The 144,179-nt window shown below is 40.5% G+C and overlaps 1 protein-coding gene across 2 annotated transcripts; it reads left to right on the forward strand.

The window, feature by feature from the left end:
* The first annotated feature begins 13,274 nt into the window (after positions 1 to 13,274).
* On the forward strand, positions 13,275 to 87,318 carry PLOD2 (procollagen-lysine,2-oxoglutarate 5-dioxygenase 2). Of its 2 annotated transcripts, XM_084638701.1 has the most exons (20): positions 13,275 to 13,614; positions 32,832 to 32,923; positions 35,135 to 35,271; positions 42,058 to 42,221; positions 46,328 to 46,440; positions 48,923 to 48,986; positions 49,779 to 49,876; positions 52,085 to 52,186; positions 57,476 to 57,601; positions 59,493 to 59,614; positions 71,210 to 71,314; positions 73,372 to 73,497; positions 74,750 to 74,891; positions 76,105 to 76,167; positions 78,127 to 78,240; positions 78,660 to 78,725; positions 84,381 to 84,485; positions 84,740 to 84,886; positions 85,265 to 85,390; positions 86,078 to 87,318. In XM_084638701.1, the coding sequence occupies exons 1-20, from the start codon at positions 13,500 to 13,502 to the stop codon at positions 86,231 to 86,233; spliced, it is 2,283 nt and encodes a 760-aa protein (XP_084494827.1). In that variant the 5' UTR covers positions 13,275 to 13,499; the 3' UTR covers positions 86,234 to 87,318. The 2 variants fall into 2 exon arrangements, with proteins under 2 accessions (XP_084494827.1, XP_084494828.1); XM_084638702.1 differs by lacking the exon at positions 76,105 to 76,167.
* The last annotated feature ends 56,861 nt before the right edge of the window (positions 87,319 to 144,179 follow it).

Raw genomic sequence — 144,179 nt, forward strand, 5'->3', positions numbered from 1 at the left:
AAAGTATTTAAGTGATTAACTGCTTTGCAGGATTGGGACCCTATTCTAGTGGTTCATGAAATAACAAGCTTTCAAAATTATCTTAAAACTGAAGGGAGAATCGGGGAAAATATCAAGAGTATAATTCAAGACTTAGCTGATTTTTGTCTTTCGTTTTTAAGGTTGGCTGTCCCATGACCTATCAGGGCTAGAAATACTTCAGAGGAAATCTTTTAAGGACTAAGAAACCTTTCTAAGCACTAGTAGAGGACCAATATACAACATACATATTTATCCTTGCTCTAGTCTCAGGGAACTTTTTTTTCCCCTTAAACTGGGATATGTAACTTTGGGAGCCAAAATTATAGCAAAAAAATACATTTCCTTCTAAATGGAGAAAAATTACAGAACCACCATATTGGTCGCTACCATGAATACACAATGGAATACAGCAAGAGAATTCTGATTTCAGGGATATTGTCCTTTAAAAGTAGGATATAACTACTTACTGTGAACCAATGTAATAAACAGACTTTCCCATAATTGAGGGATTTACAGAAGTGATGATGTACTAAGCCACTGTATGCCAGAGTCAGATAAAAGCAAAAGAATTTTCCCCCTAATTTATTTCCATGTATATTGGAGAACTGCATTAAAATGTAACACTACACCAGCATTACCCCTTTTTGACCAAAACAGGTGGCCAGAATTAGGTGTCTAGAACAGAGGTGGGAAAACTACAGCCCGCAGGCCACATCTGGCCCTTGAGCTCCCAGCTGGGGAGGCTAGCTCCCAGCCCCTCCCCTGCTGTACCCCCACCCCTGCAGCCTCAGCTTGCCGTACCACCAGCGCTCTGGGCAGTGTGGCTGCAAGAGCTGCCTGCTTGCCCCGATGCTCTAGACTGTGCAATGGCGTGGCTGGCTTTGGCTGGGCAGCATGGCTGCCAGTCCTGGCACTCTGAGCGGCATGGTAAGGGGGTGGGGAGCGGGGGGGTTAGATAAGGGGCAGGGCATTCCAGGGGGCAGTCAGGGGACAGGGAGTGGTTGTATCGGGTGTGGGTTCTGGAGGGCCTGTCAGGGGGCGGGTGTATGGATAGGGGGCAGGACAGTCAGGGAGCAGGAGGGATTGGAGAGAGGGTGGGGTCCCAGGGCAGTGGTTAGGGGTGGGGAGCCCCAGGAGGGGGGCGGTCAGGGGACAAGGAGCAATGGAGGTTGGATGCGTCGGTGGTTCTGAGGGGGGCAGTCAGGGGGCGGGAAGTGGGAGAGGGCAGATGAGGGTGGGAGTCAGGCTGTTTGGGGAGGCACAGCCTTCCCTACCCGGCCCTCTATACAGTTTTGGAACCCTGATTTGGCCCTCAGGTCAAAAAGTTTGCCCACCCCTGGTCTGGAAGGTTGTTTTGGTTAGGAGGAGAAACTGATATTGCAGTCAGGTATTTCTTTGACACAGTGCAGTTTATTTACAAAGAATGTACAAAGTTCTTTCCCTGAACACTGCAGAAGTCAAACAGAAGAAGACAATTTCTTTGCTCAGAGTTCCAACTTCCAAGCCCCTTTCCAGCCAGTACTTAGCCTAAAAGCTCCCTCTGTAGGCTTTTACCTAAGGGCCATGTTCCTTGTGCTTGTTCTGGTTATGTTCTTGGCTTTCTGCCATTTCTCTCTCAGTCCTTCTGTGGTGTTTCTGCTGCTTCTGACACCCAACAGACACACAGCTCCATCAATCTGCAGGCAGAGGGTTTTCACTAGCCGATAAGTTCAGATTCCTGAGCAGCCTCTCATGTGCTTTTTTTGGACCATAACATGTACCTGTGTTTTGGGTGAAGCTACTACTAGCTACCTGGTTCCATAAAGGAACTTAAATGTAAATAACAATTATCTTGTGTGAAGGGCAGCTGTTATACCCACCATCTTTAATGAGGTTTAACCAAGTCATAACACTGTTCAGGGCAAGATTAATCCTTATGTTGCCTCAGGTACTGAGGCATGTGGATTGTGTCTTTATTCCTTGGCTACAGGGAACAGTTATGCACAGGAAAGCGGGCTACCTTAATTTGCCTGCTACTGAGGCACAAAATTGCCCAGTAATGCCTTCTCCTGCCCCTAACAAATTTTTCCTCTGCTTCAATTGGCCAATAGTAGAGACCTTTACTCTAGGGTTATTCTCCAGGGATATTTATGTGAGGATCCTTTTGTGCCAGCCTAGTTGGCATAAAGTGGTCACTAGGCATACTTTTTTCTTCTGAGAAACAAAATGTAAATGACTTTGAGTATCCCCATCCTGAGTATATCCTCTTGACCACATAAGAAACTGAGAATCAGGGGAACAGGAGAAATACCCTGCAACTTCCACCCTGTGACCCAAGTTTACCAACACTGGAGTACCATGAATGCCATAATTTTGGCCATGTACTTCAGTCTGCTTTTGATCTCACAAGTACTTGCTTGTGGCTTGGGAATTCTGGATGGGTTGGCTGCAATTCCACTATGGTCTGCTATTCTCTCTACTGGAACTGATTGCTGCCCTGCAGTTCCTGTGTGTCACCAGTAATTGCAGCTTGGGAGAGTCTTGGAAAAAGCACCATGAAGGGAGAATGCCAAGGATGGCAACAATGGGTTCAATTCCCCTGAAAGGAGGAGAGTGTGAGAAGAGAGGCTATCCAAGTAGGACCTTAGGAAATAAGGGAGCAAGGGAAAGATATACCTCCTCCCCCATCCAGCTACAGAAGATTGCTTGGTGGGAGGACAAGGGGAAAGGAATGTGACTTAAGAGCTAACACCAGTCTGAATGTGGGTGAAAGCATAAGGGCTTCTTGTTTGTAAAATCCTCTATTTTCTGTGCTAGGGAAAAGGGAGCATGAGACTGCTGGAGAAGATGAGGAAAGGCTATCACAAACAGGGTTAGAGACAGACAGCTATTTCCATCTCCTGTCTTGTTTCAGGATGAATTTTCAACCTGAAATGCTCACATATGCAAATGGGAGTCAGCAAACACTTCTGCTCAGAGGTCTAAAATCAAAAGTTTGGGATCAATACATATTTTTAAATCTCATGTTGATTTTAAAATCCTAATAGATTCATTGAAACAATCTCATGAGACTGGCAATACTCATGATGACTTATCCCACTGAATGAGGCTTAGGGCTGAAATTTGCCATGACAGGTGACAGAAACCAGCCCTTTCTCCCACCCCTTTATTTAATCTTCTAATTTATTTAATAAGAAACCCAAGGAAATTGCATATCTGTATTTGATGGGTTCTGAATGTGAGCACAAAGCTTTCTGCGAAGAGAATGGAAGAGAGCTTCTAAAATTACACAGTCTTCTTGATCACAGATCTATATTGGCTATGAGCCAATATAATATAATGGGAAGGCTGCTAGCTCCGTCTTAAACTCCAGTTTCCTATGCTTCATAATCTTAAAATAGAGCATCATGAGAGAGATCTCAGAGGGGTAGTGAGGATCCCTGACTACATACCTCCAGTCCAGAAGATATTTTTGTTGAATTTGGTATACGTAGAAATCTAAAGGAAAGGATTCACTTCAAGCCTGGACGATGTGACAGAATTCTGGTGTCTGACAACTTTGGCTTACTTTTCTCCGTGTTGGGCTGTCTGGGATAGCACCAAGCAATTATTGTTTGGCACTCTCCCTCTGATATCTAGACAAAAGGGCTTTGGAATGTGAGCTGAAAGGTCACCAGTAATGGGCATGCTGCTAAACTGGCCTAGGCACTTCAGTTGGCAGAACTGGAAAAGCCCATCCGAGTTATCTACCCTGGAGACCTCCCCTTCCTGAAAAGGTGAAGTGAAAGAGGGAGCAGATTACTGAAGTCTGTGGCTGAGAACTTCAATTTCAAGCTGAAAAGCAGATTCCTACTCTCTGCGTAGTTATTGCTCTCTCATCTCACCTACTTCCCTGCTTTGGTGTCCTGGCAAAGGTAAAGCACACTTTGATGCTGGGTGACTTTAAAAAAACAAAACAAAACAAAAAAACCCTACAACTGTTCCAACCCTCTGAAAGCAGCCACTTTGCAGACATTTGTGGCACCTTAGAGACTAACCAATTTATTTGAGCATAAGCTTTCGTGAGCTACAGCTCACTTCATTGGATGCATACTGTGGAAAGTGTAGAAGATCTTTTTATACACACAAAGCATGAAAAAATACCTCCCCCCCACCCCACTCTCCTGCTGGTAATAGCTTATCTAAAGTGATCACACTCCTTACAATATGTATGATAATCAAGTTGGGCCATATCCAGCACAAATCCAGGTCCCGTCCCACCCCTCCCCCCTCCCCACACACACATAAACCCAAGCTGTTGGTAATAGCTTATCTAAAGTGATAGCTTTACCAACAGGAGAGTGGGTTTATGGGTGGGGGGGGGGAAGGAGAGAGAACCTGGATTTGTGCTGGAAATGGCCCAACTTGATTATCATACATATTGTAAGGAGAGTGATCACTTTAGATAAGCTATTACCAGCAGGAGAGTGGGGTGGGGGGAGGTATTTTTTCATGCTTTGTGTGTACAAAAAGATCTTCTACACTTTCCACAGTATGCATCCGAAAAGATGAGCTGTAGCTCACGAAAGCTTATGCTCAAATAAATTGGTTAGTCTCTAAGGTGCCACAAGTACTCCTTTCCTTTTTGCGAATACAGACTAACACGGTTGTTACTCTGAAACCTTTGCAGGCATTTGTTGCAGTTCTCAGTCTTCCCCCTCATGTACTGCAGCAGCTGGCAGGCTCAGTTACTGTCTGGGAAGCACTAAAATGCTCCCTTCCTGTTCTGACTTAGGTGGGCATCAGCATGATTGGAACTAGTGTTCTGTTCAAACCATGCACCATCTGTACCCCCTCCCAAATAAGCAGAGTTCAAGCTACCTACCTGGTCCTGAAGGAGGAAATATTTTTCATATTTTTTTTTATTCACCAGCTTTAGAAGTGGGACTGAAAAGAAACATTCAGGATATCTGAACAAACTCCACATGTACAGTCTCCAGATGTGCTGAGGCTACTGCCCTATCTGAAATCTAAGACCATTACAATGGTTTAGAACTCCCTGTCCAGGCCATATCACATGGTTGGTATCAAAGATGTAAAAGTTATGAGGCTTGATTCTGCTCTCATCCCACTCCTACACTGAAGTTTCTCCACTGTAGTTTCTCCTGTACTATTGATTTACATGATCTAAGAGGGCTGGTTTGCAAAGGAGACTTCCTACCTAAAATGGATCTGAGTATAGTTCTGAGCATTCACATATGCCCAAGTGAAAAATAATACCTTTTTTTAAAGTTCTCTCCCCATGATGGTAACCTAGTGGTGGTTGCTTCATGTATGTTTTTTACCATGGCAACAAAAGGAGCAGTTCAACTCCTAAAGTCCCTAAGGGTAAAAAATGTTCTCTGACTGATTCAGTCATAAAAACCACTGACTGAGTCTCAGTCATGGTCCCCTTTACTAAGATTCATATTGCCTTGAGCAAACATAATTAAAAATCTATTTTAACTCCATTTCCCTCCCTAGTTTAGACTCCCTGTGATTGGCTTTGCATGCCAAATCCCACACTGTAAACACTTCCTTGTGGAAAAACAGGCTGGTCAGGATGTAATATTGGCCCACGGGTCAGAGGCTGTGACAGAGTGCTGAGCAACAGTAGTTGATCCAGCACTCTTGTCACTGCAACTTTAATTAGAGTAGACGTGGTTCAGAAGAGCTGTGCCTACCTGATAGCCCTCCTCAGCCCATCCCCACTTAAGGGGCTAATTAGACCATCAGGCAGAAGGTAGGAAAGAAATGTAAAAGTTCAGAGTCCGAGCCTAGCCTTACAGAGATCTCCCAGGGGAAAGCTCCCTTCCCTTTCCCTCATTGGCTAAGGATTGGGTCCTAGTGTAAATAAGGAGTTGCACAAGTCTGTAAAGGTGTGTGGGGAAGGACAATGTGAAATAAACCACATGAGGTGCTTACCAGAAAATAGCCTCTGAGCTGTTTGTAACTTGAAAAGACAAGAGCAGGACTCTGCCCTGTCACACAGGCATCAAACTAGACTACTAGTGGCTCTTGTCGTTCTTCCTCACCTTTCCCGTGGTCATCTTCAGTTACAGAGATCCAAAATGCTTGCTGGAGGCCTGGAGAAAAGTTTATTCAAATTGCCTTGCTGGACTTCGTGTGATAGAGAAGAAACCTTCTTGCAATGTCTCACTTTTGTCTAGGTTTACTTGCTCTATTAATGCTGGAAACAGATGGTTCAAAGGCAAACTGGGATGCCTCTTTAGGTAACAGGGTAAATAGGCAGTGGGACCGGTGTGAGCTCCCCCTCACTGTGAACAAGTTAGAGCTTCTCATGCTCTAGCAAGAACCAGCTAGCACATTCCCTAATTGTCAGACAGCAGCCCAGATGTGTTTTGTCTAAATAAGCTGGAGGGAATGAGGTCATCATGGATGAGCAATCTGGCTATAAAAATTTTAGAGCTGGGGCAGGGAAAGAAATTTAGTCTGGGAGCGACATTCCACGGCTAGAGAATGTGAAAGAGGATGCCTTGTCCTGGGGCAAGGCCTGTAGGAGGAAGGTTCCCTATTCTCAGTGGTTTTCCTCCAACTCTGCCAGCTTTCTGGGATGACTAAGAAGTAGGCATTATCTCTTGCTTGAGCTTGAACAGCTGTAAAATCACATTTACCCAGTGTTGCCCAGAGGATTCAGGGGGACTGGGGCAAAGCAGTTTCGGAGGCCCCTTCCATTTAAAAAAAGTGCAATACTACAGTATTCTGTGGGGCCCGGGGGCATGGGACAAATTGCCCCACTTGCCCCACCCCCAGATGGCCCTGCATTTACCCACTCCTCTCCATTGGTTAAATATATGTGACATCTCTGTCTGCTTAGTAACATGCATTTATGTCAGAGGAACATTTTTTGTTAGGATGGTTTATTGACAGACGTACAAAACCAAACAGACTCCTAGTTTCAGACTTCTAGGTAAACAGCTTTGCCCACGAGCTCCTATTAATTCCCCAGTAAGAGTCCAGGAAACCTGGGCTTTTAATCCACTTCTCTGAATCTGCTCATTTTCCACTATACTCCTTTCTGCCATCCCTAAACTATGCAGAGGAAAAGCTTTGAATTAATAATAATCTGCTTTAACACCTTGTATTTGAGGATCTCAAAACCTCTTACAGCACAGTGGAGTTGAAAGTATTCAGCACTTTCCAGGAGCAGGACCCCACAGTTCAATTATCAGTTGTCTACACCTATGTAAATCCCAATAGCATGAATGTTTCTTATGGGCACAAAACAAGGTGCTCAGGCTTTTGTGTTGAACAGATGCAGGTAAGGAAGGTTATTTGGATCTGGATTTAGCTTAGGAAAGAGGTAAGGGGTTCTGACTTCAGGCCAAAACAGCACTGTGGGCATTAGAATTTGTCCTTTTCAGGCTTGATCCTTCACTCTTTGACGTTACTGGCAAACCTTTCCTATGACTTCAGTGTTGCAGGTCTGGGGCTATAGATGAGACATCATGTGTTTCATACCCAGGGGAGGACCATCAAGGAAAACCTAACATTACGCTTACAGCCACCAACATCTTACTCCATTCTGGAGCCTGTGGAGTAAGGGAAAATCTCTCTCCTTGTAATTTTGGAAGCCATTCTTTTGAGTAATTATGGGTAATATAGCTGATTATACCCTGGTACTGCTTGCCAACACCATCAATCTTTTGTTCCTAAAGACTGGATGTTATAACTATGATTACAGATAATAATGAGAAACAAAGTAAATACTTATAAGGAGGTTTGCAGAGAAGCTATAAACGTAGTCCAAGAAGTACACTAAGATTCAGATCCTGTGAGTTCCCACAGACCTCCACCTTCAATGAGACTTGACTTCAGTAGCGGGTGAGGATGCTCAGCACCTCTTGGGAGATGCTCAGCACCTGGCAGGATCATATCTGGCAACAATTAGGAGAAATTCTGATTGAGGTTAAAGATAAAATTGAAGGGAGGTAACCAAAGAAATTATATTCAGAAACCAGAGTACAATTATGGCAGTGGTTAAAGTGACTCCTTTAAAATGAGATGTTTAGCACATAATTTACTGTTAGGACTGAAATATCAAATACTTATTTGATATGTACCATTGAGCCTCTAATTCTCGGTTACTGAGGCATGCAAATATACTGTGTCTTCTAATGCTGTGTTCTGTTTGCTGTGCCTTTGAAATCATATTGGCACTATTTTTAGTGTGGTTTTTTTTTCCAAATAAATGCTTTCCGTTTCTTTAATACAGGCCATAATGTGTTTCGCAGGCTTATGGAGAAATTGGCTAAAAATGTCAGCACCTGAATGAAATATTTTTTTGAAAAACATGTATTTTTCCTTTTGGACTGAAGAAGGATTTTTTAAACTTTCCATTATATACGACCATTACTCTTTATTTGCTTTGTTAAAAAAAAAAACATACTTGGTAGTTTCAGCTCTTACTGCACTTCTTCTGGCCCATCTAAGTCTTAAGATGCACCAATTAATATATAATTTAAAACAAGCTTGTCTTATTTTCAGGTATTACACAGGGAAAGCGATTTGTAAACTGGGAGAACAGACATGACTAACTCCAAGTAGCATTACTAATAAAATATCCAAAAATAAACGTATACTAAGTTGTAACACTTCTGTAATAAACTAGATCAAGTACGTAACTGGCTGTGGACAAAATTCAGCCATAATTCTAGACTTTCAGTGACTTGGAGCCAACCAGTGATTTCATAGGACCATAATATTAATAACATTCAAAATGTTTTTCTCTCATGGGGAGAAGAAACTGAAGGGGTGTGGAAGAGGAGAAGAATGATTGGTCATCTATAAAGCCACTATGATTGCTGCTGAAGGTGCATGAGGAATGATTCACGCACCCGCAGACAAAACAGACCTATTGCCTTCTGCCAAACATGACAAATTTGTCATCTGCTAGAAGAATCTTCCTAGCACTTGGGTGATGTGTAGGTTTTAAAGTAGCTTGTCATCATGAGATGTTTTCTGTTCTTTCGACAATGCTGTTGGTGAACTGATGACGACACTTTATAACTCTGTTTTCCACAGGCTTATTATTTCCCCCTTCTCCTGTGCTTTATTACTGTGTAATGGGGTGCATCAGTCCTTCACGGCTAGTGAGGGAAGCTTCTGGGACCAGCACTATCCCATTTCAGGGGTTTCTGGAAAAGATGCATCTGTGGGACATGGGCTTCGTTAGTACAAGAGGTTTTTGAAGTGGTAATTGAAGATTTGCAGGAGACATGCAGACTGACGGTTAGGGCCCTGTAGACTTCAATCACAATGTAAGATGAGCTGTAACTCTCCTCCACTTCCTTCAGTGTGATGGAGTTTCTGGTAACAGTAGTGCTCTGGCAGCCACGTGCAGTCCCAAGGTAGGCAAGGCATTCTGGCAGAAGGGACTGTATAAATTCTGTCACCCCTCCCAAAGAGGTAGGGGGAAGCTGCAGGAACTGAGAAGCCTCTCCTGCAAAAAAGGAGCAACCAGCCCCCACACACTGTTGTCTAGTTCCTTTCCCTGTAGGAAAGGACTGAGATGGACCTCTGAGTGAGTATGAGTGGGAGAACCATACTAACTACAGAGCATACATTGAAAAGAGAGGCTTTGCATCAGCTCTCTCTGGGGAGGGGCTGTGCTAATATCAGAAACACCAAGGAAAGTCTTTGATGGGGATTTGTAAAAAAAAAACAAAAAAACACTTCTTGTGTATGGCTCTCTAGTTTAGCCTGCAACATATCCTTTGGCTTTTTTTTTATAAAAGGGGAAAAAGTGGGTAAAGGATCAGTAACTCACTTTATATACCTCTGTAAGCAGAGTCCCAGGGGAACCACACTGAGGCTACTAAATTAGAGCAAACTGCAAAGAATGGGGCACACAATCCCCAAAGCTGGTGGATATTCCAATAGGATATTCCAATTTACCAAGCCAGCACAAAACAGCTTCTATAATACCTTCCTGGTTACCCAAAAGTCAAGAACGCAGTTCCCTTAGAGCAGTGGTTCCCAAACTAGAGGCACTGCTTGTTCAGGGAAAGCCCCTGGCAGGCCGGGCTAGTTTGTTTACCTGCCACGTCTGCAGGTTTGGCCGATCACAGCTCCCACTGGCTGCCGTTTGCCGCTCTAGGCCAATGGAGGCTGCGGGAAGGGCAGGAGGATCCTGTTATGGTCCTGCAGGAGAGGGAAAGGAACAGAGCTTGGCCTGAATGTTTGACATTTGAGTTCTAAATATCACTAGTGACGTTTGTGCAAAACACTTAAAAAAAAAAAAGTCTTACACCTGCAATCCTGGGAACTGGCACTCTGGTTGAGTGGAAGGCTTTGAACCGCTAAGAGAAATTCTTTCACCCAACTGCACAGTTACTGTTACAACAGTTGCAAAGACCCCCCCTCTTGCTGCCTTTGCCCCACATATCCCTGGAGGACAATTTCTGGAGGATCCTCATAATGACTGGTTCTCACATTGCATCCTCTCTTTTGCTATGGTCCTAAACCCTCTCGTGTGTGGCTGCTTGTGGCATCCTATAGAACAAGGCTTGATGTGATAAGGTAGTCTGCATCCCTGCATTGCCCCTCTCCAGTCTGATGCCTTTGCACAGCAGAACTGCATTGGTTCTGATGTATGAACAACTCTCCACAGTGCAGAGGAAGGGGAGGAATTTCCCTCCAAAAGGAAGAGGGGAAAGGGAATGTTTTAAGTATAAAAGCGTCTTTAAGGGTCAATAAAATGTCAAGGGAGCGGGTACCATGTAATTTTATACTAAAATTGTGTAGTCTAGAAAAAACAAGAAATGATCATTGGCAGGGCCAAATCTCAACAACGGTCTCTGTTAATGCCAATTCAGGGACATGGCTCCCATTATTTTTGTCTTTTGGGGTTCTTTGCCATGCCTTAAGGGACACCACAACTAAAAATAAGCAAAATAATCACAATTAACTTTCTTTTTTTATTAAGTAAAATAAAACATTAAACAGAACACAAGCAAACAATAGGGACTTCAGTTACAATCTTTGAGAGCTTTTAATAGAGGCTATTCTCCCATTGCTGTAGTAAATCTACCTCCCCGAGATGTGGTACCTAGGTCTGACCTAATGTTTAATTACATTCAAAAATTCATATGCTTGTTTTGTTAATATGTTTGCTGTTGAAGAAAAAAATCCAGAATACATAGCATTGTTTTATTTAACTAAAAAAAGAATTTAAATGTCTGTCTGATGACGTTCTCTTCCTAGTACAGCATGGCAAGAAAATCCTCCAAATATTGATTAACCTGTTGAATTGGAGATAGTTCACTACCCAATGACTTCATAAATATCTGCTTCAATTGAAATAACAAAACAATCATTCATTTTCTGATACAGCTGTAAGACTAATCTGAAAAGTTTTCAAAATAAATCACTTTAAAAATGTATAGTGTATACCTTCCAAAAATGAAACCCACATCTATCTCTGCATTGTGAAAAATATGTATTAAGGTTATAGCAACCAACAAGAATTCACTTTTATGTAGAAATCCATGATTAAATTGAGTCTTCCTGACTAGTGATTTAAATCAAATCCACCCTGGCTCAAAAAGAAAAAATGAGTCTTAAGTCCCTTTGTAAATCCCACCCTTAAGTGCTGCAATGCTCAGCATCGCAGCACCTAACTTTTAGGTCCTTTACTGCCTAGCTGCATTCACACCCCTCAGTGATGTGTCAGCCCTCTCCCCCCCATACAATGCAGGGGAAGAGTTAGGTGTGTAAGAATGGAATTCATAAAAGGCAGCACACTGAGTTGAGAGCCACCCAAATTAGATAGTACGAAAGGGTGTGCCATATCTGCTCTCTAGTTTTACCACCACCATGAACCTTCTGGCCGCAGGCACCTAAACCAATTCAGTCCTTGTTAACGAAGGGTGGAGGAGGAAGTGGTGCACCATTCTCTCTCTTTTAGCCCAGCAGTTAGGGCACTCACCCAGGATGTGGGAAACCTGTGATCAATTTCCCCCAAATGATGTGGAGAAGGGATTTGTAGGGTCTCCCAGGAGGGCCCTAGCTCTGGGATATTCTGGGGCAGGTCTCTCCTGTTCCACTGTGTATAAACAGTTAAATATTCAGGGGGCCAGAGCAAGTGAAGATGAGGCTACAGCTCAAGGAGTAGGGCACTTTGCTGGGAGACCCACATTCCATTTCCTCTGCTCCGAGAAGTGGCAGTTAGGTGCCTAAAATCCCCTGGTGACCCCTGTGCTATCAGTACACCAGAGGGCAATGAAAGCAAGAGGATGATTCTACTCCGGCTTTACTACCAAATATCAGTCCATCAATGCATGTTCGTTCCGTCAGAAAAGATGGACAATGTCGATTATTCTAAATAGCAGCTATAAAATGATGCTTGTCAGATAACAACCCTTTGTGATTATGGCACTGCTTTTCACTTTTATATATGATCTATCTGTATCAGGAAAAAAATTCCTAGAGGGATGATTGCATCAGCATTGTCTTCTTCAAAGAAATATACAATAAAAGGGAGTTGAAGACAGTGTATATCTCACTGCCTATCCCCTAGATGGACAGCAATGCTTTGCAGAAACAAGATAAAACCCAAAGCTGCAAGCCATTAATTAAATATAATATTGGCATCCTACAGGCACCTACTCCGAAGCACACACTGTTCAGCTGGATGATAAGACAACACATTATTAGATACACGACTTCTTCACATGACACTTAAGAGGCCTCTGAAATAGCGCAGATCAGTGCCTCTGGCAGAGTGCTAGGCACAGCAACTTGCACTCCCGGCAGCCACAGCTAGGACACTAGACTTAGCAGCAGGCAACGTAGCAGGATAATTACCCCCTCCCCCTCCGACCCAGACCCACGGTGCTAGGCTCCCTTGCACCCGTGTAGGTTTTGGCCTAGTGTCTCCCCTTCCCCATGATCGCCCTGCTCAGCTCCTGGGCTCCGCCTGGCCCCGCGGGGCACTGCAGGGGCAGCGGCCTCGCTTTGCGAACGGGCACGTGCGGAGGCTTCCCACCCGCTGGCTGGAGGCCGGGCCGCTTCTGCTGTCCCGCAGGCTCCGGAGCCGGCTCTGCCGCGGCCCGATCCCCGCGCACGGGCCGGCCCGAGCCGCAGCCGCCTCCAGCCCCCGAGCCAGCGCCGCTCCCGCAGCCAATAGCGGGGATGCTGCAGGAGGAGCAGCCGCGGCTCCCATCTCCGCCCCGGGGGTCTGCCGGCGGCCCGGATCCTCCCACTGCCGCTAAGCTCATAAAGCCCCCGCCCGCCCTGGGGCGGCCCTTTGCCTATTGCCCTGAGCGGAGGAGGAGACGGGCGGCCCACTGCTGCAGCGGCTGGAGGCGGAGAGCTCGCGAGGGGGGCTTCGGTGCCCCCTCCCCGGCAGCGCCCCCTTCTCCGCGGCGCCCGGCGCCTCCCGTGGCGCGGGGGGGCGTGACCGGCTGCGGCGGGGCAAACGGGAGCTGCTGGCGGCGCGTCCCACTGGAGGGGCGAAGATGGCGCAGAACGGCAGCAGGCAGCCCCCCAGCCTCCTCTTCCTGCTGGCTCTGGTTCTCCCGCTAGCGCCGCCAAGCCGGGCAGCGGACACAGCGCTGCCCCCCATCCCCGCAGGTGAGTGAGGGGGGCGGGAGGCCGCTCCAGCCCCTCTTCGTGCGCTCCGGGAGGGCTCAGGGCTCATTCATTCATGACCGGCCCCGCTGCAAGAGACACGGGGAAATTGCCCGCCCGGCTGGGCTGCCGCAGGCTCGCCAGGTCCCTTCCGACTCGCGGTGAATTCTCGGCGCTTGGGGGTGTTGCAGCGAGAGGCGAACTGGAAGTTGGAAAGTTAGTTGCCCCTCCCCCGGTGGTGGCTGGATGACGATGATTTATAGGTAGCTGTGGTTTGGTGAGACGTTGAAAACTCTCCGATGGTTCTCTCAGCTTGGCGCTGCTCAGCCCCGTTGTTGAAATGCTCTCCAAGAGCATCGCCAGCTCTGGCTTTGGGCTTGTGCGTTTCAGCGGAATTGGTTGCTCGTGTGTTCTGCTTACTCCCCAGTGCAAGATCCGTCTGAAAGATCAACCTCCTCCAGGCTGGTTGGGTGACTTGCCCTAGGTGACCGCTTTATGCTGAAACAGGGAACTTTTTTAAAAAAAAAAAAATGGAAATGTTTTTAGACCTCCGAAACAGTTTTATTTGGAGGAGGGAGTAGCTCTTTCTTCATGGTGCATGAATATCTACTGATCATGAAAATCCTGCTGGGGAGGAACTATTCAAAGATCTCCCAGTTTTTGAATAGCAAGTGGATAAATAGAGGGTCATAATGTATTTAGCAAACAGTAAGGCAAACCACACAAATATAGACATACACTGGCTGAAAAGCTAATGTCCAAAGCCAGGATCTTCCCCCATGGGGGAAGAGATTTGCCCCTGTCTTCCCCTTTCCCTGTTAAGTAATCAGTCATAGAATCATAGAATATCAGAGTTGGAAGAGACCTCAGGAGGTCATCTAGTCCAACCCTCTGCTCAAAGCAGGACCAATCCCCAATTTTTGCCCCAGATCCCTAAATGGCCCCCTCAGGGATTGAACTCAGAACCCTGGGTTTAGCAGGCCAGTGCTCAAACCACCAGTTCTCCTTCCTCTCCCCCATGAATAGCCTGAGATTCCTGACAAGGTGTTGATGGGCCACATACTTCTTAGCTCCTGGAAGAGCAGATGGTGCCACTCACTGATGACCCAACTTAGTAACTTACATCCAGTGAAGCTACACTACTTTGTTTCTTCATAAGAGTTTTCTCCTAGCGGAACACATTGGAAGGCTGAGCTCCCTCCCTTTCGCTCCAAAGCTTGTTCACGTTCTGCCGCTTGAATCTTGTAATGTTCCAAGAAGCTAGACGGCAGCAAGAAATTCAATCCTTAGTGTTTCAGAGTAGCAGCCATGTTAGTCTGTATCCGCCAAAAGAAAAGGAGTTAGTCTCCAAGGCACCACAAGTACTCCTTTTCTTTTTGCGAATCCTTTGTGAGTAAAACAATAGCAAAAAGAATTTATGCCCAAAACCGGTTGAAAAAGGGGTTGGAAGCGTCTGTCAAAATACTGCCTGTGCTTCCAGGGAGTCACTTGTTACAGGTTTGCTGTAATTTTGAACCTCTCACTGGATTCTTGCATGGGAAAGGTATCCTATCCTGCTAGATGGATTTCACATGGTGATAAAAATAGGTAGAGTCTTGACAAGTTCAAAGCGATAATAAGGTTATTTTAGTGCCTGGTTTAATTCTCTCAGTATGCAGAAGAAAAGTTTTTAGGGAGTGAGTCTTGTAAATCTCACCCCGTTTGATGAGACTGTATCGGGTAAGGTTGTTGGGAGCTTGAGTAATAACTAATGTAACAAAATCTTGTGTTGACCTATACCAGACTGTAGACCTGTGAACCTGCTCATCTGTAGCTTCCTTATATGGACAGTGCTGGCCTTGTTAGCTTGCGATTCTGGCTTTAGTCCTGTTAGTGATTTCCTACAAAGCTGCTCTGTGCACAGTTTATTGCAGTCTGTCAGAGGCTCTGTGTGTGTGTGTGTGTGTGTGCGCACACGCACTGACACTGCTGTTTTTATATTAGTCAGCAGTGTGTGTCAATTTACAGCAAACTGCTTGCATTTCATTCCATTCCAAGTAGACTTCCTATAAAAGCACCTTTTCAAACTGTAATATGTGTCTATTTTATTAACCGAGATAAATAAGTGTTTCAGGGTGGGTGTTAGAGGTAGGATCTCAAGATTTAACGGATAGTTAGTGTTGTACTATGATCTAACAGGTTTCAGAGTAGCAGCCGTGTTAGTCTGTATTTGCAAAAAGAAAAGGAGGACTTGTGGCACCTTAGAGACTAACCAATTTATTTGAGCATAAGCTTTCGTGAGCTACAGCTCACTTCATCGGATGCATTCAGTGGAAAATACAGGGATGAGATTTATATACACACAGAACATGAAAAAATGGGTGTTGTCATACACACTGTAAGGAGAGTGATCACTTAAGATGAGCTATTACCAGCAGGAGAGCGGGGCAAGGGGAGAAAACCCTTTGTAGTGATCATCAAGGTGGGTCATTCCATCAGTTAACAGGAACGTCTGAGGAACGGGGGGTGGGGGGGAATAAATATGGGGAAATAGTTTTACTTTGTGTAATGACCCATCCACTCCCAGTCTCTATTCAAGCCTAAGTTAATTGTATCCAGTTTGCAAGTTAATTCCAATTCAACAGTCTCTCGTTGGAGTCTGTTTTTGAAGTCTTTTTGTTGTAATATTGCGACTTTTAGGTCTGTAAGCGAGTGACCAGAGATATTGAAGTGTTCTCCGACTGGTTTATGAATGTTATAATTCTTGACATCTGATTTGTGTCTGTTTATTCTTTTACGTAGACACTGTCCAGTTTGACCAATGTACATGGCAGAGGGGCATTGCTGGCACATGATGGCATATATCACATTGGTAGATGTGCAGGTGAACGAGCCTCTGATAGTGTGGCTGATGTGATTAGGCCCTATGATGGTGTCCCCTGAATAGATATGTGGACAAAATTGGCAACGGGCTTTGTTGCAAGGATAGGTTCCTGGGTTAGTGGTTGTGTTGTGTGGTGTGTAGTTGCTGGTGAGTATTTGCTTCAGGTTGGGGGGCTGTCTGTAGGCAAGGACTGGCCTGTCTCCCAAGATTTGTGAGAGTGATGGGTCGTCCTTCAGGATAGGTTGTAGATCCCTGATGATGCAATCCACTGAATGCATCCGATGAAGTGAGCTGTAGCTAACGAAAGCTTTTGCTCAAATAAATTGGTTAGTCTCTAAGGTGCCACAAGTACTCCTTATGATCTAACAGAATACTTAACTAATTTGGTAGGGGCGTTACATTAACTAATCCTGGTGATAGCTCTGTGAAGTAGGATTGAACTATTAATTTTGAACAATACTAATAGAAAACAGTTATTTGTATTATGGAGGCTGCCACTTTTTTTAAAGTGGATTCTGGCTAACATGAAGATTAAGAAAATCTGTACTGAAGTATAACAGACTGCTGACTTGGAAGCTGCTCCTTGAGTTTCTTGATCCCAGACATATAGCAAGTTTGTTTGTTAGCTGCAGACTCCAGTTCTAACCGGCAGTGATTTTCCTGAGTTATTCAGTGCACATTTTATTGCCTTCTATTAAGTATGTTTTGCTGCTCAGTGAGAAATAGAACTTGACACGTCTCACTTTTATATCACTGTTATATCAGTCTTGAGCTCAATTTCTAGGCTGCTGGTATTTTGTGGAACAGTATGTAATTTTCAGTGTGTAACACACAATTTTTAAAACATCAATATTACTTACATTGGAAATCATTTGTAACAGGAGTGAGGAAAAGTGGCTGCCAGATGCTATCTTCCTCTATTATTTTCAAACATCGTCTTGATCAAAAAGTCCAATGTCTCATTAATACAGAATTACAAATGTTCATGAAGAGTGAAAAAAAAAAAGAAGATAGTTAACAGACCAGAATTGTGCAGTTTATTGCAGCTAAAGTTACAAGAACTACACTGGGGGGTCAAATCTAGTTAAAACAAAAACTCTTCTCCCTCCATCTCCTCCCCTCTTCCCCCCCCCCCCCGAAAACTCAGCTATTTTTTTCAGCCATAAAAAAAAAAGTGCATAAGGACCATTATTGTCCCAATTGGGTACATAATACTGAGCGAAGTTGAAATCAGTATCTAACTCAGTCCACTCTGTGCATGATGAAGCCACAGTTTGATGTCAAGACATTTCTTGTTGTGTCAAACTTAGTAAATATCTACATCTTGTCATCTAATGTAACCCACCCAAGTGAGTTAGGACACCTGTAGGCTTCAGCAGGAATTTTATGGATTGCAGTGGAGTCTAAAACAGATTTAAGTTGCTAAATCTGGTGTTTAGGCACCTAGGTACCTCGTAGTCTTTTGGATCCTGATCCACAGTTGACTTGCCCAAGATCACACTGGAAATCTGGCAGAGCAGGGAATTGTATTTGGGTCTCCTGAGTGTCAGGCTGCTGCCCTAAACCACTGGATTGCCCAGCAAAAATTACTTATGTGAAAAATCCCTATTTCTGTGAGTAAAGCCACTGAAGTCAGTGTGGGCTGCTCCCATGTGAAATGATTATTTGCGGATGTGTTGGCAAGATCTGGCCCTGAATTAGATTAAAACATGCAGAATGATAACTGACTACTGTGGGTGTGCAGCAGGGAAGTGTGTGTGTGTCTGAAGATAACCGTAAATAAATAAATATGGTTGCTCTTGGAGTGCTGCTCAGAAAAGTTGCTTTTGTGTCACATTTCTAGTTACGTTTTAACTTTAAATATTGTTGGATTAACTTTGAAAGGCTTCCCTGGCAAAATAATTTTGACACATTTTGCAAGCCTTTTATAGCATTCAGGATACGTGACATAATGAGGGTGGAGTGTGTTAACGTGCGTAGTAAGTGCTTTGATGTATGCTAGTTAGTGCTGGAAATTTCAAATCATCTTAGATTTATAGACTAAGACAAGATTTTGCCACCCTTCTTCACGTTGAGAAACAACTTAGTGTGCAACTAGTTCCATTGATTTCATTGTGCAACTTGCAAGTGTGGCGAAAATCTGACCCAAACACACTAATACCAAAGCAGACTTCAGTGGAACTACTCACTGAGCAAGTTTCTACTCCATGTGAGTAAAGGTGGCAGAATCGGCCTGTTTATCACTGAGGCCATGATCCTGCAAGCTGCAATGCACAGGTACCTTGGCCGGCTTGCTACTCATTTTAAGTCAATGGGGCTCTGTGCAAGTAGCTTGCAGGATTAGGGTCTAAATTGGCTGCATGTGTCTCATATGAAGTATTTATTTGCACTAATTAAAATATTTGGAAATATCATGACTAGATCATGTCTTAAGTGTTTTGATTTCTTCTCTGCCAATTTAATTACTCATTTAAAAACAAAAAAAAAATTACTGGACTGTTGGCATTGAGGGACCATTCAATTTATGCAGTGAATTGTGCTATTAAAATATGTTAATCAATATAAATATCCTCTAGTTCTTATGGAACTGTTACTGTTTTAAAGTTTACTTTGCCCAGTGCTTGAATTGGTTACTTTGCATGAAGAATAGGTATGGGCATTGTAAGGGCATCTGTAGGTTTTTTTTTAAAATATTTGATTTTAAAATGCAAAAATAAAGTGCTCCTCAGAATTATGTTTGAGAGGGTCATAGACTGAATGATGAGAGAGGAATAATTCCCTTTTCACTTTAAACAGTGACTTTACTTTTCTGCAGCATAAAAATACCTTGTTTGGTGACATTTCTCTAATGGGAGTGTATTGTAACTGTGTAGGAAATATTTAGATAATAGTTAGATTATGGTTTCATTGGAGGGGGTATATTTAATCATTAAAGAACAGATTTTGATAGCCTTGCTCACATTCAGGAGCACCCTATTCAATGAGTAGATGAGTAGTCTGACTATTCATGGAATAAGATACTACTCAAGGTGAGTATGGGTATCATAATCTGGCCCATATTGATCGGACAGAAGTGAAGCATCTAAAAAGCATAATTCCAAAATAGGTCACTTTCCACCAATAAATAACTACACCCACAATTTTCAGTAGTTACTTGACAATACACTGTTTCAGACACACAACAATATCTTGCATTTGGCTCTTCTCAAAACATCCTGACTTCTTTACACTTCAATATCGTTGTTATAATGTGTATATACATTCCTTTATATTGTTTTGTTGGTTTTAATTCAATATTGTGGCTGTAGAACGTCTTACATGCTGACAAATGTTCAAAAACCTTATACGGAAAATATTTGGCCATTTCATCCTTTTCTATGGAAACCAAAATGAAAGGTGCACAATGTATTGCTGTATAATTTTATTGTAAATTATGATAATTTTTGTGATGAAGCACAGAGTAATTTAAGGCTGATTTCCGAAATAGTTTAAAGCAACAAAATACAACTCTGGTTTGATTAGGAACCTTAAACTGGAATTTTATATGGGAACTATGAACAAAATCAATGTATTTCTTTTTTGATCCACTAGCATATCTTTAACACAACTTGATTTTTTTTTTGCTGTAGAAGCAACTTGGAGGACTTAGTGTGGATTTTTCTCGCAAGTGTGACATGGGGTTTGAAAGATCATGATTTAATGACCTGAAGGATCTTATTGGGAGATGAGAGTTAAAGAATGTAAAGTGTAATATTTTTGTTTGATAGCCGTGCTAATTTCATTCTTTTGACATCACTGTTGTATTTAAAATCTGGCATGAGTTCCTATATTTGTAATTAATGTGAGGATTAAAGCAGAAAAAGTACCATTAGCCTTAAAATCTGAGATGTAAGATTGAACAAGAGAAAAGTGCTAGACAAACTTAGTTTTTCATTATGGGCTAAGTTCAGCATTGAAGTCAATAGGAATGTTTCTATTGACTTCCAGATGGTATAGGATCAGATTCCGTAGGCCTGTCCTGCTTCCATGGAGTTCAGTGGAAGCCAACTTGTGCTCACGAGTAGGAAAAATCAAATTCCACTAATGAAAGCAGTTCCAGCAGGGCCATTCCATGAAATGCAAAAACTAACAAGTCTTTGTTCCATAGTGTGTGTTTAATTTAGAACTCTTCTTATTATAACAAGGTGTTATTTAGTTACTGATCTGGATTCTGACCTTACACCTGTTTTACATCAGCGAACAGTAACTTTAATAGAGTTAATCCTCATTTATAATAGTGTAAGTGAGATCAGAATCAGGCACATGGACTTACTAAAGAATCTCAGTCACTAGCGTAAGGGTGGGTAAGATACAAAGTCTTAGAGGTGGGCTAGATATCCTGCTTTTCTGTGCTGACTTCCATTACAAGAGTCCTGGAGCAAACACTTGCCAGGAGTAGAATGGGAGCAGTTTCTCAATGATGCTATATAAGGACTTGAAACACCATTTGCCCCCCTGGCAAGTAATGTTAGATTTCCCTGGCAAGTTGGGGTTGAGAGCCATCCATTTGTGTAGAATAAAGGAGCTCTTCAGAAAGAAACACTTCTGTCCTGTATGGTTGTGAAGATGAACTTCTTGCAGCCTGTGTAACTGTGTAAATAGTTAAAGCCAGACTTTCTAAAGACCTCAGGGCCAGAATTTCAGGTGCTTAGCACCTACAATTGGGGCCAGATGTTTAAAACTGTTAACAGCCTAGCCGCTCCCAGTGTGAAACTTCTGGCCAGATTTTTCAAAAGAGCTCAGAATTTTACCATTCATTTGGTGCTTAATTGGGAGTGGAACAATTCCGAAAATCTGGCCTATATTGTGGGCGCTGAGCTTTTTTGAAAATGGGAACTGTAATGACTGTAGGGAGGCAGCTTTGTGTGTCCTCAGCTCTGCTAAAGCTCCAGTTCCTCTTTTCTCAAGTAAATACCGACCTCAGGATGGGTCATTAATGCAAATCTCAGTCTGTGACTTCATTGATAAATTAGCTGTAGGGAATTGGAAGAAGGTCTTTGGTAAGATTCTCACTGTTCTGTTTGACCTTGTTTGAACAGGTGGCCTCATAAAGAAATCGCCTAAGGACAAGAAATTTGTTACTGATATTGTAAACAGTCAAAATGGCAGGAGCTGAATAAACTTGCTCACTTGTGCCGCTTATGTCAATTTCAGACTATCCACTGAAAAGCTGTTCTGTTGACAATTTACAAGAATTTCCTCACAGTTGTTTAAGGAGCAGCTGGTTCATGCATTATAATGACATAACATACCAAATAAACTGTTTGTTTTGTTTGTTAGTTTGGTAATTGAGACCTGTCCTATGCTTGCTTGAAACAAACACTTCATTGAGTAGATAGGGTCTGATCCAAAGACCAATTAAGTCAATGGAAAGAATTTCATCCTCTAACACTAGTAGTTGGTTTTCAATAAAAATCAAAGTGGTGAAAATCTTGTGTGAGAGTGGAAGCCAGCCCTGACACGGAGCCAACATTCTGTCTGTGACATCCATTTCATCCATTTAATGACACTAGATTAATTAGTGAACATGCAATTCTTTAATAGGGCTTTGTTGAGTGTACACTCAATGCTACTGGAAAACCACTGTATATGGTTTTTAGAAGATGGGCAGCATCAACTTGAAAATCTAAAATTATTTCTGGAAAACATTTACTACTATTGCAAGTAGAGAAATTTGGCACTCTGGGTACAATTAGTTTCTTTTTTCCTTTTGTTTAGTCAGTCAGCTTTTTTCAGTTGTTTGAAGAAACAGGGAAAAGGAAAGGAACCTAAACTCTTAAACCATAAAAACTGGCAGGGATATTCAGGGGTGGATGTAATACCCAACAGTCCTTTTATTCTGTGTTCGCACTTGCCTAGTTCCGTGGAGCACTACTCTTTCTTTTTTTTTTTTTTTTTTGGGGGGCGGGCGGGGGGGAAATGCCTACACTCCAATAGGTTTCAGAGTAACAGCCGTGTTAGTCTGTATTCGCAAAAAGAAAAGGAGTACTTGTGGCACCTTAGAGACTAACCAATTTATTAGAGCATAAGCTTTCGTGAGCTACAGCTCACTTCATCTGAGGAAGTGAGCTGTAGCTCACGAAAGCTTATGCTCTAATAAATTGGTTAGTCTCTAAGGTGCCACACGTACTCCTTTTCTGTTTACACTCCAATAGTGATTCTTGTGTAGACATACTCAGATTAGCTTTATCTAGCTATCTTGAGGTACTGGAGCAGTGAAGCTGTGGCAGCATGGGCTAGTGAACTGAGTAATTACCCGGAGTTCTGGATGGGTTTGTACAGCCTGCATTGAAGTCTATACGACTGCAGCTTCACTGCTTTGTAGAGAGACTAGACAGCAAGTGTGAAAAATTGGGACGGGGGTGGGGGGTAATAGGCACCTATATAAGATAAAGTTCCAAATACTGTGACTGTCCCTATACAGTCGGGACATCTGGTCACCCTGCTGCTATCCAATATTTTTAAATCAGCCCTATGCTAGCAGCTTATTTTCTGTATAAGTCAAGGTAATTGTTGTAGATTTCCTTACATTTTCCAGGATATGCTCCAGAAAAAAATACTTGATTTGTAACACCGATTACAAAATGTAACTCTCAAATACACAGATTGTATCACAAAGAAGCTATTAAGAGTTTTCCTTATCAATCTTTACTAGTCTCATCATAAAGTTCTGGGTTATTTTGAGTTTTGAATTCTATTCAGTAGTTTCAAAACCCAAGAATCACTTCTTTGTGCCACGTTGGTTTGGATTTAATAGTACATTCAGTGGTTGCCATTACCCTTTATATTTACTGTTGTGTTTGCGAGACAGAACATTTATGAGAGCAACAAAAATAAAACTGTCTAATGTGTCATGCTTGAAGGAATCTATCAGGAGAAGGTGCTGGCTGTGCAGATATCTTGGTTATAAGCACAGTTATGGACTTACGAACCAATTATCCATTCCAAACTTTTAAAAAAAATACCTCTGTTCAAGGCCCAGCAGAGGGGGGAGGTAGGGAAAGTTCACCAGCAGCTTTTTCTAAATAAAAGTACTAAAAATTCTGGGAGTGCAGGTATCTGAATTCTGAAAACAATTTTTATTTATTTATTTTACTTTTAGACTGCCGCTTGATGTAGATGACCAGGTGGAGTTCCTTTTTTTTTTTACAGGTTATTAGCTGCCTTTCTGTTCCAACTCCTGTGGATGCAAAAGTACAATAACAAAATAACAAAAGTAGAATAACAGAGTCAGGACTCTTAATAATTTCAGCTGTTTCCTGCTTCCATATCCATGGAAATGAGCATCCAACTGGGGAGCGAACAAGGGTTTAGAGAAACTTTTTTTTTTTCCCTCTGTTTTCATTTTCTATGGAAATTGGATCAGAAAGGCAGCTGTAGGAATTCTTAGCCACTTTAAGCTATTGGTTGTGACCTTAGAGTACTCGGTACCAGGTTTCAGAACAGTAATTTAGAATATTTAAATGAAGGGGAGGGGAACCTATTAATTTGTCTGATCTTCCAGTGAGGGAGAGGATGAGCTAGCAACTGCAGTAGAACCTCAGAGTTATGAACACTTTGGGAATGGAGGTTGTTCATAATTCTGAAATGTTTGTAACTCTGAAAAAATGTTATGGTGGTTGTTTCAAAAGTTTACAGCTTAACATTGATTTAATACAGCTTTGAAACTTTACTATGCAGAAGAAAAATGCTGCTTTTAACCATCTTAATTTAAATGAAACAAGCACCGAAAGTTTCCTTACCTTGTCAAATCCTGTTTTAAACTTTCCCTTTATTTTTTTAGTAGTTTACATTTAATACAGTACTGTACTGTATTTGCTCCTCCCCTCCCCGTCTCTGCTGCTGCCTGATTCCATATTTCTGGTTCCAAATGAAGTGCGTGGTTGACTGGTCAGGTTGTCACACTGGTGTTCATAACTCTGAGGTTCTACTGGAATACTTTATATGCAGGACTAGCTAAATCTTTTTCCCATTTCAGGGATCTGAATCTTCACTTACATCCTCTTTGACGCATCCTACAGTCTGGAGAGTGACGTATGCCCTATTACTCAGGGAACACTATAGTGAGTAAGGGCATCTATATGGATGGCTGGTCCCTCTGTCCAACTTGCATGGTTTCCATCTTCTGTTTGGTGCCATGCAGTCAAGCCCACCTGCCCCGGCTTCAGCCTGTCTCCTCTGACACACTTGAATAAGTCCAGCTGGAGGTGCACCAGGGCTAAGGCAGGCTTCCTGCCTGCCCTGGCTCCACATGGCTCCCAGAAGCGGCTGGCATGTGTGGCTCCTAGGCTCAGGGTGGCCACGGGGGCTCCGCTTGCTGCCCGAGTGCCGGCTCCGCCGCTCCCATGGGCCGGGAACGGTGGCCAGTGGGAGCTGCGAGGATGGCGCCTGCAGGCGTGGGCAGTGAGCAGAGCTCCCCGGCCCCTTTGTTTAAGAGACGGACGTGCCATCCGCTTCTGGGAGCTGACTAAGGTAAGCACCGCTTGATTGGAGTCCGCACCCCAAACCTCCCACACACACCTTAATTTCCTCCTAGACCTTGCACCCCTTTCCCCACGCCAACCCTGAGCCCTCTCCCATGCACCAAAACCCTTGGCCCTGCCCCAGAGCCACACCCCAAGCTGGAATCCTCAGGTCCTCCTGCACCCCAACCCCCTGCCCTAGCCCGGAGTCCCCTTCTGCACCTTGAACCCCTCATTTCTGGCCCACCCCAGAGCCCTCACCCCCTCCTGCACTGCTGCCCCAGCCCGGTGAAAGTGAGTGAAGGTGGGGGAGAGTGAATGATGGAGGGAGGAGGGATGATGTAATCTGGGGGTGGGGCCTCAGAAGGGGTGGGGCTTCTGGGCAGGGCAAGGGTGTTTGGTTTTGTGCAATTAGAAATTTGGCAACCCTAGCCCAAGCTCCAGGACCCTCCCACTTTGCAATTAAATAACCTGTTAACTTGAGCCCTGCAAACCCAAGTTAGCTGTCCTGGGCCAGCTGTGGGTATCTAATTGCAGTGTAGACATCAGCCTGTGTTTGTCTCCATGGCTGTGCCTTCTCTCCCTGGAGTCTTAGGCACTCTTCTTCCCCCATTCCCTGTCTCTTGCCTTCTAGCCACTTTTGGCAGGTATTTGTGCCTCTTTGATTTACTCTGCACCCAAAAACAGAGGAATATAGATCTAAAGAAGTTGCCAGTTACACAGCTGTAATTCTGTTTTGGGTTTACATAGTCTCTAGAACCCTAGGGGTGGAACTATATTTCTGTAATTGTAAATCTTTAAAACTCTATGCAGTATGTGGCTCAGAGAGCCATTATCCCTTTTGTACTTGGGGAGAGTACAAGCATGTCTGTGTCAATAGGTCTACAAGATTTGGATCTAAGAATTAAACCTCAGTCATCATATGGTAGCGAACGGTATTCCAGGTCTTGGCTGCTCCTAAAACAATTCTGAAAGTGTCCACAAGCACTGGTGCAAATCTGTGTCTCTTCATTCAATAAAAATAAAAACCATGTGGGTCAAAGACTGGCAAAAGTCTAGCTAGTCACACATTGTTTGGCAGGGGGCTTGGGCGGAGGACATTGTTACTTAAACTTGGCAGAACGGTTCCTGCTTTAGACCTTGTTGGCTAACCTTCAGCCCAAAGCAAACATTCTGAATTATAGTTCTGACTTCTGAAAACAAAAATTTATGATGGGAATGTTGTCAGATCCTTGATTTATGGCAGCCCAAAAGTCAGTTATGTAAGGGAAATTAGATGATGATGTAAAATGTTCATTAGGAATCCTAATAAGTTACAAAGACCTTTGTATGCAACCTTGGCTTTGTCGACATGACTAGCAAAGTGTTTCCTTATTGGTAAAGTTATAATTTGCATTTAAAAATGAGCACATTTGCCTCTGGAGATACTGTGTCAGCTAAATGCTGAGTGTCTCTCAGTGGTTGTCTCTGGAAAGCAGGTCTGTTTTATTAATGTAATTGTCAGACTGCCCTCTATAGTAACACTCTGCTAAGTTTAGCACACTCAGCTGGATTGAAGTTCCGGTCTGCATACATCCTTTTATACTTTGGTATTGCGTTGGGCTATAGGATCACATGCTTCCTGTTTACATGCTGCTTAAGTCTGCTGTATAACAAAACACTGGGCCTGATACTCCCCTCTGGTGACAGACAGGGTGCAAGTGACAGCTTGTATGTCAATGGAGGCATACTGCCAAAGAGTAGGTTTCAGAGTAACAGCCGTGTTAGTCTATATTCGCAAAAAGAAAAGGAGTACTTGTGGCACCTTAGAGACTAACCAATTTATTTGAGCATGAGCTTTCGTGAGCTACAGCTCACTTCATCGGATGCATACCATGGAAACTGCAGCAGACTTTATATACACACAGAGATCATGAAACAATACCTCCTCTCACCCCACTGTCCTGCTGGTAATAGCTTATCTAAAGTGATCATCAAGTTGGGCCATTTCCAGCACAAATCCAGGTTTTCTCACCCTCCACCCCCCTGCACACAAACTCACTATCCTGCTGGTAATAGCTCATCCAAAGTGACCACTCTCCCTACAATGTGCATGATAATCAAGGTGGGCCATTTCCAGCACAAATCCAGGCTTTCTCACCCCCCCCTTTTTTTTTCCGGGGACACACAAACACACACACACACAGAGGAAATGGCCCAACTTGATTATCATACACATTGTGAAGAGAGTGGTCACTTTGGATGGTCTATTCCCAGCAGGAGAGTGAGTTTGTGTGTGGGAGGGTGGAGGGTGAGAACCTGGATTTGTGCTGGAAATGGCCCAACTTGATGATCACTTTAGATAAGCTATTACCAGCAGGACAGTGGGGTGGGAGGAGGTATTGTTTCATGATCTCTGTGTGTATATAAAGTCTGCTGCAGTTTCCATGGTATGCATCCGATGAAGTGAGCTGTAGCTCACGAAAGCTCATGCTCAAATAAATTGGTTAGTCTCTAAGGTGCCACAAGTACTCCTTTTCTCTTTGCCAAAGAGTAGGTGGATGAGCAATGCTCATGGAGAGTCCCTTTGCCCCCTGCATGGATATCACTGGTCTCCTGCAGTTGCTTTGATTCCCTACATGTATAGATCTGGGTGGGGGGCACGGTCATGTTTGTTGTCCGAAATATTATTGTGCATGTAAATTGCATGTGGTATTGGAAGTTTCCAGAAACTAGATAGGATCCATTTTAATTTCAGCAGTTTGTAACGCTATGCCATGGGTGTCCTGTCAGTAGCAATGTTCAAACCCAGGCCCTCTAGATCTAAAAACATAAGTCTCTACTGCTAAGCTAAAAGACCCCGCTCTGTTAGCACAAAGGCTGTATGAATTCTAGCGATCCAGCTATTAGAGTAGGATAGAGCCACGCTGGGTGATCCTGAATTACAAGCACATTATTATGTAGTCTCATGGAGATGAAATGCTAAGTTTTAACATGAGGATTTTTTAGCTGTTTCTTCTTTTTCCCTTCCCCCTCCTGCTTTTTAAATGAAATGATAGTTTGTTAAAGGTACTGAACTCACAGACTTTAATATAATAAGTCCTGCTTTTATCCACAGGGCCAAGTCCTTCTTGGTGTCAGTGAGTAGCCCTGTTGGAGTAAAGGAGACGACTCACGTGAGTAAGGAGGCTAGGTATAGGCCCAGGAAAATTGATATCAAGTACAGTGACAGAGGAATCTTCCCAACATTGCTTCATCAATGCATCCTAACCGTTATTTAGAGGGATCACCTTCGGGAGCCAGATGCTAAGTGTAGCATTCAATCCTTGATCTATGGCTTAGTCTTCCATCAGGGCATGAGACATGATGATTGTTGTGATGTGTGGAAATCTGCTAGAAACATACTGAGGCCATTGCATTATGTGGTCTTTTATTTGTTAATTTGAGGTTTCAGAGGCATCACATCTTGGAATCAAAAGACACCTTGATTAAACTTACCTGTCCTGATTCTGTTTGTCACATACACTAGTTTTATGACTTCAACATGACTAGTTTTATGACTTCAACAGTAGAGTTACCTCAGGTTTATTCCAGTATAAGATTAGAATATGGCCCATTGACTTTAAGGACTTGCTGCATCTGAATGACTAAATTAGTGAATTCAGGTCCCTTTTAAGTAAGACTCATTTTACCTCTTACATTTTCATAGCAGATTTCAAGAAATTTTTAATTGGAATTGACATTAGAAGGTAGCTGTTTTGCAGGACTAATGTGTTAAAGCCATCAGGCTCTTTTTCTTTTTAAAATTGCTCACAAATAGAACTAATGAGAAGTAGAATTGTCGAAGGAATTGACATTAATGTGATGTGTGAATGTAATTTTTTTTAGGTCTTTTTCTTCTTTTACGGAGGGACCTGATTCTTCTCTCAGGGCAAGTCTACACTACAGAGTTACATCAGTGCAGCTGCAACAGGTCTGGTGATGCCGTCATGCCGATGGGAGAGCGCTCGCCCATTGGCATAATGACACTATCTTGGCGAGAAGTAGAAACTATGTTGATGGGAGAGTGTCTCGTGCCGACATTGTGCTGGTGTGGACAGCCCGAAACTTGCATTGCTCAGGAGGGGTGGGGCTTTTTCACACTCCTGAGCGAAGTAAGGTATATTGATTTAGGCTGTAGTTTAGACCTGCCCTCACTTATATAGGAATAAGTGAGCAGCAGCTCCAACGACATCAGCTATGCCAGTTCATGAGATCAGAATAAGGCCTATGAAGTTATATGAATTACACAAGTATTTTTTAGTAACTTATTGGGGGTTTGAAAGAAAAGGGAGCTGCTTTTTCAGCTGTGTGCCCATATAACTGTAATCTGATAAATTTTTGCAGTGCCTCTCCAGACACAATAGACAGGATGACAGCGCATTCTGTCTGCTTTCTTCAGACAGGTCCCAATTCAAAAAACAAAACAAAACCCTTCAAAGGATAACTATTGCATAAACAGAGTACAACTCAAAGCACAGTAGCTGCAGTTGCTACTGTGTTTGTAAAAGAACTCTTTAAGGATCACATACACCTAACAACTTGTACCCTCGTATGATCAATGGATTAGAGATGCTGAATGAGAGTATGCAACAACTCATTAGCTGTAATATAAAAAATGCGTGTTCAAACCAGGACAAATATACCAAAAGACAAAATATTCTTATTGCAGATATTACCTATAGCCTCATTTTGATATGACACAGTTTGAGACACTAAATAATGTAATCAGTTTGTGGTTTCAATTACTACGAACCATCTTGTAGGTCCTCTTGAAAATCAGTGTCAACTGTTCCTCAATTTGGCTGCCTACATTGCCCCATTTTATACAGTCACAGATTGTGATTATTTACATGCCAGCATGCTTGCTCATTTCCCCCATCTTGAATGAGTCTAGTAAAATGTACTGGACCATTACTGTGCTGTATAATGAATGTTGGGCTAAATGAACACAGTGCATATTGGACTGCGTGCCCCAAATGTCTTCGCACAAAGTGCTGATGGCTTTATACGAACTTTCATTGTACCAAAAACCAAACAAACAACCCTCCCTCCCCCAATTATCTATGCTAGATAACTTGTGCTTATCAGAACATGTTGGTTTGAATTTTTTTCTGAGTCATTAAGTTGAATTGCATATTTAAAAAAAATCTAATCTAGCCCAGGCTTGGCACTTACATCATCGTGTCTAGTACAGATGTTGAAATCCTTGATGTTAACATTCTGCCGGAAAGGGTAGATGTAAAATATGTCTGCCCCAAATGAAATTCTGCCAAGTCTTGTAAGTCTGTAGCTAATTCTTTAGAGGTCATGTAGGATTAACTTGGCTTTGTAATGGTCTAGTATGATCACATTTTCCAGTGCATTCTATTTCTTTTAAGTGCTGAATTTTTAAATTAATATATAATTTACTCTCGTTCCACAGGGAAAAAACCCAGCCCTTTTCTCTTCAGTTTTGTTTTAGTCGTGGTCCAGGATTTACTTTTATTCATTCTATATTGACTCCCTTATAACCACTTTAGATTGGCTGTCCTTTTAAACAAACAGTTTTTTAGTCATATAGAAGTACTATTTCACATTTTGTGTGTAGTTGTAGGTCAGTACCTCCATGGACACTTTGCATTGAAGTCCTATTGTGAGAATAACCCATACATTTTAAAACATGGGGACTGTATTTTTACAAAAGGCTGCTGAAATATTTTTAAGTTGCCAAGCTTGAGAAATTTAAAAATATTTGGTTAAGCACCCTAAAGCTTGGATGTTTCTCTAAACCTGTCTAGTATACAAACTTGGGCTGTAAATCTCAAATTGATTTTTTTTCTTGTCACACTTGAAGAATTTTCAGTTTCCACTTTGGCTGGGGATATTAGAGCCACCTCTCCTGCATGATTTTGGTACTTTTGATCCAGGAAATGAAGATGTTCAAGGACCAGAGGAGTGGGAAATAATTCTTTTTTTTTAACCTCCAGAAGTTTTTGTCCACTCAGTTCTTAGTTTATCTGTACTACTTCACTGATCTCTATTAAATGCTACTCTTTACTTAAAATATCATTTACATTTCTGTTGGCTCTTTGATCCAAAATAATTTCCAAATACTTTAATTTAAAACTTTTGACACCACTCCATCACTGAAATAAAGCCACGCAAGGGAGGGAGGGCAGTAGCTAGGCAGACAACCAGGGCAAGGCACTGCACAATGGGAGTCAGAGCTGTAATTTTGATTTCCTATTTATATGGATCTTGAGGCCAATTTCTGTAGTCTAGTGGGGTTGAATTAAAAGGAAACACTTTCCTTCATGAACACTCTAGGTTAAAACTCCACTTCTCCTTCCATGTGGTTAGTGAATCATGTTATTTTCTTGGGCCCTGTTGTTCTGTTCCTAGTTCTCCTTTTGCTATTTTGTTAGCCCTCACCCAGTAATCAAAGGAGTAGATGAAGAAGCAATGAAATAGTGATAGCTCAATTGGTTTGCTGAAGCGCGCTGATTCCAGGGAACAGTAACTAGTGATATGCATCCCTTCTACAAGGCAAGTGACAGAAACGGATAAGCAGTATATTTACTACATCATGGTTTGTTAATTTGATTGTTGCCAAGCCAAACAAAATGCCAACTGGAAGGTGACCAATAAAATACACAGATGTTGAAGACCTGTGTGTTTAGGGGATGATCAGTCTGTCCTGGAGTGAGCTGCAATCATAGTAGGGATGTTGTCACAGCTTCTGCCTAGAACAGATGTTGCAACACCGCTGAAGATAAGACTAGGGGATTTTTGGGGAAGTGAAGCAACGTGAACTCCATCTGGAGGAGATCATTTTGAATTTCTGGATCGGTTGATCTCACAAGCTCTGTTTAGAAAACAGCTGTGGCTTGAAACAAACTAGAGAACTGAAATACTCACTGGCGAACCGACCAGTCTGACTAGAAAGTTAAAGTTGGATAGGGTTCCTGCATGATTAGGTACCCATAACTGAGTGTGGACCTTTATTGCATAGCCATGGTATTGAGGCCATGGTACAGAGCAGTGCTCAACAGTTGGGTCAGAGCAATGCCAAGCTCTTTCGGAGCTTCACAGTTTCATCTGAACTGTTCAAGATACAGACTTCTCAGTCAAAAGCAAAGGCGATGACAAGAAAGTTTGTTGTACTGTCATTTGCTGGCATGCCACTGAAAGTACAGAGTAGTCAACAAGGTATCATACAAACCTCAGACTTGGAATAAGAATGAACAGTTTTTCTCTTTGACAACATGTTTTAAAGGCAAAAAAATTTAATCAGTCACAGGAGTGCAGGCTTCCAGGGGACTCTACTCTCAGCAGTGTATTTCTAGAACTGTAAACATGTTAACCTATAAACAGAGTCTCCAAGCCCCTGTGCCTGCCAACTGCATTTAAAGGATTTGTTAAGCTGGGATCTGGTACAAAAGTCTGTACTGCATTGCTGCCGTGTGGTGATCAGACAAAGGATTAGTTCAAATTCAGACTAGAAATGTATTGCATCCTTTTTCTTTAGCTTGTTTTTCGTTTATATTCCATTTGTTTGTGTCTTAGATATATTCTGCTTTTTTCATTGGGGCATATGGAAGAACACAGGGTTTTTGTTCATCTGAAGTCATTGGTTCCTCATCTGAAGTTGTAATCCTGTAATGTGACATCCTCCCCTTTTTTTTTTTCTAAATCAGACGCACAAAGGGGCACAAGTACTTTAGTAACACCACCATGTTGCTCAGTGTGGACTATGAAAGCTAATATGCATTAAAATCTGATAGTCAGCCTCTTTGTCATAAACTGTGGCTTTATGATATAAAGTTGTTGATCTTATCTCTCTTTGCCCTCACCAGATAAACTATTAGTTCTAACTGTTGCAACTAAAGAAACAGATGGCTTTCACCGCTTCATGCAAACTGCAAAGCACTTCAACTATACAGTGAAGGTACTGTATGCTGTCACTCATGCTGAATATTGGACATAGTTTTATAGCCTTAACTCAGAAATGAAATAGTCTTAACACAGAAACAATGTGTCATGATTATGCTGCAGTCAGGTAAAACAGTTATGGAACCTAGCAATGGAGACAACCCATTAGGTCATCTGTTCCGTATCCTTGCAGGATATGTTTCCCATTAGACATTTGCTAGTGTTTTGTCTAGTCTGTTTCTAAATGTGCCAGGGAATGGGGTTTCTTCCACGGACCTTGAAAAATTATTCCACAGATTCATAGATTTCACTGTTAGAATGACATTTCTGAAAGCGTGTTTTCTTTCTTAATTTCATTCCATTACTATCACATTTGTTATTACTCTTAGCTATTTTGCTGTTACACGTTTTCATTCTAAGCATGCCACCCTTCCCTCAGTATTCGCACCCTTCAAGTGTTTGTAGATTATCATGTCACACCTTAGTTTTTGCTTAGCAAAGCTATATTTATTTGACTACCTCATCATCCCTCCTGCAGCAAAACCCATAGGAGCTGTGCTGACAGAGCTCATGAAGCTGAAGATGCCTTCAGGGCCCCATACCTCTTAAATGGGTCCTACTATTGGGGAAGTGGGGTGCATAGAAACCTAATAAATCCCTTAGCTGTGTTATATTTCCCAGGGAATCTCTGCAGAGCTGGTGAGAGGACAATACAAATCTTCCCACTCCTCCCTTATCACTCTTTCACCACTTTTGATCACCCAATCCTCTTGGTGGCCTACTCTGGACTACTATTTCCAATGCAGAATGAAGGCATCTGTATCCTGAAGCTGCCTCCTGCATGCAAATCTCACAGGAGCATGATCAGCGCCCCCCCCATTTTTTAAACTTTTCTCCATAAATCAGTCCCTCAAGATAAAACCAAGGGATTGAAATGTATCTTTGATAAAACATTATCAATGCTTATCACATCCGATGAAGTGAGCTGTAGCTCACGAAAGCTTATGCTCAAATAAATTTGTTAGTCTGTAAGGTGCCACAAGTACTCCTTTTCTTATCACACTATTGAAACTATAAATCAAAAGAGACCAATTCATGGCAGTTGGCCCATTGATTTCTCTTTTAGAAATAAGTTGAAATGCTGTAGTCTGTTTACTTCAACCATCAAGTCCTGAAAAAGTACAGGAGGAAAAATCATCTTTCCTAACTGAACAATAATATATTAAAAATCCTAGGAAACTGACCTTTGGAGAGTGCCATTTGCTTGTAATTTTGCTGATTGTTATATAGCAACTATATTGCTGTAATCCCTCTGACAGTTAGTAGTTCAAGAAAAATATAATAATCTAGTGTTTAAACTTTCAAGGATTACAAAAGATTTAGGTGAAAAAAGAAAAGGAGTACTTGTGGCACCTTGGAGACTAACCAATTTATTTGAGCATGAGCTTTCGTGAGCTACAGCTCACTTCATCGGATTCATTGTAAAATGCAGTGAGCCAGCATTTCAGGCATTGTAAGTAACACGGCTGTTACTCTGAAAAGATTTAGGTGGTTATTGTTGATATGATTCCCTACAATACTTGGTAAGGATGGAATTCTGTTGATTTAATTGCCTATCATACATTGAGGAATCCATCCTAAACCTGTAGTGTGAGAAAGTGGCCTGAGGCATTAAAAACAACTAAATGTTTATAGTATCAGAGGGGTTGCCATGTTAGTCTGCATCTGAAAAAGCGGCAAAGAGTCCTGTGGCACCTTATAGACTAACAAGTGTATTGGAGCATATGCCACTTAAATGTTTATAGTTTCCATTGTCATGTCCCTTCTATGCTCTTACCCCTCTTTACCTCCAAATACTGTAGCAATGTTTAAAGGTCATATAGTGAGTGAATGTTTTAATATACAATTTAGAGGAATATTACCATCAACATATCTTCTCTTCCTAAGTGAGAGAGATATGAGATGTAGTGGAAAGTAATCTTTGGGTTCTTATTTGGTTTGGAATTGTCTCTGTTTCTGAAATGATGTCATTGTGCTCAGTTCTACTTGAGGCATGGAAAACTTACAATGCTTGAAATGCTGGCTCACTGCATTTTACAATGCTAGAACATCCACTAGTTGGCGTTTGCTTACTTGCCTCTGCTTTGACATCCATTTTTTAACAAGGTTATATTAAAAATTACCCTCTGGGTACAAGTGAAAAAATACAATTTCTCCCTGTTCCCAGGTTCTTGGTAAAGGTGAAGAGTGGAAAGGTGGGAAGTTAATTAACTCTATTGGAGGAGGACAGAAAGTGCGATTGCTGAAAGAAGGAATAGACAGCTATGCTGATCAAGAGGACTTGATTGTAATGTTTATTGAATGGTAAGCAAATTCTGCTTGTTGCTTTCATGCTCTATTCTGTATAGGATGCTAATAAAAGCTCTTGTGGCATGCTGATATTTTCTCCTCTTTTAGTTTTTATTGGAGAAAGTTAGCTTCTAGTTTTCCATTCATAAAAATATTATGCAATTGGAGCAGATGTTGGTTTTTGTCAGATTTACAGATGTAAAAATTGTCTCAGGGCCATGGCTCTGCTGTACTATGAACAATGTTATTGCATGACCAAGCTGTGAAACCCATTGACTGACTAAACATTTGGTTATTAGTTTACCTTTTCCCATGAAAAAGCAACTGTCTTGTTGCTGTTCTAACAGAAGGTGATTGTGAGATGGAAATGGTGTGTGAGGAAGTGGTAAAAGCAGCTTCAAACTGAAGTGGTGGCCAGTAGACCGCTGGGGCATAATTCTCAAAAACACAAAAGCCCCTTTATGTTGGTCTGGCAGTTTAAAGGGGTCTTAAATAGGCTGGAAATGCTCCCTGGAAATATCTCCTGTGTGAGGGGTCTCCCCAACTGCTGTAGAGCTTCAGTAAGGGCCCCCTCACCAGCCATGATTTTACTGCCTATGGGGAGAGGACAGCCCCACAGCAGGGATGTAACATGCTGCAGCACATTGAACTACCATGATTTTCTGCTTCCCAGGTCCCATAGCAAAGTATAAGTTAGAGCAACTTCCCTGGGGGCCAGGTAGGTCCCTCAGACCAGAATACAAGGAGCACACAAAGGTGACCTGAAGCTATCTTTCCCTCCCCACCTGCCAAATCCCTCCTGTTCCTTCCCTAAGGACAGGATTGGTGTAACTGAGAATCTGGTCCATGGAATTCTACAGAAGCTTCCCTGTCAACTTCTATCAGAGCCAGGTCAAACCTTTAAAGCAGTTGCCTTGGTGGATGCAAGGAGAGTGAATCACAAAGTAGGGAATTGCAGAAATGCTTCAGTTTGTGCACCCTGAGAAGTTTTGTGTGAGCTGAGTAACATCTGCTGCTTTTATTATTGACAGTGATGTCCTATCTGATGCAGACTTCTGTCAGTTTGGAATAAAATTTTTGGCAGACATACTACAATTCTTTTTTTTTTTCCTTTTCTTTCTTTTCATCTTTAAAACCACTCAGTCTGTCATTTACACACACACTCATTCTAAACAAGACCACAATGCAATGGCCTCTTGGACTTACATCAGGTTAATTTCTCTTTTGATTTAGTATAACTTCTGTGCAATTTTGGATTTCCTTTAAAGTTTGAGTGTTTTTGCAAGTTAAACAGATATGGAGGGGTAGGTTAGCAAAGTTCATATGTGAGAGAGTGATCTCCCTGCATCATCTTATTTATTCAAAAGTTCTCATGCTTTTCTGATTACATTATGAGTTAGGGCAGCTGTTCGACTGGATTTTCAACCTTACAGTCATGTTTTATGACTTGACTTAAATTCTCTCATTTTTTTCTCTTTGTGATATGCAAAAAGTAGTTAGAAATGGAAAGCAGAAATCAGTTTACCTGCTTTATGAACAACATTTGTAATAGAACTGACAGGGGACTAAATATTTTCACTCTCTTACATTTAATTTGCATTTAGAGTGATGTACGATTGGTAGGATAAGCTACCCATTCAGATATGAAATTGCTACTTGCAGACACTTTCTTTCATATTTAACCTTATTACCAATTTACTGTATTTTGATAAATGGAATGCATCTTGAGAGCAATTGTTTTTCATTCTTTAAAAGGAGTTAACCTTATTTGGGTTTGATAAAATGAGTAATTTAGTCTGCCCTATTGGGCAAGTACTAATGAAACTTATTTTAAAATTTAATTTTGAAGATATCTTTACTTAAGATGTGTGTGTAATCTCAGATTTTTATACTGATTGTAGAGGGATTTCTTCCCCCCACCCTCCATTTTATATTTCTTGAGTTAAAGTCTGTCCTTTTTGCTTTTGCCCTCTCCCTAAGTGGGTATAAAAGTCACGAGGTCTTACTCCGATAGTCTGAGTATTAAAGTCTCATACTGCTAATTCTCAGAGTTCCAGGTTCAAATCCCACTGTTGCTCATGCAAGGTCAGTTAGATACACTGAATTACTGGTGCAGTCTCATAATTTCATGTAGGAACAAGTTCAGTTTTCTAGCTAGAAATGGGCTGTGGTATTAATCTAAGCTATGGCTGAACACCTGTGTAGAATTGGGAAGGAATTTTTCCCATGCTGCAAGATGCTTTTTCTTTTTTTGCTTTCCTTGAAGTAACAGGCAGGCATGGCATGTAATGAATGATACAGTCAATGACAAGATTTAGTTACATAAAAGTAACTAAATGTTGCAGGAAAGTAGGGTAGTTTTTGCAAGGGCCTTTGCTTACTTCAACCGTGAGCAATGGGCCAGGAGCCAATGAGGACTCAGACAGGAGTATTGGGCATCTAAATTGTGCACATGTTCACTCATCCATGATCAGTATTTTTAGCACTTCTCTTCATGAAAGAGGAGCATTAGAAGGATGGTTAATCCCTAACGCTGGCATTTGTTTGGATCAGAAGTGAAGCTGCCTTGTATGATAAGAGAGCCCTCTCAGTTAGTGGAAATGGGAGCTCCACAATGGATTGGTGTTGCTGAGTAACAGTTGTGGTGGTGGTGGTGTTTAAATTAAAGCTCACTATTAATAAAGTTTAATCACACTGACTAATAAAGCTTCAGTTTGTTTTTTAAAACCATAAACACCTGTGTGGGTTATTCTTTCGCTTGCTGAGTCCTGGCCAGCATATCCATTTCACAAGTAGTTAGTGCAGGGCATTACGCTACTCTTCTGGGGATGAGGGAGGAATGGAGCCACTTTTGATAAACCTGCTATTGCAGTAGTAAATTTGCTTGGGAAGCAGTGCTTTGGAGATGCAGCTGGCTCCTGTCCTCAGCTGGAAGATGCTTCAGTAGATCCATTTGAAAAAGTGCAGCCTGCCATAAAACTACTGGGCTAAAGCCTTTGACCAACTCCCCATCAGCCTTTCCCCTCTGTCTTGCTGTATCCTAGCTCTGAATCAGGCTTCACCAATTTGAATGGGAAGAGGAGGGAAGGATGTTTCTGGGCAAAGGCAGATAATTTTTGTAAGGCAGGGGAGGTTCCAAGGCATACTTATTTCTTTTCATAAAGCCTTGTGACAAACCTACAGGAGGGCAAACCAGTTTTCTATACGTTCTGTAACACACTTCCTTTCCTTGGGGTGCGTATTTACCAGTTACTCTGGTTTGTGCTGTAGAGCCCTCCTCCTCTTCCAAACTAGTGGTGGCTGTGTTGGTCAGGTCTGCCAAGCCAAATGGATAGGATTACCTTTTTTAAAGGCTCTTTATACAATTGCAAAATTGGAATGAGTGTTAAGAAGTTCTGTGAATGTAAAGATACTTGGATGTGAAGCACTTTATTTTAGCATCATAAATTTAAATCCTTTTAGCAAAGTCTGTAAAGATTAGACTCCAGCACCCTTATTCCTACTCTGTAAGTAGGTCCCCTTCCCTTCAAAGGACTACTCTTAGAGTAGTACTCAGTGGATGGATTCTCCTTTAGTTCCTGCATTTGAGGAGGGAAGTAGCTTTCAAGCAGAGACGCTGGCGGGGTGTGTGTGGGGGGGTTCACCTTTTTACAGTGTGGGGCATTGAGCACTTGCTGGTTTGAACTAGAGTAAATGGTTGATTCTCTGTAACGTGAAGTCTTTAAATTATGATTTGAGGAATTCAGTAAGTCAGTCAGAGGTTAGAGGTCTAATATAGGTGTGGGTGGGTGAGGTTCTGTGGCCTGCAATGTGCAGGAAGTCAGACTAGATGATCATGATTGTCCCTTCTGGCCTTAAAGTCTGAGTAATTGATGATGCCTTTTGCGGGGCTTACTCAGCCTCTGCTGCCTGCCCCAACCCATGTAAATTAGAATGACTTTCGGGCTGCTCTGACACTCTGCTTCCTGTGGTCGCTGGGAAGCAAAGAATAGATGTTGTGCAGTACGCTCTGGCATGCCTTCTCCCCTAATGTATATGCTTATGCCTTTTGGAGTTAAGTGCAGCAAGAAATTGCACCTGCTTGAAGAGAAAGGGGCACCAAAGATGATACTATCAGAAAAATGAGTTTCCTTTTAAATTACTCATTTGTCTTCAGAGTAATTTATGAGGCAAGGATTTTTTCCCCTTAACTCCAGAAAATGGTGTTCTTGCTATTACCGTGTCCTCATCCTGGCAGATAGATTGAGATTGTTTTTGAAGTCTCTCTTCCTTCCCCTCTTCCCCCATAGGAAATAAGCTGGAAAGTATGCACTATGCCAAGTCTCTCAATTTTGGAATAAGGCATTTTTTTGGCAAAGGGACTTAACTCTGACTCTGCTGCTTCTGTTATGGTTCATAACAAGTAGCTTTTGCCGGTGGTTTTCTCTTCCTTTATAGAGGATGCTTTGAAAACCCATTTCTCATAAATGCCTCTTTCAACAGCTGTTTTATTACTTAAACAGTATTTTCCTTTAGAGTAAATAAGATAAATGCCACTAATTTTCAGAGTGTATGCATGCTTAGATTTAATCTAGGGAGAATAGGGACTTGGGCAGATATCATGCCCTCCACTGCCAATGTCTACAGGAAAGTCAGTTAGGTGGGGAAGCTAACTGCATTGTGTGGTATGGGTTGGGGGCAGATGTAACAATAGCACTAAGTCAGGTCTTGAGGACTTCAACGACTGGTGTAGCTTCATTGGTACAAATCCTTAGTGTAAAAGGGGAAGGCAAACAAGTGCAATTAGTCCCACTTTCAAGCAAAATAAGCTGCACCACTTCAAAGAGTATCTTATTTTTGCTGGCTATACTGGGTGTTGGTAATGGTACAGCTACACTAATGGCTGGTCACTCACTGCTGTACCTGGTTAGAGAAGGCCTTAGAGGAATCGGAGCCTTGTCAAGTGACAGGGATATGTAACTTAGAAATGCACCATTGGCAGGAATAATTTAAATAAATTGAACTACACATAAACAGTGCTTATTGTAAAATTAACTGTAACCTCTTGGGAAAGAGACCTGGGCATCATTGTAGACAGCTCAGTGAAAACTTCTGCTCAATAAGCAACAGCAGTCAAAACAAAAGGTTAAGATGTGTAATGAATGAGAGAGAAAATATTACAATGCTCTCAGTGATATGTCTCTTTTCACCTAGAATACAGTGTAGTTCTGCTCAACCAACCTCCAAAAAGTTATAGCAGGAAAATGGTGTTCAGATTTGAGAGAGTAATATTACTAGAAATAGAAAGATTTCATTATGAGGATGGAATGAAACACTGGAGCTATTTAGTTTAGAGGTGAGGGAGAAGAAGGGATATGTTTGCTTAATACCAAATGATGAATGAGATAGAGAAGTTAAATGCAGAGCTTCTGTTTACCAGTTTTTTGTAGTACAAGAACATAATAAAATTGAAAGGCAACAATCTTCAAAACTGAGAAGTTTGTTTCCCCTCTCCCCACTTGGCCCTCCAATGCACAATAAACTTGTGACGCTCACTCCTCCAAGATATCACTGAGACCAGGAGCTTAGCAGGATTCAAGGACTGGACATTCTCATGGGTAAAGAGAACATCCACATTAACGCTACAGTGGCAGCGGGAGAGGGGGATTACAAGGAATAAAAGACTTTCTCTTTCATAGCCATCCAGTAACTGACCGGATTTAGGCAAAACTTCTCCTATGGGCAAGTAGTTCAAACGGGTCTGTTGAAGGGCTTCTTTCCCCTTCCTCAAACATCTAGTGCTGGCCATGCTAGGAGACAGGCTGCTGGACAAGATGGACTACTGATTTAATTCAACCAGCAGTTTTTATTTCCTATGCTCCTATTAATTTGGTTTACTTTTTTGAAGTAAGTGACTAGATTGCATAGTAAAAAACCCATAGATCAAGACTCAGACCATGGGGCATATATCTGTGCTATGCAACATATTCATGGTATTTATTGCATATGTAATTGCTTTAAATTCAAACCTCTATAATTGTCACTAAGGAAAGCAGGCATCCTACCCTAACACTTACTGACTGGAATAGCACCTAAAGTGTGCATAAACAAGGGCGCTAGTCATTAGATGTAGACAGTATTTCATTATATTAGTGTTAAGGTAGATGCATTCATTGGTTTCCCTAGGTTTACAACTGTAGGGCTACTGTACATGCTCAGTATGTGACTTTTTAAAGATAGTCACCCCATCAAATCAAAACTAGTTGCTTTCTGGAACAAGACCACTCACTGCTTTCCAGCAAGGGCCATTTTATGCCAGATTTCAACCCCAATCTGTGTCAGTTGTTGAGCTCCTACCCAATAAATAAATTAATTTTAGAAAGTTGTTTTACAATTGGAAAAAGTATATTCTTATTATTATTATTTAAAACTCCTTAAACTAAAAAAACCCAACCAAACCAAAAAAAAAAAAAAAAAAAACCCTCCAAATTAGAGGCAAAGCCTTAAACATTTCAGCCAAAAAAGTGAAATATTCAGAGAATTTTGTGTGTAAGTGGTCAGGGAAGGGATACATATATGTAGAGTGGTTAAGATAGTGATTGGTCATATCTTGGTAAGAAATAGGATCTGTAGATGGTGTTAACTTAAAGTATGGTAATATACCATGTTTCTGAATGAAACAGTTACATCAAAATTAAGAGACCACTCTTAGGTTTATTTAACTCTGCATGGTTTTAAGTCTGAATAAGCCAAAGCTTTTCTGATTTGAATTTTCTTGTTTAAAATCAGAGCTATCTAACAGGTCTCTCTCCATTACTTTAGCTATGATGTTATCTTTGCGGGTGGCCCTGAAGAGATGCTAAAGAAGTTCCAGCAAGCTAATCATAAAGTAGTATTTGCAGCAGATGGACTAATATGGCCCGATAAAAGATTAGCAGAGAAGTATCCTGTTGTCCGGAGTGGAAAACGATTCCTTAATTCAGGAGGTAGGTATGATGGTTGTACATAGTAAAGGTTAATTAAGGTTAGCTGTTCTGTTGTTCTCATTGTGTGTGTGTGTGTGTAGGGGGGCAACTAACCTAAAGTGCAGGTTTCCTAAATTCATGTTTGGGCACCTAAATCACCATTAGAGGAAAATTTTTTGTTCACTCTTGTGACTGAGAATCACCTTGTTCTTTTCTTCTTTCAGCATGAAGGAGTCTTGCTTTATTCTTAGTTAGGTGTCAGCCTCCTTACATCACCAGCCTGTTAGCGACTCAAGAGCTCTTCTCTGGGCTATGCCAGCTCTTACTTTACCTTGCAGTTTAACAGGTTCACCCCAGTCTTCAAGTCCCTTTTGAAGTGATCCCCTCACATGGGCTACTCACAGAGCTACCAGGTCCACTGTTCCCAAAGGAACAGAACTCATCAGTTTGTAAGATTCAGCTCAAGATCAGTACTTTGCTTAATATCACAGCACTTCAATAAACTTATTCTCATTGTCAGTATAAATTTATTATCAAAGATTCAAGTGATTAGAGTAAAAATACTAGAAACAAATATAAAACACAACTGTAACATGCTTTCTAGAGACTAAACTTAACTAACAGGTTAACCACTTGTCTAAATAAGTTCATCTCACCCAAAGTCCCCTGCGGTGTTTTCAACGAAGGCTCGCTGAGATCCCATATACCCTCAAAGTTCATTGTCTTTGCTCATAGACAGGATAACCACCTGAGGCTTGCTTCCCTTGCCCCCACCCCCTGCGTGCTGCTTCTGTGTTGACTTTGTATATAAATGAGCATCCATTGTGTTAGCTTATACTTCTTAATTTACATCCTGAAAGAGGGATATACATTTCTTACCTCCTGGCTGAAGGAAAACCTGTTTTTCATCTTTGCTGGTAACTAATACATTTATACAGACTTTAAAATACATGTGAAGGTCTTGTGCTGCCAATACTGAATTTCTAAACATTATAGATGACCATTTCCTAACTCAGAAAGTGTTGTGGCCAACATGGGGGTTGATCTAATATACTTAGCCTTCTGTAAAGCATTTTACTTGGTATGTTCAATGTTTTGATTAAAAATCTAGAACGATATAAAATTAACATGGCACACATTAAATGGATTAAAACCTGATTGACTGATAGGTCTCAAAATGTAACTGTTAACAGGGCATCATCACTGAGTGGGTATGTTTACAGTGGTGTCCCAAAGAGATCGGTTCTTGACCCTAAGTTATTTAACATTTTTATCAATGACCTGGAAGAAAACATAAAATCGTCACTGATAAAGTTTTCAGATGACACAAAACGTGGGAAAATGGTATATAATGAAGGGGACAAGTCACTGATTCAGAGTGATCTGGATCACTTGGTAAACTGGGCACAGGCAAACAATATGCGTTTTAATATGGCTAAATGTATATGTATACATGTAGGAACAAAGAATATAGGCCATACTTGCAGGCTGGGGGACTCTGTCCTGGGAAGCAGTGACTTTGAAAAAGATTTGAGTGTCTTGGTGGATCATAAGCTGAACATGAGCTCCCAATATAATGCTGTGGCCAAAAGAGCTATTGCAATCCTGGGATGCATAAACAGAGGACCCTTGAGTAGGCGTAGAGAAGATTTTTTACCTCTTTATTTGGCACTGCTGCTACCACTGCTGGAATACCGTGTCCAGTTCTGGTGGTCACAATTCAAGAAAGGTATTAATAAATTGGAGAGGATGCAGAGAAGAGCCACGAGAATGGTTAAAAGATTAGAAAACCTGCCTTATAGTGATAAATAGATTGAGCTCTTTGAATCTAATGTAACAAAGAGAAGGTTAAGAGGTAATTTGATTCCAGTCTATAAGTATCTGCATGGAGAGCAAATATTAAATAATAGGATCTTCTATCTAGCAGAGAGGTATTGTGACAGGGCACTATTAGTAGCACCCTGGTCTCTGAGGTTGCTACAGCACTGGGATGAGTGCAGGCTTAACTGAAGCCAATTAATCAATTTTTGTTGGGGGTTACTGACATTTGGCAATTTCTGGGCTAATGGGACAATTGGCTCAGTAATTGGGAGGATATAAGTGGAGGAACAGGAAGCAGGGGAAAAGCTTAGAGGGTGAGCTGGGGCTGAGCAGAGAAGGCTATGTGGAAGCCGCTTCTTGCTGTAAGCCTTCAGTATGCTGTTATACTTTGTAAGGCTAGAATAAATATGTGGTGAAAGGGCAACAACCTGGTATGTTCTCAGTCATAAAAGACACATGAACTGGCCAGGCAGTGAAGTACGCTGGATAGCAACCAAGGAAAGGTATACACAGGAGGGGTATAACACAATACAATGGCTGGAAGGTGAAGCTAGACAAATTCAGACTGGAAATAAGGTGTAAATTTTTGACAGTGAGGGTAATTGTCCATTGGAATAATTTACCAAGCATTGTGGTGGATTTTTCATCACTCACAATTTTTAAATCAGTGCTCTAGGAATTATTTTGGAGAAGTTCTCAGGCCTGTAATACACTAGGTCAGACTAGATGATCACAATGGTCCCTTTTGGCCTTGGACTCTGTGAGTCCATCTATGAATTTTCAGTGTATGTTTAAGTAACTCCTTACATAGTATCTGTACACACTTTTCATAGTGGTATTAATGACCAGTGTGATGCTGGCTTTCATTTGAGATTTCACATGACATGCTATTGAGAACTAGGATGCACACACCAGACTCACGAGATTTCTATAACTCTTTTGTCAGTTAACATTGAGAGGTTCTTGGGTCACAACACTTTTTGTAATAGTATTCTCTATTTTCTTTTGCAGGAATGCGTAGGAAGACGTGTGCTAATTTGTGAGGGGGAAAGGAGGGTTATTGAATTGAGAGTGCTAAAATATTTATTTAGCAAAAACATTGCTTGGACAAACTCTGGCTCTGGAGCTGCCAGGATGGGGTTTCTTCTTGGTGACTTTTCCCTGATGGCTGCCGTGTTTTTGCTAGAGATTCTATGATTGATTTACTTTTTTTTTAAAAAAAAAACCAGCAGCAAAGTCTTTAGACTTTGGTTTTGCAAAGATGATGTACAAAATGTAAACCAAGTGTAACTGAGGCCTGGTCTACACTTAAAAATTAGATTGATCTAGCTATGTTGCTCTGAGCTGTGAAAACATTTTAACCCTGAGCCATGTAGTTAAATCGACCTAAACCCTGGTGTTGACCTCCCTACTGCCTCTCATAGAAGTGTATTAACTACATCAACGGAAAGAATCTTTCCCTCCAATGTAGGAAGCAGCTACCTTCTAGCTCAACAGCAGCACGGCTGCAAATGATGTAGCTTTGCTGCCCCAGCAGCCGTGCTGTAGATGTGCCTTAGAAGGTAAGGTCCTTATGAGTCTGCAGGCAGCTTGCAGCAATAGCTCTGAGAGAAGTGTGACCTACTGCTATTTGATTTCAGTGAAGTGCTAACTCTGAAGCCGAACTGTTGTCACTTTAAATGTCAGCATGGTGAACCATTTAATTGCTGAGAAGAAGGAAATACGTTGACTATGAAAACCTGCACCATCTGTTGTGCATGGCATCTTGTCTTGGGCTTCTCTTGGACTCATGAGTGGTTGGAGCTTCATAGACACAGCTTTTGAAAGTTAATGCCATTTCCGCCCCCCACGCAACCTAGCCTCTGCTTTGGTTTGTTTTGTCTTTGAAGTAAATGTGATGTATGGCAAGTTTCAGCTGAATTTCCTGTACTGTTGTGGCATGTTGGATTTATACTTTCCTGCCAGCAAGGAGAGACTGACAACACTAAGGCTTAGCTTCATGCCATTTTCCACAGCTGGATCCCTTCTTTCTCAGCAGCAGGCGTAGCCTCAGACCCATACCTTGGAACTGTCTGAGCTCTTCCTCTAACTGTCTAAAACAGATCCCAGAATCCTTCATGTTTCTTAATATACCATTATAAGGAAAACTAAACAGGTGAAAGCGATTCAAAATATGTACCATGAAGACAGATCTTTGGAGATGGAAATTGATGGCAGAGAATGGTTACACTGCCATCTGACATGCAATGGAATGATCAGAAAGATAGTTTTCAAGTAGAAATAAATTCTCTTGTGTGATATTGCAGGATTTATTGGTTATGCTCCATATATAAACCAAATGGTACAGCAATGGAACCTGCAAGATAATGATGATGACCAGCTGTTTTATACCAAAATCTATATTGACCCACTGCAGAGGGTATGTAGTGACTCATTTTCCCCTTAATAGTAGTTCTTGCCACTTGAAATAACTTGCTGCTTCAATTGTAGTGTCAGAAGGCTGCTACAAACTTGCTAAGAATGAAAAAAAAAGTTTGTGTAATTAGCTGTGAATGCCATAGTGCAAAGATGGTTGCTGTACTGCAGGGGCTCTCAGCCTAGAGGGTCACAAATAGGGTTCAGGAGGATCATGATTCAGAGTGTTGTTTCAGGCTGTCTGCGGATCTTGGCAGGCATCACTGTATTGTCTTAAAATAATAGCTCTGCGATATGTGATCAGCCCCATTAATCTCAATAAAGACCCTGTGGACTCTGCAGGTACCTCTTGCTCTCCAACTTTCCACCCAAAGGGGGAATTAATCGGATTACAGCCTGGATTCTCAGCATGGGGAGCACAAGTCCCTATCCATCCCATATTGCTAAATGGGAGTTCCAATTAAGTCCCAGCAAATGAGAAGATCACAGGGTGGTCCTGGTATGGCAAGAGAGGTCCCAGCGTGGAAGAGTCTGGGAACCAGAATGACATGCCAAAGTTTCAGAAGGTCATGCTTCAGAAGTAATTTGGAGTTTATAACATGGGATAAACAAAATGGCTTACTGAGAGGTGAAGTCCTTTGAAATGTGTATAAAATCAAACAGTAGTTTGTGAAAGCAAGTCACAAAATATGTAAGGAAATCTGGAGAGCCCAAAGGAAGAACTGTAATTCAAAGCTGAATATAAATCTTTTCTGTTTGAAGTGTATATGCCTAGATCAACATTTTTAATTTTGGGTTCCCACAGCCAGGCACCTAAATCTGTAATTAGAAATTTAACTCATACCCTGAGTTTCAGAGGTATAGTTAATCAGAGCTGCAGCACGGAATTCCTGTTTGATCCTTGCTAAATGCTGTTTTCACGGCAATGAAATACTTCAAAAATATTTGCAGGTCACCTTTTAGGCCTGATACTGAATTCTTTGTTCACCCTAAACTCCACTGAAGCCAAGGAGAGCTTGGGGCGTTCAATGAAATATACAAAGAAGCCCTAATTATTTTCTAGGGGCAGTGTAGAAACTTCAGTTCTAGTAGAGCTGTATGTATTAGAGCTACTGATACTGTGTTATATCAAGAAGCTTAGTTTTAACTTTTATATTTGAAGAAATATGCTGTATTTTGTGTATGGGGGGGGGGAGTTTGGTTTTAAATGTTAATCCTGTTTGGCTATGACTTTAGTCTTTTTTAGTCCGAGAGAGGGCATGGGGGGGAGACTTCTCTCTAGCTTATACTGACAAACTGATTCCTTTGGAAAGTCATGACGTCCATTTGCTGAGTTTACATAATTTAAAGCAAACTCATTGCTTGTGTATAGGGCCTTACCAAATTCACAGCCATGATAAATGTGTCCCGGACTGTGAAATCTGATCTCCCTCCATGAAATCTGTCTAGTATAGGGTAAAAGCACACAAGACTGAATCCAAGCATTAGCTACAAATTAAAAAAACAAAACATTCTCTATCAAATTTAACAAATGGAATAGAAATGAAGCAAAGGAAACAATGAACTGTACAAACGTCATTTTTAGGCATCAAGTGTCAGGGACTTACCACTACTTTCAAAATGCTCCCTTGAAGTCTTTAAACCATGATTTGAGGACTTCAGTAGCTCAGACACAAGTTAGGGGTTTGTTACAGGAATTGGTGGGTGAGATTCCATGACCTGCGTTTTGCAGGAGGTCAGACTAGATGATCATAATGGTCCCTTCTGACCTTAAAGTCTATGATTCTAAGACCAGATTTCCTGGGAAACACCAGCATTTCTCAAACTGGGGGTCCTGTCCCAAAAGGGAATTGCAGGGGTTGGAAGGCTATTTTAAGGGTGGCAATACCACAACCCCCCCCCCCCCCCACTTCTGCACTGTCTTCAGAGCTGGGCAGCCAGAAAGCAGCGGCTGTTGGCCAGGCACCCAGCTCTGAAGGCAGCACCGCCGCCAGCTTCAGCACAGAAGTATGGGTAGCAGTACCGCAAACCCCCCTACAATAACTTTGCGATTCCTTCCTCCCTTCCCTCGCCCCCCCACAAACTCCTTTTTTGGTCAAGACCCCTATAATTACAAAACCATGAAACTTTAGATTTAAATATCTGAAATCATTAAATGTACGATTTTTAAATCCTATGACTGTGAAATTGACCAAAATGGACCGTGAATTTGGTAGTGCCCTACTTATGTACTAGATCAATTTAAACAATTTTCTGATAAATCAGATGTTCTGGAGGGAATACATGTGCAAGTAACTGTCAGCTGTAAAGCTAAATGAGACTTTTTGAAAAAGAAGAGTATTGAAAGATTAAAAACTTGCAATTAGATCCCAAAAACAGATGAAACCTAAAAAAACCTGTAACTTTTAACTGGTTAACATCTGTCAATACATGTGCTATGCTAACTGCTATAACACCTCAGTGTCTTTGCTGGTTTTAATTTTTAGGCACGTATCAACATTACTTTGGACCACAAGTGCAGAATTTTCCAGACCCTGAACGGAGCTGTTGGTATGTGTATTAGCACGTATATTGAGTGGCATGTACTGCCTCTGTGTCTGCCGTTAACCTTCCTTTTTTGTTTGCTTTTAAAGTGAAAATAGTTCTCTTATTTAAATAAATAAATTTTACATGTATGCAAGGGATTACTCCATGATGAACACATTAGTGAGATTATCAGGCCTCTCAGATCTGATATGTACAATATCAATTGATTTTTCTGTATCACTAGCAAAATTTTTAATCGTTTTGGTATATCTAAAACTAGGTTTGTCTAACTGAACTTCCTTCCTTACCTCCACCTTTGACTTTCAACTGTGGAACAACAAAATTGAATTCCTTCGTAAATGGAAAGTTAAAGTTATGCTATTTTATGAGCTCTAAGCAAAGCTTCTTAAAACATGTGAAGGATGTAGACCATATTCTCCATGTCTAATTTACCTATGCAGTGCTTAGAGACTAAGGTAATAAGAACGCCCATTAGATAAGTAGTATAAATTAATACTTCGCTCTTATACCATTTTTCATCCACAGACCTCAAAGCATTTACCGAGGAGGTCAGTATCCTATCTCAGTTACACAGAGGGGAAACTGAGGCATAAGGCGGAAAGGCACTTTCCCTCACTCACCCAGCAAAATAGTGGCAGGGCCAAGACTTGAACATAGGGCACTGGACTAGGGCCAGACTACTTACAGGACCAGAATATATTTAAAGTCTGTTAATTGTGACACAGCACCAATCGCTTGAGCATCCTCCAATTAACTATTTTCATTCATATTGTTAACATGCTGGTTAATTTGCAGATGAAGTTCTTCTGAAATTTGAAGAAGGAAGAGTAAGAGCAAGGAATTCAGTGTATGAGACGCTGCCCATCACTCTGCATGGAAATGGCCCCACTAAAGTAAGTGACAGTCACTTTTTCAGCTTTTATCAAGGACCAGTTTTAATAAGACAACAAAAGAAACTGAAATAAACTTTCAGCATAGCACAGGTAAATGAGGGGCTCACTTTCCGATTAACGTTAATATGCGTCGTGGCTAAAGTTTCATATATTGTGCTGATCATTTACTCCTCAGCCTGTTATTCCATTGCCACTATATTGATAACAAGTTATATCAATTGCTCACTCTTTGCTTAGCAAACTGATTGCAGCGCTGGATTTCAGAAGCTAATGCTTTCATTGAACTATCATCATTGCTGAACAGCAAGTGGAGAACTTTGATTTTATTCATAATCACAGTAGGTGATTTATGCATAGTGGGGCTTTTTTCAAATGAAGTATGTAGAGGCTTTGGGGGGAAGAGAAGTCCCAGGCAGGGCACAGAAGTGGAGTATAATGCCTCAAGGCTGCAACTGCCATCACTAATCATTTTAAAATCCTGGCCACTACTGACTATTAGTTTTTTTTCCTCCTAGCATTTGATCTTTTAAAATATAATATCTAATATAGTAGATATTAAAACGATGGTTGACTTAATTCTAAAATACATAGCTGATATTTCTTCCATATGGCTTCCATTTACAAATATTTGCTTTGATTCTATTTGGCACTAATTAGTACCTCTACTTAGCTGTCAACACTCAGATACAATTGTATTTTTCCATTTTTGTTTTGTTTTTTTAAGTAACGTGTGTGACAAGTGGATCGGGTGAAGCCTAATTCCCAAAATATTCTATATTAAACAAAACTTGTTTCTTGTTTATAGTCACACAGCAGTTTACCCTACTTCTGTCACAGTGCAAAAGCATTTTAAGGATTTTAGTCTAAAAACCTACTGAAGCAGGAAAAAAATAATCCTACTATGAGTTTCTCTGAAACATTTTGTCATAGTCTGATTGTGCCCTTCAGTGGCAATAGAGTTTAAGCAGAGATACATAAATGTGATGAACAGGTTAGAAAAACATTTAAACGTTCACCAGATGAGGAATGGCCATGCATTGAAATAATCTCCAAAACTAAAATACTTAGTATTTGCAAGAAACTTCTATTTTATACATGCTCTGTTGAACTCAGATTAGGATTTAGTGGATTACTTTTTATCTAAAAGGTAGGAGCAAAATTATAGCAATAATATAAAGTGTTCTTTACTCTTTTCCTTAGTGTAGTTATCTTTGTATTGGTGTCATATTTTATTTGGCTAAGCACTCTTACAGATTTATTTTTAGGTATCTGAAAGTTCGGTAACGATTTAGTTTTTGTCTGATTTTGATAAATATTTTCCACTGACTACATCTGATAAAGAAGAGGGAAATAAACATATCAAGAAATAAACAAATGGAAGCAAACTCTAACATATTTGAGTCTATCATGGAGCAGTTTTCACATGGGAAATTATGTTCTGCCTACTCACTGAGTATGATAGGGGTGGTTGTAGGGCATTAACCCATGAGAATGGTAATATGAATTTGGAAGGGACCTTATTTGCTAATGTGGCCATGGATAAAATATGGCATCCAGGAACATATGGCACCCTAGACAGCCTAACCTTCAAATAATTATATAGCTGATTTGAAGCCAATTCCAAAATTGCCAACACAACTGCCAGAGAACCTGTCGGAGAGCCAGGTGCATTAGTGAAATGTGTTCCACTGGTTGTTTTCTGGGTCATGGAATAGCTGAAGAAGCTTCAGTCCAATTCATTTGACATCTGTGCACCTGTATCTTCTAAATTTTATATATCCCTTCCCAGGAAGTTTTGCTCTTTTCCCATCTCTATTTTCCCATAAATACCAGTGACCATCAGTTGCAGGAAGGGTACTAACTTGGTTCTGCTAATATTTTTTTGGCATGGCATCAGTCATGGCATTTTTCAAAGACGGGTGAAATGCAGTATGTGTTTTATTATGCCCACCACAATTGTTCAGCTTCCTGAATCTGTGACCACAAATTCCAGAGGATGTTATCGCTGTATCTTGTAAAAGGGGTCAAAATAGCTTTGGCAGATTTTTTTTGTGTGTGTTTTGTTTTTTAAAGAAAGACAAGCATACCTATACAGAAATTATTAAACCAATATTGAGGATTAAAATTGATGTGTTGATCTCTGTGTTAAGATACAGGGGTGGGTTGCATTTACATATAGTAAATGTGAATTGTTCTTTTGCTTACTAGATTCACCTCAGTTACTTTGGAAATTATATCCCTAATGCTTGGACACGTGAAACTGGATGTGGTGTTTGTGATTTAGATTTACTAGACCTATCAATGGTTAAAGTAAGTATATCTCAAGTATAACTGAACGCTTTATAATACATGAATTTCAGTGCCCTTATAGTGCTTTTTCTGAGACAAAAAGGCTCCAGTACATAATGTTACATTTCAAGCACACTTGAGGCTGTTTTCATATGTTAGATATTATACAAAATAATAATGGAAACAGATTCATGAGTTACAAACTTATTAGTACTATTTTAAGTGGCAAATGTCAATATTTTCATATTAGTTATAATTTGGCATACCCCAGAGCCTTTTTCCCCCCTCATCACCAGCCCCACCCCAGAGCCCTCATCCCCTCCACACCCCAACCCCCTGCCACAGCCTGGTGAAAGTGAGTGAGGGTGTGGGAAAGTGAGAGATGAATGGAGTGGGGATGGAGCGAGCGGGGCCGGAGACTCAGAGAAGGGGAGGGGGAGGGGCAGGGATGTTCGGTTTTGTGCGATTAGAAAGTTGGCAACCCTACTTGCATAGGTGTATGTGATTGCAGATTGTGCCCCATAACTGGCTACAAGTCTGTGGAAGGATGGGAGGGACTATCTATGTGTGGAAGGGGGAATCACACCAGTTCAATGTCATTGTTCCCTCACCCCCACCCCCACCCCCACCCTGTGCTGCCTTCTGGACCCCTGTGAAGGGTGGGTCTTGAGCCCATGCTGTGGGAGAGGGTAGAGAATGGGAGAGGTCAAGGGGAAGGAGTGTATAGGCCAGGAATAGGGGTTGTTAACATATATATTCCCCACCATCCCCAGTGACATACTCTCTTTTCATAGCTGTTTCCTTCACCATCTCTCTTGGCTGCCCCAAGACTCCCTGTGGGAGTGTCTGGTAGCAGGACTCTGCTGGAACACTGTAGCCAATGAGCAGAGGAGGGCCCAGGAGGTCACCACCAGTGCAGAGGCCCAAGAACTCTGTGTGGCTGGCCCTGATCTCTTGGGACTCACCAGGATCCACCAAATTTGCAGATGAGCCCTTCAGGTCTCTCTGTGGCTTGAGGGGGGGAAATCTCTGTGGCTTGAGGGGGGGGCACCAAAAAAGTGGTATAATGGTGGGGAATCTCTCTGTGAAATAAATCCTCAAGGAGATTTCCTTCACCTTAGTCCTTTGTTTTCCTTTGTGTAATGAGCAAAGGATGCAGTGGTGACTGGAGCGTGTGTGTGTGTGGTGCTGTGCAAACATGTCCTTGAAGGGCTTACAGCTTAATTAAAGGCAAGATGCAACAATTGAGTAAGGTATAGGGAGGGTGGATGGACCATGATAAGAAATAATGAGGCTGTAAAGGTGCTGCTTCCTTAAAAGGGCTTATGGGACCACATCTCTTCCAGAGTAACAGCCGTGTTAGTCTGTATTCGCAAAAAGAAAAGGAGTACTTGTGGCACCTTAGAGACTAACCAATTTATTTGAGCATGCTGATGAAGTGAGCTGTAGCTCACGAAAGCTTATGCTCAAATAAATTGGTTAGTCTCTAAGGTGCCACAAGTACTCCTTTTCTTTTTTCACATCTCTTCCGTTTGCATTGGGGATGGGAATGCTCAGCTACCTACCCCTAGTCCTGTTCCGTGGTGCTGATGATGTGGTTGCTGCTTCTGAATTTCTTCCTGGAGAATGTGGGGCTATCTTGAAGTGCCACACCCGCAGAATAATCCCATGGAATTTGAAAAATATGCAAAATCGAGTGTATTGCCCGTCTTGCTTGTGTGTGCTTTCTATTATTGGTAGCAATTACATATGCCCTGCTTAATGATGCATTTTATTACAACATGTGCACTTCACTGATAAATCTTCTTCATAGAGTGGTTAACATTTGCTTGTAATCAACAATACAAGTTATCCTGACACGAGTCTCAGTAGAGCAGTTCCTGCCAGAATGACAGTAGATTGGAAATTTTAATAAGGTGTGAAATCCAGAAACAGTGCTGTATGCAGTGGTGTTGTATCCATGTCCGTCCCAGGTTATTAGAGAGACAAGGTGGTTGAGGTCATATCTTTTATTGGACCAGCTTCTGTTTGGTGTGAGTCACCAGCTTTCTTTTTAGTAAGATCATGATTTTTAGTGTTTAGCAAAGTTACGATAATAAAGACTGGATTTATGGCTTTTGAATCCGCCAACCCCCCTTTTTGTCCTCATGACTACAGAGGTGTTAACAGGGTATTTCGCCTTATATGGTTCCTTAGAATATGCGGTACTTGTGCTACGCTAGTTGTGTATTTAGCTGTGACACTAGCAGTAGCTTTTCCAGACCTGAAGAATAGCTCTGTGTAGCTTGAAAGCTTGTCTGTCTCACCAAACTGAAGTTGGTCCAATAAAAAAGGCATTACTTCACCCACCTTGTCTCTCACTTGGACAATGATACTGAAATTTCAACACATCCTGATATCTTGTGCAGACGCACTGTAAGTGAATGTAGACTTGCTTAAAGAGAACTAACTTGAAGATTTTTATACCCATATTTGGTTTCTGTCTGAAGTCCATTGCAGTGAGTTTTAACCATGTTTATATTAATTGTCTGGTTTAGAAGTAGAAAAATATTTTTAATGATACATTTTTGTGTGTAGGAGTACATTACTGAAAGCTTAGATGTCTATCTCAAATAACTTACAAACCTGTTCTAGATAAAAAGTTACCTAATTTTGTTTTAGTGGTGGTCTTTTTATAAAACATTCCTGTAATTTAATATTACTGTTCTAAACCAAAAGTCCAAAATAATTTTAGTATCTAAATGGTATAAAAGCCTTTGCTTGGCTTTACAACACTTCTCTTCTATTTTTAATGAATTATTTAATTATTCTTGTTACCATAAACTGCAAACAGAAAAATAACTTTTGCTTAATGCTAACGAGCAAGTTTTAACCATCTATTTGCATGATTATAAAATTCTTATTTTAATGAACTATAGTAAAATGTATCTACAATGCATATCTACTATAGCTGACCTATCAATAGTTCCTTGAGTATAAATCAGTTAATAGGGAAGTAGAGAAGGCTGCTGTTATGCCTTGCCTGTCTTTGGCTGCTTTCCATGCATTAATGAACTCGTATAATATAGATGAGTAAAATATTTTGTGGCATAAATTCAGTTATGTAATTTATTTTTAAAATCAGTCTGTTTTTCTTTAGACAACTAAAATATATTTTCTATAGCTAAAACGTTAACTTTATAGATTTTTGCATACTATTTTTAAAATTTATTTTGTGAAATATTGTTTTTCTAATGTTTATATGCATTTCTTTCATATGTCAGTAATTTAAAACCTTGACTTGCAATATTCAGTAGCTACACTGAGACTGAAAATAACTTGTAGAGAATTTAGTTAAGTACATAAGAATGACTATATTTGGTCAGATCAGTAGTCCATCTAGTAGCAGTTTTGCAATTTCATATTTGAGTTTCTTCAGAACTCTTGGCTGAATACCATCTGGTCCTGGTGACTTACTGCTGTTTCATTTATCAGTTTGTTCCAAAACAACCTCTGCTGTTGCTTCAATCTGTGACAGTTCCTCAGATATGTCACCTAAAAAGAATGGCTCAGGTGTAGGACTCTCCCTCACATCTTCTGCAGTGAAGACTGTGGCAGAGAATTCATTTAGCTTCTTCATAACTGCCTTGTCTTCCTTGAGTGCTCCTTTAGCATCTCAATGGTCCAATGACCCACTGATTGTGATGTGTCCTGCTTCTTATGTACTTTCAAAAAAAAAAATTGTGGTTAGTGTTTGTGTCTTTTCATAGTTGTTCCTCAAATTCATTATGGCCTGCGTAATTATACTTTGACTCTTGACTTGCCAGAGTTTGTGCTCCTTTCTATTTTCCTGAGTAGGATCTGACTTCCCATTTTTAATAGATATTGTTTTAAATTTCTAACGAACTTTTTTTACTCTGTTTGGTCATTATGGCATTTTTTGGGGGGGGTGTTCTCTTTTATATTTTTATAATATATATATATTTGGTGTGCGTATTTATGTATGTATAGATAGTTTGACCCTCTATTATGGTGTTTTAAAACAGCTTCCATGCAGCTTGCAGGCATTTAACTCTTGTGACTGTTCCCTTTAATTTTAGTTTACTTAGCCTCATTTTTGTGTAGTTTCCCTTTTTTGAAGTTAAATGCTCCTGTGGTGGCTTTGGTATTTTCCTCCCTCCAAGGATGTTAAATTTAGTTATAGTGTGGTCACCATTATTGAGCAGTTGAGCTATATTTACCTCTTTGGACCAGTTTAGGACTAAATCAAGAATTTCCTCTCCTCTTATGGGTTCCATGACTAGCTGTTCCAAGACATTAATGGTATCTAGAAATTTTATTTTTGCATCCCATCCTCAGGTGAAGTGTTCCCAGTCAATATGGGATAGTTGAAATCCCCTATTCTTTTATTGGGTTTTCTGTTTTTGTAGCCTCTCTAATCTGCCTGCGCATTGCACAGTCACCATCACCATCCTGGTCAGGTGGTCAGTAGTGTATTCCTAGTGTTATATGCTTATTATTCAAGCATGGCATTTCTATCTATAGAGATTCTATGGAACTATTTGATTCATTTACGATTTTTACTAAATTTGCCTCTGCTTTCTTTCACACATAGTGCCATCCCTTCCCGCCTCCAGTGGTGCAACCTATGTTGTCATTCCTATATATTTTCTACCCTGGTATTGCCATGCCCCATTGATTATTTTCGTTCCACCAAGTTTCTGTGATGCCTATTATATCAATAGCTTCATTTTAATATCAGGCACTCAAGTTCCCTCATCTTAGTATTTAGACTTCTTGCATTTGTATACAAGCACTTATAAAATGTGTCAATATTAATTTGTCTGCCTTCATGTGAGATAATTAAATGGGCCTCTTTTTTTCATTTGACTGTTTCTCTTCCGTTCTTATCTGTACTTTTATTAACTTCTATCCCTATTCATAAATCCTGGCCAAAAGGAATGTCTGTCCAAACTCACACCTTCTGACTTTCCCCTCAGTTTAAAGAATCCTCTATGACCTTTTTAATTTTACATGTCAGCAATCTGGTTCCATTTTGGTTTAGGTGGAGTTCATCCTTCCTGTATAGCCTCCTCATTTCCCAAAAGGTTTTCCCAGATCCTAATGAAACTAAATCCATTTGGTTTACTGGACATCTATGTTAGTATCTTGTAAAATCAGATAGTGAATGTACACAGAAGCATGATGATTTTTAGATACGGAGTTGAGATCAACTGTACTAAAAGCAGGACTGAGCTCATGCTGTTGTCATCTTAGAGAGGAGGCAAATGTTCCTGGTTGTATTTTGTGTCAACATATTATTTCTTTTAGGACTATCCAAGGGTTACAATTGCTGTTTTCATTGAACAACCAACTCCTTTCCTACCTAAATTTTTAGACAGACTGTTGACTCTGGATTACCCAAAGGAACCACTTAGTATCTTCATTCATAATAATGTAAGTACGGGGGAACTATCTGGACCAGTTTTACTTTTATTCAGGTGCAATTGCTAAAATGTAATTGAGATTTTGCGTACTATGGTAAGCAGCAATGGAAAATATGCGGTGATATAATGTTAAATAGGAGCAACAGCACTTTTCTCAAGGAGTTTATTTGATTAAATTCAAGAGGCACTTTCTGGAACCTTTAATTGAATCGGATTAGTTTTTTTCTGCTTTCTGTGGCCAAGACCTCAATGTTATTTTATTACAATTCGGGTTCCTGATGTATGTCATAACATTTGTATTCCATGAAGCTCCCAGCCTTAAAGTGAAAGATATGAGTCTCCAAAACATACACAGGAGAGAACAGTTGGGCTGACTTTTACTTTGAGTGCTCCTTGCTATTCATCTAAGGCAGTGATTCTCAACCTCTGGCCAGGGGCCGCTTGCAGCCCAATCAGCACCGTGCTGTGGCCCATGTGAAATCTTCAGGGGCATACAGGTAGTATTGGATGCGGCCCATGTAACACATTGTAAGAACCACTTATCTAAGGGCTCAATCCTGCAAGACTTACGCCCTATTGACTTCAGTAGCGTTAATCATATGAGTAGTTACTGATGTGCACAAGTCTTTGCAGGATTGGCTCATAAGTGATGTGATAATAGGATTGGTCCCTGTATTTTTCTCTCTTTACACCGGCATGTAGTCCATTGACATCGATGGCATAGCATGCCTTGATAAGGAGTTGGCCCTCAAGCTTTATGAATATTTTTGTGGGGGGATAGTAAAAGATATGCAGATTATATACCAGTAATAATTATGGGCTTTTATCATTGTGCAAAACAAATGCCTCATTGTGCCAATCAGAAGTTAAATAGCCTTTGAAATTATCAAAAAGTTGGCTATCCTCCTTTTTAATATAAAGAGGGGGGAAATTGGTGAGAATTTGGGTGGGTTGTTTTTTTTTAATTATTCTAAAGCCAGCCATGTTATCTGAGAGTTGGCTTAGAACTATTGCATGCTGTAGAAAACTGTAAGGCATAGCCAAGGAAATTAGCAATAAAGAGAAATAATAATTAGAAACTCATTTCTGAGAGAATTATCAAATATTCAGCACTTCTATGAATATACACAGAAATGTTGTTTTTACCAACTTGGGTGAAGATGCTCTGCACAACTTCCACCCTGCTTCCTCCTCACAAACACTCCATTCTTTCAGTCAGTGTGTCCAAACAGTTTCTCCACCTCCATCCATTTAAAAGGCCTCATGTCATAACAAACTTCCTAACTTCACAGAAGGATGGATATTGTTCTAGCCAGAGTAAGTTTTGTGCCTCTCCTCCTACTGGCCAGCCAGGATCATTGGAGAGCAGTGAGAGGCACTAACTCTACAGCGTTCTTAACCTGAAAGTGAGAAACTGAACCTAAGATCCAAACACTGATCCCTATGTGCATTTTATAAAGCTCTAAGCCCACATCCTGCAACTGGATATGTGTGGGCAGACCCCTACATCTCTACAGAGCCCACTGAAGTCCATGGGCATTTGCGTGGCCATAAGGGTTCATCTGTGCAGATTTTATTGTGGGTTTGGGGCCATAGGTTGCAAAATATGCATCCAGCAAAATTATCATTTAAACAGTTTGCGACTCCCCCAGTACTAGAACCACAATAGTTACACGAATTCCATTGTTCCACCACAGAGATTTTTCTAAATTCTTCAGCAAAAGAGCTTGTTTTAGTACTTGAAAATATTCTGAAGATATCTGCAAAAATTGTAATCGCCTCTCCTTTCTTCCTGTGATAGTACAATTTGCATTTGGACATTAAATGTTTTCTTATTTGTGTCTTACAGCACAGCAATTGGTATTTTACATTAACTCTGAATTATGTTAACATGATTACAGGAGGTTTATCATGAAAAGCACATCAAGAAATTTTGGGAGAAAGCCAAGAAGGCTATCAGAAGTATAAAAATTGTTGGACCTGAGGAGAACCTGAGTCAAGCAGAAGCCAGGAACATGGGAATGTAATTAATTTTTTTTTTTAAATTGTATATGAATGTTAAGTTAGATTATGCATTTTCAACAGAGGTTAAATAGACACTTAAGCAAAGATTTTCATGGAATAACACACTGTATTTAGACACACACAGTGGAATATTGAATGTTTTATGATGTGTCCTCATTATGTATTCCGTTTGTTTTTAATATAAAAAGCTGTTGTTCATTTGTGTAGGCATTTCTTGTTGGCTTGGATTTAGCTTTGTTTAAATTGTCTATCATTTGGACTTCAGATGAAGGCTTTCAGAATATAGGGAGTAATAGATTATGTAGGAGTGGAGCAGATGTTGTGGATTATTCATGAAGTATATCTGGCAGGAACATGAACATATTTCTAAGCATATATGATGAGCAATAAAATCTGTCCAAATATAAATTCGTGTTTTTGAAAAGAAGCATGCTATGCAAACAAAGTAAATGATGCAACATAAAGTACTAGTTAAACTTTATACTACATTACAATACGAAATGTGTGGCTGTTGTTTCAAGTTTAAATAGCTATGTTAATTTCTGAAAAAAGTATTTTTTTTCTGCTACTATTTTCAGAGGTGGACATATGCTCAAGACCTAAAACAAAGTTAATATAGACTGATGTGTCAAGGAAAAAAAATACAGCTTGCATTCAAAGATGCATCAACTCTATGCATTGTTGTACTCGACATCTTCCATCTTGTTTCTTATAGTAAAATTAAACTTAATGTAGAACTAGAGAGAGATCTGAGTATGAACACACCATAATTTTCTCTTTCCGCATGTATGGAGTAGGGTGGGGTTCAGAAACTGAACCCATACCCAGATTTTGCATCTGGCTCTTGTTCCATTAATTTGTATTTCATTAGTTCAGATCCATTCTGAACATCCTCCCCTAAGCTTTATATGTGGGTGTACTTTGGAACCTGAGCTTTGATCTGTATTTTATGGGTTTGGTCTAGTCTCTCTAGGTAACAGTGAGATTTCAGTCTACAGAGACTATGTTAAATTCCAGATCAAACTGCTCAATAATCCATTTTATTTCCCTAATATCAAATATATACATTCCCACTCAGTGGGTTTACAATTACTTCCATTTTATTCTGTAAAAGTACATTTTCTTTCATTATTTTAGATTATTTATTTGTATTTGGGAGGGCCTTAGTGCTATTGTTTGTTTTTCTGGGTTGTGTAGAGTTACATCAGATGCTAAGGATTAACAGATTTGTTGACCTTTTCCCATGTTTTGTTCTAAACGTATATGCAGCTACTTCCAACTTTACGTCTGCTTCCATGTGTTTAATGGCCTCTAAAACTGTATTTCATTGTACTTCCAATGAGAAATTGCAATCGTGATTATTCTCAGGACATTGCAAAACAATTCTTACGGGAGAGGAACTGAATCATACAGGGCTCCTAGTTGCTGTTTTTGATATTGAGAATTTGTTGATTTAAAACCTCCAGTGGATGTTATCTTTGTCCATGTTTAAGTTCTTTTGACTTAGTGGTCTAAACATAATTTAGGGGATTATAGATATTTTCCATCCCCAAAAGGGCACTTCCATATTACCGATGTGTTTCTGGCAATCTTACCTGCTGTTGGGTATTCCCTGGGGTCTTTTATTACCTTGGAGGCATAGTAATAATTAAGAAAAGGACCCTCACTATAAAACCAATTAAGTTTCAGAATAGAATAACACAACTCCAGAAGCACAGCTAAACCACAGGTTAAACAATCAGTTTGGAAGTAAGAATCAACCACTAAATTGTTAGACAAATAAACACTTCCTGTCTGCTGACAACCCCCTCCCCCCCACTAGTGGTGATGACTAATGGACCGCATTCCCCTCTTTGGCTTATTAGAGCCTGTTAAATGTAACTGAAGATACCAGTAGTGTTTTGATTGCATCTATAGGTCAAATGCGTCCCCGGTGCCGCTTGGTTAGGCATGAAGAGGAGTTGCATGCCCAACGCCAGGGCTGACTTTGGCCTTTGTGTATTTACATATTTGTCCTGCATCTTTTTCTGACAGCCACTGTATATTCCTTGCCTTTTCTCTGCATGCCTAGGTAGTTATACGAAGAGATGTTTCAAAAATATTTCATTGTCACCCCCTTACCACTAAACATATGTATCCTGATGTAAGAGGTTAAATTTGTGTGTGTAATATATGGTCATGTGAAAATGTGTACTGCATCATACAGGGCTCCAAGCTATTGTTCATAGATTCATAGATACTAAGGTCAGAAGGGACCATTATGATCATCTAGTCTGACCTCCTGCACAACGCAGGCCACAGAATCTCACCCACCCACTCCTGCAAAAAACCTCTCACCTATGTCTGAGCTATTGAAGTCCTCAAATCGTGGTTTAAAGACTACAAGGAGCAGAGAATCCTCCAGCAAGTGACCCGTGCCCCATGGTACAGAGGAAGGCGAAAAACCTCCAGGGCCTCTTCCAATCTGCCCTGGAGGAAAATTCCTTCCTGACCCCAAATATGGCGATCAGCTAAACCCTGAGCATATGGGCAAGATTCACCAGCCAGATACTATAGAAAATTTTTTCCTGGGTAACTCAGATCCCACCCCATCTCACATCCCATCACAGGCCATTAGGCCTATTTACCATGAATATTTAAAGATCAATTAATTACCAAAACCATGTTATCCCATCATACCATCTCCTCCATAAACTTTCGAGTTTAATCTTAAAGCCAGATAGATCTTTTGCCCCCACTGCTTCCCTTGGAAGGCTATTCCAAAACTTCACTCCTCTGATGGTTAGAAACCTTCATCTAATTTTAAGTCTAAACTTCCCAATGACCAGTTTATATCCATTTGTTCTTGTGCCCACATTGGTATTGAGCTTAAAAAAATTCCTCTCCCTCTCCGGTATTTATCCCTCTGATATATTTATAGAGAGAAATCATATCTCCTCTCAACCTTCTTTTAGTTAGGCTAAACAAGCCAAGCTCCTTGAGTCTCCTTTCATAGGACAGGTTTTCCATTCCTCGGATCATCCTAGTAGCCCTTCTTTGTACCTGTTCCAGTTTGAATTCATCCTTCTTAAACATGGGAGACCAGAACTGCACACAGTATTCCAGGTGAGGTCTCACCAGTGCCTTGTATAATGGTACTAAAACCTCCTTATCCCTACTGGAAATACCTCTCCCGATGCATCCCAAGACCGCATTAGTTTTTTTCACGCCCATATCACATTGGCGGCTCATAGTCATCCTATGATCAACCAATACTCCAAGGTCCTTCTCCTCCTCCGTTAATTGATGCGTCCCCAGCTTATAACTAAAATTCTTGTTATTAATCCCTAAATGCATAACCTTACACTTCTCACTATTAAATTTCATCCTATTACTATTACTCCAGTTTACAAGGTCATCCAGATCCTCCTGTATGATATCCCGGTCCTTCTCTAAATTGGCAATACCTCCTAGCTTTGTATTATCCGCAAACTTTATTAGCACACTCCCACTTTTTGTGCCAAGGTCAGTAATAAAAAGATTAAATAAGATTGGTCCCAAAACCGATCCCTGAGGAACGCCACTGGTAACCTCCCTCCAGCTTGACCGTTCACCTTTCAGTATGACCCCTGTAGCCTTCCCTTTAACCAATTCCTTATCCACCTTTCAATTTTCATATTGATCCCCATCTTTTCCAATTTAACTAATAATTCCCCATGGGGCACGGTATCAAACGCCTTACTGAAATCTAGGTAAATTAGATTGTTAGTTTAATGTTGAGAATCATTGATCTATCTTCCTCTATCCCCATTTAAGTTCTTTTGAATTAATGGGTCTAAACATCACTTAAGAAATACTTGTAATCCCTGGAACCTTAATTTTGATTCCAGTTGATTTATTCCTTCATCCATCTTTAGGCTTGACCCTACCCTTATGAGGTAGAGAGAGGATCATGAAGTCTACTCTGTGCTGTTCTTTTGAGGTTTGCAGGTTTGAATAAATAAATAAAGATACTCTGCTTTTTCTCCACTATTACATACTGCACTTGAAAACTTGTGAACTGGTTTATTGTATGTGCAGCTCTAGAGGATCTTCCACCCTTCCCCATTTATATTATTGTATAAGTGTAAAAGGGAAGTGCTATCTTCAGTAATAAGCTTATATCATATTATAACACTAAGCTCCAGATCTCAGCTGCAGAGCCTAGAGATCTCTGCCTCCTCTCATGAAGCTTACAGTAGCATAATGTGACAGAAAGCAGAACTACATACAAAAGCCCCTAAGACTCTTTGAGATCCAGCGGATTATAAATAATTTAAATGGATGGTAGGAGTGGTGGCTATAAACTAGCCATTCACCAGAAGATTAAAAAGAGCCCCACAAAACTACCTGTTTGTCAGTGTTGCATAGCATTCTATCAAACTCCCCTTTGTAAGATAAAAGTATGTGATACATAACAGTGGATACTTATTTCCACCACAATACAAATATAATTTGGCCCATGTTGTTCCTCCTCTGATATGCCACTTGCTAACAGTCTCTGTCCTGCAGGGGATGTGTAGCATAAAGGGAAAGTGTAAAAAATCATATACAAGCCAACACAGAGAACTGCACTGTGCTCAAATGATAACTATTAAAAGTAGGAATTTTAAAGTGAGTAATGCAAATATAAATTGACAGAGCACCTTAATTCAACCTAAAATCAATTCCACGTTCAACTATGTATTCTTCTATCCTCAAGGTCTGTTTCCACTCCCTCCTGAAATTAATCTGATTCCCTGTGACATCTGAAAAATGTATGTTTGCTTTTCTCTGATAAATCCAACTAAACTTTTGGGTTAGATTTGTGACACAAATTCCCTGTGGGTTATATCTGCTGCTTGCTCTTAGCCTTTTCTTCTCTTCATCTGGAATTCAGAATTTTATTCCATTCCCTTTCGTATTCCAATGTGAATGCATTGAAAAGAGTGACTCTTCACAAATCTGACTTTTTTTCAAATTTTGCTTGCATAGCTCAAGCAATGCTCACGCAGTTGTTAAAAATCGGAGGGTTTCGGGGCCAAATTCAAAAGTGATTTAAAGTGGTGTAAACACATCTTCTGGCCACCTCAGTATCTGTAATATCAATTGATACTTACACGCCTCCTCTTATAAGTTGTTTTTACTGCTTTGCTTCTCTTAGGATTCTCTTAGACTCACCTCTGAATTTGGCCCATTGTCTTAAACAGATTTCTTGTGTGGAATATGTGTTTGAACAAATAGAAATAATCCACCAATCAACATTCCACAAAATTCTTGACCACTGAATGGCTATTTTCAGTTTCTGACATCTTAATTTGGATTTATTTTCTAGTCAGTCTGTTTTCTATTTTAAGTATTTTATTTTCTCTTATCAGCAGTAAACGTTGGTTGTGTGCACATGCCAGAGTTCCATACAAATGGACCACTCTTACTTCTGTATCCAAGCTTTTTTGAGAAATAGACCCAATGTCCTTAACTTTATCCATAGACTCATGGGCTATATCAAATCCATGATGTAGCATATTATCTTCTACTTGTTTTTTATCACTATGAAGAATATCCTGAGAAAGGGTATGCATAACTCCTACCGACCTTTCTAAGATATAAAATTTATGGTAGAGTCCTGTGACTTTCCTGTTTTTACTTTTGGCAATCTTTTGGCACAGCACGTTCATTAAATTGGGTAGATTTTCATTCTTCTATCCATGTCCTTCTAGTCTGCCCATTATTTGATCCCTGGTACAAAATTAAGAATTGCATAACAGTTCCTCCAGGAATGTTACTCTCTTCTTCTCCTTAGTTGAACCAACCTCACTCATTTGGTTTACATTCCTCTCCCCTACCCCACTGCTTTCCATCGTGACCATTATCAGAACCAAGACTGAGAGTTTCATATGAGGAGCCAGAGCATGGGACATCACTGTCATGTGTTCTTAGATTTTTTTAAAAGTACATTTAAGGGGCAATCCACTGTGTGATAGTCTAATCTGAAGTGTTTATTTGGCTTCCATTTTCATCACTAGGTACAGTCAATTGCAGAAATTTAACGTGGGGTTGATATAATCATGGAGATATAATCATAGCCAGAAAAGGTGGAAGATGTTGCAATCTGAGTGTTCTGGATCAATGATGAGTCCAGTAGGACTCCCAAAACCATGGAGATTGGAGGCCAGATCACCTTAACAGTTGTTGAAGTTAATTTCCTAGTTAGATTCCTAAAAGGATTGTCCCCCCCCCTTACCTCTTATGTCTTATATGGGATAAGTTTGAGTTGTTTTCCATCTGTATACTTACCTCTCGGATATTGTGACAACTGGGTGGCAGTGTTGGCTGTCCTTAAAGCTCTGTATGGTTGGTGCATTGATGGCAGCGGTTTTTTATATAATTCCAGAGTGTTATCTGTATGGGGAACACAAAATGACATTCTTTGCACCAGTTGTAGAAGCAAAATGAGAGTGGAAGGAGGAAAGATAATGGAAAAAAAGGAGATGTAAAGTCAACTGGGCACTCTGCCTATGTATGCACATCTCTTGGAATTTCTGTTCTTCAGTTTTAAAAAAACCTTGTCTTCAAGGAACATGCGTGATATTTTACTGTCATTTTTTCCACCCTTTCCAGTTCAACTGTGAACTTGGATTTATTCACCTTTGCAATTTGGAGACCAGATTTAATCAGCTATTGTAGATTTTGGTGTAACAGAAAACTCTAGAGATTAAGATGAATATGTTCAGGCTATAATAAATGTAAGAAGTAATTTGTTTCAGTTCCTTATAGGATTATCAGTCCTTAGAATCTTGTTATTGGATGATCCCCCACTTTCCCCCTCTCACTTCAGGGAATTTTTACGGGTGTTGGTAGCTTTTCAGGAAGTAGTAGAGCTACTTTAGTAGTTCTGCTCTTCAGGCTTAATTTCATAAATAAAAGCCCTTTATCCATTGTGTGGTTAGATATGTTTACCTCTTTTGGGACAGAAGTGTTGGTATATACTATTCTGAAGGAATCAAAAGATTTCACTAAGGATATTCAGAAATTGCCAAGTGTAGCTCTAGGTGACACAACTATGGCATGATTGGAACTATATGCTATTAATATCTTATGGAAAAGTCACCCCATGTATTCAATTCAGCTCCCAACTGAGCAGGAATTACTAAATTATATAATGCATTGGTTAACTCACATTCACCAAATGGCCATTAGTACTGATGGTTAATTTTTGTCCTTCATAAGTCACACGGAGAGGTAAGTGGTGTCATCTTATTATATTACTAGGCACCATTTTTAAGGTGTTTCTCAAACTGTAGTATTCATAAAGAGGCGTCTGAATATGTCCTAAGGCAGGGGTGGGCAAACTGTGGGTTGGATCTGGCCCCTCAGGGCTTTGGATCCGGCCCAGGGGATTGTATTCCGCCCCCCCCCCCCCCGGCGCCGCGGGCCACAGCGCTCCCAGAAGCAGCCAGCACCAGGTCCCTGTGGTCCCCGGGGGTGCGGGGGGCATGCAGAGGGCGCTATGCGCTGCCCTCGCTTCCAGGCACCACCACCACCCCCCGCAGCTCCCATTGGCTGGGAACAGGTAATCGCAGCCAATGGGAGCTTCAGGGGAGGTACCTGGAGGCGCGGCAAGGGCAGTGTGCGGAGCCCTCTGTCCCCACTCCCCCAGGGGCTGCAGGGACGTGGTGCTAGCTGCTTCCGGGAGCAGTGCAGCGCGGGGCCAGGGCAGATAGGCAGGCAGGGAGCCAGCCCTGGCCCCGGGGCATGCTGCTGCCACCCCAGAGCCGCTCCAGCTAAGCGGCACTGGGCTGGAGCCTGAACCCTTCCTGCACCCCAACTCCCTGCCCTGAATCCCCTCCCTGCACCCCTGCCCTGAGCCCCCTCCTACACGCCGTACCCCTTCTGCACCCCAACCCCCTTCCCTCAGCCCCTTCCTGCACACCACACTCCCTCCCACACCCAAACCCCCTTCCACGGCTCTGCATGCAATTTCCCCACCTGTTGTGGCCCTCGGGCCAAAAAGTTTGCCGACCCCTAAAATTTATGTCATCTATTCCAGAATTGCAATTCTCTTTCCAAACTGTGGACAGAAAATGATAGACTGCTTCAATTTCAAATACAAATCATGTTTATAGATGTTTTAAATGGCTGTTTGCTAGAGGAAATTGAACAGATTATGTCTCTTCCCAACAAGTTACTGTGGGTTAGGATCACATGGTCTTAGTGGAAAGTTTTGTTCACAAAAGAACAGCAACATTTTTCCTTTTCCTAAGATATACTCACTGTCACAGATAAGCCAGTACTTCACAAGCAGAGTTAAACAGTAGTATTAATCCTCTCTCAGAATCTTTGTCTTCTCCTACTGACCACTTCTTATCGCTGCTTTAAAACAGCTTCTTGAACTTGTGTACCAAAAAAAAAAAATCTTTTCAACTTTCACGTTTATACTACTAAGATAAATCTAAGCAAATGTACTGAGGCCAGGGAAATAAAGTTCTTCAAAAATGATATGATTTGATTTTAGTGGTGTTAAGCACCTCTGAAAAGCAAGCAGCCCATTTGTCACTGCTATCCCTGTCTCCTACTTGAATTAAGGAGTAGGTTCACGTGTTATCCTTACATATCTGTGTCCTTAAAGACTAGGCTATTATCAAAATGTAATATCCTGAAGCAGAAAGACTATCAAAGACCATTTGTGTTTCCTAGGGAGAGCTTCTAGACTGTGTTGAAAGCCTCAGAAAAGTAAATCTGAATTTCATTATTATGAGCAGGTTTCCTTTATTAGTATTGAGAAATTTTATAAGTCCATGTTATGTATAATCCAAAGCTAGGGAATTTTATAGAAGTTTTGTTGATGGTGGTTGCAAGTGAATAGTAAGAACCATGCTTCCTACAAAAATTCCAGAAATGCAGGAAACTCTTAATTAAAAGTGAAGCTCTAACCTAACGATCCAGCCTGTTCTACTATAGTGAGAATGGAAGGAAAGAGTTAAAAAATGGAAGGATTCAGACTAAGGTCAGGAAGTCCCAACTGGATTTGCTGCATTAATTTTGAAGATTCTTGTGGGGGTTTTTGTTGGTTAAAAATATTCCTATAACTTTTATTACAAATGAATTCCCTTATATTTAAGGTAATAGAATATTTCTAAAGGCTTCCAAATAGATCTAGTACTTTGGGTATATGTTAACTTGGAAGCTTTTCAAATGTCTAATAGCCTGTCATTTAGATTAATATATTTGAATACAGTACAGAAGGATTCGTAAAACTAGACAGAGCCAATTTTAACAGAATACTCTGACAATTTATTTTGTAAAAATAAAAAAAGTTGAAGTCACACAAATTGCCAGCAAAATTTTATTGGAAGAGACTTAATTTTTCCAATTACGTCTGCTCAAAAATGAATCTAAAGCTGCTACTTCTGTTTTATTTTATGTAGCATATAATTAAAAACAATCTGTATAGATTATTTTCAAATGTTGGTTAAAAGAAAACTCCCTATGATGTTTATCTGAGACTTTATTTTCTAATAATAAAGCCAAATGAATTTTATGGCAGAGTTACAAAGCTTTGGACAGAGCAAATTAATAGACTGAAATAAACTCTGCCAGTGTCAGATGGAAATAATGAGTGTAAAGAATTCAGAAATCATAGTTCACAACCTGACACAAACATGTAGGACATTCATATGATGGAAAATTGGCTATGAAGGAAGTGCTGGTTAAGTAATAGCCTGTACTTTCACCGAGACTGTTAACCATGGACCTGTGCATAAAAACCTCTTCTTCAATGAATTCTTCATTGTATTGACTATCCTTCCTGTTAACTCAGTATTATTTTAGAAATTCAGCTCAAATGATTATTGCAACAGTGTGTTGACTAAGTGACTAGCTTGGTTTTAAGTCAATGGAATGGAATGGAGAAGGATGTCGTTTACCTTCCAGTGCAGTTTCACAAAAGGATCTTGAGGTACCAGTTTGAGCACAAGAGGACCTGATAATCAAAAGGGTGACCGTCCTTGATAAAGAACGCTTGCAGGAGAAATACCGCAGGCTGAATTCCGTGGTAAACTGAACAGGATATAGTTTTGTGGTTCTGCACTGGAAAAAAAGACCTGCAGTCTTCTCCATGCTTTGATTTGTTTGTAGTCACTTTTCTTCTTGTGAGATCTCTTGAATTTATGAAAAACCACCATTAATTTCCCCAGGTATCAATCAAAACTCAGGTCAATTTAGATTAAACAAAAGTAGCATTTATTAGAATTTTTACAGAAAGTGGAATAAGTGAAATAAAATGTATGCAGGTAAGATGGAATCTGTAGTGAGACCGTACAAGCCAGCACAATAAATGTAAGCTGTATAGGGAAGCTATTGCCTCAGAGTGATATTCCATCTTTTAAAATAATATATTCCCATAGAGACATCAGGGCCAAATTCACTGGTGATGTAAATTGTTGCAGTTCCACTAATTTCAATGGAGCTGTGTTCACTGATACCCAAACTTAGCCCTGAGAGTTGTCTACCAAAAAAAAAAAAAAAAATTCTTCTGCGCTTGTAATTGGTCACATTTATATTAAAGGATAATACAATATTCCTCCTCCTTTCAGTGAAACTTCTCTGGAGAACAGGGACATGCAGAAATTTCTATTTCCTCCTTCTCTGGTATCAGAAACTTAGGTGATAGATTGCTTCAAAGACGACCTCCTAAGGGCACGTCTGTGCTGCCCTGCAGTTTGGACTACCAGGATCTGAATTGCAACATGCACCAAACTGCTGCACTGTAACTCCCCTGTATGGAAGCGGCAGACGTGAACGTGAACTCTGACAGGACTACCTCAGTGTGAACTAGCGACTTTTAAGTTTGCACCTGAAGTATCCATTCAGGGGAGTTACAGTGCAGCCCTTTTGTACTCACTGCAGTTCATACCTCTGTGATCCAAACTGCACAGCAGTGTAGACATGAGTTCCCTTTTTTACACTGATCAGTGGTCACCTCAGTTGGGATTTTGGTGTATCTAGTATTTTAACAATTACGTTCTTATTCTTTTAGATAAAGTTTTGCTCAATTGAACTACTTATACCCAGTTGATTAATTTCCCCCTCTTCTCTTCCCCCCCCCCCCCCCCCCCAATGTTGCTAATGGCTTCAGTTAACAGCTTCCTGGAAGGGAGTTCTATCACCATTCAGATCAGCAGATCACACATGTAGCTCCTTTGTTCAAGCAAAGCTCATGGGTTGAGACTATATTAGACACCCAGTTAAATGATTCTTAATACAGAACCCAACATTTGCAAACTTGGCTGCCCAAACTTCAGTACCTAATCCATATTTAGTCACCTAAATGAAAACTGGAGATTTTCAGAGATGTTGAGCACTTACAATTCCCACTGAAGACAACAGAACCTGGAGATTGTGCAGCACCTTCAAAAATTAGACCCCTTTTATTTAAGCATCTAAATGGATTTAAGTACATAATTTTAGGCACCTAAGTTGGAAAAGTTTTATCAAGTATTTATTAAATGTGCTTGAGTTTTTCCACAATAAACTTATTTTTAACATCACACGAGGATGTACTGGTTGTGCTAAGAGCTGCTTTCTCTCTTTGCAGGGACCTTTGTCGCCAGAATAAAGCATGTGACTATTACTTCAGCATAGATGCGGATGTTGTGCTGACAAACCCGAAGACTTTAAGACTTCTGATAGAGCAGAACAGGTTCAGTATAACTTTGTCTTACAGACTGAGGATCTTCATTTTTTCTAGTCTGGAAGCACTCTCCAGGATCCCCTTTTACTTGTCCCTTCTATGGTATTGCATTATTGTAAGAGAAGTTTGGCTCAATTCCCTGTGGAGCTTATCAGCATTCCACTCTACTTGAGGGAGCATCAGGTGATCATGTTACTGCAAACTATGTGGTGCCAATAGACCACTAAGCCATTCCAATGGCAAACATCTTTAACTCTGTAATTAATCTTGGCTGCTTGTTTGCCAAAAAAAACCTGCTTTAATGGAATGCTGAGTTCTGTGGGGAAAAATAATCAGACCTAATTATTTGGTTAATGGAAACACTTTCTCACTTGAAAATGTTGAAGTGAAAAAGGTAGGTGAACGGAGTATGTTCACTGGATTGGGCCCTGCAGGCCAGTTAGGTGGAGGAATCACTCTGGGGCTTAGGCATCTGCATGCCCAGAGTGAGGATGCAGTATGCATGTGCAGAGGCAGAAACATAAGCACCTAGGGAACTTTTACTACAAAAAGGTAGGTGTCAAGCAAGTTTTGGCACCTACAGGGTTCAGCAGCAACTAGATGGGGGTTTTGTGAATCCCAATGGGGCCTGATTCTGAAATTTAGGCAACTAAAGGGGAAGCTAGGCACCTAAGTCCTCTTGTGAATCTAGCTCATGTTGACCAGGAAGATGTACTGATTATCACTCTTTATAGTAAGCATGGGAGTTAACCATTCACAAAATCTATTGCATAGAAGAATATGCACAAACAGCAATTCCCAGTCTGAACATCCAAGAATCTAAATCATTCTGAAGACAGCTGTGTGATGTCATTGCTTTCTGTTAAATGAAGCAGGATTTCCAAGACTGACTGATCAGAAATTGTACAATTCAGGCATAAAAAAAGCCCACTTGTTTCAGTCTTAGTATTTGGAGTTTTAAAAAAAGAGATTTATTCTTGGAGATAGAACATCGTTGTTTTTGCTCTTACAAGCTGTTTCTCATTGTTAAATAATTTCACAAGATACAAGACAAACTAAACGTTGACATCCAATACGAATACAAATAATATTTGTTAGCTTTTCACAATTTCCAGAAAAGATCCAATATTGACTACTATTCACGGCTCATATTGGGTTTTTTCCTGCTTTAGGGCCAAATCTTGCTTGCTTTACTCATGAAAATCCGTGAATTCCCATGTGAGTAAAGTACACCGGATTTGGCCGTGAGTGGTAATGCCAGGCTTTTCAGGTGGGTCAGACAAAGAGGCAGAGTATTAATTTCATCACCATATGTTGGAAACTTGCATTTACCTAATGATGAGGACTGAGTTGTAGATAAAGGCGTAGCTGGCTTGTCGTTTTGATTATATTATTTCTTCGCTGAAATTGGTTGCTTTTGTAAAAGAGAAGTTTAGGACCCAGTATAGTGCAGACAGAAGTAGCATAAGCTTCACAAAACAGGCCTAGGGGGGGACAGCACTTATAAAAGAAGTTCCATTATTTTGCTTCCATTTCTAGTCACCTCACATTTCCCTTCTCACCTGTTTTCAATGTCTGCTGAGTTATTTTTCCATTTGGAATAATTTCCGTAATCAAAGTCCTCTACTTTTTTTTTTGCTTTTTTCATTTTTTGTTTTTGTTGCCTCTGCAAAAAAATCCTTAGCTAAGCTTTTGTTAAAGGCTGCCCACTTGTGCTCATTCTGTCTGCAGAAAGAGGACAAGAGTATTTTCCTCTGCCTGAAAACTCCATGATTTATAGCGATGCTGGGCATGGCAGCTAAATTCCTGTCTGTTGCTCTCACCTTTGGGTGGCTGGAAGTTTGGAAACTAGCAGTTAATGGAAAATATTTCCCTTCAACTCAAGTGTAGAATGGCTGCTTCTAGATTTGATGGTCCTTCAATTCTGGTGCTCTGTCAAAAAGTGCAGAAGTGAGAGGCACCTTCGATACACTGCAGATGTTCACAGGCAGCCATTACAACTATTTTAATGCTAGCAGAATCAAAGTTCATGTTTTATTTTCTTATGGAATATTTTGTTTTTACAGGAAGATAATTGCTCCACTTGTAACTCGCCATGGGAAGCTATGGTCCAACTTTTGGGGTGCTTTGAGCCCTGATGGCTATTATGCTCGCTCAGAAGATTATGTGGATATTGTCCAAGGGAACAGAGTGTAAGTTAACTTAAACTAATCACTAACACCAGATATCATTGGACAGTAGTTAGTGACATATTCTTTCCTTGCCCAGCAAATACCAATATTTTTCATGTAAAGAGAGAGAGAATTTCTGAACCGTTAATGTCAGTTACGTTCATGAATTTCTTCAGTAATCCAGGATTACTTTCTGTTTCTGCAACCTGGAATAGAAAGGCACAGTGCCCAGCACAATGAGGTCCTAGGTACTATCCCAACACACGCAATTAATAAGTGATGGTCATCAGTACTGAATATGATTATGCTATGAAAATGAACTGTAATTAATTGCAAAAATTGAAGAAGTTATACTGTGAATTTATGCCAAAAAATAATCTAGTGACACTTCATCAAATGTGTAACAAGTAAAGTGTTTCCTCATCTCTTCTGGACAAGCACAATATTTAATCAGCAGCTGAAATTAAAATTAATAACCATTTTTGATACAGCAGTATTTGTTCCATTATATGCTGTCTACTTTCCATCCTTATAACAGCCCAGAAATGTTAGACTAAAGTGAAAGCAGATGAGAAATACTTTCATTTCACAAACAGTAACTTTTCCCCAAAATGAACATACTTTAAACTACCTGAGGCCTGATTTGCATATGTGCCAATGGCCCTTTACTTGACCCTGGCAATTCGAAAAGGTCTTATTGGGCTGATACTCCTTTACAGTTATGTACTGGTTTTATAGATCTGCCTCTGGGAAACAGAAAACTTGTAGAGCAGTGCATTGTCCTATGGAGATGCCTATTTGTTGATATTGGCTCAACTGAATTAAATTTATGGCCTGTTGCATTCACCGGGTATCAGTGTAAAGAAGTCAGACGGTCTACGAGAAGCTACGGTTGGGTGTTTAAACGAACATAAAATCTGTTTAATAGTTTTCTCCATCCCACTGAGTAACTTAATGCTATAATATAAAGGAATTTAATTGATAGCCTTGACCTAGTCTGGAAAGGGACGTGTTTATATATTTAAAACCCACTTTAAGGAATTTGGTAGAATTACTTTCTTCGTGATAAAAGCTCATAAAATTTGAATTGCTGCTTATGCTCCCTTCAAGTCCAGCTGTAGCTTTTCAGATATCTTGGGAACCTTACATCATTGCCTTGAACTTTGCCTGGTCTTTTCAGTAAATAATAAAATCCTGATGTTCAAATTGTAAAATGTACAATACATTCCAGTTTTCATAGTCTTAAACCTTTTCCCCTGGACTTCTTTTACAGAGGAGTCTGGAATATCCCTTATATGGCTAATATATACTTAATTAAAGGACAGACTCTCAGATCAGAGATGAGAGAGAGAAACTATTTTGTTCGTGATAAGTTGGATCCTGATATGGCACTCTGCAGGAATGCCAGGGAAATGGTAAGGTGGATGGATGGATGGCTTGCTTTTAAATAGTACATGCAGTTGTTTTTTTTTAACATGCTTGCTACAGGTGTACGTATGTAATCTTGAATTGTGTTCACTTCTTTCTAATTACAAGTACTAGCCAATTTTTTGTGGGATACTGGCATTTGTGGGTGTTTTTTTTTTTTAATAATTTAAAAGAATACAGTGGAAGCATTTGGCTTTGATCAAGACCAGTGAACTGGTGCACTGACAGCATATTTATTTCTATTTAAATACAGTTAAAATTCACAGGTACTATAAATTACCTTACTTGTTGGCACAATTGTATAACATGAAGGCGGACTCAGTGGCCACCTTGTTAATATATCAGCTATCATTGAGTATCTCCATTTGTCTTGAAATGTCTTAGTTAATCTGCACAATTTGGAACTTATAACAAGTTAGGTGGAACACTTTGTTTTATGTTTAAATGAGAATACTTAAAGTTAATGATTGAAGCTGGCAATATACAAATCTTATTTTAAGCCATTTTCAGAATGATACCCTTATTAAAGGTGTTATACTATTTAGTGTTGCTTGTATTATGCTGTCAGTAATATGAAGATTGATTTATATTAGGAGTATAAATATGCAAAACCATATTTGTACTGATATTTACACTAGTTTCAGAACAGAAACAAATAAGAGGTAAACCACAGCTAGTTCCAGACAGTATAGCATTGAAAAATAACTTGCTGAATTGAACAAGAAAAGTTGGCAAGTATAATTTTTTTATTCCCTCCATAACAAGGCATGATTTCATTTGTTTGTACTCATTCTACAGAACAACCCAATCAACATACTCTTGTTTTCAACCTTCTAAGCAGCAGTTATTGCACTTTGTGCTTACCATGTGCTCCTGTTAAACTAATCTGACTCTGTGGCTCGTCAGAGAATTGCCTTCTCTCTTTCTCTTTCTCAACCTGTGCTATGAGACCGTCTGGTACGTGCTTGTTTTTGTATTGCAGCAGATAAGGGGCTGGTGGATACAGCTTTAACATGTACATAGGAGCTTTGCTTGGAGATGCATGCTGCCCGTAAAAGCTATTTTGGAATATCAGCTTTTGATCGAAGGCTGTTATTTACCTAATGTAACTGTGGAACCCTAAAACCTAATACATCTCTGACAAAGAGAGAGAGAGACCACATATCGGTCAACTGATGTGATGCTTCTCCTTCATTTTAGAGTTTACAAAGGGAAAAAGGCTCCCCTTCTTCGGAAACATTCCATATGCTCAGACCCCCAAAGGTGTTGCTTTTTTTTATTCATTAGTTGTTACTATTATGCAGTATCATTCTACCACAGGAAAACCCTTCCCCTCTCTCCACTTACCTTAGTAAAAGTTGCTATACCTTTCTCTTTAGTCTTAAGTTACATTTTCAAAAGTGACTGGTGATATGGGGTGCCTAATCAAAACATCTTAAAACTTGATTTTTCATGGTGAGAGCTCTTAATGCTCTGAAAATCAGGCTCCTTTTAAGATGTCTGAATCTGGGCACCTGGAAATCAAGATAACCAATGTCACTAGTCATTTTTTGAGGATTTAGGCCATTACAGCTTAATTATTGGCATTATTAGTACAATGAAACTGGTTAAACGATTCAAAACCTCTCTGAATATTACCCAAAATCACAAAAAAAGACAAAGTGCAAAGTTTCTCTGACCTGTCTAGCCTGTCTTATTTGTAAAGTCTTTGTTCAGTTTTGCTACAGCTTGTGTTTGTGCAGCCATTGGGCAAAATTCTGCAGTGCTTACTCCCATGAATAGTCCTATTGCTAGACCTATTGAAGAACTGGTCTCAGTGTGTCCATTACTTCAATGTCATGTTTCGGGAAAAGAAAGCAAGCACTAATGGTGTGTTACAACCACATGGGTGGTGGACACACTTAAAAAGTTGCTTCTGGTCCTAGAAATACTAGCAGTATTTCCTCATTTCAAGAATACAAAATCGTTCTAAAGCCAGAATAAACTTAAGGTTACCTTCTCAAAGGGCTTGATTGACATTTTTGTTTCTCCATATTTATTATGATGTAACTCTATTGAAATCAGAGTTGCACTGAATAAAACTGGAGCAACAACGTGGTGAATCAAGCCCAGGGTATCCTGTATAGGAAAGCTTTTTGTGATAAGCATTGGGTAGCCACTTTTGCCAGACCCTCCTTATTTTCCTTGCTGTAGCTATTTAATGTGTTGATAAGAGCCAAGAACTGAGTACATGTTTAACACGTTTTATCATGCTGGCAATTTAACACTTTTTCAGACCTAAAACTGAGGTCCAGATACAAGCAAACAAGTGGGAATGGCTCTGTGTTGTGCAAATCTAAAATGGAGAAAACTTTCTAAAATGGGGTTGGGTCTGAAAAACAGTTAAACTAAAAGAAACCCCAATTTCTTTTAAACAAAAATATTTTCTGCTACTAATTCTAATCAAGGGAGCCCTGTTGATATCCTAGCTTTTATTTATGAACCAGTGTAGCAGCACATTTAATTGTTGGTCTTTATATCACTGATATATTCTTTATTCCTCATCATAATTCTAACATGCATTGTATTTTCAGATATTTTTTTTCAGGACAATTCACCAAAAGGATTACTTAATAATAAATGTTCTGAAGCAGCGCAGAACTTGCGTGTTTGGTGTTCTGACAGTACTTAAACCTTTTTTCTAATTGTTCGCTTTTTTCAGATAAAATCCCCAGCCCCAGACTTTGTTGTCAGTTTAATTTGTGTGAGAGTTCTGTTTGAAAACCGGTATTTCAGGAGGGTTGAACATTTTAATATATGGTCTTTCTAGGCTTACTGAAGAAAAAAACAAAGGATATTAAATTTGTTTTTCTTTTCCAATTGCATATTTGCACTATTACAAAACATTTTGTTGCCTTAATTTGATTAGAAAACAAATGATACCAAATGTGTCTTTTTTAATGTGGATCATAGTAGAAATACATGTTCAGGAATCAGTAATACAGGCTGTGATCAGAAATAGTCATGTGAAAGTTTAAAGATTTCCTTAAAAAACAAACCCAGAGGTAGTTAAAACGTGTATGAGAGAGACATAAATATATAGGTAAAATATAAATTATATATACCATATTTTAGCTACATGTCTGTGTTTTGGGGATATATATATAAAATTTTAAAAGCCGAATATCATTCTTACTGTTACACAGTGTTGCTAACATCATTTTTCTTCTTTGTTTGATACAGGGTGTCTTTATGTACATTACCAACAGACATGAATTTGGGAGACTTATTTCAACTGCCAACTACAATACCTCCCACTACAACAATGATCTCTGGCAGATTTTTGAAAATCCTGTGGTATATATCACATTATGCATAAAACTGTTAATAGGTTTTAGAAATCATTATATGACCATATGGAAAATTATAACTTTTTGTGGTTACTATATATTGGCAAATATTACTGAGAGGCGCACACATAATAATAAATTCAGTATCCGCATATCATATAAAATATGACTCATAATCTGGAAAAAGAAATGCATGCCTGAGTCAAAAATGGACCCATATATCCCAAAATGTTTCCTGAGATAATAGAATCAAGAGTTAATTTACAGATAGAATAACATCTTTAATTGTTTCTAATGATTTGAATGGAAGAAATCAAAGGAATTTGCAGAGTAGTAAAATTCATTTTTAATTTCTATATTTTTTGTTGTGCATTTTAAAAAAGGAAATAAGTGAGCTGTTTAATCTGTTCAAATCATTCTTTTCAGGACTGGAAGGAAACCTATATAAATCCCAACTACTCAAAGATCTTCACTGAAAATCTAGTGGAACAGGTTAGTATTAATACTATTAAAATGAGAGAGACAAAAAATTATCTAAGTTTTGGTTCAATGAACTGGCATAGAATAAATGCTTTGACTGTCGTATCACATTGAGCTGTGATCTTGTTAGATCTCAGCATGTATATGCACCTAAAACAAAATGGAAGTTAGTACCTCACAAAATTAGAGATTTTGAGGAATGGCCACAGAACTGAATTTTGCATTGTGGAACTTTCTCTGCTGCTAAGCTTCACACGGTTCATCCTTTTCAGTAGTTGGATGGGAGGTGTTCAAGGAAAACTGAGGTGCAGCAAGAAGTGGTGGCCAGAATTTGTTAGGTAGGAGGCACTCCTTCCTCTGAGTGGCTACTGAGTCAGTATCCCATGTGATGCTAAGTGCTGTTGGAAGGACTCTTTTCTGAGTGAGACTTACAGCTGATGTGAAGAGTACTTGAGATCAAAAGAGATCCCCATGGAACTTGCTGCAAGAGGAAGTGTGTCAATCCCAACGTTCTGGTGAAATTTCACTTTCTGTTCCACCCCTTTATTTAAATTCCCCCAGTTGTTTCAATTGGAAAATGTATTCTTTATTCCCTTCTTTGTAACAAATAGATCCCACTGTGCAGTGATTTTAGTGCCAAATGCTAAGCATTTGCACCTCAGAATTGTTTGATCCTTGTATTTAGTCTGCTTAAAAAAACAAAACAGAAACCCTGTCGATTCCTTGGCTGTTTCGCAATGCCAAGTTGTTTCACATACACTTGTAGTGACCTTATACAAATTATTTTAAAATAAAGATCACTTTACCAGACAACAGTGAAAATGTCCAAGTAGCATGGATGATGGCAGAACTGATTATAATGTAAACTTTCAGTCTTTTATTCCCGAGAAGTTGACACTAATCACTAGGTTGGTGCTGGAGATGAAACCCTGGCCCTATTGATGTCAATAGAAAAACTCCCACTAATTTCAGTGAGGCCAGGATTTTACCATCGAAGTTGATAATGGGCAATGTTTGGGTTGATTTTCAGCATTGCAGATGTTTGGCACGTGGAGTTTCTATTTAATGACGATGTGTCGGAGGGTTTTTATGAGTGCATGGGTAGCTAGGGCGGGCTTTCAGCATTGGCCTAGCTCTAGACTAATTGAAGTCAGTGGGAGTTAGTGCTGAGTGCTTTTGACAAGTCCACCCTCAGTATACACTTGCAAACTGTAAAGAGTTAGGGATGCTTATGGGGGGGGGGGGGAAAGAGTGGTCCAGAATGATGGGAAAATGAATATGGACATTTATGCCAAACCAAACTTGAATACATACTGTCAAGTTGGCAGACTTCAGACTAGACCTAACTAAAATGTAATTTATCAGGCAGTCCTAAAATCCATGCTGATGAGCTGGGGAGTCCAAATAAAACAAACTAAGGAAGATGGGATTGATTGACGTGGCAATTCAAGCATGCAAACTCCCACCATATCTTCTCATTTGTCGTCAAGCCACTGTCAGCATAGCTTGAAATTCAGAACACCAGCAAGAGCGGTTGGGAATTGAAGACAACTGCTGTGTTGTTTTGTAGAATAGGAATATATATTTATAAACTTGAAGAGGTGGAGCCGGATACATACGTATGTGTGTGTGTGAGAGAGAGAGAGAGAGAGATTTAGTGCTCTTTACCCAACAGTGTTAAGTGGAGGGAGTGCGAGCATACAATGCAGGACTTTATCATTGAACATGGGACTGGGAGTAGGTGGGTTTAGGGTTAACTTTTGGGTAAAAATTTATCCCTGATAAATTGCTTTGTCCTAGTCCCTACTAAATGAAAGGTCCTAGTCCCTACTAAATGAAAGGTCCTAGTCCCTACTAAATGAAACTGGACACTGGTTAACATCCCAGCAGGTGGAACTAAGAAAAATCCACACATTTTGAGACCTGTGTCCTAAAAGAGCATTTGTTTTGCCAGAGCACTCCACTGCAAGGATCTTCCCTGTCTGTAAAACTTCTCGCTGCTCCTGATTCGGTCATCCTTATATGTGCTGAGTATTGCCTTACTCTGTGAGTAGTTCCACTGTAATCAACAGGAGTACTTCGGGAGCAAGGTACTGCTTAGTGTGAGTGCGAGTGGGCAGGATCCAGCCCTGAGTAATCACCCCAAAAAAGTATGATGGACAAAATTGTAAAAAGGAGAATGTGTAGTGGGTAGCTGTCCAAGGTCAATAATGATGTGCTGAGAGACCAGGGCAAAATAATCTTCCTCTCATGTCTTCTTCACATTAGTGCGTAACTGTCTCTGAGCCCTCTAAAGGGCAGCAGTGGAAGGGAGAAGTTTTACCACGAATACCTAAGAGAAATCAAACTAAAGTAACTAAAATTCCCTATCTTACAAACCTTTAGTTGGTCTAGATAATAGGAACTCCCAAAGCAATGCTCATTGCAGATACCATATATTAGGGTGGGTACTTGGCATCAGAGGAAAGACCCCTTAAAATATCCGGTTTCAGAGTAACAGCCGTGTTAGTCTGTATTCGCAAAAAGAAAAGGAGTAATTGTGGCACCTTAGAGACTAACCAATTTATTAGAGCATAAGCTTTCGTGAGCTACAGCTCACTTCATCAGAAGTGAAGTGAGCTGTAGCTCACGAAAGCTTATGCTCTAATAAATTGGTTAGTCTCTAAGGTGCCACAATTACTCCTTTTCTTCTTAAAATATCCCTGATTCACACATGGTAGGGGTCTACTTCAGACCGCCTAACTAAGAAGAAGAGGTGGATGAGGCTTTTTATAAACAACTAACAAAATCATCCAAAGCACAGGACTTAGTGGCGATGGGGGGGACTTCAACTACCCAAATGTCTCTTGGAGAAATAACACAGCAGGGCATGGATTATCCAACAAGTTCTTATTCTAGAAGGTGGAGAAAGCCACTAGGGGAGAGGCTGTTCTAGATTTGATTTTGACAAATAGAGAGGAACTCGTTAAGAATTTGAAAGTGGAAGGCATCTTGGATGAAAGTGATCATGAAATGATAGAGTTCATGATTCTAAGGAATGGTAGGAGGGAACACAACACAAAGATAATGGATTGCAAGAAGGCAGACTTTAGCAAACTCAGGGAGCTGGTAGGTAAGATCCCATAGGAAGCAAGTCTAAAGGAAAAATATTTCGAGAGCTGGCAGTTTTTCAAAGCGATATTATTAAGGGCACAAGAGCAAACTATCCCACTGTGCAGGAAAGATAGGAAGTATGGTAAGAGACCACTGTGACTTCAATGATCTGAAACAAAAAAGAGTCCTACAAAAAAGTGGAAACTAGGTCATATTACAAAGGATGAATATAAACAAATAACACAAGCATGTGGGGACAAAATTAGAAAGCCCTAGGCACAAAATGAGACTAAACTAGCTAGAGACCTAAAGAGTCACCAGAAAGCATTCTACAAATACATTAGAAGCAGAGGAAGACCAAGGACAGGGTAGGCCTATTTCTCAATGCGGAAATGGCAGATGGACTAAATGACTTTTTTTGTTTCAGTTTTCACAAAACTGTTTAGTAGCGATTGGACATCTAACATAGTGAATGCCAGTGAAAATGTGGTAGGATCAGAGGCTGAAATAGGGAAAGAACAAATTAAAAATTACTTAGACAAGTTAGATGGCTTCAAGTCACCAGGGCCTGATGAAATACATCCTAGAATACTTGAGATCATTGAGAAGATATCTGAGCCATTAGCAGTTATCTTCGAAAAGTCATGGAAGATGGGAGAGATTCCAGAGGACTGGAAAAGGGGGCAAATATAGTGCCAATCTATAAAAGGGAAATCAGGACAACCCGTGGAATTACAGACCAGTCAGCTTAACTTCAGTGTCTGGGAAGATAATGGAGCAAATAATTAAGCAATCAATTTGCGCACACCCAGAATATAATAAGCTGGTAAATTACAGTCAGCATGGATTTGTCAGGAACAAATCATGTCAAGCTAACATAATAGCTTTCTTTGACAGGGTAAAAGGCCTTCTGAATAGAGGGAAGCAGTAATGTGGTATATTTTGACTTTAGAAAGGCTTTTGATACCATCTTGCATGATCTTCTCCTAAACAAACTAGGCAAATACAACCCAGATGGAGCTACTATAAGGTGGGTGCAAAACTGCTTGGAAAACCGTTCTCGGAGAGTAGTTATCAGTGGTGCACAGTCAAGCTGGAAAGGCATGTCAAGTGGGGTCCCGCAGAGATCAGTTGTTGGTCTTGTTCAGTTCAATATCTTTATCGGTGATTTAAATAATGGCATAGAGAGTACACTTATAAAATTTGCAGATGATACCAAGCTGGGAGGGGTTGCAAGTACTTTGGAGGACAGGTTTAAAATTCAAAATCATCTGGACAAATTGGAGAAATGGTCTGAAGTAAGTAGGAGGAAATTCAATAAGGACAAATACAAAGTAGCTCCACTTAGGAAGGAACAATCAATTGCATACACATAAAACAGGAAATGACTGCCTAGAAAGGAGTACTGTGGAAAAGGATCTAGGGGGTCATAGTAGATCACAGGCTAAATGAGTCAACAGTGTAACACTGTTGTGTCCGTCGTCGTCCCCCCCCCCCCCCCCCAAAAAAAAAAAAAAGCAAATATCATTGTGGGATGTATCCTCAGGAGTGTTGTAGGCAAGACCCACACAGTCATTTTTCTGCTCTACGCTGTGCTGATTAGGCCTGAACTGGAGTATTGTGTCGAGTTCTGGGTGCCACGTTTCAGGAAAGATGTGGACAAACTGGAGAAAGTCCAGAGAAGTGCAACAAAAATGATTAAAAGGTCTAGAAAACATGACCTATGAGGGAAGATTGGAAAAAAAATGGGTTTGTTTAGTCTGGAGAAGAGAAGACTCAGAGGGGGACATAACAGTTTTCAAGTACATAAAAGGTTGTTATAAGGAAGAGGGAGAAAAATTGTTCTCCTTAACCTCTGAGGATAGGACAAGAAGCAAAGGGCTTAAATTGCAGCAAGGACAATTTAGGTTGAACATTAGGGAAAAACTTCCTGTCAGGATAGTTAAGCAATGGAATAAATTGCCTAGGTAGGTTGTGGAATCTCCATCATTAGAGATTTTTAAGGGCAGGTTAGACAAACGCCTGTCAGGGATGGTCTATAATACTTAGTCCTGCCTTGAGTGCAGGAGACTGGACTAGAAGACCTCTTGAGGTCCCTTCCAGTCCTACGATTCTATGCAGGTTTTGCCTTCCAAAGATAATTTCTTCAAAGATCTGCATGTTTTAGATGACGACAATCAAGATCTGCATGTTTTAGATGACGACAATCCTAGATCTTCTAGATGAATTTTTTTTCTCCTGTATTTCTAAAAATGCTTTATGAATGAAGGTGAGCTTAAAGTAATTGTAACTCATTTTTTTCCCAGCAGGAACACAAGCTAAGCACAATACATAACCCTTTAGAGTGAAACGAAGACACAATGTATTTCACTGGTTGTTAGTTTTTGCCACCTTCAGTGAAAATGCAGCTACAAATCAGGAATTTCTTCATTACTTTAATATATCTGAATTCTGACTTAGTGGAAATAGTGGCACTATTTTATTGATCTACCTAGCTCTTTTTTAAAAACTGTTTAAAAATTACTGGAGTAATAAATATGACTTCTAAAACAATGGTGTGGGGTTTTTTTATAGCCATGCCCAGATGTGTATTGGTTTCCCATATTTTCGGAGACTGCCTGTGATGAACTGGTAGAGGAAATGGAACATTATGGACAGTGGTCTGGAGGAAAACATCGTGTAAGTGTCACCTCTTGTAAACAAAACTAGTACTTGTTTTCTAGCAGGTCTTCATGTACTTTAATGTTTTAAATAAATGCTTCATTAGAAAGTGCACTGGGTGGTGTAGTCTGCAACTACTGAAAACTTAGTTAAACATGATACTTTTATTGCCTTTGTTTTATTCTATATGCCTGCAGTTTTCAAATAAATTAAAACCTATATTATATAAGTACTGAAAAAACCCACATTTTTGAGGCCCTTCTGGTTTTTAGGATAGTCGTATATCTGGAGGTTATGAAAATGTCCCAACTGATGATATTCACATGAAGCAAATCGGGCTGGATGGTGAATGGCTACATTTCATTAGAGAGTTCATTGCACCAGTAACACTAAAAGTCTTTGCTGGCTATTATACAAAGGTAAACTTTTAAAATTATTATAGGTGAATAGTTGAGTTGAGTGGTTAATTTGTAGGGAATGATTTATGAGATTAATCCCAGAATCTTCTTGCTCATGAAATATTTTAGAGGAGGCTACACTTTTCTCAGTTTTATTTATTATATATTTAAAAAAAATTGTTACTTTTGTGTGTTGATTGAAAATATTCCAGACTTGAGCTGTGTTGCTTTGTCGTGATGGGTAAGATAAATCCAATGTTGTAACTGTTTCGGACTTGAAGCACGAACATTTGCCAGTGAGTAGCTTTTAAAATTCAGCTCCCACGAATAAGCACGTATTTGATTTCGAAATTCACACACTGATGAGAAATCCTTTTGATTGCTACACATTTATTTCAGGGATATGCCATGCTGAATTTTGTTGTAAAGTACACTACGGACAGACAGCGTTCCCTCAGACCTCATCATGACTCTTCTACGTTTACCATCAACATTGCTCTCAACAAAGGAGGAGAAGATTTTCAGGTAAGCAATAGTCATTTCACTAAATATTGCTGCTCTTCAATTTATCTAAATCATTTCCATGCTTGGGTCCAAATAGACGTGGTTAGGACCCTGTGTAAGAGGAGAAGACATGCAGCACACATAGCAATGTGTTGCTGGTGGTAGAATCTGGCTCTGGATCATATTAACTCATCCACAGGTAGAACAACTTGTTCCATTTTGACCATCAAGGCATGCAGTGTATTTTTCCATTCCTATACTTAAATTATTTAGATTATTTTCAAAACTGCTATCTTGAGGAATGATGCTTTGGCTCTAGACCCCTGATAAAGGAAAACACTTGATCATGGGCTAACGTGCTGTCCTGAGTCAAGGCCTAGAAAGGGTGATTAACTAGTCTGTCATCTACAGTAATGTTACCGAATGGCTGATTGGTTGGAAACAATATACCACTAAGACTGTGCAAAGGAGCTGCTCTGCAGTGGTTACCAAAATAAAAGGGACTGAAATCCCTATTACCAGGTGGTGTTGCCACATGTATTGCTGCAAAGGAAACCTTCCTTAAGAAGTATGCCTTACTAGTATGGATAGAGAACTTCTGATGTTAAGTATCTGTTAATAACAATAAAACATTCTGATTGTTGGACAAAAGGAAAAATGCAATTATAACCCAAGCTAAGAAATCTGTCTTCTGATTTTTTGTAACAGGGAGGTGGATGTAAATTTATTAGATACAACTGTTCCATTGAGTCACCCAGGAAAGGATGGAGCTTCATGCATCCAGGAAGACTTACTCATTTACACGAAGGACTTCCCATTTTAAATGGAACAAGATACATTGCAGTATCATTTATTGATCCCTAACTTTATTTTCCTGCCTCTTCAAAACCAGTGGTTGGTTCTTTATGACATAAACTCTTATTTATAGTTTTCCTCCCAGAAGATGGTGATAAAAGAAACTTTAATTTACTTCCTCTAGACAGCAGATTTACTTTGAGCTAAAAGATTGAAAAAACAACTCTAAAAAATGTTGGACACTTCCAAATGTCTGCTCTGAGCCTTACGTCACAAAGTAAAAATGCTCTGTTTATTTTTGTACGCTGCTGTCTTGAAAGGTGGGGCGGGGAGGGAAAATAGAAATGCATTTTAAAATATTTTTTTTCTGTTATGAAAAATTCCCAGATACAAAATTATCTCCAAATCTTCTCTTGTGGTTTTCATTCAGTAAAATGATGCAGATGAAGTTGTGTGTTGTGCATATTTTATAACTACCAATAGAAGAACCACATATAGAATTAGCATCAAGTGAATCCCATAGCCTAGCAGAATTGCACACAAATTTTGGCTTTAAGTGAAAGCATATTTTGTGTGCTGATGTGCACTTTGGCAACACCCCAGTAAAACTTTTTAAAATACTTAGTTTATATTAAATATCAACATCTATATCCTCCTAAAGAATATATGCATTGCAAAGTTTGAGGAATAGATTGAATACGTTTTTTTTTTTTAAATGGCTTTATCAAGAACTGCAAGTATGTGTTCTAAAGAAGAACTTGTACCATTAAGGTTACTTCTCTTTACCAAGTGTTCTTCAATTAAAATGAGCTATTTTTGTAATGTATAGTTGCACCAGGTTGATACTGGAAATTTAAATTCTATTTTCAGAACACTGCTAAATTTTAATATCAGGATGTTTTGTAAACACAATTTTCTGTTTAAAATTACTTGAATTTTGTATCAGGAAAATGAAATTGGTGAAGTCTTTCTTTTAAACCTAAGAGGTTTGACTTACCATTTATTTTAAAGGAATCAGTTTTAAATATTCCTACTGTATCTACTGTTTGTAATTTAAAGAAACTTGAAGCAAACTCTAAACCAAGGAACCTAAGGTGCCGGAGTGCACAATGTGTTTAAAAACTTGTGAAAAATAAAAGGTAATTTTAAATTAATGTAACAGTTTTTGTTTGTCTTAGTGAAGATGGCAATATATCCCAAACTGTTATCTTTAAAATGTAGTGTATTTAACAATTTTAAAAGGAACTATTGTGTATCATAGTGAGCATGATCAACTTTATGTTGGCAAACGTTTTTTTTTAAATATTCTGAGTAGTCACCACTAGCTGCTTGGTGCTCTTGAATAATGTCGGTCATTAATTGGCGTCTAAGTCATTATCAAGATGGGCAAAGTTTTAAGAGCTTCAGCAGCAGTGTGTGTGTCTGCTGCCTGTTGTAATAATCCCTTTTGGCAAGCAGGGTATTGTAGTGATCTAAGCAGCAACCTCTCCCCCACTATCCTGACTGATGCTGTGTTGAAGGAAATTCACCACCAGTACTGTATGTCGGTCGGAGTGGTTTTAAGACCAGTTTGTTTTCTCTGAGTTGTCGTTTCCTGTATTTATATTCTTAACTTTTCTCCATTTCAAGCAGATGCTTACAGATTTCAGAAATGCACCAGCACATTGAGTTTCCTGACATCAGTAAATTCCAATTTTGCAGATACCTTTGCCTGAGTGAGCTGCTTTGACTGAGTGTAGGCTGCACTTAAGCAAAGGATAAAATTCAGAAAATCATCAGGACTCTACGGCATGAAAGCTGCCTTTGTTAATTACCTTTTTTCTGAGTGTTTGCCTATGGTCTGTTAGGATGGCATGGAAAACAGGCTGGGTCAGTTTAGTATAGGTCAGTGTAATAAAGCTTTCTTTATAGAGATACTTGAAAACAGGACACGGGGGGAGATTTTTGGAGCTCATTCGGCATAATTTTTGCTTCTACAGTCTAGATTTTGTTTTTCACTGATTTACTCTGTTTTGATTTATTTGTTTTGAAGACTTGGATTATTAAACTTCTAGATTTTCATTCATTTACTCTTTCAGCTGTGAGCTCTTTCAACAAGCTAGACACATTTACCTCGCTCAGACTCGCATTACTAGAGTCCTTGCCTTATTAGTCAACCATAGAGGTTACTAAATCTCTTTCAGGCTGATAGGAATGTTACAACGTTGAGACAGAGCACTCATTCACTTCTTTGCATTGACCAAATATTGGAAGAATAGGCAAATTCCAATGGGCATTAAAATCTAAAATGCACAAATGTTTGGTCTTAATAATGAATTTAGATATGATTTGTTAGCTTTAATGTACTGTTAGTAAACTAGCTCATTTGAATTGAATTTTCACGAGTAATACTGTAAAGCAAGCCTTGAGAGAGATGTCTGACCCTCCTAATACCAGACTACAGAGCTGAGACACAAGATCAGTAACATGGAGAAAATGCAGCCTAACCTCTGGCAGTATTCATAAGACACTAGGAGTACAAGGACATAAAGGTGGACTCTTTAACTGCAGTAGATGAGACATTTGCAGATTATGTGATTGGTTTTGCTTATGTTCAAGCCTAGTTCTTCACTAATAAACCAGATATGAATTCCAGATTCAGTGGTAGGGGTGATGGGAGAGAGGGCAATTTGTAATTATTTTTTAACAAAATGACAAGCCTGACTATTTTTAATCCACTTTATTGGTGTGGGAGCCACTGTGACCCTCCAGCACTACTTGTCGACAAAGTACTGGATAACACTCAGTATATCAGTTGACTTTTTTTGGGGGGGGGGGGGGTTACAAAACATATGTAGCCCTCATTAAAGCCACCATGCCACAAGCTATTGTAGCATAGGCTTGTCACTCACTTCATTTTCTTCTGTTGCTGCCAGGAATAAGAGCATAGTTAAACACAAAGAGAAATGATGGATTTTCAGTAATGTGGAAACGCTGACCTCATCTCAAGTGTGAATGTTTAGTGCCCCGCCCCCGGCAGTTTTAGTGTATGGATGGAATATATGTTAATCAAAAGCAGGGCATCCACATGAAAGCTTTCCTTTTGTCAGTCTTCTAGAAATAGAGACACAGAAATGAAAAGGATGCAGAAGTTTGGGAAGGACTCTGCCAAACCCCCTCCAAAACCACATTCAGATGGGAATTTATTTTCATCTGTGCAAGTAAAGTTTGTATGAATTCTTTTCAGCCACAGCAACATACTTATTTTATTCTTTTATATTTATCTCTGATATGCTCCAGCCTGGATCCAGAGACTGAGAAAGCAGGGGGTGGAGCCACTGGGTTGTGTCTTTCTGGGATGAAAGTAGTAGGCTGCTTGTTAGCCTTATAAATGGCATGAATGGATTCACTCTTCTCCGGAGCCCTGTGAGTGGTTAAACTATCAGCTGAATGACTTGAAGGTTTTTCGGGTGATGTAGCTGAGCTCCAGACAGCAACATTAGTCATTGCACTAGTTCTGAAATAATCATTTTCAGGCTGTCAGCAGTTGTCCTTAACTGGGGCAAAGAATATCTTGAGTCTGAGACTCAGGTGGTGTAAATTATTGTAGCTCCTCTGACTTTAATGGAGGTATGACATTTTACATCGGGTCCCCAGCCCATTGTCTTTGACTGCAACTCTTCTTTTGACTGATCCATTCATTAGCCTTAAGAAGCCGATGCGGTCAGATGTTCAGCTGCGTGTGTGTGTTCTCCATGTGTGCCATCCTAGCTCTATGTAGATAGCTGGCACGGTAGACCTTGAGCGAACCGCCCAATAAATCCACAGACTCGGTTTTCAGTGAAGGAACTTGGTCAGGTTTATTGCCAATGAGGTACGGTGCTAATGCCCCGGCTCAATGGCTACAGGTACACAAACGCATGTATGCCCGTGACAATGGACCGGCTCAGTGAATCCCCTAGGCCAGACAAAGACATTGCCTTTGAGATACATCCTTATCCACAGATACAAACAAGTTATGTATTACTCCTTTGATGTGGCTAACCACCACCCATTATGTTGTACCTGTTGGTTCGATCAAAACATCTGTATCCATCATGCTGTCATCCTGACCTTATCTTTAGGATGGGTCAGTATGTTTCTGTTACTTTTGAAGAATGTTCTGGTATCAGGGTGTTCTGGCACCGTCCTGGAATGTGTTTACATGTATGTTTTTGTGCATAGTACCTCTTAAGAATGTGTTTCTGCAATATCAGCCCTGTTCTTGCCAGATTCTGTGAGCACGGCCTGCCTCTTGCTCACAACTTAACCTTGTTTTATGGCAGCAAGTTTTGACCACTACTTTAGCTCAGGCCTCTCATACACGGCCTTATGTTTCAGGCTCTCTTCCTACTACAGCCCAAAGTATGGTGGTAGGTTTGTTTTGTTTTGTTGTTTTTTTCTTCCTGGAGGAGCTCTGCCAGGCAAAAGCTTTGCTGGGACCCCAGCCAAAACTGAAAGTGAGGGGATTCCATACTGCAGAATCTTCACTGTATCATAACGTTGAGAGTTAGAGTGCAGATCCGGTCCAATGGCACTGTATCCTGGCTTCCTGGAAACTCATTTTATTTTATGCAGCAAGTCATGCTGTGTAATACTAAATTTTAATCAAAATCTTACGTGTTGCAAGGCAAATCTAGGATATGGCCAGAGGAGGGAAGAGTCCTGAAGCAGGAAGATTCCTTTCCTCTCAGGGGAGAAGTGACTAGTTGATTACAGTTAACATATAGCTTTAAGAGCAGAGGATCATGGACTGCTCTGTGTGCATTTAACTGCCTACGACGCGTGGGCACACACACACGCAGTAGGAAGAGCTGTGAGCATGTGTACTTATTTATGAAAGAGATCCGGGAGTGGGGACAGGAGTGTCAGTGTTCAGGAAACCTCAAAGTTCACTTCAGACACTGGACTGTGCTCTTATGGCTACCTCTCCCTCAGACTCGTGGCAGATGTTGTGGGGTAGTTATAGGCCTCCTGAGATGATGCCAAGGTCTGTAAACATGATGGGAAAGAGAAGGTTGCCTTGTTTATCTCATAATATTTGTTGACAATTTGTTCTGGATGGGACTTCAAATATTTTTTGTTCTGCGAAGAGCTGTAAGTTGGCCGTGTTTTTACAATGATACTCCAAGGGATGGTTTTATGTAAGTAACTTGTGTGGCATAAAAAGTGCAGACAAAGTATATTCAGCTGAAGGTAGTTCACTGTATTAGTAGGAGATGGCCACATCCCAAAGACAGCTGCAGCCCAGGATTTCAATCCACAGTGGTTGCAATCTGTAGGCTAAATCCTCCGGTGGTGTAAATTGATGTAGCTCCTTTGAAATTACCGGCTGACATTCTGGCCCTACATTAACAACACCAGTACTGATGCTCAAGAGCAATGTGGTGCCTGCTATGATACCAGTTTATTTAAAACAAAAAACAAGAAAGCCTTTACATGGTCCGAAACATGAATCTTATTCCCTATATATCTGCTCTCTTCACTGCATCCATGGTCTTGAAATTCCTCTGATTATTTTTGGATGATTTACTGTCTCTGGAGTAGGGCATAAAAGTATGATGTCACTCTACAGCAAGTTTATACAGAAACTGTTTATTTGGCCTGAAACCAGCATTCCTGCTATTTCGAAGACCTTTATCCAGCTGTGAGTAGGAGTTGGTCAAATACTAATGACTTTGGAGCAGCTTGTTCCCTGACCCTGAACAGGATGTGCATGTGAGACGGGAGTGAGAATGAGGAAGTGCAAGTAGACTACTCCCCCATGCGTAAGGGAATGATACTCTAGTTCCTTTAGGTGACAGATGCCCTTCAGCAATAGGCATGCAGAGAGGCTGTAAGAATCGTCATGTAAAGCAGTTCATCTCAGCTAGTGATACATGCACGAGTACTACTTAGCTTTGGCTTTTCAAAGGAGTGAAGTAAATAGCACGTCACCTAAATCTCAGTCTAAGATCTTGGGGGCTGATGTCCTAAACGTCATCCTCTTAAATTAATGATAGGCCTGTGGCACAGCCCACGTTTGCTCATGCTGTGATTCACAACAGAGGCTGAGCAGTTCCCAGTGTCATTCTTGTGGATTTATTTCTGAGCAGCCTTGTGGTTCTGAGCACGTGCAAATGAATGCGAGGCAAGAAACGCAGGTGTGGACATCCAAGGTCTTAGTCTAATAAAATCACACATTTACCCCAGATGTTCAAGACCTATTGAGTTAGAGAGACACTTCCGAAGGGCTTTTAAAGTTCTATTTGGAGAATTCACTTATAGCTAAAATTTAAATATATAAACTAAAAAAATTAAGTATAGAACAAACTTATTTTTCAAACTGTCTCCTGAAACTTGTGGACTCTGACACCACTAATTTTAATCTGAGGTATCCTATTCTGGATAAAAATATCACTATTTCCTCCTTTAAGCTATTGCTTTGCTGAAAAGAACTAGATAAGTTCCTGGACAATAGGTCCACCAATGGCTATTAGCCAGGATGGGCAGGGATGGTGTCTCTAGCCTCTGTTTGCCAGAAGCTGGGAATGAGCAACAGGGAATAAATCACTTGATGGTTACCTGTTCTGTTCATTCCCTCTGGGGCACCTGGCATTGGCCACTCTCCGAAGCCAGGATACTGGGCTAGATAGACCTTTGGTCTGACACAGACCGGCTGTTCTTAAAGAATACACCATGCCATTGCTGCAGGATAGAAAGCTTTACACAGCACCACTGCAATAAGAAAAACACAGACACTTAGTGCCCATACACCTACACAGACTGTACACTTAGCAAAGCCTTAATGAACATAGAAGCATTATCAGTGTGTGATGAATGAATACAGGTGTTCATGTAGGCTTATGCAAAATAATGTGTGTATCTGCTATTTTGCTTAAATGTATTACAATATACAGCTAGAATATAAATTAGAACAATAGTAATAAATAACAGACATCATGGCCCATCCCTACGTTCCCCTTCCATGTTTGCACATGTCCCACTGGCTTAAACTGCTATTCCTGTTTACCAGATGTCAACTTTCCAGTGCAGATATAACTATATTGTGCCACTCCAGGCTTATTCTTATCCAAAGTATCATGCAACTGGACAAGAAAGTGAGGAGTAAGAGAGACAAATGCAAGGCATCTGTTACTTACTATGAGATTTATTTTAAATGCAAAATCTAATTCCCTCCTCTGTGGCCCTGAAGAGCCTCTTGGCAACAGGACTCTATTTCCAGTTGATAAAGAAAAGGACTGGGAGGCTGCACAGGTAGCATGCGCGTCAACATGGAACGGAGTTCAGCTTCTCATAAGCTTTGTTTGCTACAGTATAGGAGGTTGGAGGTGACAGGGTGGAACTAGAAGATTCTTTTGCTTTTTTGATCCTACCCACCTTGTAAGGAGCCCTATACAAGCCTGTAGATGCAATATCAGCCATTGGACGAGTGCAGCCTCATCAAAATGGCTTCATGGATGCTCTGCAGTTTGCAATGAAGATTTTTCCCGCCCCTCCCGCTTTCTGCACATCTGATCAGTAGCCACCTGGCTATGTGCCCTTCATGCGTGCTTTCTGCTTGTTAATAAATGCCTTATTTTAAGGCCACCTTTATTTTCCCCGTTCTGTACTGGAACCTTTTTTTGGTAATTCTTAAAATTAAGACTAAACCAAGTCAGCATACCAGTGGAATAAGATGGCACGACTTAATTATCTTTAAAAAGCAGTGGTAGGCACTGGGAATTTTTCTGTAGACCAGCTGGATAACGGTCTCAAAATCTTTTAGTTCCCAAGTGATCTATATGGTAGGACAAGATCCTATTCAGTTTTAAAAGGAAGGACTATGATCTTTATGCAATCCAAGGAACTTCCATCTCCATGTAGAATAAGGGAGAAAAGTTGGTAACACAGATACATGTAACTGAAGTCCCCTTGTGACCAAGATGGAGTCCACTTTGTGGGGGTGGCTCCAACCAAGAAAAGGTGAATGAAGCAGGGAACTTGCCTTCCACCCCAGGGGCATCTATTCCAAACCTCCCAGAGTAAACACACACGAACAGTACAACAAAAGCAAGAAAGGAAAATATTTATTTACAGAGGTATGAATATAGAAAAAGGACAGGGAGAAGACCAAGGGAGTGGTCAAATAGGGTTACTTTCAACACAAGGCCCAGTGGTACCACAGTATAAACGGATAGCTGCCAAGTACTGCATCTAGCCTCAGAGTTCAGGACTCTGGGCAGAGTTCCAATCTGGGAGTGAGTCCTGGCCTTTGGCACCAGTGAACTTTCCCCAACAAGCCCTTCCGGTGCCACCTTCTGCCGCACTCTGCAAACCCACACAGAGCGACAACCTCCTCATTCAACTAGCTACAACCACTCTCCTTATTCCCAATGTAGAGTCATAAGCCCCAGTGCTCACAGCCCTGCACAGTTCTGAGGATGGTGATACTGGGTTAAGCTCCAGTTTGTCCTTTTCAGGTGATTCCTTCCTGGTATGGTGCTCCTGCTGGCCCCCATTCTGGGGCATCCCCCGGTCAGCCACTCTGTTCCTCCTGGACTTTGGTCTCAGCTGCTTTGTTACATAAGGGCCTGCTCACTCTAGCCCTCTTCTCTGGAGCTACAGGCCCACACTCACCTGCCCCATCACTCTCGACCCCCTCCCTTCCTGAAACAATCAGCATTTCACCTTCCTGGAACAACCAGCACTGTCTCTATCTCAGGACAAGATTTTAAAGGGGCTTTGCTCTCTGAACCCCAGTTGCATTATGTACAGCTAATGGGGGCTTGGATCTAACTCATTCTTTAATATTGTATGTAAAATACAGGGCTAAAGACCTAAAATCATGTTTCAAAATTCCGATACACACACATGCTCTTGAAATTTTGTCTTGGCAAATACATTTAGTTGCTTTTGGCAATGTGGTGTCCTTAATTGTTTTCAGTCTAAAAGGAAGAGAAACGTATTGTAGAAATACTTTTGACAATCTGATTATTTAGCACTGTTGAAACACTGGGAGTCAAAATTCTACTTTTTTAAAAAACTATGGTTGGAATACAGCAATTTTATTGCAGAGCGGAGGTAACCTCTGTGCCATTAAAGCATTGACACATTGCACTGGCCTAAATGGAACACTGAACAACTAAAAACCAGAAGAGGTGTAGTACCAGAGTCCTCAAATAACCGCAGCATGAATGCCTGGTTTGGTTTGGTTTTGACCAAGTTTATCTTTCCAGAAAAATAATCTTAAAAATTGAATGGCCAGGACTCCTAGGCTGCAAACATCACTCCTGAGGTGTTTTACATTTTTGGTTAGAAGTGTGAACTTCCAGGAAATCTCACCCTTTAGGTGAGCATAAATATTATCATTCATGAATTTGGGGCCAAATCCCATAGTCTTTTAGCTTTTCTCCTATGAGAGAAAAGTTCTCACTGAGTTGATGTACTGCTTGTAGGTCTAATTACTAACATACACATACAACTGTATGGTAAACAAGTTAACCTAATTTAAAAAAACATTGACGCATACTGGGACAGCTGTTTTGAGCAGATTCAAGTATTTGGTAAGTAAGGGTCTGCTTTTTCTCCCACTGAAATTAATATGTTTGTCCATTAACTTTTATTGCTGTAGGATCAATCTCCAGATCCTATGAACTGCTCAGTGGGTTGTGGTTCCCAAGTGCTTAGAAAAAGCCCATCTTAATGCTGTGCGCTATCCATTTCCACAGTGAGTGCATTCATTTGCTTTAAGGCTAATGCCACTTTATAGAACTCCAAAGATTTCCTAAGATTTTACAAGAAAGTTTGGAATCTTAAAAGAAAATCTAGGATGCCATATTGTTGTTCTTGCTTTACAGTTTAGGAAAGTTAAAACTTCAGGCTTTTCTCTAACTTTATATTAGCCATAAGTTTGGCCGTTAAAACACTGACCACCCTTTATCAGAAATTAGAGTTTGTGCTGCAATGAGGAATTCTGCTACACAGGTTTCCAGATGCACCGTTTGGTCTCCAATGCTATTTGTCCTCCTAGTCTGAGTCCAAAGAAAACAGTAAAGCAGTCAAATAATACAGAAACTGTCCTATTGAATATCTCTCTCTCTCTCTCTCTCTCTCTCTCGTGTGACTGTTCACGTTATTAAACTTCCATAAATAAACAGCAAAATCCATTTCCTCTAACACTGGAAGGCTTATTTATATGCCTCAGTATAATTTATTTTGAAGGACTTCCTTACAAATTGAATGAAGATTTAGTGAAATTCCTGTAGATTTGAAAGGATTTCTGGCAATAGCAAATAATACAAATCATTTGCTTGGACACAGAGGATGAAATTTGAGCATTTTGGGCATTTTGTGTGAAATGGCAGAAATATTGGAATTTGTAGCAATATTTGGTTTTAAGATTAACACTCTGGAAACTCTGAAGTTTAAGGGGAGCATGAGCCAGGAAAATGTACATATATGTAAACTTCCCATCACATTCAGAATGGTTTCTTAACGTAGTGCTGTGCAATAAGTATAATTATCACATTTTGTACAAAACCTACTTTCAAATGTGTTCCTTTTATTACTGGGGGCTTGGTCCTGCTCCTTTTAAAGTCCCAAGGAAAAACTCTCATGAAAGTAGGATCAATCCCTAACTGACCAGCTACTAAGTCTCATCAACTTCCATAGTAATTGGGGGCTCAACGGCATGCTGAATCAGCCCACGTAGGAAAGCCAGAGGTCTCTTTGTCAGAGTCAATAGAGCAAACACAGGAAATATAGCAAAACAGCCTATTTACAGAACAAAAAGTGACCGTGATCAAGGTCTGTTGGACCATGGATTTGTTCATATCTGCTATGAACTGATGTGGTGCTACTTCACTTTCTTTTCATAAACCTCAACTCAAAATGTGATCCCAAAATGCAATTGTAATTAGAGCCAATTATTTTTCCTTTAAATTGTTAAATTGTAAATTTTACATGAGATTATTTTGGTTTATTTTTCAAAAACCAGAATTTTTTTTTAAATTTAAAATGTTTTGGTTTTCAAAATCTGAAAACTGAGAATTTTTACTAAAACTTCATCTTTAAATTTCTGGGTTTTCAAAATTGATATTCCCTCCACCCCAAAGTTGTTGTGGGTATTTTTTGTGTTTTTTTGTGGTTTTTTTGTTACTGTTGGAAATAAATGTTTAAATTAACTTTCCTCCATCCCCGCTCCCTGCAATCTGTTCTATTGGTAACATATTGATCCCTTTAAGTCTAATGCGGGAAACTATACTGTTCTATGGTGTCCTGGAAGAAATATCTTTCAGAGGGAATGTGGGTGCTGAGAGGCTGCTATCCCTGTTGAGAACCCAAAAGTGCACCTGGGAAACTGAAATTGCCCTTCCCCTCAGTACATGAGTTGACTGTTTTGTTTCCAACCAGTCTTCCTCCCATCAGACTGTAAGAGCAGAGCAGGTTGGGAGTTTTATTTCTCAGAGCAGCTGAGGCTATAGTTCAGGGTTCCTGCAAGGCCTGCTGGGTAGGGCACAGTAGATAAGGAACTCTGTAATCTTGAAAGAGAGAGAGAGTTGGAGGGAGCTGGAAGAGCTAAGAATCCTCCTGTGTTGCCTGTTTGGGTTTTTGTCATTATTTTATTGGCTCATTTTTTATACACTGGAATTTTTAGTTGAAGAAATAATAGGAAGGCAACCCCTCTAGAAGGAGCCAGGCTTAGTCCCAAAAACTGGGTGTAGTCCTCGTTTGAGGATGGATTGGAAATTAATTTAAATTCCTCTGAGCCCCTTAGGAAATGATTGAGGAAGAAAGTCCTTAATAAGGGAAGCTTTTGTCTTGTTTTGAAAAGAACTCTACAAATTGATTTGGCCTACTTGTGTAATGCACAGAGTAAGGACTACATGAATAAAGGTTTGCAGGATTGGTTTAATAAAAGTGACAAATCCTCTTCCATTTCACAAAGAAACTGGGGAGAAGATGACTATTGTGGTGTTCCTGTTGCTGTTCTTACATGTGGAAGAGGATGGAAACTATTACTGAAGTTGCCACAGTTCAGTGAAACTGCTGCTGTATATGGGAAAACCTTGGAGAAACCAATGTTGCTGGTGGAAATATCATAAAGTTCATAGGTAGCATAAACAAAGACATTTTACTAGAATAATCATCAGGGTATTTTAGTTATTCCACTATGATGAACATTGTCCAAGTCTTTTTCTTAAAACTCTGCCAGCTCCTGTACATTGTTTTCAACTATTTTAAAACCTGTTTATTTGAAAAGAAAAGAAAAAGTAGTGAAATCTTGTCTTATGCATCTGTAAGCAGCCCAATATTTAGCAAGTAAATCTTAAGACTGGGTGCCAAGGACTGTATCCAGGGCTGCTTGGTCAGGAATCTTTATTCCTCCTGGATAACAGTATATTTTATAAATTATTAAAAATTCCACCTGTATGGGTATCTGTTTCTCCCTCCCAGTCAGAAGCTTTAAGGCATGATGTTCTGGGCAGAGGATAAGCACAGGCTGGAGCAATCCTGGATCTGGGTTTCTTTCATACATGTCCAGAATGAAACCATATACGGTAGGTACAAACCATGTACTGGCAAGTAGATAGGCTAGATGATCGAACAGAATTTAGAGTTGCAAAAGGCCTAGGGTGAAATCCTGGCCACATTAAAGTGAGTGGATGTCTTGCCATTAATTACAGTTGTGCTAAGATTTTGCCCTTAGGATTCAATACAGGCAGACTGGTCTGTGAAGAAAAGATAAGGAATTATTTGTATATGAATGTATCTCATAAAAATGCAGATTGGTTTTTATCTTCTCCGTATATAAATATTCTGCTTTAGGTGTCTCTTTTTAAAGTGCTTAACTTCAAACTGATGATTTCATATGCTGTGGGGTATGTAATGCTGCTTCTGTACTATAAAGAGTGAAACCTAAAAAGCTTACTTGGATTGAATATCTTCCACAGGACTTTGACCTGTCAAAAGGTTTCATTTCATGTAGACATTGCTTTACTGGATTTTTATCTATTCATTCTCTGTGGGAAGAGGTAAGAAGAGTTTGCTAATAACAGGGTTGTTTCTTCCACAAGTAATGAAGCTTACAGGTGATGCAAAAGAACTATTTAGGCCTGTTTTATCAAAAGAAACTCATTTTTGCCTGCTTTCTTTCTCTCAGGGATATCTGGTTTTGTGGCTAAACCCAATTTACACTAACATATAAAATAAAGGAAATTCCATTGATGATGCAGTAATAATCTTAACTCTCAAAACTCTAGAGCTTAGATATTGCAGAACATCTAAAGAGCTTTTTTATGGAAGTGAAAGGGATGGTTTAAGACCATAAGTAATTCTACACAACTTAGCCTGATCATAAATAGCGATAATGAAGTACAGAGACAGCCCTGTCAATCCAGTTGCTAATCTCTGGTGAACAAAGAAATACAGATCTTCAGAGATTAATAAAGCCTCTTTTTGCCTACAATGCCTTAGTCTGAGAAACCTGACTCCCAACAAATATTTCTTCCATCACTTGCACAGGATCCTTTGACTATGTCTTTGATGATGGTATGTAACGTGATTGATAGAAATTTTAGCTTTTTCCTAGCTTTTATTTGCCTTCACTTTGGTAATCCTACTTCCTTGACTTCAGTGTTTAATGACTTTAGTCTGTTATACTTACATCCTGCTCCTGCTAATTGCTAGGTGTGCATTCCATGGAAACTGCAAGTGGAATATTAAGACACTTCCTCTCTCCAATACCACTTGGCTGATGAATGGCACTTTTCCATACCTTGTGCCAGTTTCTCACTTTAACCCATCTTTTTCTAAAATGTCTGTTGTCCACTGCTAAAGAGATTAACTGCAGTCCTTCCTTACCTATTTCTTAACTGGTTTACTTATTTTAAACTCCTGGAAGCCAGTTGTAGATAAAGCATTTCTTCTTTGCATTGACAGCTGTGGCTTTAGTAGAAATCACTGGTAGCCCTTGCTTTGCACAACTTGATACAAAGAATATTCATCCTTTCCAGCTAGCTTCCCAACCTCTCAGCTTTTGAATTAGGACAGTTTTTCTTTATGGTAAGGTGTTGCAGCAGAGGAAAAACACTGAGGCATAGCTGGCATAATTGAGAGTACAACTCTGTAAGTACGTAAACTAAGGAATTCTCCATGTTCATTAATAAGAAATAGCTGTACTCTTCCACTGTCTCTTGTTTCTCTCTCCCTGCTGTCCCCTCTTCACTGCAGTACTATCTTCCTTCAGACCAAATATAGACTAAAAAAACCCTTTCCTTTGCTTTTTGAAATGGAAACAGATACACAAAGCGTACTGATTGGCAAAATGTTGAGTTTGCACTTCACTCAGACAATCCCTATTTTAAGGGATCATTACATTGTTTGAATTAAACTGTTACTGTCTTCAAATTTAAGTACATTGTGATGCAGTGAGTTCAGAAGGACACATGAAATCCAAGCAAAGTTCTCTGAATTTTGTCATTGGTGTTTAGTATTCTTTTTTTCAAAAATTCAGGGCAGGATTCCATCAAAAGTCTCGTGAATTTGCTAAAGTTGGACCAAGAATCAACCCATAAAAGTTGGGATATAATTTGAGACTACATTTTGGATATTTCCGTGGCATGGTCTTTGGCTGATGTTCTGCTCTGGTTATTCATCCTGTTAGCTCAGATGCAAGCTACATATATGTATTCAGCAAACATGCCAGGATGACAAAGTCTTAATTTCTCATTCAGTGGTTAGTTTAAATTACTAACAGGCAATGTTACAAAGATCTGTTAAATACAAAATAAACCATGGTAATTCCAGTTTATCTGCAACGAAAACAATACTTGATATGGAAAATAAAATAGTAGTCTCAGTTGTTGCATCATGCCTGTAAATTACTGAGCTTCTGTACAGCCTCTGACTTCTGTTACCTCTTGGAAATGACATTTCCTGACTGAATTCTAGAGTAAGGATCATAAACTTTGTAGTGCAACTCCTTCTCTTAATTGGCTGCGGAGGTTGATGTATTTAGCCTAGTTTACTGAGCAAGAGAAGACAGAGGCAGTGTAAGTCAAAAGGCATTACTATATACACCTTTCATCGGATAAGGAACAAGTGGAGTTAAAAATAATGCTTTGATTCTATACTTCTGCCATCCTGTGGTCAAACTGGCACATTCAATTTGAAGGGATGTGTTAATGTTGCAAATAGCCTAATTCCCTTCTGCGTGATATTTTCTCTCTAAATATTTAGCTCTACAAATACTAGACCCTGCTTATTTAAGGATTCGTGTGTGTGTGGCACTTTTGTAGTTCTTACATACATACACCTCCCTTGAGATGGCGGTAATACAGTCTTGTTTGACAGAGGGTGATACAATTCCAGTTAATACAACAATACTCCTACAGATATTCAAAGTAGCTTGCAAGCATAATTTCTCACAATGAAGCGGGTATCCTCGCCAGTTTACAAACTGGGAAAGGTCAGTGTCACCTGACAGCACTGCTCGGAAGAGGCAGGTCGCCCTGCAGTCTTTTGCTTTAACCACTGGACAAGTGGTTCTTGAACTGAGCTCGTCAGACCAACTGTGATCCCTAGATCCCTTCCTGGTGGTCTGTAGAATTAAACACATTGACAGCCGAGTGGTGGGGGATTAAAATATATAAGTGGGATAATTCATGTGACACCCACACAGGCTACTCCTGGAAAGAAAGAAAAATCAGGGAAATATTGTGAGACCCTCCCTGCCTGTCTTGCATCTTTTTAAGGCTCTCTTCCCCCTGAATTTACAGGCTCCAGAACTTCTTACGATCACCTTAATCTAAACGATAACCAGCAGCAGGAACTGGAGCACCACCTTCCCTGCATCTCTGGTTCTCACTGGGGGACACCCCCACCTCCTCTCCTGGCTCAGATCTCAGAAGTTTATTCCGAGAATATACCCTTGGGTAGTTAAGCAACTGTTTGGTATTTTCTAATGAAATAATTTAAGGCCAAACATGTTTAGGCAGAGGAATTAGTAATACCCAGAAAATGCATTAGGACATGGGGGCACTGTGAGTTGAAAGTTGTCTTGTTGAGTCTTTGCGTTATTTACAATCCAAAATGTATTGCTGTAAATCAGATGCTTAGCTAGATGAGTTTAATAATCCCAGTTAAAAAGGATATACAGTCTTCAAAGGGCACCTAAATTTCCTTGCATTTGCCCCCATTGTCCTGCAGGGAGAGTTGTATGTTGATCTTGTTTGATTTTAGCCATTCTGGGTAGCTAAGTGAATTCTTTTCTTTCCAGAGGTTGTGTGTTACTGTACATGTATGACTAGAAGCATTGTCATCACCTCTTGTCTTCCTACCCAGTGAGAAATTTGGGGATTCTCTGGGTATCCACTGTGAAGATGTATCTGGTTATCTAGCTTCTTAGGAAGACTTCTTTTGGGTGGGGGGGCGGACGGGGGATGGACACTTCTCTTGCCAGGATCTTGTTACATCTGGGCGGTCCCCAAACAAGTCTGTAGTCTGCTTTCCATTTTGGCACAGCCAGCAAAGATCTGTAGAGCTAAGGAATGCATGGGATGGAGTCTCTACTATTTTATATTGTGATCATTGTTAGGCAGGTATTCCTTGTGGCTTGCTCGCATTTTGCTATATCTTTTGCTAGGTTCCCCTCATTATTTATTTAGTTATTTTTATTTTGCCACCAATTCTCAGACTTTATTACAGTGTTGTGAAATCCTTAGTGTTTGAGAAGTTAGAAAGTCCTGTACTGAGAGAGACTCAGGGCTTGTCTTCGCTACTGAGCTACATCAGCGCAGCTGCAGCTATGCTGATGCAGGGCATCCGCTGAAGACGAGCTCCCGTCAACGTAATTACTCCACCTCACCAAGAGACCAACATAGCATGGTATAGACGGCGCTTTAAGTCAATGTAACTTGCATTGCTTGGGCGGGGATTTTTCACACCCCTGAGTGACGTAAGTTACATCGACTGAAGCGGTAGTCTAGATAAGACCCTTGTTTTTGCTGTGACCACTCTTGGGGTAGGTGGGGGGCTATTAGCCCTCAGTTTTTACTTTGAATTGTGACAAGACTGTCGATATGTAGAACCCTAACATTTGTTGCTTATAATCAAAACAAATGAAGGTTTTCCCTCTAAATTACATAGCCTATGAATTCTACCCACTGTATCTCGGACTAATTGAAAAACACACACTTACTTTCTAGCCTATGGATTTGGGGGAAAAACCCACTCTGGCTCTTGTTCCAGGTGATCAACTCAGCCACTCAACAAAGTGCTCCTTCAAGCAGATGATGAGCACCTATCTGATGAGGTTCAATAAGGATAAGTGCAGGGTCCTGCACTTAGGATGGAAGAATCCAATGCACCGCTACAGACTAGGGACCGAATGGCTAGGCAGCAGTTCTGCGGAAAAGGACCTAGGGGTGACAGTGGACGAGAAGCTGGATATGAGTCAGCAGTGTGCCCTTGTTGCCAAGAAGGCCAATGGCATTTTGGGATGTATAAGTAGGGGCATAGCGAGCAGATCGAGGGACGTGATCGTTCCCCTCTATTCAACATTGGTGAGGCCTCATCTGGAGTACTGTGTCCAGTTTTGGGCCCCACACTACAAGAAGGATGTGGATAAATTGGAGAGAGTCCAGCGAAGGGCAACAAAAATGATTAGGGGTCTGGAACACATGACTTATGAGGAGAGGCTGAGGGAGCTGGGATTGTTTAGCCTGCAGAAGAGAAGAATGAGGGGGGATTTGATAGCTGCTTTCAACTACCTGAAAGGGGGTTCCAAAGAGGATGGCTCTAGACTGTTCTCAATGGTAGCAGATGACAGAATGAGGAGTAATGGTCTCAAGTTGCAGTGGGGGAGGTTTAGATTGGATATTAGGAAAAACTTTTTCACTAAGAGGGTGGTGAAACACTGGAATGCGTTGCCTAGGGAGGTGGTGGAATCTCCTTCCTTAAAAGTTTTTAAGGTCAGGCTTGACAAAGCCCTGGCTGGGATGATTTAACTGGGAATTGGTCCTGCTTCGAGCCGGGGGTTGGACTAGATGACCTTCAGGGGTCCCTTCCAACCCTCATATTCTATGATTCTATGCTGGTGTGCGGCACAGGCCCTGGAGCCTTTCCATGCCTCCACTGCAGTTATGTTTGGCACGATCTGTTCCCCTACCCTTGCATTTCTGATCTCATGGCTATAGAGCTTGCTACTAGGGAACCTATTGGTGGGTTCTGCACCCTGGAGACTACCCTTAAAGGGGGATCCAATGACAGAGGGGGATACTGCTGAAAAGTTATTGTTGCACAGTGCTACTGAATCTCCACTGAGTGGGAAAGGGGATGATGTGCATTACCCAGCCCTTCTATCCCTCCATCAGCATTCTTGGTCACCACCTCTGCCCATATCCATGCTGAATGTGAACTCCTGTGGAAGATTTATCGTTTTTTCAGTAATTATTTAATATGTCCTGATTCTCAGGCGGTCTAAGGGTCCTTTACACCACTCTGACAGTGCAAAGGGGCTGCAAAGTGAGAGTAAATTCCCATGCAGAGCAGGGTTAACGGACATGGAGGCACTAGCCAGTTATTGGCAGCATTGATGGGGGTGGAGGGGTATAAAAAACACTCAACAGTACACAACAGGTACTAAGAGGAGATGCACCATTGCTGTCTCCTGCTCTGACAGGTGGGCTGGATCTCAGTGCTTTCTCAACTCTTACTCTATAATTATAAAGTACTCCAGGACAGTACTTAGACCAAGGATAACTTGGTGCTTCCCTCTAAGAGCTTATAGTCTTGAAGGTCAGTTTGATGGGACTGTTGCCATGAGTAAAATTATTCTGGTGTGTAAGCATTTGCAGGATCAGCCCCTAAAATGTAGACATCACAAATAGAACACACAATGGTTCCAGCAGCAACTTAGGATAGGAAGTGAAGGACAACAATAGTAATATGGTCTCCATGGGGGAAAATCTTTCATTCAAGATCTTTTTACAGAAGAAAATGGTCTCAACCTATAAGCACTTCACAAATACTAAATTTAGAAATTGTCAAGGAATGTAGTCTTCTCCCTTTGGTGAAGTATGCACCTAATTTTTGCTTAGTGGCAGATTCCTTCTGACAATATATGTAAACTTTGCTATGAATATTTCTGTTTGAAAGATTTTTTTTCAACATCTATGTAAACACTTCTAAGAAACCATGGAACAATATTTGTTAGAATCTTCTCCTTCCTGGCAGGCTTCCACTAAAGATCTCACAATAACTAAGTAATTTATCCACGGTGTACCTCTCTTTTTCCCCAAGGATCTCTCACAACGTCTCCATTTCAAATATGAAGGTCACTGAAAGTACTGAATTTACAGGTTCACTAGTGTTTAATTGTATTATCTCAGTAAATAGAAGTCTCCGTAGTGGTTAATATTACAGAAAATGATGCAACCATTTTCCTGATGATTCTGGTTGGTTGTAAAATATATAAGTATTGGATTTGGATGACTTTGGATTTAAGACATTAGACCACAGCTGAAGATATTCAAAACCATAACTCACTCTTTGTCCTGCCCTGTGAACCCTGAATTACTTGGTTCCCCAAGTCTTGAATCACTTTATATAAAATACTTGAAAAGTCATGGCAGCAGGGACTTGAATTTAGGCCTCCACCTCCTTGCTGAGTGGTCTAACCACTAGGTTATAGGATTTCATTTTTGTATAAAATACATGACTAATCATCAGGTGAAATGGTGTGTGCATGTATGGGTGGAGGCAATGACTAGCTTGGTGGTTGGGGACTCACCTGGGAAGTCAGAGGATCAGGCTCAGATTCTGGGAAGAGGAAGGATGTGTATTATCCAGCCTCTCCCTCAGTATGCTACGTCCCCGGTTCAGTGGCAAACTAGATCCACATACCAAATAAGAACTCATGTGGATCTCAAGCAGGCTAGGTTGAAATGCTGGAAAAGACATCTAGGGTGAGAGAAGCTTCTTTATACAGATGGGTAGCCTGGTTAAAGTTAAGTTTATTCTCTAGGAATCGTGTTATGATTTTGTTTTAATATGTAGTCTCTCTTTCCATTATCCTTACTCACTATCTTTTAAATCTTAACCTCTGAGAATAAATTTATGACTGTTTTCACTATAAATCTCTCTGCTGTGATATTATGATGGGAGCTGATTTTAAGTTGAATCATTCAAGTTGGTTCATTCTCCCTTGGGGAGAGCAAACCTGAATGAGTGTCCAGTGGGATAAGGGGCTGAAAACTACAGGCAAATGCTTCAAAGGAGCTCAGCGACTGGGGTGCACCAATTGCTAACCTGCAAGGCAAAGGAAGGGCTGGCATAGTCCAGAGGAGACTGTTTGGTTGGCTAACAGACTGAAGCTGTCAGGGAGCTGACATCCAGTTAAGCACGAACAAGTCTTCCTCTCAGTGGAGGTGGGGGGACAAGGTGACTCAGTCCAGGGAACCTTGGGAACCATCACACTTTCCCTACCTACTTGCTTTAATAGGTGAGTAGCCCCAAATTTCTCCACCATGGCTGGAGTCACAATCTGAGCAGGAGAGTAAAGGAATACTTACCCCTCTGTGGAGCTGAATAAAGGCTTTGACAATAATACTACTTCCCTCTCATACAACACTTTTCATCTGTAGAACTTAAAGTGCTTCTCAAAGCAGGCCAATATTATTTGCATTTTTTTAATAGATGGGAACCTGAGACATGAAGTCACATGTCCAAGCAGGTCAGTGGCAGAGCCAGGAATAGAATCCAGATCTCCTGAAGCCCAGTCCAGTGCTCTAGGCATGACACCTACTTCTCAGCCACTATTTTTTGTACCTACCACAATGGGGCCCCAACGTGCTACTATAATAAAAACACTAATGATTAGAAACCATTGTGCTGTGGAAAGTAAAGCTGTATATAGCTGTCTGAGATACTTAAACAATCTTAATTTCTACTTGCAGAGAAGGTATGCAGCAAGCTTTCACACTAGAAAAACTGTAGTAAGCGAACTGGTTACAAATATTGAAAAACCTAATTTTTTCTTATAAATGAGTTTGGAGAGTCGAGATCTTTCTCCAGCCCTTCCTCGCTAGTGGGGTTTTATTTTTGTTTTTTTCCTGCTGCGGGGTTCATTTCTGAGCTCTGTTGTTAATGACACTGGCCTTGCTGAATATCTCTGTGTCTAGGTGCTACATTCCCTTCTTCTAACACTGCATTTTCTCCCTCTCTCTCTAGTAGGCAGCTGTTTAGTCTTTCAGATTTCAGACCCTCTTTTTTTCCTAGATAACTATATGTGGCATATTTTCCCTCTCTGAAACGTTTTTGTTCATAAGGGTTTTTCCCCATTTCAAGCTTTTATTACATTAGGACTCATAAAGAATGAAAACAAGTTCTGATGTGTATGAACTGGGTATGACTGAAATATGAAAAGCATCTGTAGTTTCTATTAAACCACTAATTACTATGAAGATTTCTGTTAACTCATTCTCCAGAAAAACTGGAGAACTGGACCAACAAAGTCGCATCAGATATTTAATGTCAATGTCAAAAGTTTATCTTTGGTATAGAGATGTTTTTTAAAAAAATTGAACTTCCCTCTTGTAGGAAATTTTAACAAATTTTCGCAAAAAGTTGAGTTATCAAATATATTCACAACATGAAGTTTTGAACTGGAAATATCAAAATGGAAAACTTCAGTATTTTCAATCAAAACAACACACCATGTCAAGATGATATTTTTTCATTTTGATTCTACCAATCAAAAAAATAAAAATTAGATTTCAATTAAAAATAATCTTGTAGAAAATTTTGATTTAGATAAGACCCTATGTTCTGACAGGAATACTTTTCATGTGGAAAAAGCTCTGCTTTGGCAGATGTCCCTAATCCCTCTAATCAAGTTTAAAAAAAAAAAACCTTAAACATGAAGTGGAGACTCCTGTAGTGTTTCAGTGGGTGGCTTAGCTAAGTATGTGGGTTTGAAGAACTACTGATGGAAAGCAAAGTTGAAAAAGCGGGTTTTACATTTTGATCTGACTACTGAAGTTTGTGGCTATTCCTGTCTCTCTCCTTTGTATGTTTTTCTAGACTACCTCTGGCTCCCACAAGTGTTCTGGGTGAAATCCTCGGCCAGTTGAAGTTAATGACAGTTGTGCCATTGACTGTAATGGACCAGGATTTCACCCTCTGTCTCTGGAGCTCACAAATCCTTTTTCAGTTGTACCAGTGAAACCTTGTTGTCGAGGAAGGTCATTATCTGGGAAGAGAGGCACTCTTGCAGTTAGAATGGGCCATTCCCTATCCTTTGGATTTTGAGTTTGATGCTGAGCCAGTTCAGAGAATAGAGCAATGAGATAATTTGATCATGGTGAGCTGTACTACAGCGTAGATGAGCTGCTGTGTTTTTTGAGTGGCATTCTTCAGGGTGAGTGGCATTCTTCCTACTACCAACTGGAATACAAACAAATTCCTAATGTAGCCTGAAAGAACCTACATAGGATAAGTCTAACTTATCTTGTTTGCTTGCTAGCTAAGTTTCTCCTTCTTCTAAAGAGTTAATGCACCAGAAACCACAAGGCTAAATATATTTGATTTTACATTGAAAGAAAATGCCATCTCCTCAAGGAACACTAACAGACAGGGATGAAGACTTGTCCTCAGATACAAGCGTGAGAGATGCAGCAACAATTTACAAACTTATTACAATGGTTTTCCCATCCTGCAAAATTTTGAGACTTCCAAAATTTTCTTGTTCTTCTTCATTAAGATGAAAATGAGACCTTACAAATATTTTTGTGCAAAATGTGAGAGACCCATGCACCCCTGAAAAGGGGATGAGAGGGGGAGAAAGCAAAAACCCACCCCAGAGCAGCCAACAGCCTGGGGTTAGAACACTCATCTGGGATATGGGACACCCAAGTTCACAATCCTGGCCTTAATCAGGCAGAGCAGAGACTTCAACCTGGCTCTCCTCCACCCCAGGTGAGTGCCCTCATCACCTGGCTATTCTGGGGTGAGCTTAATGTTCTCTTTGTCTCTCTCTGAATGTGACCAGAAATTCCATCCTGGTTCTGAGAAACCTTTCCTGATGAAAGTTTAATTGAATCTGGTATGGGTCTGTGAAAACTTGCTGTTGTGACATATTGATATTTTGACAAACATTAAAAAAAAATCCTGGTGAATTCTAATAGTCAACACTACAATAGAGTCTTGCTTAGTGTACTGTAATCCCTGGTATCTTTATTCTAAAAAGAGACCGATCCAGTCCTTGTATGAATTTAGGATTTACAACCTGGATAAGAGGGTATAATCCAGTTTTGCATTGGGCAGGATTTCATCATGAAGGGCGGGGGGAGGAGAGAGAGAGCTTGTAGAGCCAAAACAAGATGTGACCCATTTTGTTTTCATGTTCTACTACCCCCTACCTAGTTTTTTCACTGAAGAGGAAAGAAAAGGAATAGGAATGTCTACTGCACCACTGTTCGAGAATCAGTGTCTCGTACCATTCTTTTAACTCCATTGGTCCAGAATGACAAGACTAGAAGGAAACAATGAAAATGTCATGTTTCAGTTTTTACTCATTGCCCACATTTATAGCGTCAGGCACAATAGCTGTTCCTCTGCTCCAGGTGAATGAAACCTCTAAATCAAGAGCTGTACAGCTGCTAATGAAACAGCTGCTTACTCATCAGTTCCAGCCTTGTAGTTAAGTCCCTGCAGTACATCTTTGCTCAGAATTCCAGTGCATACACACATGCAAAATATCTATCAACCAAGGAAGGATGCTCTTAAATATAAATCAATGTACACATTTTAAATGCTCTTTTAATTGCAATTTGGATATAGGCACTTTAGATATGGCTTTTTAACTGGGGAGCTGAGCTGATGTTGCAAAGCTTCAGAACCAGCCAATTGACTTCCAGCAGGGTCACAAAAGGGCAGAAAATGTGCTTGGTGTCATTAAACATCTTGACAGACAGTGAAAAGCACTTTCAGTGGCAGTACTAGCTACACTGTGTGTGTGTGTGGTGACAAAGTTCCTCCTCTGCCTTGGTGGGTCCTGTGCTTATTGGCGGATTTGCTCGCCTCAGAGATTCACAGCAGCCCTCAGTTTGGCCACTTTTGCTAGTGTCTCAAACCTGCTGTTCACTCAGCTAACCTCCATCACTGGCCAGCATGGGGAAAAGGAAGGAGAACAATCCCCACAGTCTCTGCTGGCCCACCTCGTGGGTTGGGGGACAGGCCAGGGACCTTTCCCTCTGGTGGGGCTCACAGTCCAGGTCAACTCCTCCTGTATCCAACAGGGAGATGGGGGGAACCCGGGCCTGCCCTCTACTCCAGGTTCCAGCCCAGGGCCCTGTGGATCACAGCTGTCTACAGTGTTTCATGTAACACCTGTGTGACAGCTACAACTTCCTGGGCTACTTCCCCATGGCCTCCTCCCAACATCTTCTTTATTCTCACCACAGGTCCTTCCTGCTGATGCCAGATAGCAATTGTACTCCTCAGTCCTCCAACAGCACACCCTCTCACTCTCAGCTCCTTGCACGCCCCTCACTGACTGAAGTGAAGTCCCTTTTAAACCTGATTAGCTTGCCTTAATTGATTCTAGCAGCTTCTTAATTGGCTCCAGGTGTCCTAATTAGCCTGTCTGCCTTAATTGGTTCCAGCAAGTTCCTGATTGTTCTGGAACTGCCCCTGTTATCTTACCCAGGGAAAGGGGACCTGCTTAACCTGGGGCTAATATATCTGCCTTCTATCACTCTCTTGGACCCCCGTCCCGGACACCTGCCCCTTCTGTGGTGTGAGGGAGACCTTGGCGCACGTTTACTTGGAGTGCGCCAGGTTGCCGCCCCTATTCTGGCTCCTCACAAATATTTTGTTATGTTTCTGGCTACACTTTTCCCCTCACCTCCTTATCTATGCACTCCCTATCTGTGGCCCCACAAAGTCACGGTACCTCCTGGCCAACCTCCTCCTGGCCCTGGCTAAAATGGCCATCTATAAAACCAGGGTGAGGAGGTTGACCGATGGAGTCTTCTGTGACTGTGAGGCCTATTTTCAATCCTCTGTCCGTTTGCGTATCCGGGCAGAGTTCCTCTGAGCAGCGTCCACTGACTCCCTTGACACCTTCGAGGAGCAGTGGGCACTGTCCAGGGTTCTCTGCTCAGCGTCCCTGTCTGGTTCCCCTAGTTTGACCCTTTGACCTCACTCCTGTCGGTGTTATTTCATTAGTTGTCCCCTGGAATTACTTGGTTTCCAGGTCCTGTGGATCCCCCTCTTATGCTGGGGGGGGGGGGGATCCTTTAGCAGCCTGCACACTTCCTGGATCCCAATAGGATCACTCTCCTGTAGCCATCTGGCCTGACCCTGTCACAGTGTATATATATGGACAATGGGTTTCTATGGAGTCTTTAACTTCTGTGTGAGGGGACTGAGTGGACTTGGCTCCTGTGTTCTGTATTTGTAGCCCTTGTAAAGGAACCTCAGATTAAAGGCATGTACAGAACTAGTACCGAAAGCACCCTTGTATTCACCCCCTACACACCACTGCAATAATGTTCATACAAAATATGCCCTTTGAGGTATCATCTGAAAACTAATCACTTGCTGGTCAATAATATCGTAGTGAAATACATGTAGCAACATTATATGTAAAATTATGAATTCCCCCTATATGATGATAGTAGTACATGTTCAAAACCACACAGCCCTGCCTAGGCAAAAGTTGCTAAACAGGCCTATGCTAAACAAAGGAATGTGTGTTTACCTCAATATACATGTAAGTAAGAAACAGATCCTCCAAACAGCAGGGGTAGTAGATAGCAGAAAACGGAACCATTTGCATTTTAGCAAACACCGGTGGGGGAAGAAAGTGCAGGGAACTTCCTTCACCACTGGTCTCTATGTTGCCTTCCTTACTGCTTGACTAAACTTTACTGTGAAGGGTAACTTCAGAAGACTCCAAGTCAAAGGTTCACTGGCTATAAAAAAAAAAAAAAAGTGGCAGAGGATGTCAAATTCTCTTTCACCTAAAAAGGAAATGGCGCCAGAACCTTTGGGTGTCTGGGAGAGATCCTGACCAAGGAAAGGCTCAGTCACTATCTTGCTGGAAGCCTGGAGTGAGAAAGGCCATCTGAAACAAAGCCTTGAACCAAAATGTACTAGATTAAGTTTTAGATTTCTAGATGTGTGTTTTCACTTTTATTTGCTTACAGCCATTTCTAACTTTACCTCTTATACTTGAATTTACTTAAAACCCTATCTTGTTTTGATGTTAAACTTGTTTTATTTTTGAATCCAGTGCTGTGTTTAAACTGAACTGTTTGGTAAATCAGCTGTTGAATATTGACTCTTTACAGATCTGAACTGTCCAGGAGAGGGCTGGACACTGCAGAATACAGGTTTTGGGGGAAATCCAGGACAGAGTGTGTGTTGAGTATGTGCAGTAACCAAGGCTGGTAGAAGCCTGAGTGTGATTGGTATATCTGTCAAGCTGCTGGGGTCAGGGCTGCAGCTAGACACACATATTTAGGCTAGTTGTGAGTGGCCCAGGTTGGGAGCTACAGCAGCAAAGCATTGTGAGGCACCCAGGGTTACAGGACAGGTGGTGACACAACCCGTCAGTGGTCTGGGCTGCACCTGAGAATGTGACAAGAACATTATCCCTGTTGACATAGAACACGCAATACTGGCCTGGAATGTTAAATCTAGAGGAGAAACAGTAACCCATCTGGCTTTCTTCATAGGTCTGTGGTGCACAAACAGGGAAACAAAAAACTAAGAGGAGGAGAATCCCATGAGTCTCCCGTTTCCTCCCAATCTTCTCCCCCTAGATCTTGGAACAGATGGAACATCTCCATTATACTTCTGTCCCCGTTTCTCAGGATTGGAAAATATACTTTTTCTATCCTCTGTATATGCTGTACCTGCAGTTAAATGTATAGCAAATTCAGATAAATCCTAACATTAAACAGTATACTGTGCAGAATCAGCAGATCTCTTTACTCCCTATTTTGGTAGCATTTTGGATTGCATATCAAGAAGGAGACTCCTAGATAAATTCAGAGCTAGCGTAAACAGCTTCAATTCAGACGAAATTAAGGAAATTGCACAAGACTGGAATTTAGCTCTCTGCACTCAGGACTGGTTAGTGATCATGTCATACAGTGAAACAACACTTGTATTTTTAGGAACTGTCAGGGATTATCTAGTACCGGATGTCACTTTTTTAAAAACTTGCCCTAGCTTCACCGTTTCCCTCAAACCTTTCAGTTCCTGTCTTTAGAAATCAACTTCGGTCTCTCTAGAACTCGTTTAAATGTAATTGTGTCATTCTTCCTATTAGTGTAAAACATGGATTTCTGTTGACTTCAAATGGCTTTCATGATTTTGAAATTCTTACGTTATCCTGAAGCTTCATTAACATATTCATTGTGATGCTCAGGTTTTCAGAGCTCCACAAGTGAAATACTGTTTACCAATTAAGACTAGCGGGTGGCTTATAAAATTTAGTTGCTACTTGCTAAGAAATCTTATGGGATAGTTAGGCAGGCGTATACATATGATGATTACCATTTAATGGGCAGCCTGACCGTGACCTACTACAAACTAAACTGCTGTCTTTTCCCCTGCTATTTCATAATTGCTTTTCAAATGGCTTCTTAAAGCAGATGTTCCCTATCCATACAAGCACTTTCTTTCCATTACTAACCTTTCATTCTACACAGTTCCTATGCTGATGTTCTTTGCATTTGGGGAGGTGGGCGGGAGGAGGACTCCCTTGCCATTACTACTATTTCTTCTTTGGCACTAAAACATCTGACCACGTCTCACTACTGCTTCCAGATTTTTTTTTCTGGACCTCTCTCCGTAAGTCCTTGTTTGTACTTGGATCTTCCCTTGGTTATTAACATTCAGTTTTCCTCAGAGAAAAGCCTTTGACTCTATAGTAACTAGACATGAGCTCAAGCCACAAATGTCAGATCTCAGCTTCCCCAAATTTGAGGTGGTTTGGACATGGAGGTTTTTTTGGCTCAACATTGGTCAGGCCTGAAGTTCATTCCTAGATTCAGATATGAACTTCCCTAAAGTTCAGGGCTCTTCAGGTCTGTTGTTTTGCTTTAGTCCCATCTCTAACCAGTGCCTAGAAACTTCTTGGAGTTTCTTGCACCTGTAGCCCATAGAGCTAGCTTTATCATTTATTTTATTCATCAGTGGTATCCTGTAAGGCTTCAGCACTTAGCATAAGGCCTATGTACTTTGGCACAGAGAGCCAAATGTTCACCCCTAAGTTTTGGGGAATTGGGAATAAAATGTTTAAGGGGGACAGTTTGTCCATAACACTAGCCAACCACCGGAACATGAGCTAACACCAGCTTTTGGACATTTTAGGATAGAACATCTGAAGATGTCTGATCACAAGAGTGCCATGGCAACAAATTGACATATATGATAAATTAAGATCATTAATATACTAACCTATAGGAGAGGGGTAACCCAACATTAGTAGGGTGAGGAAATACAAATAAGGATGAAGGGAGAAACCTCTCCTGAATATGCATTAGACATAGTGGATTCAGTGTAACATATTATAAAAGTAGTATCCCAGCCTCTGTGCAGGAGGGAAGAGAGAGAGAGATTTAGCCCTTGGGAGATGCCAGAATGATGGCTGGTGGCAATGATGTGGAAGGTGATAGTAATAAGGAAGATAATGGCTAACGTTTCAGGTTCTTTTGCAATGGATGCTGTGAGTATATGGATGTTCAGATGTAGGGTTTGTATTACCTTATCTACTTTGAGTTAAACTAGAGTGTTTGTGACTTTGCTAAATATATTAAATTATTGTTAATACAGAAGGGTTCCTAAAGTATGAGTGTTGCAGCTGTGAGCAGCAGGGTTCCCAACTAAACAATAATTTTCATCTTGGGACAAGAACCTGTCAAACCTCAGAGTGATAACTGAGAATTCCTAAATATCTACATAATTAATACATAATGTATAGATCGGGCTACACACTGGAACAAAACATATAACTGTACTTATTTATAACAGGTGGGTGGATTGGTTGTTATATATGTGCTGTAAATTTCCACAAAATGTAATGAATATTCACATTCAGAGCATGGTGCTTGCAGTTTTCTGAATCTTATTTGCAGTGAAATATAATTAGAGTGGAAACCTGTTCTCTTATTGACTTACTCACCCATCCATCTGGAGAGGCTACTGGGTTGCATCCTCCACCAGGACTCAAGAAAGCTAAGTGAATTTTTCTGAACCAATACCTTCCCGAACCAACTGTACCTATTCTGTGACGCCAGCTAACTGCATCTGCTAGCGTGCAGTTTTCTCTTGACCCTGTGCTCACTGTATTCTTTCTATCTAAACTATTTTATAATATAATAATAATACCACCTATCTCAGTGATTTATTTGGGTACTTTCTATTGTCAGAAAGACGAAGATGAGCTTCCATTCTCTCCCTATCTAACTATGCATTTTTCATCATTATGGTGAACAATCATGGCATAGGTAACTTCCATTTGCAGATTGAGCTTCACAGAGTATTCTACATTTTACCTTTTTCATATTGGAAAAAAGCTCTGTTTGAACTGCAGATAGAGAGCATTGTGCACTGGAAAGACATGCTCATGCTCAGTTCCACTGGAGAGATGGACTGCCATATTCTATACATGCAGGATCCTCTGTCACTTCCACCTTCATCTGCAGATATAGTGACTCACAGCAATCAAGTCTGACAATGTCAAGCATGTGGCTCATTGTGGCCAGATCCACATGGAAGAGGACAGGATGCAAGCTGCAAGTGGAAGGAGGCACCAGTCTACATGGGCATTCTGGATACTGATGAGCCCAGTAGAACCCTGAGCCTTTGTTCCGCTTTGACAAATAGGAGGGTAGTTTAGTGCTCTGGCTCCCCCCCTGCATTTCCTCCTTTCACTAACATCCTGTGGGTCTTGGCTGTGTCTAGTGTGAGTCAGTTGTTCCTCCAGATCCCGATCTCTGCTACTGAAAAACATGGCTAGGCCAAGAGCTGCCTCCCTAGCAATTACAGAGGGATTAAGCATCTTGAATAGCAAGAGAAAAGTCTTTTGGTATCCTCTCCTCCTCACAGCTATCACGTCTCCTGCTCATCAGTGTGCAATATATACAACAAAGAAGCACAAACTGCTCCTATTTAGCGCAGACTGGATGCTTTCTTCTTGTTTTCTGACTATTGCCTCGGTTGTGTAGAGATTGGCTGGGGAGTCTTTGTAATTCCAAAAGTGTCATCTACTTTGTCTCCAAAGCAGCCATTCTGCTAGGAAAGCTGGCTGACTTGTATCCTCAGGTCCTGCCTCTTTACCTACCCCTGGGCACAAGAACTAGGGGGAGCGGGTGAGGGGAACAAGGAAGCATGATTGGAATTAATCCCCTGCATGCTAGTGACTAGACTGGGCCTATCACACATGCTTACAAGTTTTACTAAATATCACTGTATTTAGCTCTCTCCAGGGTTCATAATTAAAATTGCCCCCAAATTCACCCAATCCAGCTCGCTGATTTTACTTGTGAATGTGCTACAGGGGCTGCTATGAATTATAAATAAACATAACAGAGAGCCTTTCCCGGACGATCCTATTCCAACATTTTCAGAAGGACTTCATCAAATTAAAAGTGAAAATGTATCTAATCAGTAAGAACTAACACACCTCATTTGGAACTGGAAGTATGCTATCAGGCAGCAGTAGAGAGAGGAAAAAAACCCCACCCAAATACAGTACTACTGTGCAAAACATAAACTACTAAAAACAAAAAAAGCAAAAAGTTTAAAATTTTTTTTTACAAGGTAAGGAAACTTTCTGTGTTTGTTTCATTTAAATTAAGATGGTTAAAAGCAGCATTTTTCTTCTGTATAGTAAAGTTTCAAATCTGTATTAAATCAATGTTCAGTTGTAAACTTTTGAAAGAAAAACCATAACATTTGTTCAGAGTTACAAACATTTCAAAGCTACGAACAACCTCCGTTCCTGAGGTGTAAATAGGGTGACCAGATGTCCCGATATTTGGGGCTTTTTCTTATATAGGCTCCTATTATCCCCCGCCCCATCCCGATTTTTCACACCTGCTATCTTGTCACCCTAGGTGTAAATCTGAGGTTCAAATGTACTATTTAGAATGCCTTAAATAAACACAACAGCCTGGCCGTTTTTCAGCCCACAGGAGGGCAACATTGAGCTACAGTTAAAAGCTAACAGGCTTTGCTAAAGTAGGTGTACAATTTATTAATTGAAAAATTAATGAATTGAAACAAGTTAGCTAATTTAAACATATTATAGACTATAGATATTTAATAATGTGTCAGTCTGCATTCAGACTGACTTCATGTTTGGTTGTGTTTGTGATTAATCTGTAAATTGTTCTAAAGTGCCTTTGTCATCTGTAGCCAATAAGAAATGTGTTTTGTGAAGGATGAGTCAAAGTTAAATTTCAGGAAAAGAAAGAGAAATACAAACTATTCTATGCAGATTCATATACATAAATAACCTAAATGTTAGGAGGCATCAAAGCTCTTTGGTGGTTAATTAAAGAACATGCCTGTGTGTAAGGGGATGAATAAATAGGCTGATTTCAGATTTGAATGTCACTCGTAGTTGGAGATCCTGTTAGGATATATTCAAGAATATGAAGAGTTTAAATAAAACTTATAATGAAGTCTCATCACATACCGAGAGAAAGAAGCCATGAATGCACCCAAGGGCTGCAAGAGTACAGCAGCATTCCAGCATGCCCTCTTTCTTTAAGCTTCACCTTTGACAGGTCCCCTAAGCCAGGGAATCTATGCCAGGGGAATTCCCAGGTAGTCAGTTACATAGGCCACAAAGTCCTTACATTGTCAACATTATGTTTAAGTATTTGTACCCAATGGAGATTAACAGGACACTCTGAGCTATTTTCCGGGTGCTCTGCAGACTCATGTAGTTAACACTTCCTCAGTTTACACTTGGTTCATGTTAGCTTTTCTCCACAACCATAAAGGCTAGAACAACTTATTTTTAAAATTATTTTTATTTTATGTATGTGTGTATTTATGGAAGCTTAGATTTTGGATTGCATTTGTGGAGCAAGGAGTGGATTCTATGCAAAGTTCCATGGTTCCAGAATCAGAGAATTACTAGGGGCCTATGTCTAATGTTCAAAGCAAGAAAGGATGCTCAGGGAGGGGAAGCATTTAATTTTATTATTTTTATATATACCTACAGCCCCTTATTAGAAAAGTTTTATTAAAAGTCAAAAAGCTCAATTAGGATATAAATATGTGATCATCATGTTAAGGATATTTCCTAGTACTCTACTAGGAAGCGATACCAGTTCCAGCTGTGATGTAGGCAAGGGTGCAGCACCATGTATCTTGTAAAATTAACTCTACATGAATCAGTATTTTGTGAAACTGCAGTTTCTGAGAAGGCCCTTCACACTTGACTTATCACGAGGCTGAATACTAACAGCTTCATGGTGGCCATGAGGATAAAATTTGGATCCACTGACTTAAAAAAGGAGTCCCTAGCACTTAAACTAAAAGGTGATCTCCATAGTTTTTGGCAGCATATGGTTAATGAATCTGATACACAGCTTAGTAGTTCTAAATTTATTCATGGCACAGCATAGGACACGGATTCAAAAGCCAGCTCTTTGTAATATCACTTTAAAAAAAATAATGGACAGAGCCCCCACTATTGCAATTAAGCACTGAAATCACTGAGGATATAACCCAATGTGTGTCCCACTTTTCTAGGGGGTCAAACATTTAAGATGTCATGGTGAGATGTTTTTTGGAAAGAGAAAAAATGTTTTCAAGGTTTTAATGGAGCTGAGGAACCAAAAACTAAAAGCATCCACATGAAGAGCATTATAAAGACCGACCACGGCATACCTTAAAAGTACTTAATGGAAGGAAATGGAAACTGTGTAAATAAAGATGTAGAATTAGACCTATTTTTGATTAAAAGTAGTACTGTCCATTGTAGGTGGCATAAATAGGTTTGAGGGGCAGATGCATATGTAGGGAACAGCCATATGATTGATGAATGGGTAGAGAATAATGATCCTGCTGATATTCAATATTACAGGCTTAGCAGAGACCAAAGACAGATGTTTTCATTATTTTCTCTGTCTTAAAAAGATGGTAAAGTAAGTTTGGTCCCAGAGAATAAATACAGCTTTCCATAAACGGGCAACAAAATTGCATTGAAATTGATGTATTATCTGTCCTTCTCCTTGTCCTCTGAAGTACAAAGAAGTAGCACAGTGGACTATGGGATACAACTTATGGGGCAATTTTTCACAAAAAAAGCTCTTTTCATTCTCGACCAGATCTGTTAATAATTGATTCCCATTTCAAGATATAAACAATTGAGCATTTGTGTAGTGACAGAAGCTAAAAGCTTCAGTAGAGATGAACAGATAATAAAAGCTCCTCATGGCTACTCCCCACTTATTTATTGGGCAGAAATATATTTCTTCATTTCTGACACCATTTCAGCACCAACAAATTCCAGCATTTCTGAGAGTATCAGGGTCAAGGAGCAAATACATCAAGAAACGGTGATTGCAAGGACAAAGTGTTGTCTCCTAATAGGAAAGCAGCAGTATGAATAGGAATATATCTTACCTGGTTGGTTGGAGACATCCGCATCATATTGGTTTTCAATCTTCTGCAGAGGAAACAGTAAGTGGGCTAATTTGCTAATATTCTGAGGGTTATCCCAGTCTCTTCACATTTTTTTAAGACTAATCCCCAAAATTATTCTCTGATCAGCATCTACCTTCTCAGCAGCCAACCTCTGAGTCAGGACACCAGGGACTAATCTTGGAACCCAGTAGCACTCTACGTGGTCTCTACATATTCATTTGGGCCACTTCTGTTATCTCCTGCTGGGCAGACAACTCCCACCTTTCACTGGCCTAAACAGCATGAGATTGATGCTGGGTATCTAGCCTACATAACTGAGCATAACACTACAACTATCTGATAATGCTATGGAGACAGATGGTGTGGACAGAGAACTCGACTGGGACTCCCACTGGCCTGCTGAGTGACCTTGGGCAAGTCACTTCACCATTCTGTGCTTCAGTTTTCCCATTTGTAATATGAAGCTAATGATAGTAATTGACCTCCTGTGTAAAGCACTTTTAAATCTACTGAAGAAAAGTGCTAAGTAAGAGCTAGTCGCTCTTAATTTAAACATGATCCTGTACCTAAGGAAGTCAACAGAAGGATTTCTGTTGACTTTGAGTTAGATTGGACCCTTTATTCTTAAGAGCTCTTTAAATGGTAAAGCTTCTGATACTAGAGGAAAGTTGTGCAAGATTTTTGCTATTTAAAAGGCTATTGCCTAAACTGATAGATCCAAATTATGATGTGCCTGGTTTCCACAGCTGTGGAAACTAATACAGGCAGCAGGAATGCCAGCTTCGGCACAATGCACTAGAAATGATGCTTAATCTTGTTTGGGCACGGTGACCTCTAGGAGAGAGGGTAGTTCAGTAACCAGCCTTATGTGATTTTTTCAGAGTTTGCTGTCCATTTTGATAATTATCATAATTTAATGAATTTTTGATGAAACTGTATCAGTAAATACCATATACACAAAACCCAGAACACTGCTAACTCTTATTCAGTGTTCCTGAGGAGTGGATGCTTCAGGGGACTCATAATGTTATAATATACAGAAGTTTTTGCTACTAGGTTGCTGGTTCAAACCCAAGTCAGGTCTGTAGAGTTTAGAGTTGGTCAAAATTTTCACTAGGAGTATTTTTTTCCCCTAAATTAGCCCTTTCCTTGCCCTTCCCCCTTCTATTTGTAGATCAGTCTTGATTTCTGCTAATGTGATCAGTATTTGTAAGTCTATGCTGAATAATTTGGATGGATAACTTTCAGCCCAGGGCTGACTCTCAGACTATTCAGAGCAAGTGACTGGTTACATGATATCATTCTTGCTTCTGATTAGATGGTTGAGACTTTTGAAACTGGAAAGTAACAAATACCAAATGTCACAAACTCAAGTTCATAAATAAAACCCCTGGTTTGCATGTGAATCTGGTTATTCATACAAAGAACAGCCATTTCCCACCTAGCAACTGTTTCTGAGGCAGAGGTTCAAGTACTTTCTGATGGCCTATGGAGACCATGCTGCTGGCTCTGTTTCCAGCTGTTAAACTGCATTAAAACAGAACTAAAGATTTGTTAAATGCTTTCCCATTATTACTTTTCCATGTCAGTGTTTGCTGTAACTGCCTCAGGGATGTTATTTGATAGTTTGCATGACTTACCTTCCTCTCTATTAATATATGAGCTTTACTGAAACATTTGAGAACCTATGTTCACCAATTCCATTTAACCACTTTTGGCTCAAAGGAAGACGACTTTTTTTGGAGGAAGAATTTTAAAAAAATATATTTTTATTTAATTTTTTAAAGAATGCTCAAAGCATAGGGTTTTGACTGTTATAATAATACTGTAGTCTTACAATTGTAATAATGAAATGCCTTCAGAGACCTTTTTAAAGGGCCTTAGAAAATGGGTAATAAGTAGCACTCTTTCTGGTTCAATTACCACCAGTTCTTCACACGCAGTTTTAAAAAAAATTAAATTCCTATAGTGCCTAATAACATGTAGGACAGGATCATTTTCAATAGAACCAGATAATAAAAACTATTGTACATTAATTGCAGTAATTGTGCCAGGAAACTGGCAATAATCGCCTTAGCTGGAGTAAAGGACAAATTATTTTTAATAGTAAACACATAATTTCTCAGTAAAGTAAAAAAAAAGAGGAACATTAATTTCCTGAAGTTTATGAAATAATAATTCTCTGGCTCTGTGTTTTGTTGGACTTGGGTGCACTAAATGATGACAGTGGTGGGTTTCCTCCTTCTCCTCCCCCATGTCCCCTATAGATTTATACAGTATGTCATTAGCAGGGAATAGGCTTGGGATAGGCTCACCATAATAAAACCATCTGAGCAGAAAGAAAAGGAGTACTTGTGGCACCTTAGCGACTAACAAATTTATTTGAGGATAAGCTTTCGTGAGCTACAGCTGTTAATAATAATTGATTCCCATTTCAAGATATAAAATGATCAGGTAAGGTGAGCTATTACCAGCAGGAGAGAAAAAAAAACCTTTTGTAGTGATAATCAAGGTGGACCATTCCCAGCAGTTGACAAGAACGTGTGAGGAACAGTGGTAGATGTGCAGGTGAACGAACCTCTGATAGTGTGGCTGATGTGGTTAGGCCCTATGATGGTGTCCCCTGAAGAATTAATTTGTAAACTGGACACCATTAAATTAGGCTTGGATAAAGACTGGGAGTAGATGTGTCATTACACAAAGATGGACTACAAGCCATCAGGAACAGTATCCCCGATAATGTCACGGCAAACCTGGTGGCTGAACTTTGTGACTTTGTCCTCACCCATAACTATTTCACATTTGGGACAATGTATACCTTCAAATCAGTGGCACTGCTATGGGTACCCACATGTCCCCATAGTATGCCAACATTTTTATGGCTGACTTAGAACAAAGCTTCCTCAGATCTCGTCCCCTAACGCCCCTACTCACGCTACGCTGATGACATCTTCATCAACTGGACCAATGGAAAGCCCTTGAGGAATTCCACTATGATTTCAATAATTTCCATCCCACCATCAACCTCAGCCTGGACCAATCCACACAAGAGATTCACTTCCTGAATGCTACAGTGCTAATAAGTGATGGTCACATAAACACCACCCTATACTAGAAACCTAATGACTGCGACACTTACCTACATGCCTCCAGCTTTCATCCACACCACACCACACGATCCATTGTCTACAGCCAAGCTCTACGATACAACCGCATTTGCTCCAACCCCTCAGACATGGACAAACACCTACAAGATCTCTATCAAGCTTTGTTACAACTACAATACCCACCTGCTGAAGTGAAGAAACAGATTGACAGAGCCAGAAGAGTACCCAAAAGTTACCTATTACAGGACAGGCCCAACAAAGAAAATAACAGAACACCACTAGCCATCACCTTCAACCCCTACCTAAAACCTCTCCAGTGCATCATCAAGGATCTACAACCTATCCTGAAAGACGACCTATCACTCTCACAGATCTTGGGAGACAAGCCAGTCCTTGCTTACAGACAGGCCCCCAACCTGACGCAAATACTCACCAGCAACCACACACCACACAACAAAAACACTAACCCAGGAACCTATCCTTGCAACAAAGCCCGTTGGCAACTGTGTCCACATATCTATTCAGGGGACATCATCATAGGGCCTAATCACATCAGCCACACTATCAGAGGCTCGTTCACCTGCACATCTACCAATGGGATATATGCCAGCATGTGCCGGCAATGTCCCTCTGCCATGAACATTGACCAAACTGGACAGTCTCTATGCAAAAGAATAAATGGACACAAATCAGACGTCAAGAATTAGAACATTCAAAAACCAGTTGGAGAACACTTCAATCTCTCTGGTCACTCGATTATAGACCTAAAAGTCGCAATTCTTCAACAAAAAAACTTCAAAAACAGACTCCAACAAGAGACTGCTGAATTGGAATTAATTTGCAAACTGGACACCATTAACTTAGGCTTGAATAAAGACTGGGAGTGGATGGGTCATTACACAAAGTAAAACTATTTCCCCATGTTTAATTCTCCCCAGCCCCCATACTGTTCCTCACACATTCTTGTCAACTGCTGGAAATGGCCCACCTTGATTATCACTACAAGTTTTTTTTCTCTCCTGCTGGTAATAGCTCACCTTACCTGATCACACTCATTACAGTGTGTACGGTAGTATCCACTGTTTCATGTTCTCTGTGTATATAAAATCTCCCCACTGTATTTTCCACTGCATGCAGCTGATGAAGTAAGCTGTGGCTCACAAAAGCTTATTCTCAAATAAATTTGTTAGTCTCTAAGGTGGCACAAGTACTCCTTTTCTTTTTGTGGTTATAGACTAACACGGCAGCTACTCTGAAACATGTGAGCAGAGAGCAGTATAGTGGGGTTTTTGAAGTGCTTTATCTTTCTTCCTCCCCAGCCACCATCATCAACTAAAATGAACTGCATAATCCTGCTCTATTAAAAATAATTGCATAGATGATCTCACTCCATTATTTATTTTACCATGGAGAAATAATAAGCTTCCCCTTCCCATATGTCTTTTACATAATGATTGAGATATGGAAGGAGCTTTTATGGAGGATGTACATCATTCAGAGGTTTTTTGCATCAGGCAACTCAATTAGGTGGATCCCCCACAATTACTTTCTTAAAAATATGGTTTTTGGCCTCTCTCTACTGCCCTCCCTTAGAATGATTCTGGTGCGGGTTCGTTAAGAATTTGTGTTTTGGGAAGAGTACTTGAATGTGATTTTAACCATCAAAGAACCTCCTTGTATTTAAAAGTCCTCTTTTGACATGATGACCTGTTCAGTTTGGAATTCGTTACCTCTCTGGATTTGTCATTGGCAGGCACTGCATTGTAGTGACCATTTACCCCTGAGTGCCTACCTCTGCATGGGGCTGTGATGTCTTCATTAGCTGAGATTTTGTAATGATCCAGTTTCAGGTTTTAGCCATTTTATGTGTATAAAATATCCATTGAAGTAGTTACAATAAAAAAAAACTCCCACAAGAATACAAAACTCTACAATCACACCAGGAGGTTACTGGAGCTTGAGCCTCACATATGTAACCTCACATATCAAAAAAAAAAAAAAAAGATTTCATTCTTTATTTGGATTTAAACATAATAATTTAGAAAGCCCTAATTAGGCCAGAGGTGTTCTTGCCATTGGTTAAAATTTACAATGTAAGAATCACTACAAAACCAGCTATGCCTGAATGCACCCCTGTATCCACACCCTACACACTATTGTAATAATGTTTGTACAGCATATGTCATGTGAGGTATCATTTGAAGACTATTAACTCAGTGGCCAATAAGATCATGCTGAAATGTATGGAGCATGATTATGTGTAAAGTTATGAAATCCCCCCTGTATGATGATGATGATAACAACACATGTTCAAACTCTCAGTCCTGATTAGAACTAGTCAAGCAGCCCTGTCTTAAACAATTAGATGTATGTTTACCTCACTCTGCATATAATCTGTAAACAGAATCCTCAGACAGGAGGAGGTGGAAGAAAAAAAGACAAAGAAAATCTGCGTTTAAGCGTACACTGGTGAAAATAAAAGCATAAAGCCTCCTTCTGCCACCAGTGTTCATGTTTCCTTGCTGTCAGCTGCAAAGAACTTTAACTATGGCTCAGGAAATGCTTTTCAAAATGTGTCTGAACTATAAAAATGAGGGCCAAGTTCTGTCTCCCTACCCATCTGTCATTTCACCTAAGATGACAAGAGAAACAGCTGTTGGATTTTGGGAACAGATCCTGGCCTGAGACTTTCGTCAGCAATGTTACTGGAAACATGCAGTAAGGGACTTCACTTTGAACCAAGTCTGGTTTGGTAAGTTTAGAAAGTGTTTTATCTTTATTTCTCTTGTAACCATTTCTGACTCATTACTTGTAAACACTTAAAAGCTCTCTCTTTGTAGGTAAATAAACTTGTTTTATTCTTTAATCAAAACTAATCCAGTGTTGTGAACCCTGTGGGCAATTCCATTTGATATATCGACCCCTTAGAGGGGCAACAGACCCAAAATATCTGCACTGTCCAGGAGAGGGCTGGACAGTGAAGAATGCATGTTTTGGGGGGACAATCCGGGACTGGGAGTATGTTGGGGTCACCCTGCATGTGGTAACCAAGGCTGGTGGAAGCCAGCGTGTTACTGGTGTTCTGAGGTTAGAGCTGGAGTCAGAGCTGCTTGACCAGTGGTGTAGCTATATGCAGACACTCAGTTTGTGACCTGCATGTTGGCAGTCTGTGATCGACACAAATTGGAAGCTACAACAGCAAAGCACTGTGAGGCACCCAAGGTTGCAGAACAGGGTGGCCACAGCCCCTCACTAGTTTGGATTGCACTCCGGAATGTCATACTAACGCAGCAGTATATTTTTCCCCTTTATGTCCCAGAGAAAAGCTCCAAGCTCTCTTATATCCTAGCTGGAGCTAACAAGATTCAGTATAATTCAGATGCCAGTATAAGATGCCAGTATAAGTCAGTGGTAATTAATTTGCATCTTCATGCATTCTTCTAGCACCTGAGACTGGAATGACTCAAAGAGGAGCCTCACATTTCTAAGATGGGCCCTTAAACTGCTACCCTGTTACATATGCATCTCATTAAAACAAGGGTGAGTCCTAAGACTCATTTGGGGATATACCCAATTTCTCAGTTCCTGATCCTCCTCCTATGGATACACAAATGAGGCTAATTAATAAAGCACCTTCAATAATAAAGCATTAAGCACCTTCAATGGTCTAATACAGGCTACGGTACCATACATTGGGTCCCCTCAACAACATTAAATGCTATATTCTATATAAACAAAGCAAAGCTTATGTAAATTGCAACCAACTGGATTAGCTGTATGTTGTTTTTTTTAATAACTGTCAGACAGAAATTGCTGAACATTGAATTATGAAGCTTCACATAGAAATTCCAACTCTAGATGTGCTGTCACAAATTAACTTTTGAATTGTTATCAGTATATAGGAGCTTACATATGCTTGTGTGTATATGCATACTATCTGTGTTTACACTATTTGTGTCCATGCATATACATTTATGGATGTATATGCATGTGTGGATGTATCTATATAAATAAAATAAAAGCCTTTCACTATGTATGTTTCTTCAGGATTGGCATTGTCCTCATGTGGGATAAACATGCCAGCTTTTATCATTGACATAAAGGACCGATAATTAAGGTTCAAGATTCTGACTCCCTCAAACCTAAGCACATTTTATGTGCATGCTAGCAGGCTATGTTTATTCAGTAGTGAAAATGCTTGGCTTTAGATTGTGTGTGAAAGGTATTTATATAACCTTTCTGAAAGTACACTTCCCAAATGAGATTCTTCAGGTAGACTCAGGATATTTGGTGAAAGTATGTAGACATTTTAATATCAGAATTTAGGATCACATTCATGTTTGAAAACTGAAATCTAAGATGTTTAATTGAATCATATCTTTAGTTTATATGCTCTTATCTTCTGACATGTTTAAACTTTTGATTACTTATAAAGTCCAGACATAACACCAAATTAGTATTCAGAGAGAATATTTGAATCTTCAGGCATTATTTGATCATGCTAAGTATGAACTGCACTTTGATTAAGACTTTGCAGCTCCTGGAGTAAAATCATTAAACATTCATAAGTGCCCATTGCCTTTTCTCTTCCTCAAGTATGTACTGACACAATTTATGCAATTATCTTACTGAACTCTTGATCCTCTTCACACTCTCTCAAATGCTTACATCAGGTAGGAAAATGTAATGTTAAAGCACTCTGTAAATGCTGACATAGCAGTATCTGAAACAAATGACAATTTTTTAAAAAAGTAATGTCACAGTCATGTCTTGATTCTTTTCTTTATTTTTGTATATACATACATGATTTTGCTATAAGCCCTCGACAGGCTGAAATTCCTTTGAGGCTAGGAAAAGATGGATACTTAATTAAAATGTGGCTATACTTTGGAAAGTGACCCTGTAAAAATGGCATTGTGGGGAGTCTGTGTTTGTCTATTACAATGATTTCCTTATAAAATTTGCCCATTTTCCAAAACTGGAGCATCTTGTTTTTTATTGATCAGACCCATACGCTCTCCCAGGGATCTGAAAGTCAGGCTGGGTTCTTTTCTTCCCAGATATCATCATTGCCAGTAACCCTCATCTAAAGGATGGGAAAAAGTAGTGATCTCTTACTTGATTTCCACTCTCAATTCCAAAATCTCCTATTTGATCCTCCCACAAGATAACACTCCAAATGACAAGTATCACACTGGAAAATGTTTGAATAGATATTAAAATACTGATATTTCTCTAAAAATTGTAGTATTGCAATTCATTGACTGTACACTTTTTCCAGTGGTTTCCTGTTTTAAAAATATATATATATATCACTCTCTATCAATTACTACCCAAAATTACTTGGGCTCACACAATATTTCCCTGCACTTGAGAGGTGATCACTCCAAATGACAAATAGTCATTCCATGAATCACAGATTGAAAGGAAATAACTTGTGATTAAAAGGGCTGATCAGCTGGAATCTCTGTGAAGTCAATTCTTTTGGACTCTCTTGTAGAGGTTCTCTTTGGAAGACTCATGTGAGCTGCTGCAGCTCAGCTGACAGCCAACAGAACAGGGAGCCATGGCTTATGGATGGCTTATGCTGCAACTGCAAGAGAAGCAGTGTGGGCAGGGAAAGGGATCGTGGCGTGTGGCAAAAACCCCTCACTTGCTGACAGTTGCTGCTTTGTCATTGGAGCTTGGATCAGCAAGGATGTGGCAAAGCTAGAGACTTCCTCATGCAATAACCTATGTGGAGGATGCAGGTCTTGCCTAAGCCTTGGAGGTGTATGGGCCTGTCAGAGCCTTGAATCTAGAATCATAGAACTGGAAGGGACGTCAAGAGGTTATCTAGTCCAGTCCCTGCACTCATGGCAGGGCTAAGTATTATCTAGACCATACCTGACAGGTGTTTGTCTAACCTGCTCTTAAAAATCTCTAATGATGGAGATTCCACAACCTCCTTAGGCAATTTATTCTAGTGCTTAACCACCCTGACAGTTAGGCTGTTTAGGATTTGGACAATTAGGTTGCTCTGAATTTGAACAGCTAAAGGGGGAGAAGCTGGTGACAGCTCAGGGTGATGGTTGCCTCCCCTTCACCTTTCACTCTTGCCAGGACAGTTACCTTGTTTGTTTTATTTTACAGTTAAATTGTGGCTTCCTACACAAAATCTAATCTCACTTATAACAAGTGTATGGCATGGAGAAAGGTGAGCTCTCAGGTAACCAAGTCCTAAACTATTTAGCAAGGTATATTATGTTAGTGGTTTTAGTATGCTGGGGATTTTGTTAGTACACATGTAAAATACCACCAAAGGCTTGGAATTATCTCATGATATGCTCTTGTGTTATTTTTGGGAATATTGCATATCAAGCAATATCATGCTGGCTGTGCTGGAACCTAAGCAACAAAATGGCTGGGCACAATAGGCCAGATGGCTTTTCCCTGTTTCTATAGTTTATGCTCTTGTGTTCTAACTGCAACCTAGAGAAGTAAGAGGCAGAGACCAAAAGAAACAGATATAAGCTATTATCTTCAATGTCTGCAGCTATCTAAAAGCTAAAATATTATTGAGAATTCTTTGCTAAATAATACTAGACTTTTCCATAGTCTATTCTAAATGTGAGCATTACTCTTAAATAAACACTATAATTTATGGGCCATTTAAAATATTAAAGCTTTTTCCTGTTCCAATTTGTCAATGGCAAATCCCCCGTTACTTTAGTGGGCTCGTACGTTAGTCTAACATTCTTAAACAAAACCCTTATATGCACATATTCCCGAAGTAGAATGTAAAGTATGTAGAACACTGTTCACTTCAGTGTGATGGTGTTCCTATGTATATTAAGTTTACAGTGAGATAAGGGGAGGAGAGGGAAGGGACTGTCAATTCTAAAGCTCCAGAAGGAATGTGCATGTGTTCTACTAACACTTCGCATATAATGTTTAAACCAACTTCATTCAAAGCAAAAACAAAAATTGGGTTTGGGCCCGTTTTTGTTTATGATAGCATTTTATTTTTATGGCTTGGTCTTGTGCATTAGGTCCTGTGTAGGCTGAGTGGACAATTAATGAAAAAATAGCACCACAAGAGGTAAAAGATGAGCAACTCAGACTAGATTAGATTGTCAAACCATTTTGAGTTTTGCTTCTTTTTCAATTTGTATTTAAACTCAGTGACTAATATTTTATATACAGGAATATTCATTAATCTGTACTCTCAGATCTTTAATTACGATTTACTGTTGTGATACACATCCCTGAGACTTCCTAGATATCTTCCAGGGAAGGCCAAGCTTGGCATTCCTGATATTTCTCTTTATAACCCTTTAAAAGCAAACAAACAAACGGTCAAAACTTCTCAGGGCTGCTTTCGACATCATTGTAAAACAGCCCATATACATTCAGAGAGACAAGGTAGGTGAGCTAATATTTTTTATTGGACCAACTGCTGTCTGAGAGAAAGACAAGCTTTTGAGCCACACAGAGCTCTTCTTCAGATCTGGGAAAGGTACTCTGGGCATCAAAGCTAAATGAAAGATGGAACAGATTGTTTAGCATAAGTAGTAGACAATCTATTCCATCTTTCATTTAGCTGTGATGCCCAGCGTACTTTTCCCAGAGCTGAAGAAGAGCTCTGCATGGCTTGAAAGCTTGTCTCTCTCATCAATAGAAGTTGGTCCAATAAAAGATATTACCTCACTCACCTTGTCCCTCTAATTAGCTGAGATGGACATGGCAACAACTACACTGCATCCATACACATTGAGGACAAGCAGACTGTTCACATCAGTAAGAGAATGTCCAGCTACTGATTATGTTGCTGACATTGGCTAGACATCTAGAATGAACTGCATTGTGTAACAATATCTTAAACAGTGACTCCAAAATGCAAAGCAAAATACATGCTCCAACACTGAATCATTGTTGTTTGTTTTAAGATTATTTCAGGATTTTCTCCATGAAGCTCTGGGAAACAGTATTGTGTTGCTAATGCAGATTCATTTGCTGGTATTTCACATGTAATGCACAGTTTGACAAACCTGAACTAAGCTGTCTTCTCTAAAATATTTGTTCTCAGTACACAGACCTTCTTGTAGTTGTCCAAAATAACTGAATAACATGTAAATATTTGACTTGTAAAATATACTTGAGCAGGAATGAATTGCATTCCTACCACATTCTGCCTCTGCACTTAGCCTAGACTCGGTATAGCTCTAAAAATTTTACCACCATCTTTCATATGAAAATTTTCTGAAATGTTCTATGGGTTTAGGATTTCCTTCAGTAACTTCTAGGTTACTGAAGGACAAACGCAAGAAAAACAGAAGAGTCAAGATAACTTTGGCACTGGGCACAGAAAAACTTGAGCAGAAGTTCAAAGTTTCTATTACAGCAGATAAATTAAACTTGTTAGCTACAGTGTGACATTTTCCAGACTTTCCTCATTTGAACCACAAGGTTTTCCAGCACTGTCATTTATAGCTTCAGTATTGTCTGCCAGAACACCAGCATGTTTACTTTAAAAGAAATGTCTGTGCTGTAGCATGCAGAAAAATACATTTTAAAATTAAACAAAAAGCCTGCTGACATTTCAACTGCATCCCAAGAAAGGGGAAAAAATTCATAGGCAGGAGTTGTAGACCAAGGTAGATGAGCAAGCATCTCAGAGAGGTGATTAAGAAAAAGCAGAAAGCATACAGGGAGTGGAAGATGGGAGGGATCAGCAAGGAAAGCTACCTTATTGAGGTCAGAACATGTAGGGATAAAGTGAGAAAGGCTAAAAGTCAAGCAGAGTTGGACCTTGCAAAGGGAATTAAAACCTATAGTAAAAGGTTCTATAGTCATATAAATAAGAAGAAAACAAAGAAAGAAGAAGTGGGACTGCTAAACACTGAGGATGGAGTGGAAGTTAAGGATAATCTAAACAAATACTTTGCCTGAGTCTTTATTGAGGCTAATGAGGATCTTAGGGATAATGGTAGTATGACAAACGGGAATGAGGATATGGAGGTAGATATTACGATACCTGAGGTAGAAGCGAAACTCGAACAACTTAATGGGACTAAACTGGGGGGCCCAGATAATCTTCATCCAAGAATATTAAAGGAATTGGCACATGAAATTGCAAGCCCATTAGCAAGAATTTTTAATGAATCTGTAAACTCAGTGGTTGTACGGTATGACTGGAGAATTGCTAACATAGTTCCTATTTTTAAGAAAGGAAAAAAAAGTGATCTGGGTAACTACAGGGAATGGGTAAATGGGACAAAATACAACATGGTTTTACAAAAGGTAGATCATGCCAAACCAACCTGATCTCCTTCTTTGAGAAAGTAACAGATTTTTTAGACAAAGGAAATGCAGTGCATCTAATTTACCTAGATTTCAGTGAGGCGTTTGATATGGTGCAACATGGGGAATTATTGGTTAAATTGGAAAAGATGGGGATCAATATGAAAATTGAAAGGAGGATAAGGAATTGGTTAAAGGGCAGACTACAGGGGGTCATACTGAAAGGTGAACTGTCAAACTGGAGGGAGGTTACCAGTGGCGTTCCTCAGGGATCGGTTTTGGGACCAATCTTATTTAATCTTTTTATTACTGACCTTGGCACAAAAAGTGGGAGTGTGCTAATAAAGTTTTGCGGATGATACAAAGCTGGGAGGCATTGCCAATATAGAGAAGGACTGGGATATCTTACAGGAGGATCTGGATGACCTTGTAAACTGGAGTAATAGTAATAGGATGAAATTTAATAGTGAGAAGTATAAGGTCATGCATTTAGGGATTAATAACAAGAATTTTAGTTATAAGCTGGGGATGCATCAATTAGAAGTAACGGAGGAGGAGAAGGACCTTGGAGTATTGGTTGACCACAGGATGACTATGAGCTGCCAATGTGATATGGACGTGAAAAAAGCTAATGCGGTCTTGGGATGCATCAGGCAGGGTACTTCCAGTAGAGATAAGGAGGTGTTAGTACCGTTATACAAGGCACTAGTGAGACCTCATCTGGAATACTGTGTGCAGTTCTGGTCTCCCATGTTTAAGAAGGATGAGTTCAAACTGGAACAGGTACAAAGAAGGGCTACTAGGATGATCCGAGGAATGGAAAACCTGTCCTATGAAAGGAGACTCAAGGAGCTTGGCTTGTTTAGCCTAACTAAGAGAAGGTTGAGGGGAGATATGATTGCTCTCTATAAATATATCAGAGGGATAAATATCGGAGAGGGAGAGGAATTATTTAAGTTCAGTACCAATGTGGACACAAGAACAAATGGATATAAACTGGCCATCAGGAAGTTTAGACTTGAAATTAGATGAAGGTTTCTAACCATCAGAGGAGTGAAGTTCTGGAACAGCCTTCCAAGGGAAGCAGTGGGGGCAAAAGACCTATCTAGCTTCAAGATTAAACTTGATAAGTTCATGTAGGAGATGGTATGATGGGATAACATGATTTTAGCAATTAATTGATCTTTAACTATTCATAGTAAATAGGCCCAATGGCCTGTGATGAAATGTTAGATGGAATGGGATCTGAGTTACTACAGAGAATTCTTTCTTGGGTATCTGGCTGGTGAATCTTGTCCACATGATCAGGGTTCAGCTGATCGCCATATTTGGGGTCAGGAAGGAATTTTCCTCCAGTTTTTTTCGCCTTGCTCTGGAGCATGGGACACGGGTCACTTGCTGGAGGGTTCTCTGCACCTTGAAGTCTTTAAACCATGATTTGAGGACTTCAATAGCTCAGACATAGGTGAGAGGTTGATTGCAGTATTGGGTGGGTGAGATTCTGTGGCCTGCATTGTGCAGGAGGTCATACTAGATGATTATAATGGTCCCTTCTGACCTTAATATCTATGAATCTATAATTCTTTCTTTTATGTCTTCATTCCAGTTTGTTACAGGGAAGTCTCTACAGAAACAATAACATTCTCTATTATAACTTATCCCTTCAGTTTGTACATAAATTTAGACAACTTCTGTGACACAGTGGTTCTGATTCTGTACTGCAGCTTATTTTGCTAGTACTTTGCATTTGCAGAGCAATGGTTCTTTGAGGAGCTCAGTGTGCTTTACAGTGGTAGGATGGACTTACTCTCATTTTACTTATAAAGAAAGGAAGACATGGAAGGATTAGGTGACATGCCCAAGGTCTCACAGCAAGTTCATTAGCAGAGTGGGCAAGACACCCTTGGACTCCTCACTCCCAGGACACTACTATAACCACCAGACCACCATGCTGTCACTACAGAGAATTTGAGCGTATTATCTACAAGCAAGAAATATGAAGAGAAAGGTTCAAAATATAAACTGATTGGAAATGATTGGGTTTGATTCCCTTACACTGGAGCGGTATTGGAGGAGGTCAGCTTTAATTTGTGGTTGGGGTTTTGTAGGGTACCTGCTAGTTGAAGTGTCCCAAGGGATACACTAAATCAGCACATCTCTAGGTTACAACCTAGCTACTTCTACCTCTCTTTGGGACTGCACTAGCCAGCAGTGGTCACCTGTCAGAGTGGGTTTGTGCCACACTGTACCACTGTGACTCCTCTGCAGATGGCATTTCTGCAACTGGGAACCCATGTGCAAAGAACAAACAATATGGGACAGATGTATAGTCACAGTGCTTAATACACTACTGGAAGGCACTCCTACTATGGTGATACGCATGGTATAAGAACTTCTATAGAAAACAGAATAGTGAATCAAATTTGTTATCTGTATGCTGGTGATTTTTCTTTAGTAGTTTTATTATAATTCCTTTGATTTATCATACAAATAAGCAAAGCCAGTATTAAGGGCTTGACTTAATTGACTGAATTTATGCTGGTGTAAAGCAGGAGTAAGTCAGCTGGTATGAAATGGTGTAAATTAGAAGCAGGTCCTACACTTGTAGTATGTGTGTGCTTTAAGTATGATTCTTAATGTCTCAGGAAGAGGTTCAACACAATAACTTCAATTAAAGACATGAAAGAACTCAAGCTGAAATTTTACAAGGAACAGTCAGTGCTGTTGATCAATCAATATCAATAAAAATTGTCCAAAAACCTTATGGAGGAGACACAGTGCAGAAGATGAGTTGCCAACAATTCTTCCAAACTTTGGTAAACAAAACAGAACTTAATGGTGACACCAGACTTCTTTCAATGATTAAAAATGTTGCAAAAGGGTTCCTCAGACAATGAGGATGAAATATATCAGTGAAGTTTCAAAAGAATTACATTTAAAAAAAATGTACCTCCCAAGAAATTAATGCAAAATTAAAGCTGGCTGCACTAAGCCTCAGGTTATCTTTCATCTTCAAAACCATGATGAAGAAGCCTCCCTCCCCCCCCAGAATCAAACTCACTGTGAGCTGCTGGATAATGTCAGGATATCTGCAGATGCTGCTAGCACGTGACCAGACTGTTTGTTTTTCTCTGCAGATAGGAAGGCTGGTCTTTTGGTGACTATATTTGGCTTCCAGAGAACATGGTAATGGTGAATAGTGTACTTTTGCACTCAAATGTGGCAGGTCCATGAAGACCGGGATGGACTCGTTGCTAACTGGTAGGTAGGTAGGAAGCATTGCCAGTGGGAGAAGGAGCCATTCTTGTTTCCCTATTTGCTCTCTCCTGGTGTTGGCTCAGGGGAACCTTTTCCCTATGTTAGCAGAATCAACACTGTGCACTGTATTTTGTGTGATTAAAGCATTCATAACCTAGAACTCTTAAGTACTGATTCTTTTTCGCATTTAGGATCAGGGAGGAATTTTTTTCCATGTGGTATATTTTGTTTGTTTGTTTCTGGGATTATCAGATGAGGACACATAATTGAAGGTTGGGTGTCTGAACGTGGCATGTTGGCTGCAGATAAGCTGATGGGAGCCCAGGTTAGAGTGGTCTGCCCTGTTTGGGATTAGTTCATTTTCATGGTGTACATTGGGCTACAAAGCTTAAAATATTTACCTTATTGATAACCGGTGTACCATGATTTGTAAGACTGGAACCCCTTGTGGTAAACTTGGTGATTGTGGCTTCCTTTCCCAGAAACTTGGACATGGGTTTGAGAATATGGGTAGGGAGAACCGCGAAGGTGTGAGAAGCCCTCCTATCATGTATAGTATAGCCTTACTCCCTCACCCCACCCATGAATAAATCTGTCCCTCCCTAACATTTGCATGGTTTGGAAACTGTAGCTGTGGGGGCTGTCTTATTGGTGTCCACGGTGCAATCTGTATGTAGGCTTTTATATTTCTAGGAACACAGATACCACCCCTGTGAAGCAATACTGCAGTGAGTTATTTCACTAAACAAAACTCAGCCTTTACTCTAGTTACTGCATGAGTTATTACCACATTATACTGAACAGTCTCAGCCATGACAGAAAAATTATAACATTTATACTCTTACACATGTCAACTGCCAAATGTGTGAGAGAGGTATCAGGTGAAGAATAAATTCTCTCTGACCAATTACAGTTTGAGATGAGCTACAACAAGTGGTTGGCTTTATTGAGATGGATAAGTGGAATATTCCATCAAATATTTGTGTTGGTTCAGGGTACTTCCCTAAAGAATGTATTTTAGCTTTATGCACTGAAAATTTCCTAGGATTTGATGCTTCTCCCAATGAAGACGATAGGAATTTTGCCACTGAATTAATTGGAAGGAGGATCGCGACTCTTCTGCTTACCCCAGTGTCCCTTGTCTCATCTACTCTCCTGTTGTTGTCGTATGATGGGTCAGCATTGCTGTGTTCTAAGCCTGCTGTGAGGGTGCACTATCTCCTGGAACTGCTGAATCAGGGCTAAAATATCACGCTCATGGTGGTAGTGAGAAGCAGCCATGGTTACATTGTAATCAATATGATGTGCATTTTTCCACTTGCAAACCCTCTGAATTATTTTTCATATTCTGGTCTATTTTCAAGAAGATTCTTGCAAATGGGCCATATCAATGTACTGATTGGTACTACTGCCTTCTGGTTCTGTTTTCCACTGGCTTTCACCGGGAGAACTTTCTCCAAACATGAATTCCACCTGGCTTTTGGAGTGAATGATGGTAAGATGGAGCATCAATAAGCACAATTGCAATTCATGGGTATAGCTTCCACTCATCTTAATTTAGACAGAGCCTGTCTAATGTACAAGAACATTTTAAGATATTCTATTAGGTTTAGGCCAATTAAGTCAAATTTTGAGCCTTCCACCCCACCACTGAAGTTTAAACATTAATAGTTAGTTTCAGCCAAGTTAAATTAAGAGATTCTGAGAATGGGGGACGCTATTGTGAAAGAAAAAGAAAGCTGTGGTAGCAAAGAGGGAAGATTGTCTAAAGTTGGTGTCAGATGCTGATCAGCATGTCACATGACATATTGAAGTTTTCGAAACTTGCAATGAAACACAAGGGGCTGCTCAATGAAAATGAAAACAAATATCTGAGGTGCAGCACAAGATGATAAAAGGAGGAACATTTGGATTTGGTTCCAGATCAGAGTTTCAGTCCCCAAATGGTTTCCACTTCCCCTTTTGAAATATTTTTAAGCAGTATTTTTTTTTTTGGGGGGGGGAGGGTGTCGAGAGGAAGGAGAAGAGAAACTATCTGCTTTTACAATAAATTGCAAATAAGGTTCTGTACTGCTTTCATCCTGTAGGCCACTGACCAAAAGAAAATGCATCTCTTCATTCAGCACTCTTAGTTCTCAAATTGTTTAATTCCTAAACACCAAGAAGTGCTCTGCAGATCACTGATGGTTGACAGACAGTGGTTTGGGAAACACTAAACTAAGCAATACAAAATACTGAATAAAAATAGCACACCTCAGAACTAAAAAGTGGGTGGGCGGGGGAGAGGAAAATATATACTGTAAAAGAAGCATACTAAGATTTCCACTCAGGCCCCAGTCACAGGCAGAGGAGTTAAAAGAAGCTTTGTCGGTTGTGTGTTGTGCATTGAGGACATGAGATCAGCATGCCCATGGGCCAGGGACATAGACTGAGTACCTAAAACAAAACAAAACAAAGGAGTTTATCCTACAAGACTGAATTCAGCTACATTAGCAGGAGTTCCAGCAATAATAATGCTAGTTTATGGATATGGCAATAAAACTGATAAAAGGTTCAGAAAAAACTGACCTGAGGGAAGGTTTAAAAAAAACTGGGCATGTTTAGGCTATGTCTGTACTGCTCTGCTGTTTGGATTACGGTGGCATGAATAGTCGTGCACACCAAAGTGCATCCCTGCATGGGCACCATGGGTGTGAACTAAAAGGGTTCCTAGTTCAATATAATCCTGTTTGAAGAAGACTACGTTAAATGTGAACTAGTGTCCAAACGGGGGAGATACTGTGCAGCACTTTGGTGTGCACTGCTATTCACACCTCCAAAATTTGAACTGCAGGGCGGTGTAGACAAGCCCTTGGTCCTGAGAAAAGAAAACTAAGGAGGGGGGGACTTATATGTCTTCAAGTATGTTAAAGGCTATTATAAAGAGGACACTGATCAATTTAAATTAGATATTAGGAAAAACTAACTTGAACGATCATGAAGTATTGAAATAAGTTACCAAGGGAGGTTGTGGAAGCCCCGTAATTGGAGATGTTAAAGAAAAGGTTAGACAAATGTACCCCACACACCTCCTGGGAGTGGTGTTCTGTCCCATCTAGTGGCACCGAGACCTCATAGAGAGCAATTAATGAGCCTGCTCTACAGCTTTAGCTAACAGGCAGTTGGCTTTTAGCTCATGCTGTAGAGCAGGGGTCAGCAACCTAAGGCACGTGTGCCAAAGACAGCACGTTAGCCGATTTTTAATGGCATGCTGTTGCCTGCCGGGTCCCAGCCGCTGGCCCCGCTCAGCCCGCTGCCGAACCCAGGCCAGCAGTGGGCTGAGCTGGGCCAGCGGCCAGGACCTGGGCAGGAAGCAGCGTGCCATTAAAAGTCCTGCCCGCCCCGGCCTGCTCTTCTTTGCCCCCTCCCTCCCCCCGCGGGGGCAGGGTGAAGAAGCTGCAGGGCAGGCAAGCTCCCCCCTCCCCAGCCTCTTCCCCCAGCATGCTGGGTTCCTGCCCCTCCTCCTTTCTCTCCCTACCGCCAGTCAGCTGATGGCCCTTGCGAGGGAGGGGGAGAAGCGGAGCCGCAGCACGCTCCCTGCTCCGGGGAGGAGGTGGAGAAGAGGTGGGAATAGGGTCTTGGGAAAGGGGGGTGGAATCAGGGCACATCCCCCTCCAGCCCCCTGCCATAAGCTGCTCTGGGCAGGGGGCTGGGAGTACCCCCAGGACCCTAGCCAACACCCCCAGCCCTCTGCCCTGATCCCTGAACCCTGCACCCCTCTCACACACCCTCAGCCCTCTGCCCTGATCTCTGCATCCTCCCACAACTCCAGCCCTGACTCCTGCACCCCCCACACATACCCAACCCCCCCACACCCCATGCCCTGACTCCTGCACCCCCTCACACACCCAGTCCTCTGCCCTGATCTCTGCATCCTCCCACGACCCCAGCCCTGACTCCTGCACCCTCCTCACGCACCCCCTCACACACCCAGCCCTCTGCCCTGACCCCTGCACCCCCCCAGACCCTCTGCCCTGACCTCTGCACCTCCCTCACACACCCCCAGTCCTCTGCCCTGATCTCTGCATCCTCCCACAACTCCAGCCCTGACTCCTGCACCCCACACACATACCCAGCCCCTCACACCCCATTCCCTGACTCCTGCACCCTCCTTACACACCCCCAGCCCCTTGCCCTGACTCCTGCACCCTCCTCACACACCCCCAACCCCCTGCCCTGACTCCTGCACCCCCACACATACCCAGCCCCCCCACACCCCATGCCCTGACTCTTGCACCCCCCACATTCCCACCCCCACCCTGAACACCAAACAGGAGCTCCTGCACCCCCCTCCCCCCACATTCCCACCTGCACCCCTCGCACCAAGTGTGAGCTGCCCAGGTAAGCACTCCACACCCATATCTCCTGCCCCAACCTGAGCCCCCTTGCTCATTCTAGCTCCTGGCCAGATCCTATACCCCAACCCCCAGCCTGCTCCTTTACCCCCAGCCCTGTGCTCAGTGCACTCCCACCCTCAGCTCAGAGAGAAAGAGAGGAAGAGAATGGGCTAGAACCAAGGAGAAGGTAGGTACCCACTCTATGTGGGCAGGGCTGGGATCCCAGACCGGCAGTGGGCTGAATGGGGCCGGCAGCCAGGACCCTGGCTGGCAGGAGCCGGTGGACGGAACCCCAGACCAGCAGCGGGCGGAGTGGCAGCGGGCTGAGCCGCTCAGCCCACTGCCGGTCTGGGGTTCTGGCTGCCGGTTCCTTGCCAGCTGGGGTCCCGGCCACAGGCCCCGCTCAGCCTGCTGCTGGCCTAGGTGAACGGAACCCCAGGCTGGCAGTGGCCTGAGCGGGCCAGTGGCGTAATATCATTTTAATTTAATTTTAAATGAAGCTTCTTAAACATTTTGAAAACCTTGTTTACTTTACATATGACAATAGTTTAGTTATATAATATAGACTTCTAGAGAGAGACCTTCTAAAAAACGTTAAAATGTATTACTGGCACGCAAAACCTTAAATTAAAGTGAATAAATGAAGACTCGGCACACCACTTCTGAAAGGTTGCCGACCCCTGCTGTAGAGGCTCATGCACTAATTCCAGAGGTCCCCAGTTTGATCCCGATGACCGGGGTCTGTCGGTGTTACTCAAGCACTGGTCAAGGACAGTTTAAGCAGACTGGGTCCTGCCTTAACATGAGAAGCTGGACTCGATTACTTCTCTAGGTCCCTTTCCACCCTACCTTGCTATGATTCTGACACCTACCTCTAATATAAGTAACCCTCTTTTCTTTTGCGGCAGCCTTGCATTTCAAACTCAAAACAAAATCTCTAAGGCACATAACGGCTGCTCAATTGATTTTAAGACATAACCATTCTGTTAAGCAAAGAGCACAAGTGTTGAGCCTTAGATCAGAAGTTTAAAATTCTTTTTGTAAGATTAAACGACAAAGATAAGGGGTTAGTTTAAAACTGCTTTTAAAAAAATCTTGATAGTCTCCCTTTCAATCTGTATTTTTCCACCCTGAAAAACCATGTGGTTTCTTAGGAAGAAGGGAGTGGTTTCTGTTGAGGAAAGAAAGTGCTTTGGGGAATTATGTGGCTAGCTAGGAATTTAAAAAGTAAGCTGTTGGGGTTTTCCTTACCATTTTGAAAGTTTTACAATACTCCGGTGGCAAGATAAGAAAGAAAATGTGACTTATTGCAGAGACTTTTAACTCTGCTATGTGAATGTTAGAATGATACTGGCATTATCAAATTTTTCCATAATCAAAGTAAAAGTCTGTAGTCTCATCTAAGGTGCATGATATAAGAAAGTCTGTTCCCTTCTGGTTTGGTGCTTTTAATTTACTGTTGCTAAAACAAAACCAGTTTGTTTTAGGCAGTTGATTTAAAAGATTGAATCTGCAATTAAGACAATATAACTTATTTTTTAAATCTTCTAAATGTTATCTCTTTTAATGCATGCCATGCATATTACCCATTTAGAGCTTGATTCTGAGATGTGTCCCATAAATTTACTTCAGTGAAAGTGAAATACACGTATCTAACTCTAAATAGATATATTAATTTCATCCTGTGTGATTAGTTGTTCCATTCAGCAGCACAAGTTACCTACACTGTCTGGAGAATATGACTGTACATGCAGCTGAATTAGTGTCAGCAGACAACTGTAAACAATCTACTAATCCTTTTTACTGTAATGGAAATAATGATGTTTCCCTGGAGCGAGCTGTGCAGATGCAGGATCATTCTGCCTGTGTGATCGACAGGGTCTGAGTAATCGTAACTGAAAGAAAGGAATCTTTTATAGTGCAATGGCAGACTCCATCTGGTCTCAAGTTCCCAAAAGGCTTGTTCCAAGCAGTAGGAAGCCAGGTGCATCTCAGACTGAATGCACTGTAGCGTGTGTAACAGAAACATGTTTGATATACAATACAAATGCATAGAATGCTCTGTGGTATGTACATTTTATTTAATAGCTCTAAGAGTGCAGTGCTAATGTCAAAGTGGTAATGTTCATTGTGAGCCTCTCTTCTGGTGAAAGACAGATTGATGTTAGAAAGAGACCAAATGAAGAGGATGCAATTCCATGAATTTGAAAATATATGTTGTCATAAATATAAAGGGAAGGGTAAACCCCTTTGAAATCCCTCCTGGCCAGGGGAAAGCTCCTCTCACCTGTAAAGGGTTAAGAAGCTAAAGGTAACCTCGCTGGCACCTGACCAAAATGACCAATGAGGAGACAAGATACTTTCAAAAGCTGGGAGGAGGGAGAGAAACAAAGGGTCTGTGTCTGTCTGTAGTCGTCTTGGCCGGGGACAGAACAGGAATGGAGTCTTAGAACTTTTAGTAAGTAATCTAGCTAGGTATGTGTTAGATTATGATTTCTTTAAATGGCTGAGAAAAGAATTGTGCTGAATAGAATAACTATTTCTGTCTGTGTATCTTTTTTGTAACTTAAGGTTTTGCCTAGAGGGGTTCTCTATGTTTTTGAATCTAATTACCCTGTAAGATATCTACCATCCTGATTTTACAGGGGGGATTTCTTTATTTCTATTTACTTCTATTTTTTATTAAAAGTCTTCTTGTAAAACACTGAATGCTTTTTCATTGTTCTCAGATCCAAGGGTTTGGGTTTGTGGTCACCTATGCAAATTGGTGAGGCTTTTTACCAAACCTTGTCCAGGAAGTGGGGTGCAAGGTTTTGGGAAGTATTTTGGGGGGAAGGACGCGTCCAAACAGCTCTTCCCCAGTAACCAGTATTAGTTTGGTGGTGGTAGCGGCCTGTCCAAGGTGTAATATTTTGTACCTTGGGGAAGTTTTGACCTAAGCTGGTAAAGATAAGCTTAGGAGGTTTTTCATGCAGGTCCCCACATCTGTACCCTAGAGTTCAGAGTGGGGGAGGAACCTTGACATATGTGGAAGGAAGTTCTAAGCTGCATATCAGACACTATCTGAATGAAACCAAATTAGAGAACTGTGTGTGTGTGTGAGCGAGAGAAAAAGAGAGAGAGAGAGAGAGAATATACAGGCTCTTGTCCAATATGCTGCTGGGAATCAATCCCGATCTACAGAGCACCTGGAATTTGCACAGCAGAAAACTCAGTATGTCTGAGCCCAAATGTCAATGCCTTTGGAGGTGAGCCTACAAGCTGCCGAGCACATTCAACTCTCATGTGTTTCAAGCTGTACAGCACCTCACAAAGTCTGAACTTTTGTGTTTCTAGATTGAAAACCTACAGGATAATTCTAATTGGCAAAACAAACCTTGAGAAAATAACTAATATTTCCACCAAATAAAATAGTTTATTGGCTATTTTCTATATCATATTAAAATAACATTGGGGATTGATTTTTTTGAAACTTTTCACATTTTATGCAGTGATGCAAGACCTCTCTCAAGTTAGATCACTGTTTGAGGGGGCCTGACTTGGAAAGATTTCATGACAATTACACAAAGACAAATGGAGTAATAGGGACAGATGATGCAATGGTGTGCTGACCAACACTGGTGTCCCAGAGGCCTTGCACTCTGTGTGCAAAGAACACACCCTGAATACTGCCATAGAACGTTCAAGTACTCTCAGACCAGATGCTAAAATCGGCCTAAATGTGGGAAGGAAAAGCTATGAAACACTCATATCCTCAGCAAAATAATAATGTGCCGCTTCCAGAGTTCAGGACGTGGTTTCTAAAGATGCAATTGAAGAAGGAAACATATCCGTTCCTTCAGCTAGTACCACATCTTGCTGACTGCCTCTCATGACTGAAGTGGAAGTCTACAGTCATTAACCATGCATGTTTTTGACTGTGATGGAGATTGTGTTCTGTATTTGCTGTGTGCATGTGGCTGTACTTTCAGTGTGCACAGGAGCGTAGCAAATCTACTAACATTATACGCTGCTTTTCTCTATGGCCATGCAGACCTGGAGAGTCCATAGGATGCTTGTTACACTTGCATAACTGTTTATTTCCAATGTTTGCCAGGCTGCGCTGGAATTCCAGAATTGGCTTCATGGTTTGCAAGAAGCAGCTGTCGCGCTGTAGCCTCAGAACTTCTAATGCAGGGTCCTGCACCTGCATAATGATGGAGGTGCAGCTGAAGCGAGCCGCAATGCAGTTTAGCCATAAGTATAGTCAAGCTCAAGCCATTTCAGACACCATGGTTAAAACCTGCTTTCTGTAAGTCTGAACTGGAG

The sequence above is a fragment of the Lepidochelys olivacea genome (assembly GCF_965140295.1).
Source record: "Lepidochelys olivacea isolate rLepOli2 genome assembly, chromosome: 9".
Classification (NCBI taxonomy): Eukaryota; Metazoa; Chordata; order Testudines; family Cheloniidae; genus Lepidochelys; species Lepidochelys olivacea.

What these genes read in the sequence shown, in the direction of transcription:
- PLOD2 (XM_084638701.1), top strand. Translation starts at nt 13,500, where the DNA reads ATGGCGCAGAACGGCAGCAGGCAGCCCCCCAGCCTCCTCTTCCTGCTG. An exon ending in ATATGCTCAGACCCCCAAAG is followed by an intron (nt 76,168 to 78,126) that starts GTGTTGCTTTTT and finishes TGTTTGATACAG; the next exon opens with GGTGTCTTTATGTACATTAC. An exon ending in CTGAAAATCTAGTGGAACAG is followed by an intron (nt 78,726 to 84,380) that starts GTTAGTATTAAT and finishes GTTTTTTTATAG; the next exon opens with CCATGCCCAGATGTGTATTG.